The following is a 114,216-nucleotide window of genomic DNA, read 5'->3' as shown; positions in this document are numbered from 1 at the left end:
ATATTGCAATGGTGAGAGGTGCCATGAGGAGGGCTGGGGGGGGGGGGATCCTCACTGGCAGGGACGCTCGCGGCTCCCAATGGGCCACGCAACAGTCCGTGACCTATCCTGTAGGTGAGTAAGGAGTCACGGAAGAGGCGGCCCCACTGGTAGGCCACGGCAGCCTGCCTCCTGGTCCTTTTACCCTCCCCCATGAGGGTCCTCACGGCCCGGAGGATTTGATGGAGAGCGAGCTGCACCTTGTTACGGGAGCCACGGACGTCCTTGAGGAACTCCCGCAGCTCCTCTCACAGCGTATGGGGGGCGGGGTCACTAGCCCCCGGCTTTCCTCCGGAGGGACCACTAATACAGCCCCATGGCCCACCGAGACAGGCAGGCAAGGGGCGGACCCCCAACGTGGCGCCCGATGAACTGGTGCCACGCGGCCCCCTTCAAACTCTGGCTCAACTGGGGGCGGCGGAGGGAAGACAGCAGCTCCTGATGAGTCGGGACAGGGAAATACAGAGGCTGCTCGCTGGGGGCTATCCTCTGGGAGTGAGGAGATGACAGCCCCAGGGGCGGCAACGGTATCACGGGAAGTGGAGGGGATGGGATAGGGTTGGCATCAGGGGCAGGGCAGGGATCTAGAGTTTGAGCAGGGCAGGGATCAGGAGCAGAGTCAGGGAGAGGGGCAAAGGCAGGATCCTGGGCTCCAGTAGCTAGGCCGCTGGGAAATGGCCCCTCTCGGTCAAGCTCAGGAATCTGGGGGGCGGGAAGGGGGCCCTCTGTGATGCTGGAGTCTGGCTCCATGGCTGGCGTAGTAGCCACGGCATTGAAAGGTGGACAGCCTTCAGTGGGGTCCCCGCCTGGGAAGGAGGTCGGTTGCCCCACACCCATGAGGGACATCCCATGGGGCTCAGGTCCCAGCCACATAGCACTGGCCTTCGCCTCAACAGGCTTGGCGGCCGTCAGCAGGGTGCCACCCATGGCCGGGCAGATGGAGGAGCCCAGGGAACCCTCAGAGGCAGGAGTGGAAACAGCGGTTAGAGGGAGGGAGCATGGAGAAGGGGGGGCCAGGGTGAGATCGCTCAGATCGAGGCCCACTGGCTGACGGTCGTCTTCCCCCGGGTGACCGGGGTCAGACCCAGGGCCTCGATCTCCTCGTAGACGGAAGGGAGCTCTCCTTCCATCACCCTGGAGTTCTCCCCGCCAGTGCCCGAAGCGACGCTCGCCTCGGGGCTCACAGGGGCTCCCGATTGTAATGGGGCAAGAGGGGCTCCATCGGGGGCCTTGGAGGGAAGGGACTCCAATGGAGGGGTGGTACTGCCCTCCCGTGCTGCCACATCTTCCCCAGCCGGTACTGGTGGATGAGCACACCCGCAGGCAAGGCAGAAGGCTCGGCATCGGTGCCCCCCTTTCTTGTGTTCCGAGGGGCTTCCCCCGGGGGCCAGGGGAGGGACACCCGCAAAGCTGGTGGAAGGAACAGGGACGCCACGGCCGGTGGCGGGACCACGGCAGTGGGGGCAGCTCCTGCCATGGAGGGCCTGGTCTTTTTAGTGGGGCCCTTTCCCTTCTTCACAGCAGAAGGGCCGGGCGCGCACCTTCTCCAAGTCCCACCACCGCCGCGCCAAGGGAAAGGCACTCCGCTCCCCTCGCCAGGCCAGCCAGAACTCCCGGAAGGACGCCACGAAGCCCACATCCTCCAACAAGATGTTGTTAAAGTGCCAATAGGCCGGCACCGGCCTCTCCGCGCAGAGAGAGACCATCACGGTGTCTAGGTGGTGATCAGAGAATGGGGCCAGCCAAATGCTGGAGGAGTGGGCACGTAAAATGTGGAAACGTGATAAGTAGATGCAGTCCAACCGGGAGTGGCGCGAATGATGGACCTCCACCCGGACAAAGGTGAACGTCGAGACGTCGTTCGGGTGGTGGTCGCGCCAGATGTCCACCAGGGAGTGATGGTCGACTATCCCCCGGAGGACATCCGCGGCGGCCGGGCACTGCTCGGTCCCCAAGCGGTCCCGCTCCTTGACGGTCGTATTAAAGTCCCCGCCCAGGACCAGGCACTCGCGAGGATCCAAGGTGCGTGGACGCCTGCTGAAAGAAACGCAGCCGCTCCAGGCCCGATGTCGGGGTATAGACGTTGACAAGATTAACCACGAGCCCCTGCATATGGACCCGGAGGTGCAGCAGGCGGCCCGGCACAGCCTCAGCGACCCCCAGCACCTCGAGCCGTAGGTTGGGGCAGAACAGGATCGCCACTCCAGCTGTACGAGTTGTGAGATGGCTAAAGTAGACCCTGTCCCCTCCAGTCCAGCTGCCAGCAGGCTTCAGCAGCCGGAACCGTATGGGTCTCCTGCAGGAAAACCACAGGGTACCCCCCTCCCAAAGGAGGGAGGGCACCTGGGACCTGCGGAGACCCATCCTACAGCCACGGGTGTTCAACGTTGCGATGGTAAGAGATGTCATGAGGAAGGCTGGGGGGGGAACCTTGCCGGCAGGGACGCTCGCGGCTCCCGACGGGCCGCGCAACAGTCCATGACCTACCCCGTAGGTGAGTAAGGAGTCATGGAAGATGTGGACCTGCCAGTAGGCCACAACACCCTGCTTCCCAGTCCTTTTGCCCTCCCCCATGAGGGCCCTCACGGCCCGGAGGATAAGATGGAAATCCCTCCATCGCCAGGGATCGAGCTGCACCTTGTTACGGGAGCCATGAACATCCTCGAGGAACTCCCACAGCTCCTCTCACAGTGTATGGGGGGCTGGGGTCACTAGCTCCCGGCTTTGCTCCAGAGGGACCACCGACAGTCCCGTGGCCCACCAAGACGGGCAGGCAAGGGGCAGACCCCCGACATGATGCCCGATGGGCTGGCACCACATGGCCCCCCTCATGTGCGGAGGGAAGATAGCAGCCCCTGGTGAGTCGGGACTTGGAAATACGGACCCGGAATAGAGACCGCTCACTGGGGACTATCCTCTGGGGGCGAGGAGGTGGTGGCCCCAGGGGTGGCAATGATATCACAGAGGGGTGGAGGGGACAGGGACGGGGTCGACAACAAGGGCAGGGCAGGGATCCAGAGGTTGGAAGCAGAGGCAGGGAAAGGGGCAAAGGCAGGATCCTGGGCTCCAGGAGCCACGCAGCTGGAGATTGGCCCTCCTTGGTGGAGCTCAAGGGACTGGGGGTTGGGAAATGGGCCCTCCACGATGCCGGGCTCTGGCACCAAGGCCGGCGGAGAAGCCACAGCATCTCCAGTGGGGTCCCTGCCCGGGAAGGAGATCGGTTGCCCCACGCCCACAAGGGACAGCCTGTGGGGCCCGGGTCCCAGCCGCACGGCACCAGCTGTCACCTCAATGGGCTCGGCGGCCAACAGCAGGGTGCCACCTGCGGCTGGGCAGATGGAGGAGCCCAGGCAACCCTCGGGGGCAGGAGCAGAAGCAGCAGTAAGGGGGAGGGAGCATGGAGAAGGGGGGGCCGGGGTGAGGTCGCTCAGATCGAGGCCCACCAGCAGAGGGTTGTCCTCCCCGTGGGTGACCAGGGTCAGACCCAGGGCCTCGATCTCCTCGTAAATGGAGGGGAGCTCCCCTTCCACCGCCCCGGGAGGTCTCCCCGCCAATGCCCGAAGTGACGCTTGCCTCGGGGCTCACAGGGGCTCTGGAGAGTAACGGGGCAGGAGGGGCGCCATCGGGGGCCTTGAAGGGAAGGGGCTCCAGTGGAGGGATGGTACTGCCCTCCCGTGCTGCCATGCCCTCCCCAGCCAGCACTGGGGGATGGAACGTGCCCGTGGGCAAGGCAGAGGGCTCGGCATCGGTGCCCCCTTTTTTGGTCTTCCAGGGGGCTTCCGCATCGGTGGAAGGGAGTGGAGCTCGAGCCTTCTGCTTGCCCCGCTTCCCATGGACTAGGGCCCAGCCCTCCATGGCATCATCAGGGGGCCGGCTAACAGGGGTCAGGTTGGGAGGCAGGGGCGATGGCTCAGGGACTGTGGGAGGCAGCGGTGGAGCAGCACGAGGTAGGGAAAAATCCCCCTGGGGCGGGCCCTCTCCCACGCTCTGTGGTATCCCTGCCGCACCCTCCTTTAGATGCCCCGCCAAACTGCAGGCAGCAGAGGTGGGGCTCTCCCGCTCATCTGGGTGTGCTGGGGGGAGCGCCCCTTGGGCCCGAGCGGGAGCAGTGGTGGACTGAGTGGGAGGAGGGGTGGCTCCGGGTGCCGGGCAATCAGGGGCGCCGGCAATGATGGGGCCGGCGCCCTGCCGGGGCTCGGGGATCCCGGATGCCCCTTCTTGCTGGGCCGACGGGCAGTCCCTCCGGACGTGCCCCATCGCCCGGCAGAGGTAGCACCAGGCCTCCCCCCTGGAATAGTGCACCCAATAATGGGTCCCCAGGTAGGGAACCAAAAAGGACCCCTCAAGCGCCTCTCCGTCACGTGCCGCCGGCAGCAGTTGAAGTTGCCTTTGCTGGCGGAACGAGAGGACGTGACGGAGGGCGGGGTCCTTGCAGCCCAGTGAGAGAGGGCTCAGAACGGAAAGGGGCTTCCCCAGGGTTGAGAGGGCAGGTAATAGGGCAGCATTGGGAAGGAAGGGAGGGACTGAGGTCAGGATGAGGTGGATGCCCAGCGGCTCCAGGGGGACGAATACGCCCCCCACCGTCAGGTCCTTCTCCACCGCCTCCTGGGCGGCGGCCTCCAATGCTAAAAAGACGATGACCTTTCAGTACATTTTGGAGGCCGCCACAATGGCCGTGGGCCCCACCACTCTCGCCAACGCCCGCACGTGGGGTGAGGCGGGCACCAGGAGGCAACGGACGCCGTGCTTCCTGGTCATGGTGGGAAAGGGGCCCCAGCCGCTATAGATGGTAGCGGAGGCGGTGAGCGGGAGAGATGATGTAGCGGCAGGCGGGGGGGGCTGCCGCCACCTGGGCATACCCCCGGGGGCTGGGGGAGGGACACCCGCAGAGCTGGTGGAAGGAACAGCGGGGAGGGCTGGTGGTGGGGCTGCAGCAGTGGGGGCAGCCCCTGCCATGGAAGGCCTGGTCTTTTTAGCAGGGCCCTTTCCCTTCTTCTTACCCTGGCCTTTCCCGCTGGCTGGGGGGGCTCGGGACGTGGCAGCAGTGGAGGTCACCCCACCATCGTAAGCGGGGGGGGAAAGGGGAGACACCAGAAGAAGGAGGGGAGAGGGGAAGCAGGTCAACCACTCCTCCCCGCTAGGCTGCAGGCAGGGGAGAAGGGCGCCAAAAGGGGTGGGCTGGACGGGGGGGGGCAATCAGGGGTTAGGGGTCAGTCGCCTACACGGGGTGGAATTCTGGTTCCTCTAGCTGCACTGGGGGTGGGTACAGCAGCATTGGCGGTGCAGTGAAGAGGGTTGAAACTAAAATGGGGAGTTGCACAAGCGCATGGGAGGGGGGCACACGGAGCAAGGGGCTAAGCGGGCTGGAGGTAGGGCAAGGAAACCAAGGGGCTATCTTCAGAGGCTGGGGCAGAGGAAACAAAGAGAGGCTGCAGGAGGAAATGGGTGGGGCAGGCAAACAAACTGAAGGTAGTAAGCAGGGGCTGGGACATAAGGAGGGCAAAAGCTGCAAAGGGCAAATGGGGCAGGTTGCAAGGGCAAAGCTGTGAGATAGGCAGTCCGGGGGGAGGGCACGTGCACCAACGTGCAATTGCACAAAGTCAGTTTGGGCTGGTTACTGCTTCTGGGTCAAATGGTGGAATCAGGACATGGCAAGCCAAGCAAGCAGCTGAGTCCAGAGGCAGGAGCTGAGGCAGATGGTATACAGCCAGTGGGGATGGTGGAAGGGGCAGCGGTGGTGGTAGTAGTGGTGGAGAGTTGGGGGATGACACACAGATGGATCGGGGGCAGCTCCACACCACACCCCCTGTGTCCCTGCAAACATGCTCAAGACCCCCACCACAAGAGCACAGTTTGAAAGTTACTCAGTCTTAGGGCCCCCTCCACGGTGGTCTGCAAAGTTTCTAGATACTCCCCCACTGGTAGATGGTCCACTTCTTCTCCTCCTCAGGACTTCAGCAGCTCCAGACAGCAAGCTCCACAGCAGCAGCTCCAGGTGGTGGTCCAGGCAGGCAGAAAGGACCCCTCTCAGGTGGTGGTGGTGTCCACAGCAATGGCTGGGGTCCCTCACTCCCCCTTTCTGGGAAGTGGGCCACCAGCCCCCCCAAGGGGCTGCAGTTGGAGCAGTAGCAGCACGCGAGGGTGGAGGGCCAGCAACCAGGTAGCAGAGAATGGGGGTGGTATCTGGCCCAGCCAGGGGAGCAGCTGGGAGAGCCCAAGGCTTAGTAGCTGCAGCTACCGCTGCAGCAACCTTCTCTCTCCAGGCCAGAGGGATTTAGGAGTGAAATAAAAGGGAGCAATGTTAGTCCCACGTTAAGCGGGTCCTTTTTCCTTGGGTAAGGAAACGGAAGGTTCCAGAACAATCAGGAACCTTCTGGAAACAATTAAGACAGACAGGCTGATTAGAACACCTGCAGCCAATCAAGAAGCTGCGAGACTCAATTAAGGCAGGGTAATCAGGGCACCTGGGTTTAAAAAAGGAGCTCACTTTACTTTGTTGTGTGTGTGTGAGGAGCTGGGAGCAAGAACGCAGACTGTTGGAGGACTGAGCAGTACAAGCATTATCAGACACCAGGAGGAAGGTCCTATGGTGAGGATAAAGAAGGTGTTGGGAGGAAGCCATGGGGAAGTAGCCCAGGGAGTTGTAGCTGTCGCACAGCTGTTCCGGGAGGCCCTCTAGACAGCTGCATTCCACAGGGCCCTGGGCTGGAACCCAGAGTAGAGGGCAGGCCCGGGTTCCCCCCAAACCTCCCAACTCCTGGTCAGACACAGGAGGAGTTGACCTGGACTGTGGGTTCATGAAAATGGCCAAACTGAGGGCTGCTGTGAAGCTCCAAGGTGAGCATATCTGCCAATAAGTGCAAGACCCACCAAGGTAGAGGAGGAACTTTGTCATGGCCAGTTAAGCCTTTCAATGATGGGGACGCCACATTAATATAGCAGCATCTCTGGAAAGTGTTTGGGTTTTTAAAAAAGAAATAGTGAGTGGGCAGATCTTTTTTCAGATGGAGAACGAAGAACAAGTTTTTACTTGCTGGATTCTTTTCTTTATCTCATCTCCACTTCACCCAGTCCCCCCATGAACTTGTGTTTATTAGGTTTGCATATGTTTTCAACAAATATTTAGAAAGCATACAAAAATATTGTGTTTGCAGATCATAAACTTTTACTGTAAAAGAACCTAAAGGCCCATGATAAAGTTATTCAGTTATTTTTGTATTGATAAAATGCCCTGGCAAATTTTGTATTGTGCACTTGGTATCTTATGGAGACAACATAAATATAAAAGATTTTTTGGATATTTTTATACCAGGATCAGATTCTGGTATGACTACTTGTACTCTGATAACTGAGACAAAGTTACTGAGCATTCAGGTCTGTTTTCACGTTTGTTGAGTTCTCCTGTTGGGAAATCTAAAATCATTGTAGCCAATTAGTTCTTTCTATCATCCATTTATCATTCTATTACATGATGTTATGGTCTACTCTTATGCTATTTCATATATAATCACTGTATGCTAAATAGATTTATATTGCAGGATTATAAAAGTATAGGACTCATAAGCATTTAGGAGTGATGAGTGTGCATTAGGTAAAGCATGGCTGAAATGCAAGGCCTAGAGGAGGAGACCTGTTAGATTTTTAGCTTAGCCAAACCAGGCCATAGGCTTAAGAATGGTTGACAGAGTGAGTGACCTAGGAATAACCCATGTGCCCGTAAGGTCACATGTTTATTGCTTAAGATGTGCCGATAGGTGATGTTATGGAAAAATGGATTGAAATAGACTGCAATGTATTGTCCAAAACCACAAGACCTCTGATTGTAACATCTTTAAATGTCTGTCTGACCGCAGGGTACATGTGCATAAATGCTAATAAGAATAAGAGGAACTATGAAAAATGGGGCATCCCCATCGGGTATGGAAGTACAGTTAAGGGAAAGTGGGCTGACACCTTTGTGCATATGCATAAGGTGTTAGGCTTAGTTAGAATTACACTATATAAAGGGTCCGCTAGTTGGGTAAAAGTGGGAATAGCCACAGGAAAACTGCAGCAGGAACTATCCCTCTACTGATGATGATTGGTGAGAGGTCCACTGGACCCTAGCATATCTTTGAGGATGTGAATATGACTACACTGATAATTATTGCATAGGTTTTGTAGGATTTCTACATGGGTAATTGTAACTTCACTTATTGCTTAATAAAATTTGTAGTACAGATAAGGCTTTGTACTGGTGATTGTGTCTGTGGTCATTATCCTTGGACTTTGTGTGTTCATAGAGCTTCCAAATCTGAGAAAAGCACCAGAGGCAATTTCACTCTGTTGAGCTTGAAACTGTAGCAACCAGAGCCAAACCCATGGTGGTGTAATACAACATCTTTAAATTCACTTTAAACAAAATAAAAGGCTACACCATATGCCACAGGGCAGGTATAAGGGATATGGGATATAACCCTTCCCCTCCACATCTTGTTTTCTCACCCAGAAACTCCCCCTTTCTGGCTCAAACCTGTCAAGTTCAAATGAAAAATATAAAATGACCCAGCCATAAAAGCCTTCATTTCTATTGGCACTGATCCCTAGAGCGCCTTCACGAGGCCAGGGTGCAGCAAACAAACCGTCCACTACTATTTTCAACATCTATGACCCTGTCTTTAGGCTCTGGCGCATTTTTACAGTGCGTGGGCAAAAGTTGAGCAGCTAGCCCTAGATCTCAAAAAAATAAAAATCTAACTTCCCTGTTCTTTGCTCTGCAGCCTCTTGGATGCTATCTAATTATTATAATTAATAGAAACTATTACACTTAATACTATTTAGTAACATTAAGGATACATCTGCATGTGGTATTGGGGTCTGATTCCTAACTGACGTGGCTCTACCTACATTAGCACTCTTGCAACTAGTTCACTAAAAATAGCACTGTAACTCTCCCCATATGAACCCTAACCCTAGGTCCAAGTCCCCTACCCTAACCATTGGCTGGGGAGCCCTCCCCATAGACACCTAATGCTAGGGTAGGAAGCCCTAACCATAGGAACCCTATTCCTAGCATGGCATGCACTACCTATATGAATCCTAATCCAAGCTCAAAGTACCTTACCAATAGGAACCCTAACCCAGGAAGGTGAGCCTTACCCACAGGAACCCTAACCAATGACTGGCAAGCCCGATCCATAGCAAACCCATCCCAAGGGGGGCAAGCCCTACTCATATGAACTGTAACCCTAGGGCAGGAAGCCCTACCCATAAGACCCCCTAAGGTGGAGAGCCCTGCTTAGGCATCCTAGCCCTAGTTCCAAGCACTCTAACCACAGAAACCCTAACCCAAGTGCAGGGAACCCAATCCATAGGAACCCTGACCCTGGGGCAGGGAGCCCTACCTATATGAACCCTTACAAAACCTTCAAATACTCTAACCATAGGCATACTAACCCTAGTTCCAACTACCCTAGCCATTGGAACCCTTATCCTATTGAGGGAACCCTACGCATGGAAGCCCTAACACTAGGTGCCTTACCCATAGGGACCCTAACCCTAGGCAAGAATCCAAGTACCTGACCCCCTAGGAATCCTAACCCATGAGCCACTATCCTAACCATAGGTACCCTAATCCTAGTGCGGAGATTCATATCCATAGGAATCCTAAAAGTAGTGCAGGGATGCTTAACCATGGGAACCCTAACTCTAGCTCCAAGTATCATACCCCTAGGATCCCTAACTATAGTGCCAAGTACCCTAACCATTGAACACTAATCTTTGCATGGGGAGCCCTACCCATAGGAAACCTATTCCTAGGGAGGGGTGCACTACCCATATGACCCCCCCAGCGCCAAGCACTTGACCCACAGGAACCCTAATCCTAAGGTGGGGAGCCCTAAATGTAGAACCGCCCCCCCAACCAGAGCTCTAAGTAACCTGCCCATAGGAAGCCTAAGGCAGGGAGCTGTACCAATAGGAACCCTAACTCTAGGATGGGAACCCATACCCATATGAACCCTAACAAAGGCTTCAAATTTCCAAACTATAGGGACCCTAACCCTAACTCCAACTGCAATAGACATAGAAATCCTAACTGTAGGGCAGGGAGCCTTACCCATAGGCACTCTAACTGTAGGGTGGGGCCCCCTATCCGTAGGCAACCTAACCCTAGTTCCAACTACCCTAATCACAGAAAGCCTAACCTTAGGAGAGAGAGCACTACTCATAGGCAACCTATTCGTAGTGCGGGGAGCCTTACCCTTAGCAGTCCTCACCCTAGAGTGGGAGCCATACCCATAGGAACCCTCAGCCTAGCGCCAAGTACCCTAACCATAGAATCCTAACTCTTGGGCAGGGAGCCTCACACATAGGAATCTAACCACTGGGTGGGAAACCATCTCCATAGTAATCCTGACCCTAAGGTAGGAGCCCTAACCCTAACTAAAGCTCCAAATATCCTTATCATAGGAACCTAGCCCCTGCACCAACTACCTTATCCATAGGAACCCTAACCCTAGCGGCTTCTTCTAGTGCTTGCTCATGTCCATTCAGCTTAGGCATGTGTGCTCACCACATGTTTTTTCCCCACAGCAGTAGCTGAAGGGGACTGGCTCCAGAGCCCCCTGGAGTGGCATGCATATGCCGCAGTATATAGGGCACCACCGGCTCCCCTATCCACAGTTCCTTCTTGCTGCTAGTGATGGTGCTGGAACTGTTGCTGCTTCAGCTAACACTGTTGCTTTCTCGTTCATACAAACGTGTTAATTCTTGTATAATAGTGTATATAGTTTTCTCTTAGTATTAGTAAATCCCTTAGCTATAGTTAGAGACTTAGGAGGTCCCAATCAGGACTTTGCTTCGGGACAGGGCATGCCCCGGACCCCAGGCTTTAACCCTTGTGATCGCTGCAAGAGGCCCATGTCCATTAGTGAGCCACACAGCAGCTGTCTGCATTGCTTGCACAAAGGGCACATTAGTGAAAAGTGCAACATTTGCAAGTCCCTCCAGCCAAGGACTAAGAAGGAGTGCGATATTCATTTGAGAGTGCTCCTTATGGAGTCAGCCTGCACCCCGGCACCGAGCACCATGACCTCGGTATGCAGCGCCCCACCAGGCCAATCCACTGGCTGGCACTGGTCCCCATCTGTGGCTCCACCCAAGAAGACAGTGCAAGGTCGGTCTCCAACCTCCTGCAAGGGGAAGGATAAGACTGGGTGCAAGCAAGGTCCCATGACGGAAAACTCTTCACCCCAGTAGGGCTCTCGGGTCCAAGCTGTGGTTGAGTGGGGTAGCCTAACGCGCTCCCTGCCAGCTACCCTGGATAGTGGCAGAGGCCTCCACCAGCTGTGGGTACCATCCATCCCAGAGGCCCTGCAGGCTGCACAGAAGACCATGACCCTCACAGTGCCACCCACACTGGCTCCTGTGGTTCCCCAATCATGTGGTAAACCCATGTTCAGACCGCCATGGTCCCCACCTCAGCGGCACCATTCCCCATCGTGGGGGACATCCCGCCAGCGCTCGCCCTCCCGTAATTGCCAAGCCTCTGACCTTGAAAGGTAGACCCAGTGAAGCCCCATTTGTTCCCCGGACCTTGGGCATGGGCTGAGAGGCTTGAGGTGCAGCTTGCCGGCAACTGGGCACAGACCTCTAGAGACACGCACCCCCTTCCCCCCTGGCAGGAGTACCGGTTCCGGCACTCACTATCTCTGAGACCATGATACCACTCCAGGGATTGACGCTACCATTACTCAGACTGTCACCGATCCCCTAGGAGGGCATCACTGCGTATGGGTGCTTCCTGGCACCAGGTCCGTTCTGACTCCCAGTCCTGCTCCTCATCCTGGTACCGTTTGTCAAGCACGAGACATAGATTGCTGGCTCCAGGGCGTCATGGATCCATCAAGTGCCACCGGTCCCCAAGACCTTGTTCTAGATCAGACTCAGGTGGAGTGATTGGCATTGGTCAGGGCACAGCCACCGTTCCGCTCTGTCCTGGTCGACTGGGAGTGACTGCTCAGGATCCAGCCCTGGTTCGGAGTGAGATTCCCTGACAGTCAGCACCAAAATCAGCCCCGTGGCTGGAGTCATGGTACCCATGGAACCTGTCAGGATTCATCCAGTCCTCCCAGGCCACCGGCTCAATGTCAGGAGCCTCAGAGAGACCAGCTGCCTCTCTCTCCCACCCTCTTCCGGTGCATGAAGCCTCGGGTGAAAGGACCCCGCAAGTCCAAGAGGGAGTAAGGGAGCAAGCCACTGGGCCCCCAATGGTTGTGGAGGACCCTACAACACCAGCATCCACATCATCGCCAAACAAGGCTATAACAGGGCTCCCTCCCCTAGTTCTTCCGGATGACACTAAAGCGCACCAGGAATTACTGAAATGGATCACCACCAACCTGGGTCTTCAGGCGGAGGAATTAGAGGAGCTCTCGGACTCTCTCTTCGATGTTCTCTGCTCCACGGCACTGGCCAGGGTGGCTTTGCCCCTTCATGAAGGGGTGTCAAAGATCATCAATGGCCTATGGCAAACTCCTTCTTCCCTGCATCCCATCTCCAAGAGGGCTGAGCGCAAGTACTTTGTGCCATCCAAAGGCCACAAGTACCTGTATTCCCACCCAACTCCCTAGTGGTAGAGGCAGTTAGCCACAGGGAGCGACAGGGTCAACCCCTAAGAATAAAGACTCCAAGAGACTAGACTTGTTTGGGTGTAAGGTTTATTCATCCTCTAGTCTCCCATAGGAATCCTAAACCTAGTGCAGGGAGGCCTAGCTCCAAGTATATTACCCCTAGGATCCCTAACCAGAGCTCTAAGTACCTTAATTAGAGGAACCCTAACCTTAGGGCAGGGAGCACTACCATATCAACCCTAACTTGAGCTCCAAGTACCCTACCCATAAGAACATTAACCCTAGCTCCAAGTACCCTAACCATAGAAACCTAACCCTGGGCGGAGCAGGAGGGGGTGTGTGCTACCCATAGGACTCCCTAACCTTAGGGCGGGGAGCCCTACCTATATGAACTAAAGCTAACTCCAGTTACCTTAACCAAAGGAACCCTTACCCTATGACAGGAAGCCCAACCCATAGGAACCTTAACATTAGGACAGGAAGTTCCACCCATGGAACCCTAACCTTAGGGCAGGGAGCACTACCCATATCAACCCTAACCTGAGCTCCAAGTACCCTACCCATAGGAACCCTAATCTGTAGGCAGGGATTCCCTCAACCCCAGGTCCAACAGCCCTGCCCATAGGAACCCTAACCCTAGGGCAGAGAGCTATATTAATAGAAACACTAACCCTAGCTCCAAGTCCCCTAACCCCTAAAAATGTTAACCCTAGCTCCAAGTCCTCTAATCCCCGAGAATGCTAACCCTAGCTCCAATACCCTAATTATAGGAGCCCTAACCCTGGTGCAGAGATTTGTATCCATAGGAATCATAATCCTATTGCGGGGAGGCCTACCTATAAGAACCTAAGCCTAGCTCCAAGCATCCTACCCCTACAATCCCTAACTATAGGAACTCTTACCTCAGGGTGGGGAGCCCTATCCATAGGAACCCTAACTCCAAGAACCCTAATCATAGGAACCCTAACCTTAGCACAAGCTCCCTACCCATAGGAAACCTAACCCTTGCTCCAAGTACCCAGAGGACTCCCTAAGCTTAGGATGGGGAGTCCTATGCATATGAACCCTAAAGCTAACTGCACCTACCTTAATCATAGGACCCCTATCCCTAGAACAGGAAGCCCTATCGATAGGAACCCTAACCCTAGCTGCAATACCATAATTATAGGAACCCTAGTCCTAGTGCAGAGATTCATACTCCTAGGAATCCTAAACCTAGTGTGGGGAAGCCTACCCATGAGAACCTAACCCTAGCTCCAAGTACCCTACCCAATAGGAACCCTAACCCTAGGGCGAGGAGCTGTACCCATAGGAACCATAACTCTAGCGTGGGGAGGCCTATCCATAGCAACCCTAATCCTAGGGTGAGGAACGCTACCCATTGGAACCCTTAGCTTAGGACGGTGAGCCCTACTAATAGGAACCCTATCCCTCGCTCCAATTACCCTAACCATTTTGTTAGCATGTGTTGTAGCTTTGGTTAGCCACCCAAGTACATACCGTTGATTACAGGGAGGTACATATTCAGGGCAGCAGCCCAAGCGGCCACTCTTTAGTGAGCTAGCTCGAGCAGATCTAATGCAGATATGTCTCTATGCAAGCTAGGAATCACATGCACAGCTACAGTCCAGACATAGCCTCAGAATAAGCAAGGAACAGTGCATATCAGATGGATGCAACAGGATCCTTCTGAGTTGCAGGCAGTACTCCCACTATTCTTCAGCATATTTATCCAACCTAGTCCTGGAAAGACGATTTGGCCCCAAGTACACAGAAGTCACAGGGAGAGGAAGTATGGTCTAGTGGTTAGAGCACAAGTCTAGGACTTGAGAGGAACCACAGACTTCTTGTATGATTTGGGCACATCACTTAGACTCCAACTCCGTTCCCCATCTGTAAAAAGGGGATAACAGCACTTCCTCACATCACAGGGGTATTGTGAGGATAACTACACTAAAGAAAATACCATCCTGGCCACTATGGATGTAGAAGCCCTCTGCACTAACATTCCACACAAAGATGGACTACAAGTCATCAGGAACAGTATCCCCGATAATGTCACGGCAAACCTGGTGGCTGACCTTTGTGACTTTGTCCTCACCCACAACTATTTCACATTTGGGGACAATATATACCTTCAAGTCAGCAGCACTGCTATGGGTACCCTCATGGCCCACAGTATGCCAACATTTTTATGGCTGACTTAGAAAAACGCTTTCTTAGCACTCATTCCCAACGCCCCTACTCTACTTGCGCTACATTGATGAAATCTTCATCATCTGGACGCATGGAAAAGAAGCCCTTGAGGAATTCCACCATGATTTCAACAATTTCCATCCCACCATCAATCTCAGCCTAGAGCAATCCACACAAGCGGTCCATTTCCTGGACACTACTGTGCTAATAAGCAATGGTCACATAAACACCACCCTATACTGGAAACCTACTGACCGCTGTACTTACCTACATGCCTCCAGCTTCCATCTAGGACACATCACACGATCCATTGTCTACAGCCAAGCTCTAAGATACAACCACATTTGCTCCAATCCCTCAGACAGACACAAACACCTACAAGATCTCTATCAAGTGTTCTTAAAACTACTATACCCACCAGCTGAAGTGAAAAAACAGATTGACAGAGCCAGAAGAGTACCCAGAAGTCACCTACTACAGGACAGGCCCAACAAAGAAAATAACAGAATGCCACTAGCCATCACCTTCAGCCCCCAACTAAAAGCCAAACCAGAAAGTGTCTACGCAAAAGAATAAATGGACACACATCTGACATCAAGAATCATAACATTCAAAAATCGGTAGAAGAACACTTCAGTCTCTCTGGCCACTCAGGAAAAGATTTAAAGGTGGCAGACACCTGGGACTGTGTCACAGCCTGCATTTGGGCCACAGCCCACAGTTTGGGGACCCCTGCTCTAATCATTACCATAATTGAAATACTTAAGAGTATTTGATGCTAGCCATCCTTTCAGTGCTTTATGAAGTATCTAACACTATGTAAAGACTCTTCCTCAGAGTCATCACTCTTTAGTGAAGTGCAGGAGGATCTTGGTGCTGAAACTCCTTTTTCTTAGAGAATATAGAATACGTATCTGTATGTACATGTGTATAATGTATGTATGTGGTGTACCCCATGCAAATAATTACAAATCGATATGTGTATGGGTTCATATAATACCCCACTGAGAATTAAACACACACAGATGTGTCTCAGGCTTAGTGGACTTCACTTATCAGTATGATGCTGTGTTTCAAATTCAGATATCACTGAGGATAGTGAGATAAATGTCATTCCCTCTCCTTCCTTATCATTATTTTCCAGTCTGTATTTGCTCCAGGCCAACTGGGGCTGCAGGAAGGATGGCCAGCATATCCCTTGGCCCACGCTGCTTCCTGCAGCCCCCATTGGCCTGGAGCGGCAAACCGCGGCCAGTGGGAGCCGCAATTGACTGAACCTGCAGACGCGGCAGGTAAACAAACCAGCCCAACCTGCCAGGGGCTTTCCCTGAACAAGTGGCAGCCCTAGTTTGGTCTAAAAGACCAGTGGTCTAAAAGACTCCAGGGTGACCCTTAAATCCCTTGGATTGTACACACTTGCTCCTTCAAGGAAGCAATACAAACCCCAACAGCTGTCTGGTACTCTGCCCTGGCTGCCTGTCAGGATCTGCAGAGAAAGAGAAGCAGGGGTTTTAGCGTAGGCCACCACCCCCTTCTACCTTGATGTCAATGCCTGCCCCACCCAGACATCCAGCGAGTTCTAAGTAGGCGTTTTGATGGGATGCTTGAGGATGCCGGATCAGTTTCCATGATGCCAAACCATGTTTTTCCTTTGTTTGCAAACCGCCTTTCCCACTTCTTTAGTGCACGGTCCAGTATCACCACAGACGGTTGGGTGCTGAGCATGGTAGAAATAGGATATGCCTTTTAGTTTATTTTTACTCCTCCTTCTCACCCTCCCTCCCCGTCCATCTTCAGGAATCTCTTTCACAAAGAACTTCTGGTCTGGGAGGTTCAATCTCTCCTTCTGGTGGGAGCCATAGAAGAGGTTCTGCAGAATTTAAGAGGAAAGGGATTCTCCTTCCATTGTTTCCTAATCCCAAAAGTCAAAGGAGGTCACAGAATGATTTTAGACCTATGTCAGCTCAACAACTATCTCAAGAAAACATCCATTATTCCCTCCTTGGATCCTAGTGATTGGTATGCTGCCCTCGATTTAAGAGATGCCTATTTTCATATATCGATACACAAGGTCACAGAAGGTTCCTTAGATTTGTAATAAACCATCTACACTACCATCTCACGATCCACCCCTTGGTCCTGTCTGCAGCTCCGTGGGTGTTCAGAAAATGTGTGGCAGTAGTTTTCTGAGGAGGTTAGGGGTGCACATCTACCCTTATTTAGATGACTGGCTAGTCAAGGGCCAGTCCAGGGTTTAAGTAGTGTCCAACGTTCGACTCATCCAGTTGAAGTTCAAGGCCCTAGGCCTTCTGATAAATGCAGAAAAGTCTACCATTGCTCCAGTGCAGACAATAGAGTTCACTGGGGCAGTGTTTCACTCAGGCCAGGGCCTACTTCCCAGAGCTACATTTCCAATCAATCAGATCCCTGACAACACACCTCAAAGGTCATCCAATCACAACAGCCCAAAATTGTGAGACTTTTAGGTCACATAACCTCATGCACATATGTGGTACAACACCCAAGGCTGCACCTCAGACCCCTCCAGATGTGGCTGGCCTCAGTGTACACCCCAGTAAGAGAGCCTGTTCCCACCAGGACCTGAACTTGGTCTTATCAAATCTTATGAGACCCCCGTATTAACCTTTGTCAACTTGCTCCTTATTATACGTCGCCTGGAAAGTGGTTTTCTTAGTGGCCATCACTTCAGCCAGATGGGTCTCAGAACTGCATGCCCACACATCAGAGCTGCTGTAGACAGTCTTCTTTAAAGATAAAGTGTATTTATGTCCTCGCCCAAGTTTCCTCCCAAAAGTGGTTTAGCAGTTTCATAACAATCAGACAATCTACCTACCTCTCTTTTACCTGAAGCCGTGTGCAACTAGGAATAAACAATGATTTCACTCACTGGATATTAGACAAGCCCTAGCTTTCTACATAGAAAGAACTAAACCTTTCCAGAGGTCCACCCTACTGTTCGCAGCTGGGACTGACAGGATGAAAGGTCTCCTAATCTCTTCACAGATAGTTTCATCCTGGATCACGTCATGTATTCAGGCTTGTTACAATCAGGCAGGTGTTTTGCTACCAGCTAACCTGACTGCTTATTCCACATAAGCATCCTCAGCAGAATTCTTAGCGCAGATCCCTATTCAGGACATTTGTAAAGCAGTATGCTGATCATATGTTCTTCTCCCAGTACACCATCACTCAGCATTCCAGAGATGATGCCAAATTTGGTCGAGCTGTTCTGCAGTCTGTGTGTCCGTGAACTCTGATCCCTCTACCTTTTCAATTGCTTGGGAGTCACCTAGAGTGGAATGCACATGTGCATTCGCTCCAAGAATAAAAATGGTTACTAACCTTCTGTAACTACTGTTCTTCGAGATGTGTTGCACGTGGTCCATTCCAGGACCCACCCTCCTGCTCCTCTACCTTGGAGTTTTCCAGAAAAAAGGAACTGAGGGGGTGCGGGGTTCGCTGGACGCTTTATACCAGTGCTATTGGCAGGTGTCAGCAAAAGGTGCTTGAGCTGCGGATACTACTGAGGGAAAAATTTCCGGCGACTGCTCGGGGCACGCACGCACGCATGCACTGAGAGTGGAATGGACATGTGCAACACATCTCGAAGAACAACAGTTATGGAAGGCTAATAACCATTTTATGCCTTACACTGTTAATACTATTAGCTGGTGCTAGGCTTTTAACGCATAACAGAGACAAATTTTGAAAATATTACCTTTTTATGTGTGCATGAGCTCTGTGCATTATCATTGGGATACAGAAATGATAGAGTTTTTAAAAGCAGAGCTTGCTTTTACTAATTTTTCACTTGATTTTCATTTCAAAATAGGGATTGCATATATGAATTCTATCACACACAAGAGAGGGGCCGCTCCCATAGAAACCAATGTGAGTTCAATCATTGACTTCAACAGAAGAGGGTCTGGCCTCTTGCATGTCAAAACTGTATGCACAAACTTATGCATGCACTAGTGGCAATTGTGGAAAAGCAGGTTTGAAAACTTGGCCCTTAATGCCTTATCTCTGTGGAAATATACATTAATTGTAGTTAGTAGCATTGTCTTTTATATGTGAACATGCTTTACTTTGACTAATTGGAATTAAGTCACCAAGGATAAGTAATATATATACAGCCATGTAGTTATTTTTCCAAAGGATTTAAAAATCTTCTCATACAGACAATGCTATGGGTAGGCTTATCAACAATCAGCAGAACGTGTCAGTGCTAACCAACAACACAGCAGACATATTCTGTGTCAACAAACAAGGGGGAGCCTAGTCAATACAACTATGCCTAGAGGTTATTCTGCTTTGGGATCTCTGCATCAGCCTGAAAGCTGATTAGCATCCAGGGATTCAGAATGCTCTGGCAGTTCATGTAAGCAGGTCACAAATGGTCTCTATGTCCAGATGTGACTAGGTCCCTTTTCCAGCTGTGGAGAACTCCCAGGTGGACCTATTTTCAACAAAAGCCAACAGAAAATGTCATCAGTTTTTTTTCCTAAATGGGCCACAGCCTGGGATCATTGACAGATGCCTTTCTGCTATCTAGATGCTTTCCCTCCAGTTCTGCTCCTGCCCAAAGTCTTATCCAACATTAAACAAGATCACTGCCTTCACTGTCACTCCTCCATGATCTCCCAGGACCATGGCTGCCTCCTCTACCCCAACCTGTAGGCCCTCAAGGGTACATCCTGGCTGATGCCCTTGAAAGAAGGTTGTTCTAAGGAAGTGCAGAATGTACTTCTGATTAGTAGAAAGCTTTAGTAGAAACTAGATGAACTGTGAGCACATATCTCTCTGCTCATGCTGGGAAACATGCTACCCGCTGCAGTGTAAACATACCAAAGAGTCTGATCAATTAAACTCAGACAAACAACTCTTAGCCCCTTCCCAGACCACTGCAGACTATTCTCCCCTTCCTGGACTCTGGAGGATTGTCCTCTTGCTCTTGTGCAGAGTGATGCCTCATAGGGCTTTCTTCCTGGGGAGGCCTGACTCCAATCCCAATAATTCTTCTCTCGCTTGGTCAGGGTGTTTCTATACCACCTTTTCTGGTAGACCAATAGGGGAACCCAGGCCCTCCCACTCCACCACATTTGAGTCCGGGAGCCCAAGTCCACTCCTGTAGATCCCTTGTTGAGGTCTCCCTGGCCTCCTTCCTACCACAGGCTTTTCTTGAGGCCTTTACCCCAGTCCCTTCCGGGGCTTTGTCCCCAACACGAGTCTTTCTGTTCTCCTCAGTCTTGCCACACTCTATTATCAAGAGAGGGACTGCAAAGTTCTTTTCTCTCTCCCTGCAAGTCTCTTCTTTTTCTTTCTTCTTTTTTTCTTTTCTTTTTTTTTTCTTGTGATGAAGTAGACTTGACTGAATGGCCATCATCAACTGTACTTCCTAAATACTTTGCAGTTTATATTCTCTCACTCTGCCTTGTGTCCTTCAGATAATATAAAAACAGCTTTCTAATACTACCCCATTTCCTTGACATTTTTACTAAAAAACATAATGTCACTTTTGTTACCTTAAGACATTTGAATCCCTCAGAAAGCTTTCCCCTTTCTTTATCAAGGCCCTTATATACTCAAAGATGCTCAATTGTTTCTTCCACCTTACAGAGTGGACATAGTCCACCTTTGTGTCCATTTATTTGAAAAAAAAATTTTGTTCAAGCAACAATGGCCCGTTCGTACTCTAAACAAAATCACTTGCTTTCTTTATAGCAACTACTCAGCTCCTCCCCAGCTGGGTCTCATTTGTTTTTAGGCCTGCCAGGTGTTACCTGGTATCTTAATGAAGCTCTCTAGCCCACATAAACACTTTCCTCACCTACGTGGACCTACATGGGCCTATCAGAGAGCATCAATAGAAATCTGTGCCTAGGAACAGCTACACTACCCAATGCATCTTTTAGAGAGACTAACAGTTGCAAAAACCCCTCAGGTTCACTGCTGTTTGGACCAGCACTAAGTCCGACCAGAGTGTGTGTCCATGGCGGGGGAGCGAATGGCAGCACAGCACTGGAGTTGTCACAATGCCATAGGTGAAAAATGGGCCATGGACTCTTCAAAGAGAGACTCTTTATGTCTAATTGGAGATCCAGGTGGCTGAGGCTAGATTTCAGGCTTTGATTTTGTGGTTTCTGCATATGGCCCTGTTCATGATAGACCCAAGAGTCAATCTTTTGTTAGCATGATAGGAAGGTAGATTACTGGTTTCCTTTACACTCAACCTCTAACCCTGGACCTCTTGATTTTATATCAAAACAACCACATGCTGCCCAATTATCAAAGCCTCTATACTGTTCACAAGGGAGAAATCATATGGTGCCAATAGGAATATAATCTAAATAAATAAATTAAAAGCCTGATTTCCCTCCCCGCCCTTTAAGTAAGAATTTGCAGGCTTCAAAATCATGACTATAGACTAAGGGGCAACTGCACTGGAAATATTCTGACTGCATCTCATCACCTACCTGTGATACTGGGATTGCTTGGCTTTTGAATGACCAGATAACAGGTTATCTCATTAGATGGCATCTTCACTGTGTGTTGGACTTGGTCCACTTGATTGTGGAGACCCAGTAGATGGAGGAGAGCAGCTGGCCAGCTACCAGGAGGAGTGGGCTGAGACACTGAGTATGTATGGTTGGCTGGAACATCAGATCCAGAAGATACAATACATATGCCTCCCTCCCTCCTCTCTAATCACAGCCTAACTTTAGTGGCCATATACCAATGTAAAGAGTCTAGTCCGGAACAACTCAAGTGAGACACTTTGCATCTTAAACAAAGATCTCACAGAAGCCTTTTGGAATCTTCTGTTCCAGGGGAGTTTGCATGACTTCTGAATTGCCTGAATTACAACATTGAGAAAAAGTGAAAGTGACGCTGTCTGCCAGGGATGGCTGGACATAAATGGCTAAATTCCACCAATAATGCCACAGCTGTGAGCTGTGTAGTATGGCTGAAGTACTGCAGGAAGCAGTATCACTTGTTGTCACAGGGATTTCTATGAGGCTGGATTTCACCTAGCAGCCTTAGGATGTAGGCTGCAGTTCATCTAGCTGCTCTCTGCAATTCTTCTTGCAAACTCCAGCTTCTAGAGATCCTGCATGTAGCACATGGGCTACAAGCAATAGAGGGAGAAGCACAGAAGAGGATTTCCAGGCTTCTGTGGAGTTTATTCAGAGTAAAGGGCTCCCTACAGCCACAGTCCCTCCCTGCTGTCTCTGCTCCTGTTTTTCTGTATCCAGCAACAACTGTGAGTTGAGGGTGGAGGTTCTGGGCATGGGGGTGGGAGTTAGAGTTGTGGAGAAAAGGGGATTGTGAGCCCGGTGGTGGCTGTCAGGTTGGAGGGGGAAGGACTATGACCTCTGGGGAAGGTCTCCAAGGGTTTTTTATATTTTTGTGTTTTGACCCAGGCGGTGTTAGTTGGGAGAGGTTTCGGAGCAGAAAGGGGTTGCTGTGAGCTTGGGAGGGTTTGGTAGGAAGAAGAGGTGTTCTCAGTCTGAAAGGGACAGGTGGGTCCAGTGGGTGTTCCTGCGCTGGGGCTGGGTTAGAGGGAGCTGAGCAGATCTCAGGAGTGGGATGGCCTAGGCAGGCAAGGTTGAGTGTAAGGGACAATGGAATCAGTTGAATTGGTGGAGTTGGTGGGCATGATGTAGTGGGAAAGACTAAATTGGAGGTAGAGAGTTTGAAACTAGGAGAGAACCATGAAGGGGTCATAGAGAGAGAAATTCAGTCTTCTTCCATCCTGCTGTTTAGCTGTGAAATGCCCCAGTTTTTATTCTGAAAAGGGGAAGGGGTGGGACAGCAGAGAGGATTGAGCAGCTTTTTTTACTTCTGACATCTCCACCAACCTCCCTTACGTTTACAAACCAGCTCCCTGTGACCTCCCACTTCCCCACCTCAGTGTCCCTTTTGTCAGTTAGAAAATATGATTAACGCACAGGGTGTGGAATGGAGGAGGCTAGGCTAGGCTGTACTCTGCAGCCCCCACTAGTTATCAGCAAGTTGTGTGTCCAGATTTTATAGGAACCGTCCCAATTTTGGGGTCTTTTTCTTATATAGGCATGTATTCCCCACACCCCCATTCTGATTTTTCACTCTTACTATATGGTCACCTATTTATAAAAGCTTTCTCTCACATTTATCTGAAACGTTTACGAATACATGCCCAATTCACAGAAATACCAGGCTGTTTGTTTATAGGCAAGGAGTTACCCCACACTCATGTTTTACTTGTTTGGAATTTAGGTCAACTGCAATTTAGTTACAGTCACTGGCACCAAGTGGTCTGTGGTACGTGCACATACTCCTGGGAATTTAAAAACAACTCCTTTGAAGCACTGGGACATGTATAGTGACAGTACAATTATTTTTTAGTAGGATTGACAATTTTCCCCATGAAGAGGATGCTCTGGGTATTTTTATCAACAATTATCATCAGAAAAGGCCGGTTAAACTTAATGGTAGGAGGTTGAGGGAAGGGAAGAGACATTAATGTAATTTCCACGATAGTGACTGCTGCAGCCTCAGTACCATTCTCATGAACATCCACCATGGCCTTGTGAATAGCCTATAAGGAAATGAAGCAGAGATCACAGTGTGAGCATAAAACAGGGAGCAACAGCTGGAGATGAACTTGCTCCTATTTAAACCACAGCTATTAAGAAAGAAGAACAGAATGAGTACAGGACTGACAACACAAAACATAACCCAACCCTACATTCCCAACCCAGGGAAAACTATTGTTGATTTCAATAGGAGTTTTGCCTATGAATCTTTGGAAGGGTCAGGCACAACAATATGAATAGATTAAATTGCATGTATCAAATCCCTTGTTCGCTCATCCACAAAGAGGGGGACTCCCTTAATTAGCTGTTTAACATTACTGAAGAATTGTCTCATCATCACAAACAAATTCTAGTACCTTTATGCATCAGAGAGTTACTTTGAAGCAGAATATAGAAGACAATTCAAGATGAATGGTGACAAGCAACATAGGAGGGAAAGAAGCTAAGTAGCTGACCTCCCTGGTGTACCTTTGCCTAATACATTTCTCTCTTGGGTACAGTAAATTGGTATTTTACAGTGCAAATGTGAACCTATTTCTTTTACTCTTTGGAGCTACACTAAGCACTAACTCTCACTTTGTTCTCCTTAATGCAACTCAAATTAGTATTTCCTTACATTGTTTGCAGTTTGCATTTGTAGCTGTGTTCCTCCCAAGAAATGAGAGAGACAAAGCAGGTGAGAGGTTTCAGAGTGGTAGCTGTGTTAGTCTGTATCAGCAAAAATAACAAGGAGTCCTTGTGGCACCTTAGAGACTAACAAATGTATTTGGGCATAAGCTTTCATGGGCAAAAACCCACTTCATCAGATGCATGTAGTGAAAAATACAGTAAGCAGTATATATATTACAGCACATGAAAAGATGGGAGTCTTTATGGACAGTCTCTATGCATAAGAACATAAGAATGGCCATACTGGGTCAGACCAAAAGTCCAGGCAGCCCAGTATCCTGTCTGCCGACAGTGTCCAATGCCAGGTGCCCCAGAGGGAGTGAATCGAACAGGTAACGATCAAGTGATCTCTCTCCTGCCATCCATCTGCACCCTCTGACAAACAGAGGCTAGGGGCACCACTAGGGACACTATGCAAAAGAATAAATGGACACAAATCAGACATTGAGAATTGTAACATTCAAAAACCAGTAGGAGAGCACTTCAATCTCCCAGGTCACTCAATAACAGACTTAAAAGTGGCAATTCTTCAGCAAAAAAACTTCAAAACCAGACTTCAATGAGAAACTGCAGATCTGGAATTAATTTGCAAACTGGACACCATCAAATTAGGCCTGAATAAAGACTGGGAGTGGTTGGGTCACTACAAAAAGTAATTATTGGGAATGGGTCACGTCCACCGTGATTGAACTGGCCTCGTTAGCACTGAGCCCCCACTTGGTAAGGCAACTCCCATATTTTCATGCGCTGTAATATATATACTGCTTACTGTATTTTTCACCCCATGCATCTGATGAAGTGGGGTTTAGCCCTGAAAGCTTATGCCCAAATAAATTGGTTAGTCTCTAAGGTGCCACAAGGACTCTGCATTGTTAAGGCAGGTGAGTTAATAGCTTTTATTGGACCAACTTCCGCTGGTAGAAGGGACGAGCTTTTGAACTCCACCGAGCTCTTTGTCAGATCTGGAGAAGGTAACCAGAGTGTCACAGCCAAATACAAGGTGGGAGAGATTGTTAAGCATAAAGGGTTCACACATGCTGTAGCAGACCACTTAAAATGAAGTGGGCAATTAAGGGGAAGCAAGCAGCAGGGTATGTTCAAAGTGTTACATTGATTTTATTGCTCAATTCATATGTAAGTCCATAGTTCTTAGTATCCAGCAAAGTTATGAATTTAGTTTACCAGGCTTGTCTTTTAAAGGTGTTGTTCAGGTTGCCTTTGAGCATGAGGGCTGAGAGATCAGATATGGAGTGATCCCTTTGTGTTTGCCCACAGGTGAAAAGGTGTTTTTTTTTTTTTATAATTTCAAGATCCATGGGTCCTACACATGTCTATCACAATATGCAGTATTCTCTCATTACAACAATTTCTAACACACCCTGCTCCTTGCTAACTCTTAATTACTCACTTCATTTTAAGTGGTCTCCTACAGCATGTGTGTATCCTTATACTTAATTTATCCCACTCTGAATTTGTCCAACCTTGTCTGGACCTTATCCAGACCTGAGGCCGAGCTGCATCAAACATGAAAGCTTTCCTCCTTTACCAGCAGAAGTTGGTTCAATAAAAGATATTACCTCATCAACCTTCTCTCTCTTATTTCCTTCTACTGATTCTACTGATTCATACTTACTCTGTGACACCATAGTTCATGGTCAATCTGCCGACTCATTGTATAAGGCACTACTCAGTAAGTGTAAGAGTATTGGGAAGGATGGTGCCAAAGACCTCCTGTGTGCCCTGGAGCAAGTCACTCAGCCTTCTTGTACTTCATTTCTCATCTCTAAATCCCTACTTCACAGGGGTATTGTGGGGATAAATACATTAAAAATTATGAGACACTTAGCTACTACAGTAATGAGGGGTCATATAAATATCTATCATAGAATAAGACTCTGTATTTGCAAACTCTTGCCCAGACCATTTTACATATTAATTATTTTATGTTAACAATAGTTACAATTGCATTTTCCCTGTCCTTTTGTCCTTTTCCCTCCCTGATGCTACTGACTTCTACTGGACATTCCAGAAGGTCAAGTAAGCTCACAGAGCCTGTGTATTCATTATAGTAAGCAAATTAATGCTTAATTTGAGGAAAGACTAAGTGCTAATCTGTGGGTCTATCCTCCTTATGCTACAGCTCTGTCTCGCCTGTCCTTGCTGGCTGAACATTTTACCAGTGACCTGACTGGAAGCTGGAATGGGTCATTTCAAAAGAAAATAACAGACAATTCCATTTAGCACCATCTATATTTTACAAACTTACTTTTGACACCTTCAGGTTAGAGTGCCCATTGATTCCAGACAGATCAGCTTCGTTAGTGAACACATCAACCACACCCATTTTCTGAAACAGCTCTTTGACATCATAGGTACCAGATACAGAGAAAGCTGGAATGTACAGCTCGATTTTTCTGTTCAAAAAGAAACACACAACTCTGGTGAACTATTGTCAAATGGCTGGATACTTAAATATTTACAGCTGGATAACGTAGAGCACTCAAGGATCTCCGCTACCAATGAATTTGCATCACAATGCCCCAGTCTGGGAAGTAAATATTATTGTCCCATTTTACAGCAACTGGACAGCAAAATTACAATCCCATGAGTTTTATTTTTGTTTAACTACATGTGACTACTGTGCTGGTTTTAGAAAACTATTGTTTGGATTATTTGATCTAATATTGAGACTAATAAAGTGCATTACCTTATATAGGGCTGGATTGTCCCTACCTCTAATACAGCTGCTCAAGTGAATGCAGGAGAAGTAGAGATATCCCCACCTTGTGTGGCATAGCAGGGGTACACCCATAAGAGTTCCCAGGGGATTGCATGGGCTACACTGGAATCTTTCACTGGCTCCCTGAAACAATTGGACTGGGAGAGTATCACATTCCAGGGTGCAATTCAGAGCAGTGAGGGGCTCTGTTACCACCTGCCCTGCAACCTTGGGTGCCTCACAATGCTTTGCTGTTGTAGCTTCCAACCTGGGTCTCTCACAGTCAGTCTGCCAGTATGGAGGTCACACTCTGAGTGTCTGTGTAGAGCCACAGCCCTGGTCCAGCACCTCTAACTCCGGCAGCCTGTCAGCAGCACAGCAGACACACTCTGGCTTCCAGCAGCCTTGCTTATTACCTGCAGAGTGACCCTCACACACTCCTAGTCCTCAATTTTCCACCAAAAATGTGTGTTCTGCACTGCCCACCCTGCTCCTGGACAGTTCAGATATATTAGGTCTGTTGCTGCTGTAAGGAAACAATCTCCAACTGTTTGCTACTCTAAATGGAGTTGCCCAAATAATTCAGTTTGAATGCAACATTGGGTTAGTTTTGATTAAAGAATGAAACCACTTTATTTAACTACAAAGAGAGATTTTAAATGAGTAGAAGAATAAGGCATTAAAGTCAGAAATGGTTACAAGAGAAATAAACAGAAAACACTTTCTAGTAACTAAACTCAACAAACTAGACATGGTTCCAGGTAAAATTCTTGCCACATTTTCCAGCAACATGGCTGAGCAAATACTTAAGTCAAGATCTGCCCCCAAAGTCCAGACAGCTGGTTTCTTTTTTCTTCTTAGGTGAAAGAGTGACAGATGAAAAGGGAGACGGAAAGAATCCCTGGGTTTTGTCCCCCCACTTCTATAGTCCAGTCTCTCTTTGAGGCTTACCCCTCACAGCGACATTTATTTAAACAGTAAAGAAAACCATGGGAGTTTGGGGGTGTGAGTGAAGGTGGCCCCATACTCTTTTTTCTCCCCCATGTATGCTGAAATGCAGGTTTGCCTTGTCTCTCTCTTGCTGCCTCAAGGACCTTATGTACTAGTTATATATAAAATGAGGTAAACCCACATTCCTTTATTTAAGATAGACTTGCTTAACCACTCCTGCCTAATAGGGGTTACGTGGGTTTGAACATGTGAAACCAACATCATTCAGGGGGAATTCATAACTTTACATAGAATCTTGTATCTAGATTTAACAATGATATAACTTACAGAAGGTCGTTTGTTTTCAAATGATACTTCACAAGGCATCTTTGGGTACAAAGATTATTACAATAGCGTGTAAGGTGTGAACACTGGTGCATTCCGTCAGAGAGGGGTGCTGAAAGGGCAGAGGAATGGCTTTGTGCCCCATGTTCCAGACAGCTCTCTAGCCAAAAGAGCTGAAGCAAGAGGGGCATTCTGGGAGGCATTATACTTCAGAGGTGTGTGTCTGAGGCACTAATTCTTCCAGTGCTCTCCCTTAGGGCAGTATGCAATGCATTGCCCAGTCTTAGAGCTGTATCTACAGGCACAGCCTAGCCCTGAATGGAATGTTTTGTCTTCATTTCCAATTCTAGCCTATTTTACAGCAAACATACATAAGCGTAGTAGCAGTTAAATGGTTACCTTTGTTGAAGTGATTTTGTCCATTTAGTCATAGTTTCTTTCAACAGAGCATTCTCCACCTGCTCCATTTTCCCTTCATCAGGCAGAATGAATATTGCAGCAGCATTTCCTTTGTATGGGATTTCAACCACCCAGCAAGACAGCTCCTCATCATGGTGTGTGTTATACCTTTTGTTACTGCTCATCATATTAACTTTGACAGATGTTTTTGCATCCACAAAAAAGTCATCTTCCTTGGTGAACAAACTATTGAAAGGATTTTCCCAATGAGCTGATGACAAAAAGAAAGAATGCCATTGAAAATACTGGGAAAGAGAAATTTCAAACACATATCAGACTAATTTAAATGTAACATGTCTATATTTCAAGTTTAAGTCAACTGCAAGCTCATTTGAAAAATGGGACATTAGCGCTGCGGCCAGCTGGCCGGACAATTTCAATAGCAAGTAGTCCTGATGAAAGCCAAACAAGTGAAATGAACTAATACTGTGGTTTTCTTTAAATCTGTAGCTTTGAGAAAAGAATAGTGACCAAGTATTATAACTTTCTGTGCTGTTAAACTGAGGCCCCTTAATCTGATAGAGCTCCAGATTAATTAATAAATCTAACTTTTTTCATTTTACCTAAATTTCTTCTATTCATGCCTCACATTATAAATCTTGAGACACGAGTCTGTAAGAGGGAGCTGAATTGGAATTTTGTTTATATTTAATTTCCTTCCCTTCTTCTTAGAGGTGGAGCAGGAATAGTTCAGTGGTTTGAATATTGGCCTGCTAAACCCAAGGTTGTGAGTTCAATCCTTGAGGGGGCCATTTAGGGACCTCTGGCAAAAATTGGGAATTCGTCCTGCTTTGAGCAGGGGGTTGGACTAGATGACCTCCTGAGGTCCCTTCCAACCCAGATATTCTATGATTCTCTGTTTCTTGTAAAATGTTAGCACAGGTGATGCAGTTTATTAGCATCAAATGCACAAATGGGAAAGCATGTGCTTTCCAAGCTGCTGAAAAGGACCTGTCTTTATAGAGTTGACTGAAATTAACCAAAGTTTAAAATGTTATGGTAGGGCCTACCCCACAATTCTGCTAGTTCCAGCCTGCTCCTATGCGTTATAAGCCCGATCCTGCACCGCTCTAGTCAGTGGTATGGCACCCATTGACTTCTATGGCACAGGATCAGTGCCTATTGCCTTTCTTATACATTGCCTCACCAGAGTACCACATGACCACTTTCTCCTCAGTTAAATAGCTATCCATTTTGGCAAGAAATTTTCGTGATCTTAAATAAATCCTTTCGTGGCTCCTGGGTACCATTGGTAGAATATATTGCCTTCAGTTATAACACTAAATGAGTATCAGGCAAATAAATGTGCAAAGATCAACCATTGTCCATTCTGGGAACATCCCAGGGACAACAACACATCAATGAAAAAAATAGAATTCTGGATTCTGTCCTTTTTTATCTCTGTATTTAGGAAGTGTGATTAAACTGGCCTGCATTACAGGGGTGAGGAGAACCTATAACTCCCATTCACTTCCAAGCAATAGTTGCTTGGCATGCCTAATGACATAGTTATCTTGTTCAGGTGACTAAATATGGATTTAGGTCATCAGAATTGGGGGGGCAGGGAGCCTGTCCACCCAACTTTTGAAAGTGGGAGAGCCATGCCTCTTACATTTTAACAAGGGCATAGTTTGGGGGGAAGCAGTGCTGGTAGGGGCTGTGTTTGTCAGGGGAGCTGATCAAGATGCTGTAGGTTCCAGGCAGTAGCTGGTGGGAAGGACAGAAGGAGCATGGGCTGTGCGACTGGTCCCGTTGACCTACATGCAGCCACAGGAGGTAGGAGACTGGCAGCACCAAGTGCTAGAGGCCCTGGGGATGCTATGTGAGGAAGGGACTAGGGCCATGAGGGAGTGCAGGATTAGGGGAGAAGGGCCACAGGAATCCATTTTGGACTTTGCTGCCCCCGCTTCTACAAAGATTCCAGTGCCTTTGATTTAGGTGCCTAATTATAAACAAAATTTCCAATTAGGATGACTATAACTTTCCTGGAAATGCTTAAAAACATTGAGAAGGCATGAGTCTCAAGTTGGGTAATCTCATAGACCTAATAAGCAGTTGACAAAAAACCAGTTTATTTGTCTTAGACCACTATCAGAATTCCATAGCTTGTATGTGCAACATGTACCGATCTGTAGAACATCTTACCTTTAAAGAAAATATAGTTGACAAGAACCACTACAGTGAGCGGATCAAGATCCTTGACCAAATTGGCAATTTTACCGTGGGTTTTATTCTCTATGTAATCATTGATCTGTTTCTCAGCCTCGGCAGAATTCTGGAAGTTAGTAGGAAAAGTTTCAGACTCATACAGACTTTTGACATCTTCCAAAAACTTCTCTAGTAGTTTCAGCTGATCATCTATAAAAAGGGCATTTCCCATATTCAGCTGGATCTCACTGTCAGGACGGTTTAACATGTGGATGAGGTGACGAAAACCTTCATGTATCTCCCTCTCCTCAATCTCTGTCAGATTAAAGGAGAGTCCTTGGAGAATTTGACTCAGAGTGGTTGACTTGGCACCTAACGTCAGCATTGCAAAGGCAGTGGAGATGCTCAGAGGAGAGAAGAAAACGTTCTTGTCAGCTGCATCTGATTTAATCTGCTTGTAGAATCTAAATGCAAAGTCAGCATTGCTAGGAGCTACTTGGAGAAAGGTCATCTTTTCAGTTACACCATTGCCTCCAACTGGGCTAAACTGCTGTTGGGGATTATAATCTGTCTGACCATCCTCGTCATTGTGGTGATCAGGGATGTGATTAGGCTGGACAACAGCAGGAAGCCCAGCAAGTAACACAGACAGACAGAGGATGGACTTCATTTTCCTTTGGAACTATTCCTTTAAAAACAAAACAAAAGAATGGAATAGTCATTAGTCATGGAAATGTTCCCCCCTTCCCTGTGCTATTTGTGATCCTTTGGTTATTTTTCTCTCTCCCCTCATGGCAAGTCCTTCTCCCTCCAGCCAATTGGGAGATTATGGGGGGAAAGAGAGTGAGATTGACGGTAGAGTCTCCGGGGCTGGGAGCCCAGGCCAGGTTGGGAATCAGAGAAAGGAAAAAGGGAGGGGTGGTAGGAGGAGACTCTGGGCTGGATTCTTCAGTTAGCATCATCCACTTTGTGCCACTCAGACATCCTAGAGTAGCTGTGTTTTGTAGTGTGAGTGCATATGAAAAGGAGTCAGGTGAGTGTAGGCTGGGGGAGATTTTAGCAGAATGGAGCTCCACTGTGATGATCGTCCACTGCATCCCTAGGATAAATTAGGGACCTTATGCCAGTGGCACAAATTGGAGCTGAACTTTTGCACCTCTACCTTCTGCTAGGGCTTGACAGCATCTCTCAGGGAACTGCAACTGGTTCCTTGATGGTTCACCCTCCCACCCAACACCACCACCACCTAGCACTCACATTTCCCTGTGTGGCAGTATAATCTGGATTCAATTGAGAATCGGGTTAAAGATGAACAAACATTATAGGGAAGGGCCCTGTCTGGAATGTCAAAACTAAGTAACCCATCCCTGACTTTCAGTACTGTAATTTTGATGAACTTTAGCAAAAGGGAATAACAAATGGTGCTGAGCTTTCTGTAGCATCATAACTACAGAAATAAATCAAATAAAAAAATCTCAAGGCTCTTTACATGTCAGTAACTGATAAACTTGCCCTTTTTGTTTTTATGCTTATCTGTCTCTTTCTATCTATTAGGTTACAACTCTACCAGCTTGTATGTACTAAAGAATAACCTGTTTTGTTAAGGCTAGAGTTTTAAAACATGTAAGAATGCGTTTGCTAAAGCTGGAACATTTTTCTGCCACAAACTGCTGATTCAGCAAAATAGAAACATTCCAAAGGATTATGTCAACTCTAATGAAGTTTTATTTAGAAAAAAATCAAGTGATTTTATATTTCTTTTCTCTTATGCTCTTAAAGTTATTTTGTATTTTTATATGTTCATATTTTATAAAATAAAATAAAATAATATAATATAAAATAAAGCAATTCCAAAAAGTCAAAACTGAAACATGATCTTTCAATGTTATCAAAATTAAACATTTCAGTTTACTGCAAAGAATTTTGGGGGGAGAAGGAGAATTTTGTTTCAAAGGAAAATTCAAAAACTTAATTTTTTGTTCTGATTCAGAATGATTTTTTTAAATGTCAGAATATTCCACCGAATGGAAAGTCCCACTTTCAACCAGTTCCAACACTGGCTAACACATTCTAGGAAATCCCACACATTTTTGGTGTAGCCAGGCCATATCTTAAAGCAGTAGATTAATCTAGCCCCTAGGTTTCCCAATAATTTTTTTTAAAATGCCTTCATTCAAAGAACATTTTCACTAGAAGATCAATGTCTGCTGGATCATTGGGGTCTTCAGAAAGGCTCCACAGACAGGATAAATTGTAACAGGTATAGTGAAGAGTCACCCATACTTGAGTGAAATCCCATAAAAGAAATTGCATATCAGATTGCTAATGTGAACTCAAAGCCTCTTTGGATAAAATATGGCCGTACTTACAGTACAATCAGAAGGATCTTGATGGATGCATCTAATCTGCACAGCTCCTTGCCGGTTATTTATATTGAATTAACATTGTTAAGCAGAGTTTCCACTATTAAACATTAAACAGAGCAAATAGAAGTTATTTGAAAGGATGCAGAGCAAACAGTGATGAAACTGCTTTTCTGGCATGGAGGGTCAAATGCCCACTGTCCAGCCACATGATGGAGAAATGAACCAATACATATGGAAGAAGATAGCAGGGGGCCATATGGAGGGTACTGATAGCTGTGCTGTTTGCTCGCCTCCTCCCAACTCCAAACTTATGGAAACCTCTCTATGGAAAGACTTCATGATTAGTGCAGCAATAGAAAAGAGGGGCTTCTGTGCCAAGGGAGAGCTGCTCTACACAATGCTGTAGCATTTTATTATATTTAAAGAGAATTTAGAGATGTTGTATTATCCCACCATGTGTTTGGCTCTGGTTGCTACAGTTTCAAGATCAACAGAGTGAAATTGCCTCTGGCGCTTCTCTCAGATTTGGAAGCTCTAGGAACACACAAAGGCCAAGGATAATGACAATAGACACAATCACAAGTACAAAGTCTTATCTCTACAACAAATTTTGTTAAAGCAATAAGTAAAATTACAATTATCCATTATATAGAAATCCTACAAAACCTATGCAATAATTATAACTGTAGTCAGACTCACATCCTGAAAGATATTCCAGAATCCAATGGACCTCTCACCAAACGATCGTCAGTAGAGGGACAGTTTCTGCTGGGGTTTTCCCAAGGGTATTCCCACTTTTACCCAACCGGGAAACCCTTTATATATTATAATTCTAACTACGTGTAACACATTATGCATATGCATAAAGTCAGCCCACTTTCCCTTATCTGTATTTCTATCCCCATTAATGTTAGGGTGCCCCATTTTTCATTGGTTGGTCATAGTTCCTCTTATTCTTATTAGCATTTATGCACAACATGTACCCTGCGGTCAGAAGAGTTATTTAAAGATGTTACAATAAGGTATCTCGTGGTCTTGGATAATACATTGCAGTCTATTGCAATCACCTATTGGCACATCTTCACAGTAATCTTGTGAGCTTTGGGACAAAGGATTATTCCTAGGTCACCCACTCATGTCAAGCATTTTTGAGCCTATGGCCTAGTCTGGCTATGCTATAGTCTTAGGGGTCTCAGCCTGTAGGCCTTCCATTTCAGCTAGGCTTTACTTATATACACACTCATCACTCCTAAATACTTATCAGTCCTATACATATATAATCCTACAATTTACATCTAATTAGTAAAAAGAACAGGAGTACTTGTGGCACCTTAGAAACTAACAAATTTACTAGAGCATAAGCTTTCGTGGGCTACAGCCCACTTCATCGGATGCATAGAATGGACATATAGTAAGAAGATATATATATACATACAGAGAAGGTGGAAGTTGCCAAATAAACTGTAAGAGGCTAATTAATTAAGATGGTGTGTGGTTGCTGGAAAGTATTTGCTTCAGGCTGGGGGGCTATCCGTAAGTGAGGACTGGTCTGTCACCCGCATTTGCTCCAATCCCTCAGACAGACAAAAACAGCTACAAGATCTCTATCAAGCATTCTTAAAACTACAATACCCACCTGCTGAAGTGAAAAACAGATTGACAGAGCCAGAAGAGTACTCAGAAGTCACCTACTATAGGACAGACCCAACAAAGAAAATAACAGAACGCCACTAGCTGTCACCTTCAGCCCCCAACTAATACCTCTCCAGCACATCATCAAAGATTTACAACCTATCCTGAAAAATGATCTCTCACTCTCACAGATCTTGGGAGACAGACCAGTCCTCGCTTAGAGACAGCACCCCAACCTGAAGCAAATACTCTCCAGCAACCATACACCACACAACAAAAACAGTAATCTAGGAACTTATCCTTGCAACAAAGCCCGATGCCAACTCTATCCATATATTTATTCAAGTGACACCATCATAGGACCTAATCACATTAACCACACCATCAGGGGCTCGTTCACCTGCACATCTACCAATGTGATATATGCTATCATGTGCCAGCAATGCCCCTCTGCCATGTATATTGGACAAACCGGACAGTGTCTATGCAAAAGAACAAATGGACACACATCTGACATCAGGAATCATAACATTCAAAAACCGGTAGAAGAAAACTTCAGTCTCTCTGCCACTCAGTAAAAGATTTAAAGGTGGCAATTTTGCAACAGAAAAGCTTCAAAAACAGACTCCAACGAGAAACTGCTGAGCTTGAATTAATATGCAAACTAGATACCATTAATTTGGGTTTGAATAGAGACTGGGAGTGGCTGGGTCATTACACATATTGAATCTATTTCCCTATGTTAAGTATCCTCACACCTTCTTGTCAACTGTCTAAATGGGCCATCTTGATTATCACTACAAAAGTTTTTTTCTCCTGCTGATAATAGCTCATCTTAATTAATTAGCCTCTTACTCCACTTTTTCATGTTCTCTGTGTGTATATATATATATATACATACACACATATCTTCTTACTATATGTTCCATTCTATACATCCAATGAAATGTACAAAATAGCTTATGTTCAAATAAATTTGTTTGTCTCTAAGGTGCCACAAGTATTCCTGTTCTTTTTGCGGATACAGGCTAACACGGCTGCTACTCTGAAACCTACCCTAAAGATTGTGAGGCACTCAGAACAGAAGAACATAAGAATGGACATACTGGGTCAGATCAGTGGTCCATCTAGCCCAGTAGCCTGCCTCCAACATTAGCCAATGCCAGGAGCCATCTCCTTTCATCCACTCTCAGCTTCTGGCACAAGCGGCTAGGGACATTCAGAGCATGGGGTTGCATCCCTGACCATCCTGGCTAATAGCCATTGATAGACTTAGCCTCCATTAACTTATTGAACCCTGTTATAATTTTGCCCTTCACAACATTCGCAGGCAACTCAACTACTATGTTGATGGGGCCCAACAATTGTGTTAATAAACCTTGGCCAGCTGGTGCCTGAGCAAATGTTCATAACTAATCCCTTCAAATCTAATAATTGCTAAAGTAATTGCAAAGGATGATGAAATCCTTCCTCTTTCTGTGTTTGTTACTTGCTGGGCTTTATGAGGTTGCCCATTGTCATCATTTCAATGGCCATGAAGATCATAAGGCTACAAATCCCAAGGAACGCAGTCCCCATATTGAAAGCAATGGTACAAATGAAAACATGGTCCATCTCAGACAAGCTCCTAGAATTGCTGACTTTGCATTTAGATGCTTGTGATAAATGAAAGGAGTGTGTGTGTGGGGGGGGTAGCTCCCTTTTATGGACACCCAGACAGCCAGTTAGCTATAAATCCCTCTTGGTAGTTGTTCTGTACTTGCTTTACCCGTAAAGGGTTAAAAAGTCTCCCTGCATAGGTAAAAGGAAGGGAGTGGGCGCTAGACCAAAAACGCCAATGGGAGGGCTAGAATTTTTTAAAATTGGGGGAAAAAACACTTCCCCTTTGCCTGTCTATGTTGTTCTCCCGAAGAGCAGAGACAGTGCTGGAACAATGCTGTAAAAAGCTTTGGGCCAGGTATGAAGAATCACCAGATCATACCTAGAAACTACTCATTTGGAACCCCAGATATGTAAGTAGATCAGGAAATGTCTAGGAAGACGCGATTAGGTTTATCTCTTTTGTTTCTTTATGGCTTGTGGACTCCGCTGTGCTAACCCCAGGTGCTTTTGTTTTGCTTGTAACCCTTAAGCTGGACCTCAAGTGAGCTATCTTGATGCATAATTGTTTTTTTAAAATATAGCAAAAAGCCTAAGTTCCAAATGTATTTTCTTTCTTTTTGTTTTTAAAAAAATTTACCTTTTTGAAGAACAGGATTGGGTTTGTGTGTTCTAAGAAGTTTGTGCATATGTTGCTTAATTAGCTGGTGGCAACAGCTGATTTCCTTTGTTTTCTTCTCAGCTCTTCCCCGGGGGTGGGTGGGTGAAAGGGCTTGAGGGTACCCCACAGGAAGGAATTCCCAAGTGCACCTTCCTGGGTTCTCAAAAGGGTTTTTTCACTTGGGTGGTGGCAGCATCTACCCATCCAAGGTCAGAAAAAAGCTGTAACCTTGGGAGTTTAATAAAAACCTTGAGTGGCCAGTGTTAATTTTTAGAATCCTTGTGGGCCCCTACCGTCTACACTCCAAGTGCCAGAGTGGGGAATCAGCCTTGACAATGCTACAAACAGGTTACTTCAGACCCAGGTGCAACTGGCAAGAATATTTTCTTTTCTCCAGTGAGCTCTCCACTGCCTTTGTGATGCTGACACAGGGAGCTAAAGCTGCTACATTGAGTCAGCGTCATGGAGGACTCACTTTTAACCTAACAGCGATTGAGGATAAGGAGATACATGAAGTCTTTCCTCATGTCATCCACAAGCTAAACTGTCCTGACAGCAAGATCCATCAAAGTATGGAAAATGCCTTTTTTGTAAATGAAAACTTGAAATTTCTATAGAAGTTTTTAGAAGACCTCAAAAGCTTGTATGAAGCAATTTTCTCCACTGATTTCAGGAATTCCAGAGAAGCCGAGAAACAGACCAATCATTACATAAAGAAATCTCAGGGGAAAACTTTTAAATTGGTGAAGGATCTTAATCCATTCACTGTAATGGTTCCAGTTAACTATATACACTTTGAAGGTAAGATGTTATAAGATGGATCTTGACTACAATGTAAGGTTTGGTGACTGATATATATATAAAGGAAATGGTAATTTATTTTTAACAGGACACTGTTGAGATTCTTAAACCTATGTCTTCTCATAAATGATACAATAATGTTTCGTTTCACTTTGTTTCTTCATACATCAAGAATCAGGTGAAGAAGCACAGATACAAGTTGCTGGGATTATATGGATGCATGTGTGCTCTGGTGTATATTTGTCCATCTGGTTATTATCTAGGCCAAATCAAACTTGAGGGGAAGTCTTCTGCATTGTCCGAATGGTACTGAGCACTGGCACTTAAGAAGGAAAGAGGAGGTGTGGTGGCTAAAGCATGAGACATTCTCTGGGAAGTTGGGCAGGTCACATAATCCTCTGCACCTCAATTTCCTTATCTGTAAAGAGGCAATTAAAATACTTCCCTATCTCATTAAGGCATTGTGAGAGTTAAAGGTGACCCTAAAAATAAAACGATACTGGACTTCTGCCCGTGTTTGTTTTTTTATAGCTAAAAATGTCCCGAAAGGGTTCCCCAATACAAAATATTCACATCTTGTCTCCCCTGGAAGGCTCTATGAATGATTGGAGAGCTAGTAGGTTTATAATTTCAGAGATACCAAGTTTCAGAGTAGCAGCCGTGTTAGTCTGTATCCGCAAAAAGAAAAGGAGTACTTGTGGCACCTTAGAGACTAACAAATTTATTTTTAAATTCACATCCGATGAAGTGAGCTGTAGCTCATGAAAGCTTATGCTCAAATAAATTTGTTAGTCTCTAAGGTGCCACAAGAACTCATTTTCTTTTTTTAGTGATACCAAGGAAGTTTAACCTTAATAAATGCAGAGGAAAAGTGATACTAGGGCATCCTCCAACAAAAACCAGGGGAGGAAGACTTGACATCTCTGGTATTTCTAAGGTAAAAACTAAGGAGAAAGACAAGAAAAAGTACCTCTCAGGCTTTCTTTATGTAAGCAACGATGGTATCATCCTAGTGTATTTTCTGTCATTTGTAGAGCACTTTTAATTCATTAATGGTGCTAAAGCCTTTTGTTATCCTTGGAGAGAAGAGACTGTAGAAATGCAAAGTATTATTATAATTAATCTATTGAGTTTTTGTGGCGACCTGCTACCTCTAAAATTACATACAAGAAATCACTTAGCCATTAAATTCTAAGCAAATTCCTCTCTCTTTTTCTCATGCAGAATCATAAGTAAATTTATTCAGATTTTAATTAAGCTGGCTATGCATGTAAACCTTATTTGACATACTTTGATTTATAAGATTATTCCAGGTTCTAAGTGCTTTTTAAATTTCCTTAGAAACACAAAAATACCAGGATATTTTTTGAAATGGAAATTTGCTTTGTTTGATCTTATCATCCTTATCAGAGCCATGTGAATAATGGATTTTTTGGTTTGCTGGCAATTCTGAAAAATTGGGGAAAAAATTGGTTTGGATCAAACCAAAAATGAAATTTTTCAAAGTTGTTGGTAAATTGAAAAGTGTGTGTTTATGTGAGTGTGTAATTTTGGGTTCAATAAAATGTTTTATTTCAACAAAATCAAAATGTTTCAATTTTAAAGGAACTTTGAAACAAAATAACATTTTGGACTAAAAAATTGGTACATTTCATTTTGAAAATGACAAAATGTGTAAAAAATCATTTTTAAATTTTTTTTGTTTGTCTTGTTTTGTTAATTGAAACATTTTGGCAAAACTGACATCAATTTGTGAATTGTTTCGATGTTACTAAATCTGCAATTTTTCCTGAAAAAACTTTTGGTTGAAAGATTTGGCTGAAAATCTTTTGCCCAACACTAGAGTTGATATCCCTTTTTAAATTTATAATTTCAGCAATCTCTCTGGAATCACTGGGGAGCCTGAGCTGAACTTTTCAAAGGTGAATGTGTAATTTCTGATTCAAAAAATGGTATAACTATTTCAGCAAAAAATCACACTCTTAACCCAAATACTTATGCCAGAACAAAAGCTGTATGTGTAGACCAGGCCTAAGAGGAGAATCAGGTACACTGTGCTTAACTCTTGCAGCATTTTAACAAATCTTTGACATACCAGTATGTAGAAATGTGTAGAAAGTAAACTGCACACCAGCAAAAGTCAATAAGACTCATGGCTGATCATCAAAACTAAATTTAGCACTACTTAAAAAAAGTTACCGCACATAAGCTTGTATATGGATTTAGTACCTTTTATATCCACTTAAGTAAGGATCTTAAACTCTGCTGTAAACAGAGCAATGCTCATACATACCAATTTTCCCCTCTATACAGGGGAAAAACATATTTATAATCCTTAGGAGACAGGCATTAGAACTGAGAGTAGGGCAACTATCTTCCCTGCGCTGTCAATATTCCTCCAGCTGGAACCCAGGCAGCGTGCAAAAAAGGAGGATGGAGCAGAGGTAGGAGGGTGAAGAAAGGAGTGGGGGAGCCTTTCATGCTTTGTCAAGGTATTGGATAATTATAATTTTGAAGACCTGTTAATTAAAATTACAATGTGCTAGAAAACACAGATAGTTCCCCACACAGAGTTCATTAGATTTTTAGTACCAATCATCTCTTTGTACAATTTTCTAAAATGCATTAAAAACAGAATGTGCACTAACTGGTCGTGTGGACAACAATCTCTCTTTAAGGGATAAAACCAAATGACTTCCCATTAATTTTAGTTCCCATTTCAGCCAGATATCCTCTGTCAGAGAATTCAGTTCTGTTCATCCCCTGATGGCTGCCTCTGTCAGATTTGCTATACAGAATTGATTGTTTTCTATATTTGCTACAAATTCACCCATAAACTAAACTACATATAACATGAATTCAAAATTTCAGGAAAAATTAATACAGTACTTACAGTACTTCCAAATAATCCTGCCATGCCCAGGTGATCTGCACTTCTCTTTGCTGTATTATTTACTACTAAACAGTATTAAGCACAGTAAATACGATTCTTATCAAACAAAAAATATCAGAAAGAATATAGAGTACTGCAATACTCCTGCAGTTGATTATGGAAAAAAAATCCTATACTGGTATAAGCACCTTTTATACAGGTATAACTGTATCCATGCGAGGAGGGGTTAGACTGCTGTATCTATATTGCTGTAGTTAAAGTTTTGTGTGTAGGCAAGGCCTTAGCTACACCATTGGGTCAAACTCCATTCAAGTCAACAATTTTCACCCAACTCTTTATTCTGGCATTTGAGTTAAATAGCTGTTAACAAAAGGAAACAGGTACAAAGGAGTTTTAAACCATCTGAAATCAAATCATTTTACTTCTAAATGAATCAGGTTTTATTTGTATGGCAACTCTGACACAAATTGAGGGTGAGGCTCTTCAGCTCTTCAACTGCTTTTGCGGAAATCCTGGGATTGGTTCTACCTCAGCCTGGATCCCACCATAGATTGTAGTATTCTCAGGGCTGCTCTAAAAACTCTGATGGCTTCAAATGGCCTTGATGGACTGTTCTGGTAACGTGGATGCAGAGATGCCCCAGCCATGCTCTGTACATTGTGCGGCTAACACAGGAGTCAATACAGCAACTCTGTGCCATTCCCTGTACACAAGGAACAGAAATTAGGCCATTGAAGTAATGAGGGGGCATTTCTGCAAAGACAACGAAATCCGTAAAGGAACATCCAGGCATTATGCAAAGACTCATCTCTTCCCAACACATTCAGTCCTCCCCAAACACTATTCACACAAACAAATGTAACACCCCTCAGTTGTTGCAAAAGCACCATCAAATCTCACTAATCATGGAGCAGGTCCTCAAGGAATCAATTCTGAAGCACTTAGAGGAGAGGAAAGTGATCAGGAACAGTCAGTATAGATTCACCAAGGGCAAGTCATGCCTGACTAATCTAATTGCCTTCTATGACGAGATAACTGGCTCTGTGGATGAGGGGAAAGCAGTGGACGTGTTATTCCTTGACTTTAGCAAAGCTTTTGACACGGTCTCCCACAGTATTCTTGCCAGCAAGTTAAAGAAGTATGGGCTGGATGAATGGACTGTAAGGTGGATAGAAAGCTGGCTAGATTGTCAGGCTCAACAGGTAGTGATCAATGGCTCCATGTCTAGCTGGCAGCCGGTATCAAGTGGAGTGCCCCAAGGGTCAGTCCTCGGGCTGGTTTTGTTCAGTATCTTCATTAATGATCTGGAGGATGGTGTGGATTGCACCCTCAGCAAGTTTGCAGATGACACGAAACTGGGAGGAGAGGTAGATACGCTGGAGGGTAGGGATAGGATACAGAGGGCCCTAGACAAATTAGAGGATTGGGCCAAAAAAATCTGATGAAGTTCAACAAGGACAAGTGCAGAGTCCTGCACTTAGGACGGAAGAATCCCATGTACTGCTACAGACTAGGGACCGAATGGCTAGGCAGCAGTTTTGCAGAAGCGGACCTAGGGGTTACAGTGGACGAAAAGCTGGATATGAATCAACAGTGTGCCCTTGTTGCCAAGAAGGCCAATGGCATTTGGGGCTGTTTAAGTAGGGGCATTGCCAGCAGATCGAGGGATGTGATCGTTCGCCTCTATTCAACATTGGTGATGCCTCATCTGGAGTACTGTGTCCAGTTTTGGGCTCCACACTACAAGAAGGATGTGAAAAAATTGGAAAGCCTCCAGCGGAGGGCAATAAAAATGATTAGGGGACTGGAACACATGACTTATGAGGAAAGGCTGAGGGAACTGGTATTGTTTAGTCTGCGGAAGAGAAGAATAAGGGGGGATTTCATAGCTGCTTTCAACTATCTGAAAGGGGGTTCCAAAGAGGATGGATCTAGACTGTTCTCAGCGGTAGCAAATGACAGAACAAGGAGTAATGGTCTCAAGTTGCAGTGGGGGAGGTTTAGGTTGGATATTAGGAAAAACTTTTTGATTAGGAGCATGGTGAAGCACTGGAATGGGTTACCTAGGGAGGTGGTGGAATCTCCTTCCTTTGAGGTTTTTAAGATCAGGCTTGACAAAGCCCTGGCTGGGATGATTTAGTTGGGGATTGGTCCTGCTTTGAGCAGGGGGTTGGACTAGATGACCTCCTGAGGTTTCTTCCAACCTGATATTCTATGATTCTAACTGACACAAGTTCTTCAGTGTTATCTGAATGAGCTGTTTCAACAGCTTTTTTTTTAAACAGAGAAATAATCAGTATGGGACAAAATGTTCTATTTCCGGTACCTATGATAAAAAAGAGATCTGGGGAAATGGGCATGACAGAGGTGTTCACTGACCACACTGGTCTGGATTCACTTGGGAGCCAGAGAGCTGAAGGTTTCAAAAGTAAGTTGGTAATTTCTGTTTGTAAGAAGTGGATTTCTCTGTAGCTATGATTATATTTTCATATTATTAAAGGGTCTGCTCCTACTGCCGTTGCAAATGTTGGAATTGCTCCTTCTGCATTTCAGGGAGCTCCAAGAAACATTGTGCCTCCATACATAGGTACAATGCCTCCTAGCAGGTCTGTTGGAGCTGTACAAATCCACACCATGCCCTACCCAGGACACATTATATTTGTCTGCCATGTTTCTTATACTGTGCTGTTCCCTATAGTATGAGTATAGTATCTTTTTCCTCAGTGCAATTGCAATTGCAAAAGTAACTGACATTGTCTTTTCATGTTGTTGTGCCTGATCCTGCAGTCCTGATGTAGATGAAACTCCTATGAAAGTTCTTGAGAATTTTTCCAGACTAGATCTAGTGAGATCTGTTTTCCACTAATCCTTTTCTTACCCTGCTCTTTCCTTACTAGTTGGCTTTCTGAAGAGCTTTGCTTTACAAAATTAGTTTTTCCCTAGCCATAGTTCACTGATCTCTTCAAGGGTCTATTTGCTTGGGAGATTGTCCACAATGTCCTGCTTAATGTTCTTCAGAGAGGAGCTGAGATGGCTGGAGCCACTATAGTGGATTTTCAGACTGATTCTGTAGTTTAACTTTCTCCTCCTACTATTACATTCAACAGGTTCTTCCTAATGATGATTATTACTCCACATCCTCTTTGGGGATAAATCATGAACCCTTTCTGACAAATAATGGATCAGCTTCTATATGTCAAGTGGTGACATTAACAGCTGGCTGAATTCCCATGAGCAAGTACAGACCCTGATATGCTAATAACTATATCTAAATTTTATCAGATATTCCTGAAAAGTAAAATACTAATGTTCTAACTCCTAGGGTATGTCTTCACTGCACAGTTAATGTGGGCTTTTACCTGGGTTTTAGCCCAAACACCCCAACTTCCACTCAGGAAAAACTCTGACCCAGGCTTGGATGTGCTTTAAGCCCTGGTTAGTTTATGCTGTTGGACAATGGATTAGAACCCAGGCTCTGGTTTAACTCAGCTCACTTTGCAGTGAGGACATAAGCAAAATCATTGGAGTGATAATAATCCTCCAACACCCTTCCCACAATTCCCCTGAAAGATAGACAAGTTCTTCCACAATCGACTGGGAAAAAACCCTGGAGTGCTTCAGCACAAAGAGCCCAGGGATATGCTCCCAGACACACACAGGGGATTGCAGAAATAGTAAGGACACATTTCAGAGTAGCAACCGTGTTAGTCTGTATTCGCAAAAAGAAAAGGAGTACTTGTGGCACCTTAGAGACTAACAAATTTATTAGAGCATAAGCTTTCGTGAGCTACAGCTCACTTCATCGGATGCATTTGGTGGAAAAAACAGAGGGGAGATTGATATACACACACAGAGAACATGAAACAATGGGTTTATCATACACACTGTAAGGAGAGTGATCACTCTCCTTACAGTGTGTATGATAAACCCATTGTTTCATGTTCTCTGTGTGTGTATATCAATCTCCCCTCTGTTTTTTCCACCAAATGCATCCGATGAAGTGAGCTGTAGCTCACGAATCTTATGCTCTAATAAATTTGTTAGTCTCTAAGGTGCCACAAGTACTCCTTTTCTTTTTTAGTAAGGACACAGTAACCAGAAGTAAGGGTTTTCAGTGGGTATGCTCTCACCCAGGCTAGGCTAACCCAGGTGCCCAGATCTGGGTGCCAATCACCTGTGTTAACTGTGCAGTGAAGAAGCTACCTTTACTCTATAAAAAAACTGAGATTTCTTCCTTGACTGAAATCCAAAGCATATATTATAAGAGCCCCAGGTAAATCATCTACACTCGCAAGTTTCTGCACCACAAATGCTGGAATTAAACTGCTATTGCATGTCCACACTGTGCTCCTTGTGACTCTGGAGCACAACCTTTTTAGCAGCCCTTGCAACAGCAAAGACCGGTGCATTGTGGTAGCTATCCCACTGTGCAACTAGCTGCAGGGTGTTTTGGAAAGGGTTTTCAGTGCCTCATGGGGCACAGCAGGTCTCCCAATCCCATTGTTCCATGGGCATTCTACTACATTGCCAGCTGCTTTTCAACTGAAGGCAGGTTGGTGGTGACAGGGAGTGTGTGTGTGTGTGTGTGTGGATGGGGAGATAGAGACAGTGTGTTTTGAGGGACAGAGTGCCTGTCAGCATGCTGTCTTATAAGTTCAGACGGCAGCAGGGAGCAACCAGTCCTGAGGCAAGGGGAGTGGGAAACCCTGACATCAGCCCCTGCCTCCCTCCCTGGGCTCTCTGTACAGCAATTTCTCTCTCTCGCTCTCTCTCTCTCACACACACACACACACACGCCTCTGTGCTCAACAGCACGAGTATTCCACATTAATGGTTTGCTGTGTGTCCCAGAGTAGATCAGCACAGCACCCAAGGGATGTCAGAAATGGTGCTTTGAAAGGGGAGGGGCGCGTCTCCAGGGCAGCCAAGTTCAAAACAATGAGCAGAGCAGGCACTTGAGGCATTATGGGACAGCTCCAGAGGCCAATTACAGCACAGAAAGCAATCCAGTGTCTATACGGGCAATAGATGGAGCCTCTGCACAAATCGCCTTACGACTCTCGTCGCGGTGGGTTTTTTGCAGTGCTGCAACTGAGGAGTTTCTGTGCACAAAATGGCTTGGCAGTGTGTACACGTCTGCAGTTTAAGCACAAGAAGCTGCTTTCCTGAGCAGAAACTTGCCAGTGTAGACGAGCCCTTAATAAAGAGGCCTAATTTCTTCTCAGTTTTGTAATTTGGAGTCAACAAATATGTTACACAAACTTCACTGGAAACTGATTCCTGATAAGGTTTCTGCAGGATTGTGGTTTCAATTGCAAAGTTTCTCAGTTTACTTGTGCTGTCCTCAACTTCTAAAGTTGGGGTTATTTTGTATCTACTTTATCATCCCGTTCACCATATCAGTGACTGTTCCTGGGCAGGTCCTGCCAGTCTGTCTCTTGATATTGCCAAGTACTGTCCACTCCCTGTGCTTCTGGCCCGGCACCTGCTGGTAGTCTCGAGTTGCAGACTGAGCTAAGCTACCAAGCCAGTTCCTTTCAAGTTCTAACTCTCCAGCAGGTTCTTTCATACATTTGCTATCCTTTTCTACTAATAGTTCACTCCCTTTTTCTGCATGCTCCAGCTTTCTACGGGTCCCTCCCATAAAACAAAGGAAGTTCCAGAAAAAAAAGAAAGGAAGTTCCAGAAAAGCTCTCCCCCAGCACAAGTGGACTGGGGGACTGGTAAACAATAACTAAGGTCACAAATTTCTAAAACGTACCAACTGAGGAATTGCCTCATCAGGATGTTAACTATGAGTGACAGCTACTGTTATTGAATAAAGAAACATTGCAACCATTCACCAGCTAATATGGTCTGTTCCCATTTTAAATACATGATGCCAAAGAACATAATTATAGAATAAACATAGCCATAGCTTCAGCAGTCAGAGAATAGCTGAAATCCTGAAAATGTTATCAAAGCTTCGATATATCATAAATGTACTTATCTGTCACCTCAAGCCTGGGCTAAGATAAGAAGGAGAATCAATGACTTTATAAGTCATTGACCTTCTGCTCTGTGCTTTGATCTGGAGTCCACACCACCTCGTCAGTAATCACTGAATTGCCACTGCTTTACACAAGCAGAATCCCCTGGAATTGGGATCACTAGTGAAGGACCTCCTCTCTCTCTCGCTCTCTCTTGTGCGTGCGCGCACGCACACACACACACACAACCTACATTAAAAACCATTATTAAGACTGCAAAGTCAAAGTCAGATGATGCCATAACTAAGGTTGCCCATGTAACCTTAATTCAGCCCCAATGTGAGCACGAATTATGCCACAGTTTTTAATTATGTGATTGCTTACTATTTTTACACTCATTCCTCGTCCTCATTCAGTCTCAGTTACTGTCCCTTCTCTGGCCCCTTGCCCCAGTCTCTTTGTCCAGCCAATCCCAGTTATCCCCTAATCCCAGATCCTTGTCTCCTCTTCCCACTGCCCATTCTCCAGTGGTTCTTAGCCCCAATCTCCCCCTCCCACCAGTTCCTCATCCAATCTCATTGCCCCTCTCCTAGCCAACTGGCTTCCAGTCCCACCATTTTCCTCACAGATTCCTAGTCTTGATTTTGGGCTCCCAGTTCCAGCCTCCTTGGTCCTTCCTATATTTAAGTGATTTTTAATGAGCTAAAACAGTGGTTCTCAAACTTCATTGCACTACAACCCACTTTACTACAAGACCCCTGTAGGGGGGACCGAAGCCTGAGCCTGCCTGAGCCCTGCTTCCTAGGACAGGGTCCAAGGACTTCAGCCCCAGGCAGGGGCCTGTAACCTGAGCTCTACTAGCCAGAGCTGAAGCCCTCGGGCTTTGGCCGCAGGCGCTGAGGCTTGGGCTGAAGCTTTAGCAAGTCTAACGCCAGCCCTGGCACTCCCATTAAAACAGAGTCATGACCCACTTTGGGGGCCCAACCCACAGTTTGCGAACTGCTGAGCTAGACAAAACTTTGTATTCTTTGTCCTCATTTGTCCACACATCTGTGCAGAGTTTCATTCATAGGCATTGGCTGACTCCTTAACTCCTTAATAGAGCAATGGACATTGTCTGCAGTTCTCTGATTGGTATCTCATACTGGCACTCTTTCATTATACATTTAGCCCCACCCTCCAGCCTTCCACCTTTGCTTGCTGTCTTCCACTTCCTCTATATCTTTGTTGCCCCTAGCCTCCATTTGAGGGAGGGAACATTATTGTCCCTCTGCGGCCCTGCAGCAATTTGACTATGTGAGGAGCCACTGAGCACTTCTGAAAATCCCACCCAGGTGAGCAGTTAGGACCTTTCACATGCCTGTCCACGAGCACACAATCCTTTTAGAAAATGAGTCTCCAGAGAGCTATTTTAAAATAAACACGTGGGCAATGCAAACTACCAAACTGGTCATAGAAAACCATTGGAAAATTCTGACACTGGTGTAAAGGACACCAGTAATTCTAGTTCTAATCGCACTAGCCATAGATTTGCTCTCAGGTCTAATGTGCACAAGGTCCCAGGCAGGAAATGCATGAACAGCAAAATCTGTGGAGGGGAGAAAAAAAAATCACTTGTGAAAAGGAGTAAAAAAGACCCAGACTGGGAGTTTGGAACCTAAATATCTTTGAGGATCTGGGCCAAAATGACCCATCTTACATTTATTGTCTCCTCTACTGTATGAGGATGGGGGATATATTAAAAGAGGAGAAGGATGCAGCTTGTGGTGTGACTGGGAAATTTGTCCCCAATCCGTAAGAGGCTTTCCAATCAGACACACAAAGAAAGCTGTCTGCATGGATTCCAGGGTACAATTTCCCCACTCCAGCATGGCTGTCTCCCATGACGTGCTGTCACTGAATTCCTCATCTAGGGCGCACATTCTGATCTCTCTGCTGGGAATTTATGATCATCTGAATCCCAATAACGCGTGCAGGTTTTAGCCCCTGGCCCAGGAAAGCATATTGTGAAGAGTGGCCATTCCTGGGTAAAAACACTTCAGTGCTGGTGGAGCTCCAATCACGTACTCTTTGCATAGGAAGGCTTCTGCAGGCAAGGGGGCCAGCAAGAAACCCTGTTCCTTCTGCGCTCTGCCGTCCCTGGCTGGTAGCTCGAATCTGCACTGCATGGGTGAAAGGTGGGCAAAATGTCCCAGAAAAACAAGCTTCATCATTGTTTGCTCTGCATCCTCTCTCGTAATTTTTATTTGATCTGATTAATGATTAATGGAGAACACTGCTATTCGGCAATAATTAATAGAGCAAGGAGCAGTCCAGATCAGATGGACCAGTAGGATCCTTTGCAATGTACTGTGAGTACTATCTTACTTTTTCCTTGGATCCCTTTGATTTCTGATTATCTGTATTATATGCACTTTAGTTTATGGAATTATTTAGTTTCCATGGGGGTGACTTTGTGACAGGTAAAGAGAACACCCTGTTCTGATTTTAAAAAACCCCAAAATGCACAAAACACTCAAGGAGCCACTATAAATTCCTCAAGGGGTGGAGGAGGGAGCTAGGACAAAGCAACTGCAATTTATATTTTAAATGAGGGAAAACTGTCAACGTTTTGACTAAAATGGCAGAAAAACATACTAGGAAGCCATGTAGATCTTTTACATGTGTCTCTGCAGAGAGATTATTGCCAGAGATCCATTAATGACCCCTCCATTGTATTTGCCTTTTAGGAAACTGTACCAAAAATAGGTTTCAGAGTAGCAGCCATGTTAGTCTGTATTTGCAAAAAGAAAAGGAGTACTAGTGGCACCTTAGAGACTAACAAATTTATTTGAGCATAAGCTTTCCTGAGCTACAGCTCACTTCATCGGATGTCATTGGCAGTAGAAACCCAAAGCATGAATTCTGTAGGGAACACTGCATCTTGTGTTTTATAGCATATTTTTATTGAATTAGCAGTTTATAATGACTTGGTAAACTGTGGAAGGCAAATATAGCAGCAACAGCAATCCTGAAGTGTAGATTATAAAAGTAAATTCTGTTTGTAATCCAATTTTTACTGGGAAAAGATGTTCTGAAAGTTTTCAGTCTTTTGCAAGTTTATATGAACCTTAATATGATCTAAGCTTTCTCATTTGAGAGAGCATGTGATCTCATAATAAATTTATCAGGAGGCATATATTTCTTCTGAGAGTTATTGGCATCTGAAATGTGAAATCTTGAAAGTGAGCCTTTTACATTTTTGAGAAAGGAATTTGTTTCTAGATCCATGCCCTGCTGTTATTAGTTCTGGCTCTTTGTGACAGATTAAAAAGGCCATATGCAAACATTTGTGTCTTGGAAAGGTGAGTTCTATGAACTGGCCTGGAATGTGATATCAGTGGGACAAATTCATCATAGTGTAGCTCCAGTGGATTCCACGACAGGTGTTAATCACTGAATAGTAAGCAACAGATCTCATAGTACACAGGAAAAAAGGAATACTTTTCTTAACTAAGTTCTGTAAATCTAAATATTTTACAGAATAAATCCAAAGGAAAATGAAGCCCACCCTCTCTGTGTGTTTGTTACTGACTGGACTTCAAGCAGTCAGTCATTGTCATCGTCAGCCTGATCACCGCAATGACTGGGATGGTCATAAAGATGCATCCACCAGGGAACACAATTGCCCTGTTGAAGAAGTTTATCCATGCGAAAGCAAGGCCTACTTCAAACTGGCCTCCAGCAATATTGACTTCGCATTTAGATTTTACAAGCAAGTTATATCAGAGGCAGCTGACAAAAATATTTTCTTCTCTCCCATAAGCATCTCTACTGCCTTTGCAATGCTGGCTCTTGGGGCTAAATCAGCTACTCTGAATCAGATTCACAAAGGACTCACCTTTGACCTGAACAAGACTCAGGAAAAGGAGATACATGAAGGCTTTTGCCATCTCATTTGTGCGCTAAACCATCCAGACAGGGAGATCCAGCTGAATATGGGAAATGCCCTTTTCCTAGGAGAGACACTGAAACCACTAAAAAAGTTTTTAGAAGATGTTAAAAACTTTTATAAATCGGAAGTTTTTTCTAGTGACTTTAACAATTCTACCAATGCTATGAAACAGATCAATAATTACATTGAGAAGAAAACCCATGGGAAAATTGTTGATTTAGTCCAGGATCTTGATCCACTCACTGTAATGATTCTTATTAACTACGTTTTCTTTAAAGGTAAGAGTTGTTATAACGTGGGCGTTTATTGCAACCATGAGCTTTGGAAGGTTGACTAAAATCTAGGACAATGAAATTGCAATTTATATTTTAAATGAAGGGACCCTGTCATCATTGCTGGGCCTGTTAGATGCTCTATCTGGGAAATACTCCAATCTGGAAAGTCATTCTATAAGATTGCAAATGTGTTTTTTTCCCCACTTAAGAGTGGAAAAAACTGATTTTGAAGCAAATACCTACAGTTCTATGCAATATATATTAATCTGATGGATATATACAGGCTCAGTTTAGATATGATGTTCATAACTCTATCAGTTAATAGTGGCCTTTAATCATCTAAGAGAATAGCACTAAAGCCAAGCTTCATAAAATCGAGAGGTGTATCAACTTATGAAACAAATTTGCTGTAAATAAAGGTGCAGGATCAGATCCTGTGGGCTTAGTGCACTTGAATTAGTCTGATTCATACTAATATTTCCTTTTTGCAGTATATTCAATTGCATTCTCTTTCTTTTTTGCCATAAGCTGATTGGGAAAAGCCCTTTAATTATTTTTACACAAAAGAAGAGGATTTTTTTGTGGATGGGAAAACCTCTGTTAAAGTTAATATGATGTACCGCAAGGGCAGTTACAAACATCACTATGATAAGGAGCTGTCTTGCTGGCTGGTGCAAATACCTTACAGCGGAAAGGCTGTCGCATTGTTTATTCTGCCTGATGAAGGAAAAATGAAGGAGGTGGAAAAAGCTCTCTTGAATAAAACTTTGTCTAAATGGAAAAAGGCCTTCAAAGAAAGGTAATCTTTTAGCTACAGATACATTAAGAAATGTTTTACTGCAACAAAGGAGGGCAACACAAATTATTAGGGTTGGAGCACATGACTTATGAGGAGAGGCTGAGGGAAATGGGATTATTTAGTCTGCAGAAGAGAAGAATGAGGGGGGATTTGATAGCTACTTTCAACTACCTGAAAGGGGGTTCCAAAGAGGATGGAGCTAGACTGTTCTCAGTGGTACCAGATGATAGAACAAGGACTAATGGTCTCAAGTTGCTGTGGGAGAGGTTTAGGCTGGATATTAGGAAAAAATTTTCACTAGGAGGGTGGTGAAGCACTGGAATATCCTTCCTTAGAGGTTTTTAAGGTCAGGCTTGACAAAGCCCTGGCTGGGATGATTTATTTGGGGATTGGTCCTGCTTTGAGCAGGGGGTTGGACTAGATGACCTCCTGAGGTCCCTTCCAACCCTAATATTCTATGATTCTATGTAATTAGGACAGAATCTCACATGAAAACAAACTATTAAGGGCAGATAGTTCAGCTGAAATCTGCACACAGAGGGCCCCTTAAAGAACAGGCCTCTCTTTCCTTTCATGAAAAGGGGCAGACGGGAAGGATGATTTAATGGATAGAACCTTGAACTATGACTCAGGAGACCTGCATTCAGTTCCTGACTCATCCACAGATTTCCTTGGGCAGGTCACTTTATCTGATGTTACCCCAGGTTCTCCATCTGTAAAATGAAGATAATACTTCCCTACCTCACAGGGGAACAGTGAAAATAACATTTATTCATTAATTGCGAGGCACTCAGTTAGTGTAGTGATGAGGGCCATACACAGTCTTTTGCTTCTGTGGCAGGATCAGGGTCTGCATGGGGACTAGATGAGTCCTCACCAGGTGAGAAGCAGAATACTATGCTCTCCCAATGATCCTGTGATGATTATATAGAAAACATACTAGAGCATGGGGGTTCTGTGATGGGCAGGATATGGAACCCTAGTCCAAACTTACCCTCTAGGGCAGTGGTTCTCAATTGTGGTCCACTGCTTGTTCAGGGAAAGCCCCTGGCGAGCAGGGCCAGTTTGTTTACCTCCACATCCACAGATTCGGCTGATCGCGGCTCCCACTGGCTGCAGTTCGCTGCTCCAGGCCAATGGGACTGCAGGAAGCAGCGCGGGCTGAGGGATGTGCTGGCTGCCCTTCCCACAGCCCCCATTGGCCTGGAGCAGCGAACCGCGGCCAGTGGGAGCCGCAATCGGCCGAACCTGTGGACACGGCAGGTAAACAAACCGGCCTGGCATGCCAGAGGCTTTCCCTGAACAAGCGGTGGACCACAGTTGAGAACCACTGTTCTAGGGGTATGTCTACACTGCAATAAAAACCCATGGCATGGAGTCTCACATCCCATGTCAGTGCTTAGGCTCATGGGACTCAAACAGAGCTGGAGTGTGGACTGTGACTGGACTGTGTGTGGACTGTGGCTGGAGTCCAGACTCTGAGACCCAACACCTTGCGGGGTCTCAGAGCTGACATACCAGCCCGAGGGTCTACATGGGCCAGCTGCAGCCATGCTGTGGATCTTTTATTGCAGGGTAGACATACACTTAGGTTCCTCCCGTGTGTTTTACTTGGGGGGGGAAAGGTGACCCAGGTCTAAGTTACACACACCAAGTTGTCATTCTTTGTACTGCAGAGGCAGTGTGGTCCAGTGGGAAGGCACTGAGCAGGGAGTCAGATGACTGGAGTTCTTTTCTTGGCTTTGCTACTCATCTGCTGTGCGATCATCTCTCTGTGCCCCAAAACAGGTCTACACTTAAAAATTACATCAACATAGCTTTGGTGCTGAGGGCTATGAAAAATCCACAAGGTGCTGTAGCTATGCCAACCTAACTCTCTGTGTAGACACAGCTAGGTCAATGGAAAAATCCTCCATCAACCTAGTTACCATCACTTGGTGCGGTGGAGTTCCTACAGTGATTGACAAAGTCCTTCTGTCTCTGTCGGCTAAGTCTAACTACTGGGTTATAGAGCCTTAGCTACAGTGCCACAGCTAGGCTGCTGTAGCACCCATAGTGTAGACATGGCCTCAGTTTCTCCATTTGTAAAATGGGGCTAATGATACTGATACTGAGAGACTTACCAATGAATTCCCTGATAGTGGGGAGTATCCATCTGGCACTGCCACCTTTGCCTCCACACCTTGCCACAGGTTTCCTTATGTCCCTGGACAGGGGACTTGTTGAGACTTGTATGTGGCATGGCCAGAATAATACTCCACTCTGACAATTGCCAGGTGGCAGATGGCCTATTGGAGCACCTTAACCTGCTGTCCTAATTTAGAATACTACCAAGGTTTCTCTGATCTACACTAGGCCCAGGCCATCATAAAATAGCTCCAGAATGAATGACCTAAAATGGAATCTTGCATAAAGTGGTATAGTTGAGAATATAGGCCTTTGTCAAGGAACTCTCTTCCATAGATACTCAGTCCTTACTCAAACACACTGTTCAAACCTGCTGATCAAATACAGCACGCAGACTCTTTAACAGTTTGAGAAGAAAATACAAGTGTCACCAACTTGACCCTATTCTGTAGTGGTCTCTGAATGAGACGATTTGCCAGAAATTTTCTGTATTTCTTTTTGAACAGAACAATATATCTGCACATTCCAAAATTTTCTATTTCTGGTACCTATGACATAAAAGAGATATTCCAGAAAATGGGTGTGATTGATGTGTTCACTGACCAAGCTGATCTGTCTGGAATCACTGAAAAGTCTGAACTAAAGGTTTCAAAAGTAAGTTTGTAAACGAAGATGGTAACAAATGGATTTGTCTATTCCTACAAATGTTACATTTATATTTTATAACATTGAAGGGTTTGATCCTGCTCTCATTGAACTCATTGGCAAAACTCCCTCTGACACCAGTGGGTACAAAGAAAAGGGGACAAAGAGAGTCTGTCTCTGCTAAAATTGAGAATTAACATGCTTAGAAGGGATTACACATATGTACAGAGGCTGGAGGACATCAGGAAAAGACAAGTACAAAATAAAATAATATTTTGGCCATTATATAGAATTATTAAAAGGTAACAAATTGGACTTGGCAAAATATTCTCTAACTCTCATTAGAGATAGGCTTGGAAGTAGTCCTACTCAGATACAAATTTATATCCACGGATGCAGATATCTGTGGATATAAATCTCTATCCGTGGAACCGCAGAGCTCTCCCAGGAACTGCAGCAATGAAAGGAGCAGAACGTGGGACTGCCGCTCCCAGGAGCCAGTGCCCTGCACTAGCAGCTCCTCCAGCGTGGCTGTACTGCCTGCAGCCTTGCCCCCATCTCTTCCACACAGCTGTCTGCATCTCCTGTCTGGGGGCAGGCATGCTGCTTGAACACAAGAGTGCTACCAGGGACAGCTGCTGGTGAGCCTGGTGCCCACCGCAGTGGGGTAGTACAGCACAAGCCGGCACAAGGCACTAGCTCCTGGGAGCGGCTGCCCCACATTCTGCTCCTTTCGCCGCTGCTGTTCCCGGGAGAGCCCTGCAGTTCTGTGGATACCAATTTATATCCATGCATATCTGCAGCCACAGATATCAATTTGGATCCGCACATGGCTCTACTTGGAAGGACTACATTTTTATCAATAAATGTCGATTTAACCATAGTCACACAAACCAATGAAAAAAATTTCCATCAATGATAATCTAAATTTACGGTAGGCAAAGCAAGAAAAAATGTTCCCTGAGAATGTATTAGAGAATGATTTAAGGATATTTACTTTGTATGTTTGGACATGTGATTTTGACAATTTGTGTTTCAATGGTTATAAAGGGATAACACTTTGAATCTCAACATTTACTGTCACTAAATAATTATTATCGGCCCCTCTCCCATAATTTCTTGCAACTGTGAAAATGTAAATGAATAAAAAGAAAAAAGCGTAGAAACCTGTAATTTTGCACAACTATGAAAACTGAAATAAATAAATATAGAAAAATGCTTAAATAAGCATTGATAATATCATCAAAATTATTTTTAAAAAATCTCGAATTCTGCCAACCATCAACATAGTGCCTCACCAACATCTTTGAATTCTTTGTTGGGGGGCTCAACACACATGTACACAAGGGTGATCCAGTGGGTATAGTGTGCTTTGACTTTCAGAAAGCCTTTAACAAGGCTTTCTGAAACATCACAAAAGGCTCTTTAGCAAAGTAAGCAGTCATGGGATACTGGTTAAAAGGAAAAAAAAAAGAGTAAGAATAAATCGTCAGTTTTCAGAATGGAGGGAGGTCCCAAGACTCTGTACTGGAACCAGTGATATCCAACATATTCATAAATGATCTGGAAAAAGGGGTAAACAGAAGTAGTTTTTCTGCCAGCATACTAACACCGCCTCAATGTTAGCTAAGCCAACAGAAGCACGTTTTTTTTTTTATTATCAGCTTAGCTACCTCTACACTGGCATTGCTATATCTGCTAGGAGGTGTGGGTTTTTCACATGTGCGGCCAACCTAGCTATTCCAGCAACACACTTGGCAGTGTAGACTTGGCCTTACCCTACCTGATTCTTAACAGTTGATTTTCTAAAGAACGGTGTTTTAAAAATAAACAAGTTTATCTCTTGCTATTATTCAGGGCTCAATAGCCAATGTAATGCTTTGCTTCATTTCCTTGCAGGTCATTCACAAGGCTGTATTGAATGTTCATGAGAACGGCACTGAGGCTGCAGGAGTCACTGTCGTGGAAATTTCATGGAGGTCTGGTCAAATTTCTACTCCTCCTCGAATTAAATTCAACAGACCCTTCTTGCTGATGATTTTTGATAGGCATACCCGCAGCATCCTCTTCTTGGGGAAAATCATAAATCCTAGTAGAAAATAAGTGATCAGCTGCTGATCATGTGTGTAGTGCTTCCACGTAGTGCTGGCAAAATTCAGGTGATTCAGCAAAGGACATGCACAGTGCTAGGGACTATATTTAGAGCATTATTAACATACATTCCTAAACCCACAAAACATGAATGTAGCATTTCCTTACCTATACACAGCTGATATTTCTTCCTTGCTGTGAACAATTTACATCATAACAAATCACCAATAATCTAAACAAGTCTGATTTCCTTTCCCCTGTTTTGTAAGTAGTCCTTACTGAAAGGCTCCTGTGCAGTCATAGATTCATAGATAGATTCATAGATACTAAGGTCAGAAGGGACCATTCTGATCATCTAGTCCGACCTCCTGCACAGCACAGGCCACAGAATCTCATTCACCCACTCCTATGAAAAACCTCACCTATGTCTGAGCTATTGAAGTCCTTAAATCATGGTTTAAAGACTTCAAGGAGCAGAGAAGCCTCCCTCAAGTCAACCATGCCCCATGCTACAGAGGAAGGCGAAAACCTCCAGGGCCTCTCCAATCTGCCCTGGAGGAAAATTCCTTCCCGACCCCAAATATGGCAATCAGCTAAACCCTGAGCATATGGGCAAGATTCACCAGCCAGATACTACAGAAAATTCTTTCCTGGGTAACTCAGATCCCATCCATCTAATATCCCATCTCAGGGGATTAGTCCTATTTACCCTGAATATTTAAAGATCAATTACTTACCAAAATTCCATTATCCCATCATACCATCTCCTCCATAAACTTATCAAGTAGAATCTTAAAACCAGATTGATCTTTTGCCCCCACTGCTTCCCTTGGAAGGCTATTCCAAAACTTCACTCCTCTGATGGTTAAAAACCTTCATCTGATTTCAAGTCTAAACTTCCTGGTGGCCAGTTTATACCCATTTGTTCTTGTGTCCACACTGGAGCTGAGCTTAAATAATTCCTCTCCCTCTCCTGTATTTATCCCTCTGATATATTTATAGAGAGCAATCTTTAAGATACAAAGGGTTTGGCTACAAAAACAATTAGCCCACCATGAGCTGGGGTGTGAACCTACCCTACACTAGCCTGCTGTGGACTTACTGTCAGTGTGCACCCTGCTGACATGCGTTAACAGTATGTTAATGTGCTTTGAGCTCGTTCCAAAGGGAGCTAGATCAGAATGCTCTAATGAAGTGTTGACACATGTGAGCAGGGTGTACGTGGACAGTTAGACCACAGCAAGGTAGGGCAGGATAGATTAGCAACCCCAGTTTGCCATAGTCTAATTGTTCGTGTAGACAAGACTAAAGTCTCTCAAATAAGTTGATCTTTCCTGTACTCCTTAATTTTTGGGGAAGGGGTACTAGTCTGTTTTATCAACGTGATTAACTGACTGGTGATGATTGTTCCCAGCATCCTGTTCTTTGATATTGCAAGGAATTCCTGGTCTGGTCTCTTCTACTGTGGGTCCAGGTGCTGGTCTGAAGTTGCAGATTCAGCTACTGGGTTAATTTTCTTTTGGGGTTTGTCTACACAGGGAAAAAGCCCGCAGTAGCTGGCGTATACCAGGTAATGCACACTAGGCACTCTGCACTAATTCCCTGTGTATAGACTCTTACTGTGGACCAAGATCAGGTCTACACTGCAGACCTATGTCATTTGTAACTACATTGCTCAGGGGTGTGAAAAATCCACACCCTTGAGTGACGTAGTTATACTGACCTAACTCCCTAAGTAGATAGCACTATGTTGGTGAAAGAGCTTCTCCTGTTGACATAGCAACCGCCTCTCGAGTAGGTGGATTAGCTACACCAACAGGAGAGCTTTGTCCTGTCAGCGTAGGAGCTTTTTCACTTAATTGCTACAGAAGCACAGCTGCGTTGATGCAGCATTTTAAGTGTAGACCTGCCCTAAACGTTCCTTTGTGGGCATTAGCTTAATGCCCTTTGGAAGTGTTCTAAGCTAAACTGCCTGAGGGCACTCAGTGCACTGGAGGCGTGTCATTCCACAGAGAGTTAGAGAGGAGAAGACCGTGCACTTTAATTCACACCCTAGCTTACTGTGCACTAACTTCCTCATATAGCCAAGCTCCTGGTCTACACAAAAAAGGGTTTATCGGTATAGTAGCTATTACCGGCATTTCCGCATATGCAAACCTCCACCCTCAGTGGAGACAACGTATACAGGAAAAAGAGGTGGGTTTTTTTTGGCCAGAATAACTTATACTACTTCTCCAAATGAAATAAGCTGTAAAAATTGCTGGTATAACTGCGTCCACACAAGGGATTTTTGTTGGTATGTTATTAAATCTTATAAAAATTCACACCCTTAAAGGATATTATTATACCGCCAAAAATTTCCACTATTGACCTGCCTTATTCTCTCCAACAGTTCTTGTTTTGCCTACCAACAGTTCATCTCTATTGTCACATATTCTAGCTATCTTGTTAGTCTTTCCTCTAAAACAGAGGAAGGTGGAGACAAATTATAACTCCACAACACCTGTTCTTGTGCAGCACACTGGGGCCATGGAACTTTCTTAGGGACTTCTAAACTACTTTTAAACTCACAGAATTAACACAGATGCACATACAAAATGCAGATACTGTCTGAGGAACTGCCTTTCCAAATTTTAACTGCATTATTGCTACTGTTACTGACTAAAGAAACATTGGGACCTGAAATTTTGAGTCTGGAACCTGTCTGAGTCTAATTTTTTTGCTTTTGTGGTTGTATTGGTTTTCAGTAACTTTCAATCAATTAATGCCATTTTAAGATATTAGCAACATTAAAATTTTCAGGGTCAAAGCCTCTTTGAAGTTCTCATTATTCTAAAGCAATAAAATACTACTATTATTAATGAACTGTAGAGTCTGCTGATAAGGTGAGTCTAGAAATTTTGTACAGCAAACAAGGATCAAACATCCTCACTGATAATTTTCTTTAAACTTTGAACAGATCAGTATGGACATAGATGAACACAATTTGTTGGGGAAGAGTCAACATGGCTTTTGTAAAGGGAAACCATGCCTCACCAATCTATTAAAATTCTCTGAGGGGGTCAGCAAACGTGGACATGGGTGATCCAGTAGGTATATTGGACATGAACTTTCAGAAAGTCTTTGACAAGGTCCCTCCCCAAAGGCTCTTAAGCAAAGTAAGTGGTCATGGAAGAAGAGGGAAGCCCCTCAGATGGATCAATAACTGGTTAAAAGACAGAAAACAAAGGGTAGGAATAAATGGACAGTTTTCACACTGGAGAAAGGTAAATAGTGGTGCCTCCCAGGCATCTGTTCTGGAACCTGTGCTGTTCAACATATTCATAAATGATCTGGAAAAAGGGGTAAACAGTGAGGTGGCAAAATTTGCAGATGATACAAAATTACTCATGTTAGTTAAGCCCAAAAGCACAACAACTGCTGTGGTGTGGGAGGCTTGTTCTCCAGTCCATCCCCCCACCACCTCTCCTCTGCACTGGGCCAGGATTAGGGTTGCTGCGCTGGGCCAGAGGTTACTGCTATGGGTGGTCAGTGCCCCCTCTGCCATTTAGTATGGTGCACCTATTGGATCAGGAGGCTACATCTACCCCTTCGGCTCAGGGTTGCCATGGTTTAGGGAGGGATTTGGGGAGGGGGTGTCCTCGCCACCTCTCATTGATGCGCCTGGGCAAGTTCATCTTAACCTGCTGCTCCCTGATCTGTCCTCTGACTGTAATAGTTGGCTTACTTCCTTGCAGCCCCTTCACAAGACCCTGCTGAATGCTCATGAGAATCGCACTAAGGCTGCAGCAGCCACTGCTATGGAAATAACATTAGAGCAGAGGTGAAAGTAAGTCGGTACGCCGTGGTTTGGTGTACTGGTCAGATCCAGTGTGCCGTACCAGGACTGGCTTTCCCAGAAGGCAATTTAAAGACTTGGGGTAGTGGTGGCGGAGCTCTGGCAGGGATTTAAAGGGCCCCGGAGCTCCAGCCGCTGCTACTGCCGCGGGGCCCTTTAAATCCCTGCCAGAGCCCTGCTGTCGAAGCCCTGGGGTAGCGGCAGTGGGGCTTCATCAGGCATTTAAAGGGTCGGGGCGGTAGTGGTGGCTGGAGCCCCGGGGCCCTTTAAATCCCCGCCAGAGCCCCGCCACCACTACCCCAGAGCTCGGGCAGCAGGGCTCAGGCGGGGATTTAAAGGGCTCGGGGCTCCAGCAGCTGCTATCATAGCAGAGCCCCAGGCCCTTTAAAGCTCTGCCAGAGCCCAGAGCCTCGGGGTAGCATTGGCAGCCGGGAGCCCCTAGGGCTTCTCAGTGATTTAAAGGGCCCGGGGCTCCGCTGCAGTAGCAGCTGGAGCCCCAGGCCCTTTAAATCGCCCCTGAGCCCCGGGGCTCCCAGCCACCTCTGCAGCTGGTAGCTCGGGGGTGATATAAAAGGCCCCAGGCTCCCAGCTGCCACTACCGCAGCGGAGCCCTGGCCCTTTAACTCAAGATTTAAAGGGCCCGGGGATTTAAGACCCTGCCTCTTCCGGTTGAGGCCACGCCCCCTGCTCAGGACTCCGGCGTACCGGTAAGTCCTCTAACTTACTTTCACCCCTGCATTAGAGGCTCACCTCCTGCCATTAAATTCAACAGACCTGGCCTGATGATTGTTGATCAAACCACCCACAGCCTTCTCCTTATGGGGAAAATCATGAACCCTGCTGAAAAACAATAATGTATCCATTGTTATACATGTTGCAGTGCTTCTACTAAGTGGTGTGTGAATTCCCATGATTCTGTGCATGTTCAGACCACTAGATACTAGTAATTATAACTGAACTGTAATTAACATGTCATCCTGAACAAATACAATATGAGTATGGCAATTTTTACCCCACAAACAGTTTGATATTTCTTCCCCTGTCAAAAAACAAATTAGAACAAGGAATCTGTAATTCCTGCTCCAAAAATCTTTGTTGGCTTAGAAATTAGACTCGTGTCATGAAAAACTCAATTACCCAATCTCTGATAACCAAGGAAAAGGCCTGGTAAGGAAATGGTATTTGACATACGGTGCACATTATCAAAATAACCAGTCCTACTACCAGAGTCCTGGCCTGCACAAGAAAATCCCTTCCACTTTCAATACAGAAATAAACAAAGTGCACCCCATGTCCTATAACTCACTCTCTAATACAGCTTTACCATGTGATTATTAACAATATTGTTTTCCCACAGGGGGTATTTTTATTATCTATGTCAATGAGGAAATGGTGAGGTTAGCAATAAGGAGGTGGGATTATTAGGTTTATGTACTTTTTTGGCAACCATTCAGCAAATAATCTTGTGTAATTCAGTATACAAGGTAGCATCTCACTCATACTCTTATCACACTCAAGGTTAAGAGCTGGTTAAAAATCCATTTCCTTAAAAAGCAAAATGTTTTGCATAAATATATGGAGTTTGGCATTTTCATCAAGATTTCTCAGGTTCAGCATGGAATTTCTAGTCACAGTATGATGAGAGCAGCACATCCCAACCTAGACCAGTGACTAGGGTACTTGCCTGGAATATAGGAGAGCCAAGTTTAAGTTCCTGTTCCAATCCATCTGTGGTAAGTACCCTGAGCTGGTGACTATTCTAGGGTGTTTGCTTTTTGTGAAATTTTTTGAAACGTCTAATTTTTGCTCTGCATGGGAATGAAAACAAATGTAAAAACCTCAACATTTTTTTTTAAACACAGAATTATTGTTTTCTAGCCAGCCCTACTCATGGGGCATTTCCTTATGCATTCCTGTATAGCTAAAACACTCTGGCAAGTTTTGAATTGTCCATAAGGTAACCTGTGAGGATATTTAACTAACATATATGAGAGGCACATGCAAAGAAATCAGCCCAGGGTTGGCGGGTCTATGGTGGCTTCAATTCACCCTTGTACCCTCACAATTCTGGGTTATTCAAGTGGTGGAACTACCTCCAACGTACAGCCCTGGTGGCCTATCTAAGTCACAGCACCCTAACCCCAGGCTGCCTGGAATCTCTACACTGCTGAGGTCTCACCCCAACAGACTCCTCCAAACCTCAGCCCAGGCCTTGGCAATGCCCTCTATATGAGGCTTGAGAGGGAGTTCTTAGAAGGCAACTTTAAGGCTGTTTTCTGGTATGCCTGTACCAGAAGAATTCATCCCCATCCGGAAACAGGAGTTTAGAGCTCTGTTAAGACATTCTGGCCCTTTTACCTAGTTTAAGGGGGTTGGAGCAATGCTGAGGATCTCATCCATTAAATGTTAATCTCACTGATGCCCTGAAGTGGCAGGAATAGAGCTATTTTATCTCTTCCTCTTGCCAGCAGCACTTTGTAATTAGACAGACACATACACATTCCAAAGAGATATGCAGTGTAAATTAGTCAAACTTCCTGTGCTGTCATTCATACAGCAGAGAGTATGGTTTTACCCTTGTGCATTAGTATAAATACAAAATATGTTTGTCAACATTAACACCCATTGGAAGACACCTAATGAAAAGGTACAAAGGAGAGACTAGTAAAGAAACATACCAATATGTCATTGTAGGGAAAGAAAGAAGTGAAACTGTAGAATAGCCAGTAGTCTGGTGGTTAAAGCCTAGGAGGTGAAAGAGTAGGGATCAAATCCCTTCTTCAAACCCAGCAGATCAGGGAGTTGAGTATAGGTTTCCTCTATCCCATGTGGGTGCACTGAGCTACTAGCTTATTGTTGTAAATCTAGTCCTAAGTGACTTACAAGTACAATGCCTAAAAACCCCATCCATAATCTATAACAACCAGAGTCATCATTTGAAACATAGGCCTGATCCTGCAAACTCTTCTCATTAAAGCCAGATAAGAGCTGGCCTAATGTAGTTTTATTGAATTATAGTTGTTATTGTTCCAATGTGTTTGCTCTTGTTAATCATATGGGGGATTTCACTAATGAGTAAGGAGATGGTTGTTTTTCTAAAAATTGAAGAGGTCCAATGTTAGAGAGCTGGTGTAAAGGAAATCAGTAATTCCAGTTCTACTCATATTAATAAAAGATCGATTCTTACAGCTAACATGAGCAAGGATTCATGAAGGACATGCTTGCTGAGGATATTAGAAAACTGACCAATCCACTAGAGTGGAAAAATTTGGCAGAGGAAGAGTCCATGTGAAACCTCAACAGGTTCAGAGGGTGGTGTCTCTTTTCTGCATCCTCCTTTCAGGTGCAGATTCATGTGAGAGAAGTGAAGGATGTGGCATGTGGTCCCAGTGTAAGATTGGGGATTCTCAGGAAAGTCTGTCTTCAGCCATGTAAGTCTCCAATCAGCCATACAGAAAAGTCCCTTGGTCCAGATTCCAGAAAGAGTGGCTGACACCTGTGCTGTCTTTGGCTCCCCCACTACAGCTGTATACTCTGACCCCTGCTGGTTTAAACACAGTAATGAGCTTCATAGCTTTTGTGCTTTGGAAGTGCATCCTGGGATACTCACCTCCAAAGTGTGTTTGCACAGGGAGGCTTACAGGCACATAGAAATATCATAGCCACAACTACCCTCTAGCTGGACTGCACGACCCTTGGCTTTAGTCTGCTCTATGTGCATAGATGGTGGGCCCATGAACCTAGATGTCCATGAAAACTAGCTTCATCAGCATTTGGTCTGACCTCATTGATAATTTTACTTTGACCTATGTAATATTTAATAAGAGGGCAAGGTGCTTAATGCTGTTCAGCAGTATAAATAATGGAGCAAAGAGCAGTGCAGATCAGATAGACACAGCTGGATCCTTCTGAATATACTGCGAGTACTGTGTTAATTTTTCCTTAAAGACACTGTGTTCATGTTATAAGGAGTTTAGTTTATAGGATCATTTAATTCTCCTGTGGGTGATTCTGTAATGGCCAAAGAGAACAATCTGCTTTGTAGCATTGCTTGTCTTATGCAGTCACTCAGGGGAAGAGCAGAAATTGGTACCCTTGTGAGGTTGTGCTTTGACTAAAAGTCAAACACTATTTAATGGCAAACGTTGAAGAATAGTTCAATGCAGTCCCTAAAGTGTGGCTATATTCTGAATAGTGACTGTAAAAAGACATTGTAGGGCCGCATGTTTAGCAGGGCACTGGCTCCAGATCAAATGTGCTCAGTTTACAAGGAATGGTTTTTTTCCTAGTAAACTGCTAGCCCTGTAAAGTCATACAGGCTGGAGAGTCAGGCTGAGCCTGGTCCCTGCTAGGGCTCTCTGTCATGCAAGCCACACCAGATTGGGGAGGAAGGTTTGGGAAGGATCTTGCTGCACAGATAAAGTATGTTCTGAAGCCCAAGGAGGGACACAGCTGTGAGTTACTCTCCTTGTACATCTTGGAGTTCCAGTAGCCACAGGGTCTGATAACTGGTCAGGGTATTGAGGTGGGAAGGGGTAACTGCTTCAACAGGTACTGTAACTGCTGAGCTGTGAGAGTGGCCCTGGAGTTACTCTGCCCCCTGTCCAGGAGGATTCCTTCACCATTCTTTCCACAGAGCTCCCCAGTCCTAGTTACCAGTTTGTGTGCTTCCATGGTAGATATAGCCCTATAGATTAAGGCAGGTGGATAGGCCTTTGCAACTAATGCCTGTGAATTTTAGAACTCAGGCCTTTTTTCACCCTTGAAAGAAACCTAGAAGTTGTGGGCTTGTTTCCAAAAACATTTCAAAGAGTCTGTGTGAGACTGCTGCGTTTGCCCACAGTTACTGTGCTTTGGTTTGCAGAGAAAAACATTGAGAATTCATGTCAGTTTTCCTTTTTTTTTTTCTGACTGAAACAGGGAGGCAAATGAGGAAAAAAAAATTTTGTTTCAATGTTTTCTAAGCAAAACATTTAGATTTTTCAGTTCACAACAGCTTTGTTTCAAAATGTACTTTAATTTTATTATTAAAATATTTAAAATGCTCAAAATCAGACAAGAACATCTTGACCGGGAGCCATTTTTTACAATTTTGACTTGCTGAAAATTTTTAAAAAAAAATTGTTTTTGGTTTGAATTACCAGTGAAGCACACAAAAAAAAAAAAACCCCAAAAAAGCCAAAAACAAAATCTGTTGTTTATGCAGATCCAGTTGCTGGGGTCATGGATCTCCACTATTCCAATGTGACACTTGTATGAGAGAGTAGCAGCTGGGCTACTCTAACCCATATGTGGGCCAAGTTGGTTCTGATTCAGAGAGCTGTAACTAGCTCCCCATGACTGTTTGCTTCATATGTCACAAGTGGGGCTCAGGAGTAGGGGAGAACTGAGCCCAGTATGGCTTTGATTGTTACTGAATCATTAGAAAAGGTTTTGATATAGCTGTGCTATTATAGAATCATTAGAAAAGGTTTTGATATAGCTGTGCTATTATAGAAAGAAAACATCATTTGATATGCACCTTTTTACAAACCTATTAATACTAACAAACATGATGGTTCTTAAAGACAAGGGTGGGTGAACTGTTTCAGAGGAAATAAACTGTTCCAGACAGTCCCTCTCTGTCCACTCTATTCAGATTTAAAAAAGTCATGCCTACCTCACTTGTACCCTTTCTCTGACTTCAAAGATGGACATAGCTGTCTCACATCTGACTGTCTAATAAGGCCAATCCCCTTTCCTTTTCATAAGCCTCCAGTTTCTTGAAGGCTTACTGACTTGAAGGGAGGTGGGGAGAAATATCTGAGAATTGCAAGAAAACCAAGGGGAAGGAGCCTCTCTAAATGCATCAGTAATAGCAGAGTGGGACAACAGGAAAAAGTAATATCTGGAAAATAATCAATAGATCTAATTTTACATGGAAAGAGAAGAACAATTTCATTACACTAGTCCATAGATATAATGACTTTCATTCTTTCTTCATAGAGTTGTTCCAAAGGAAAATGAAGCCAACCCTCTATCTGAGTTTGTTACTTGTTGGACTTCTTGCTGTTGTCCATTGTCATGATGACCCTGACCACCATGATGACACAAAGCCCCAGGAACATCATCCCAGTGTTGAAGGAAACCTTAAAAACAAACCACCGGCTTGTTCCAAAATAGCTCCCAGCAATGCTGACTTTGCATTTAGATTCTACAAGCAGGTTACATCAGATTCAGTTGAGAAGAATATTTTCTTCTCTTTCTTCTCTCCTTTGAGCATCTCCGCTGCTTTAGCCATGGTCGCTCTAGGTGCTAAATCAACCACACTGACTCAGATTCTGGAAGGACTCGCCTTTAACCTGACAGAGATTGAGGAGAAGGAGATACATGAAGGTTTTCATGATCTCGTTCACTTGCTAAACCGTCCTGACAGTGAGGTCCAGCTGAATCTGGGAAATGCCCTTTTTGTTGAAGCTGATACTGCTACAGAAGTTTTTGGATGACATCAAAAGCTTATATGATGTAGAAGCTTTTCCAAGTAATTTCCAGAATTCTCCAGAGGCTGAGAAACAGATCAATGATCATATAGAGAAGAAAACCCATGGGAAAATTGCCAACTTAGTCCAGGGTCTTGATCCACTCATTCTAATGGTTCTTGTCAACTATGTTTACTCTAAAGGCGAGACATGTTATACCAATGACTACTTATTGCCAATATAAACTTTCAGTGTCTGATTTGTAATCTGAAACAAAACACAAAAATCCCCAATCATTTTTAAATGTATTCAACAGATTGTTAGGCCTATGAGATCAACTGCACTGAAAATAATTATGTCTGGAAAGCTTTTCCAGGAGGATTATATGAAAAAATGTCAAAACTTGGTATCTGAAATTAGGTCCCTTAAGTCATAATTAGGCATCTAAATGTAAGTGGTGACATTATTAGAACTACTAGACTTTCTTTGAGGTCAATGGGGACTACAGTGCTCAGGATATCTGAAGACCAGGTCAGTTGTGACTGGCTTTATGTATTCATGTTTGAAAAATTTGTTCTGCCATTTATTTCATGATTCAATATGAAATATGCAGAAAAATTAAGCGGCTAAGTCTCTTCATGAATTGTTGTAATCAGATGCACATTTTCATTCTGGTAGGAGATGGTGGCCTATCAGATTATGGTGACTTCTCGTGCTGTTATATAAAGAGAGAAAACAGCACCTATCCAGTCTTTGCAAAAAGAGTCGTGACATTTTCTTTAAAATCTTGCAGTATCTGGAATCCAAATTGAATGTGTATTTGGTAAACAACTTTACATAGTGATTTGTCAGATATGTTGAGCAAATGTACACAGAACACATGAAAAGGTGATTTTAAGGCCTGGAAATCAACCTGTTGAAATGAAATGATATTCAGCAGAACAGTAACTAGCTCCTAAATCTTATTAAAGTTGTGGGAAAAAAACAACCCTGGTATTTTAGTTAATCCTATCAAGGGTGGGGTGACACTGTTCTCAATATAGCAACGATTGAGTCATGATGATTTAAAAGTAAATTAGAAAACGGCGTAACCATTATCTTCTATGCAAGACCAGACTTGAGTGGGTGTCTCAGGCATTGCCCTAGTAATGTGTAGTGGAGGGAAAGGATGGTGCTAAGGCTAAAACATGAGTTCTGATTCCACCTCTGTCACAGACTCGCTGTGCCACCTTGGGCATGTCACATAAGCTCTCTGTACTTTGGTTTCTCCATCTGTACTGTGAAGATAGTAATACCTCCTTTGCAGGGGTATTCTGAAGCTTAGTTCCTTAATATTTTTATAGCTCTTTCAGAGCCTTTGAGCTATAGAAATACAAATAATTTTGTCTTAAATTTGTGAGATTTAGTCCAAAAATACTTGTTCTAGAAATCACAAGAGAAATCATGTTAACAGCTGCTCTATTTATGGAGACACAAGCCACCAAAGGGAAAATATTCTCCCTTTTTCCTCTTCAAGAACCTAAATAATGATGCATTGCAACACCTAAATTCCCCTTGTGAATCTAGCTCTAAAAGTTTAAAATTCATAGGAAAAACTTAATTCATTAATTACCTGTAAATTGTCAGAAAGCAGCCTCATGTGAAACTACCTCAAAAATACATCTTAAAAGAAAATAACAGGATTACTTAATTTCATTTCATGGTTTTCTTCAGGACTTTTAACAGCCCCCACAAAGTCTCAATACATTAGAGGTGCCCATTATACCATTGAAAGAGTCTTACTAACATGATGGGAAACAAAAATCCCCTTAGGAAAATTGGCTTTGAGAAACCTTGAATCTATAAATATAGATTCATTATACTTGATTTAGTGTGGTTTATAATAATAAATCCTCTTTCACACTTTCAATTGCATTCTTTCACAGCCTACCGGAAAAATCCTTTCAGTGATTCGCTCACCCATAAAGCAGACTTTTTTGTGGATGGGAAAACATCAGTTAAAGTAAATATGATGATCCGACATGGATATAATAACAGTCACTATGATAAGGAGTTGTCTTGTCAGCTGATGGAAATACTTTATAATGGAAATGCTACAACATTATTTATCAGCATGATAAAGAAAAAATGAAGCAAGCAGAGGATGCTCTGTTGAAAGAAACTGTGTTTAAATGCGTAAAATCACTTAAAAAAAAAAAAGGAGTATTTGTGGCACCTTAGAGACTAACAAATTTATTTGAGCATAAGCTTTCATGAGCTACAGCTCACTTTTGCATCCGATAAAGTGAGCTGTAGCTCACGAAATTTGTGAGTCTCTAAGGTGCCACAAGTACTCCTTTTCTTATTTTCTGCTTGGATATTTTACTGTAGATATAGTATAGAATCCAAATTGTAGACAAAATTAAACTGGGTGCCACAGGTCCTTGGGTATCACTATATTGACTCATTGGAGGTTTCAGTGATGCAATGGCCATAAAGAACTAAACAAAAATAAAGCTGTGATGCTTTTTACTTTCAACAAATAGGAGCTGCAGTAGAAATCAGGATGGTCTTGTGGTTAAGGGACAGGACTGAGAGTCAGGAGATCTAGGGGCTATTCCCATTTCTGCCAGAGACTTTCTACTTATTCTTGAGCCCTTATCTTTACACTGCCACAGTTACGCCATCCTTAAAAAGGTGGAGGATGACATTTAGCTGCCATTGTAAGACTTAACTCACTGATATTAACTCACTGATCTCACATCAATTTTACACTGGTGTCACTCCCCTAACTTCAGTGAGTTATTCCTGATTCTCACTGATGTAAGTGAGAGAATCAGGGCCAGGGAATGTTGATATAATGTCTGCCTAGAATTCAGCAGGCTATTCCACACAAAGACTTGATCTGGAAAAATGTACACTAATTCAGCAGGAAAAAATAATCCAAGATACAGGTGTTCAAAGGGAGGGAGGTAGCTGGAAATCAGTATTGCTGAAGACAATGTAGGTGAGAGCAGAAAGAAATGAGAAATAAATTTGCAATGTGAGGTGACAGCAAAAGTAAACCAATGTAATATCATGCTGCATATGCAGAGATTCCAGATACTACAGAGCACTGCTGAGATTGCATGTACAGTGGAACATAATTCAGTGCTGGGCACCTTAATACCAGAAATATGTCAATGAGTCTTGGGAAATCAGAGAAGTCAGAAAAAATAAACAGTGATTGGAGAGAAGACTTTTAAGAGGAAATGCATAAATATGCACAATGCAGGCAAATGACGACTAAGACTGATATATGTATATGACATACGTTCATGGTATATGATAGCATTGTAAATGACAGCATTGTAAATACCCATGGGAATTTATTGGGCCAGATACAAATTCTAATTGTTCACCATTTATCATGAGGCTGGAGTTGACATTTTACTTACACACCCCAAATTTCATTGCTCTGGGCATGCAGAGAAATAGCAAACATCAAGCAGAGACAGGAATTGCTTAGTGACACAGGATCTGGTCCAGCATCATTAAAATCAATGGGATTTCTGCTGTTGATTCAGTGCCTGCAGCAGCAAGTAGTAGGAGTGGTAAGCAAAGGAAAATAATTAGGCATGAAATCAAGCAAAGGAAAATGTAATCCAAATATCATGAAACATTACTTAACAAAGGGGCCCGTGGAAGGGTCTCCCTAAGGCAGTGTTTTCCAAGCTTGGGACACCGCTTGTTCAGGGAAAGCCCGTGGAGGGCCGGGCCGGTTTGTTTACTTGCCACGTCCGCAGGTTCAGCCGATCGCGGCTCCCACTGGCTGCGGTTCGCCGCTGCAGACCAATGGGGACTGCAGGAAGCAGCGCGGGCTGAGGGACATACCGGCCGCCACTTCCCACAGCTGCCATTGGCCTGCAGCGGCGAATCGTGGCCAGTGGGAGCCGCGATTGGCTGAACCTGCAGATGCGGCAGGTAAACAAACTGGCCCAGCTCACTAGCGGCTTTCCCTGAACAAGCGGTGTCCCAAGTTTGGGAAACACTGCCCTAAGGACATGACAGAATTTAAAAAAAGAATTAGAACTGGACAGGATAAAGAACTCAAAATGTATATTGTAAGGCAGAAACCTGCATTGTCAGGAAGCAGGGCAGGGGGAATAGAAAAGATGGCCAAAATGGGTGTTTTCCATCTCCAACTTCTTTGGTTTCTTGCCATGAACAGTAATAGTCTGTTGAATAAAGATATTGATGCAGCCTTATGGAACGGATGTTTTGGAAAGGAAGAAGTTTCTCAAGCGTTCCTCACTGCCCAGAAGAATGAAGAGAGGGATTATAAGAAGCCTCATCTCTTCAATAGATTCACGATCCTCGTGTACTATTCCAAAGAGGGAAAACCAGAGATTAGTATCAGGCTGTGTAACAGGATTAGATGCTGAGCCGATAGGAAGGGGGCAGATGGTTAGAACATCCCCCCTCTGCCCCACTGGGTTGTAGAATAGCTGCAGAGCTGCTCCATAAAAATACCTTTCAGACTCATGCTCAGTAAGCTCTTGGGTGCCCCCCCCCCAAGGGTGAGAAATAGGAGAATCCATGCAGTGGCAAGTCCTTCCATCCCAGATGCTGAACCTCAGGAGGAATCCAATCCTCTGTGTACTGCTGTAAAAGTAATTTGCACTGAGCAGGGTTGCTTAGTATTGCTTAGTATAGAGGTACCGCATCCCGACATGGCCAATTCAGCCTCATGCTTCACAGAAAAATGGTGTCAGTTGTGTTGACAAGGGTTTCTCTACAGCCAGAGTGCTAGGGACTGGATTTGCTCCCAAAAGAATGCAAAATTCCCAGTGGACTTCTTGGGCATTCCCAAGAATTATTTCAGGCATCGCTATCTAGCAGGGCTCCACAGGGTTATCTGAATGCAATATTTTATCATTATCTTATATTGCCTTCAACAGAAGAATAGAACTGTACATTCCAAAATTTTCTATTTTGGGCTCCTATGACATCAAAGAGATATTCAAGAGATTGGGTGTGATTGATGTATTTGAGGACCATGCTGATCTGTCTGGAATCACTGAGAATCCCAAGCTGAAGGTTTCAAAAGTAAGTTTGTAAACAGAGGTGGTGTAAATGGATTTGTCCGCACCTAAATCATCCTCATCCTGGGCAGTGTCTAAGCTATGTTCAGTACAGCTTAGCATATGGTCATCATTACCCTCATGCTATTTTTAAATACTCATAACTATGGAGCTGGTAGATAGGTCATAAATATGGATACAATTTTGTCACAGTAAAATTATGCATCATTCACAGCACAGTCATGGTAAAAAATAGATAATTTTGCACAATGGTCAGAGCAACAGCGTGGACCCTGCTGATGCACAACAACAGTTGTTAATTCAACTTTGAAATGGGATGAGGTCAAAGCAAACTAGCAAACTGTTAACCCAAAGCAGTTGGTCAAAGTGAATTAACCACCTGTTTGTGTGGACCCTGCTGCTGGGCATTGACAGTTGGCTAAATTACTTTTGTCAGCGACTGTAACATTAAGAGTTCATTAGTTCACTTTTATCTATTCCCATTTCAAAGAGGACTAGATCAAACTGAATTAATAAACTGTAATGCTTGGCAGCAGGGTCCATATAAATGTAAAAATTCAAGGGACCACAAAAGGTCATCACTGTCCTGGAAAAGTTGAAATAAAATGGCAAAACTCAGATTCCTTGACAGTGGTGACCAGAATGACATAATCACGTTCTTAGTCATAAAATAGAGCAGCCTGATGGTTGTTCAAACTAAGGCTGTCTATTGAGAGGCCCCCATGGGCCCTTCAAATATCAAGAGCTCACTGGGCATAGAGGAACCTTAGCCATGCCACTTATCCCCCAGACTTGCGCCTTCTGAGACAGGCTGGGAAGACTATCCTGAGATTCCTCTATGCAAGTGGAATCATCCATCAGCTGGTTATGTCATCATCAGTTGCTGATGATTTGGCCCATTGTTTTAAAATGTGTATAACTATAAATGACCTAATCCTGCTCCCGTAGAGGTCACTGGCAAGACTCCCAGTGCCATTCATGTAGGCAGGAGTGGACCTTAGAAAAGCTGTCTTTCCTAGAAAGAAGCAATAACTTGCTCATCACAGATAACGTTTGCTCATTACATCTAACACTGTAAATTTTTAATATTTCCAGACTCTATGAAGACATGAGTGCACACAGAAGAAGAGTTTAACCATTACTGACAACTAAAATATAATATCCCACAATAATTTTCAATTTAAACCAACATTGGCAAAGAATATACTTTAGGTCACATTAGACACAATACAGAGAGTTCCAAATACAGAACTTTTTACAAAGAAATCAATCACTATTTGAACTTAGACATATGAATTGATACCTGGAGCTCAGCTAGCTGGTTTCTTTCCCTCCGAGGTCATCATTCCTCTTGAATTTGATCCAATTTTCTGCTGTAAACTAATTCTTCACTAGACATTTATTTCAGATTCTGAGAGACTATTCTGTGGTTAGGAGTAGTGAATAGGAGAGTCTCTTTGTAGTGATTTGAATCTTCCAGCTGAGTCTTTTAATATTGATGCACCTAACCCTGCAGTACTTACTTACACAGACAAAACTCCTAATGAACTCATTGGGAATGCTGTCTGTATTTCTTCCATTGTGCTCCATCAGTCCTGCTCTTATTGGGCTCATGTCTTTACAGCTGATTTTTCAAAGAGCTCTGGTTTAAAAGTGAGCATGTTCATTTTCAGCCAGTGCCTACTGTTCTGTGCTTAGACTGTAATGTTTGTTTTGTTTCCTTGCAGGCTGTTCACAAGGCCCTTGTCAAGGTTCCTTCCCCACTCTGAACTCTAGGGTACAGATGTGGGGACCTCCATGAAAACCTCCTAAGCTTACTTTTACGAGCTCAGGTTAAAACTTCCCCAAGGTACAAACTATTTTACCTTTTGCCCTCGGACTTTTGCTGCCACCACCAAACGTCTAACCGGGTTTATTATTGGGAAAGAGTCATTTGGAAATGTCTTTCCCCCCAAAATCCTCACTAGAACCTTGCACCCCCCTTCCTGGGGAAGGTTTGATAAAAATCCTCACCAATTTGCATAGACCCAAACCCTTGGATCTTAAGAACAATGAAAAAAACATTCAGTTTCTTACAAAAAGAATTTTAATAGAAGAAAAAGTAAAAAGAATCATCTCTGTAAAATCAGGATGGTGAATACCTTACAGGGTAATTAGATTCAAAACATAGAGAATCCCTCTAAGTTAAGTTACAAAAAGACACAGACAGGAATATCCATTCCATTCAGCACAGCTTATTTTCTCAGCCATTTAAAGAAATCATAATCTAATGCATATCTAGCTAGATTACTTACTAAGTTTTAAGATTCCATTCCTGTTCTGTCCCCAGTAAAAGCATCACACAGACAGACCCAGACCCTTTGTTTCTCCCCCCTCCAGCTTTGAACGTATCTCGTCTCCTCATTGGTCATTTTGGTCAGGTGCCAGCAAGGTTATCCTAGCTTCTTAACCTTTACAGGTGAAAGGGGTTTTCCTCTGGCTAGGAGGGATTTTAAAGGTGTTTACCCTTCCCTTTATATTTATGGCAGCCCTGATGAATGTTCATGAGAACAGCACTGAAGCAGCAGCAGCAGTCACTGTCATAGAAATGGTTCCTTCATCTCTTCCTCCGGTCATTCAATTCATCAGGCCCTTCCTGATGATGATTATTGATCGAAGCACCAATAGCTTGCTCTTCCTGGGGAAAATTGTAAATCCTACTGAAAAATAATCTGTCACTGCTGTACATGTCATACCCCTTGTATTTACTGCTGGTAAATTCTGATGTGCTCATGTACATCAGCTGACACTAGTAACTATATAGAAATGTTGATTAACATATATTTCCAAATAAATAAAGCAGGAATGTGATAACTCCTTACCTACAAACAGCCTCGTATCTCTTCATCCACTAGAAAGTGCTCTGTGCAAAGAGTTACACTGTTACCCACCCCAAAGTCTTTTGTTGGTTTAGGATTAAGTGTTTTTTTTTTAAAGTGCTAAGCCCACCCACATCCTGGAAAAACAAGGTAAATGTCCAGTTGAGGGATCCATATTTTTATACTTTATACAAATTAATTCCATAGACCACCTGTGGTTTGACTCTAAGCAGGAGAGCTAAGAACATAATTCATTCTGACTGTAGCGAAGCAAGACTCACTGGTGTGGTGCCTCCTGCTGGTCATCTCAGGAATTAGCTCTCCAGTGTACAGAGCTTCTCCTACTGGCCAGTGTCTCACCTGCCTCAGGCCCCCATGTCCCTCCCCTTCAGGGTTCTGCCCCCCAGCAGTAACCCACAGTCTGGGTCTCCCCTCCCAGGGGAACCTCCAACCTTCTATCCCCACCTCATGTTAGTGGCTACTGCCAGTCATCATCTAGCCCCTGCTCACTGGGGCAGACTGCAGTCTGTCATGGCCACTCATCATTGGCAAGGAGGTTGGACCAGATGCCTCTGCCCATCTCTGGGCTGCACCTTCCAGCCCCAGTACATGCACAGGTCTGCACAGTACCTCCCCAGCTCCTCTGGCCTTTCCCCAGACCTGCTCCACTCCAGGTACCCTTTTCTCCCTGGCAGCTAGGTCCTTCTCTCTCCACAGCTAGAGAGAGACTAAACCAGTTCTTCCCTGAGCCCTTATAACAGGACCAGGTGTGGCCTGATTGAGGCGTGGCCCCAGCGGTGGCTCCTTTCCAAATCAGCCTATCCTTTTTGTTAGGAGTGGGGTAACTGCCCCACTACACTGACAAGGTGTACTCTGGCTAGCAATGACTCTGAAAAGGACTTTGGGGATCATGGATAACCAAGTGAATATGAGCTCCCATTGTGATGCTGTGACTAAAATGGCTAATGTGATCTTTGGGTGTGTTCGGAGGGAAATTTGAAGCAGGCGCAGGGAGGTGATATTACCTCTGAATATGCCATTGGTGAGACCACTTCTGGAACTGTGACCTGTTTTGGTGTCCACACTTTAGAAAAGATACTGAAAAACTGGAGAGGGCTCAGAAAAGAGCTACAAGAATGATTTGAAATCTGGAAAACATGTTTTACGATAAGAAACTTCTGCCTCCAGTCCATCCAAAATCCCTCCTTATATTTGGAGAGGGCAAAGGGAGGGGAGACTGGGAGCTTGCAGCAGTGGCAGAAGTCCAGCTGCCAACTCAGCTCCTCTGGCAGCTGCCTCATCCTATAAATCTTTTGAGGTCAATGAATCATAGCTTGTTTTTCATACTGGGACTTGCAGGCTGATGGCCAGAAGCTCAGTATATGAGCTGGAGCCAATAGGGTGTTACTAGAAGTTGGAGGTAGTAACAATAATGGGGCCACGAATGTTTGGGACAGAGATAGCCATGGCACCTGCTCCCCACATAGGTGTTCATCCCCCAGATAGCCTCCTCTCTGGCTTTCTTTCTCTCAATGTCTTCTTCCTTCCCTTCTTAGGAGTGCCCCACAGAGGCACTCATACTTAGATCACCACAGCACTACCATCTGCTCTGAGCTGAGGCAGGAGCCCCAAACTGGCTACCCACTATGCCATCCACACACCCACTTCTCTGCTACCCAACTCCATCTCTCTCACTGGTTCCCTACACCTTCTCTGTTGGTCAGTACATCTCCCTGGCTCTGACAACTCTGTGCTGAGATAGTGAAACAGCGTATAGCTCTGGAGGATGGAAGTAGCCTCCAGCAAATTATATTTCCACTGGCTTTCCATTCCAGAAAAATAAATTGTTGTTGGGAGTCAGTTGCACTTAATCATCAGTTACAATATGTCTCTGAAAGTCACAAATGCTTGGCAAAGACACAATTAATCATTATATGAGTTCATATTCAGCTCAACATAGATCTGTGACTATGATATATGATATGATATATAGATCACACAGTCTTAGCATGTCAGAACTCTAGCACCAGACTGAAGACCTTTTCTTGCATTGCTAAAACATGCTGGCAAGATTTCTGTTGTCCACTATGGACTTTATATAAAGTAACATGGATCCAAGTTTAACCATAACTTAAAAAAAAAGCATAAGTACTTTAATGCATGTCCCAGACAGACTCTTGCATATTTTGCATATCTGTTGATAATCTGGCCAAGGATCTGCCACAGCAATAACACTTTCCTCTACTGCAGCTCTAGTGTCACCATGAGGTTTTCTCTTATTCTCACAGCATTCTTTCTCTCCTCCCCACATGCTGACACAGCTTTACTCTGTCTTATTCCCTTACTTTGGAGTCCTTGCAGCTCTGCTCCCCAAATCTCCCCCTGTGAAACTGCCCTTCACAAGGTCCTTCCTTGAGCCTGTACCCCTCCTGGAATGTCTCTCCCCCGGGCCGTTTCTCCCAAAGTTTCCCAGTTCCTCAGTCCCTAACAAGATCCTCCCCACCCAAGACCTCCCTTTGGCTCTGTCTCACCCATATTCCCTCTGACCAATGTCTCCACAAGTCTGGCTCCAACCATCCCCTCCTGAGGCTTCATCCTGCCAGCGCATCTCCCTGAGTTCCTGTGTCTCCTGCTCCCACCATTGTGGAGGAAGGAGAAGGACCTGCTCATGGGAAGGGAGCCATGGCTCAGGCTCTCCTCTGAAGGCACTTCAACGCTCCCTGCTCTGCATTCAAAACCTGGTAGAGGGGGAAATGTAGGAACATAGGAACTGCCAGATTGGATCAGACCTGGGGTTCCTGTAGTCCAGTATCCTGTTTCTGACAGTGGCCAGCACCAAATGCTTCAGAGGAAGGTGTAAGAACACTGCAGTGGGTAGATATGGGGTAATCTGCCCCCAACATTTGGACTCACCCTGATCTTTAGCAACTAGAGATTGACTTAAGCCCTGAAGCATTAGATTTAATATCCCTTCCAAATTTTTGGAAACATTTGCTGTTATAATACTAGCTATTCTTGTTATCTATATAACTGTGCAATGCCATTTTGAATCTTGTTAAGTTCTTGGCCTCAACTACTCCTTGTGGCAGTGAGTTCCACATTCTAATCACACACTGTGTGACAAAAATATTTTCTTTTATTAGTTTTGAATTTCCTATCTTTCAATGTCATTCAATCTCCCCATGTCCTTGGGTTCTGAGACAATGAAAACAAAAGCTCACAATCTACCCTTTCTAGAACATTCATCATTTTCTATGTTTACCAGCTCCTCTCTTATTCGTCTGCTTTCTAAGGTGAACAGTTCCAATCTTTTCATTTTCCATATAAGTGGAATGTACAGCCTCATCTGTGCTCTCTGCATGAAAAAATTGTGTTATTTCAGAGTCTGCATAAACCTAACACTGTAGTAATAATTGTATCATAGTGTATTCTGAGAACAAATATATTATGATCTGTCACAGGGTTCACTCACCACTGGTGGCACCTCCTGCTGGCTATCCTGGGGATTAACTCAGCCAGCTTGTGCTCCCCTTCAGCAGTGTCTTCTCCTGCCTTTTCTTGCTCTGAAGCCCTGCTCTCTCCAGGATCTTCAGTCTCCTCTTCATGGCTTGGCCCTCTGGTCAGGTCACTGAAGTCCTCCCTTTCCAGGGAATTCACAGTCTTTCCAGAGCAGCTGTCTGGCTGACCTCTCCAATGCTCTGTGCCACTCCCCAGGGGCTGGTAGGGTATCCAGGCCTGCCCTTTATACCAAGTTCTAGCCAGGGACCCTGTAATAAGCAGCCACAGTCCTTGTACAGTCCTACATCTCTGCTGCTGTTTCCCTGGGTTTCTTCCTATATATATGGCTTCCCCATCTCTGAATTGCCCTTCAACTCCTTCCACTCAGGGACTGTCTGCAGCCTTTCTCCCTGCAGTTTTTCACAGCAACAGCAACCTCCCGACACTGCAGCCAACTTAAGTTGCCTGAGGAAAATACTGGATTTATTAATTAAGTGTAAATTGTCAAGAAGCAACAATCTGCTCTGCTCTGGAACTTTAACAGATACAGGAGTTTTAATTAAACAGCACAAACAACTGCAAGAACTTGGTTACGTTACTTTCTTTAAAGATAAAGATTTAAAGAAAATCTCAGTATCCATTTATTTATTTGCTGTCAGGGACCAGCCTCATTGTTAGGCAACTAATGAGCCCAGCTGCACTGTCTTAGAATAGATGGAGTAGCCACAGTCCCTGACTGGCTGCTGCTTTAGCAGACTTGTCTATATGCTTGGTCGCAATATGTACCATGCATCTTGCAGTCTTGCTCCAGTTTGCTTCTAGCCCTTGCTCTTGTTCTGTTCTAGCCCCTGTTCCTCTCCAGTTTTAGATACCTAGCTTCAATCCACAGCTTTGCCTCTGGCTCTTGCTCTGGCATTTGGCTTCTGTCACAAGAGACACATTGAAAAGATCAGCTCTTCCTAGGCACACATGCCCCACTTCCTATTGGTGCTCTAATCATGAAGTCTTTCCATACAGAGGTTTCCACAAGTTTGGAGGTCTGAGGCAAGCAAACAGCACAGTCACCAGTACCCTCCATATGGCTCCCTGCTACCTCCTTCCATAAATATTGGCTCTATTTTCTACCATGTGGGTGGACAGTGGGCATTTGACCCTCCATGCCAGAAAAGCAATTTCATCACTGTTTGCTCTGCATCCTTCCTAATAACTTCTATTTGCTCTGTTTAATGTTTAATAGAGGACACTCAGCTTAATAACGTTAAGGCAATATAAATAAAAGGCGAGGAGCAGAGCAGATTAGATGCATCCAGCAGGAGTCTTCTGATTGTACTGTAAGTATGGCCATATTTTTTCAAAAGAGGCTTTGAACTCTTATTAGCTGTGTGAAATGCAGTTGATTTTATGGGATTTCATTCAAGTATGGGTGTATTCACTATACCTGTTACAATTTATCCTGTGAGTAGAGCCTTCCTTAAGACCCCAATGAGCCAACAGAAATTAGTGCGCTAGTGGAAATGGTCTTTGAATGAAGGCATTTTTTAAAAAAAATTATGGGGAAAATCTGGGACGAGATTAATCTAGTGCTTTAAGATAAGGCCTGAGTACACCAAAAATGTGTGGGATTTCCTAGAATGTGTTAGCCAGCATTAGAGCTGTGGAAACTGGGATTTTCCCTTCTGCAGAAAATTCTGACATTGAAAAAAAAATCATTCTGAATCAGAACAAAAAGTCAAAAGTTTGAATTTTCCCATGAAACAAAGTTCCCCTACCCCCCCAAATTTTTTTTTGGTCATCTGAAATGTTTAATTTTGATAAAATTAAAAGTTTTTGTTTCAATTTTGACTTTTTGGTATTAGTTTATTTTATATTGTTTTTATTTTAACTTATATGGTTTTATAAAATAATATGAACATAAAATAAAATACAAAACCATTTTAAAAGCATAAAAAAATGAAAACAATGCAAAGTATAAATATAGAATAGAATAGAATTTTTTAAAACATTTTTTATTTCTTTTCTAAATGAAACTTCTTTAGAGTTGACATAACCCTTTGGAACGCTTCTATTTTGATGAATCAGCATTTTGTAGCGGAAAAACATTCCATTCGAAAATTTCAACCAGCTCTGTCAAACACATTTTAACATGGTTTAAAACTCTAGCATTAACGAAGCAAGTTGGTCTTTAGCACATACTAGCTGCTGAATTGAAGCCTAATGGGAAACCTGTTACCTAGGGATAGATAGAGAGAGAAAAAAAGAAGGGACAGCATAAAGAACAAAAAAGGGCAAATCTATACATTTTTGACATGTGAAGAACCTTTAGAGCTGATGTATTCCTGTTATTATGATGTTACAGAAAGCTCGGGACCATTTGATATCCCCTTTTGGTAAAGCTCACCAAATTACAGTACTTAAAGTCAGGGAAGGGGGACTTAATTTTGATGTTCCAGACAGGGTCCTTCCTTATAAACCTTTTCAAGCTTTAGATAGCGGGCCATATTGTCATTTGGATCCAGATTCTACTGCAACACATTGAAGTGTGTGCATGTGTGGTGGAGTGGGAGGGACTATCAAGGAACTGGTTCCAGTTCCCTGATTGTTGCTGTCAAACCCTAGCAGAAGTTACAGCAAAAGTGCAGCACCAATTTGTGCCACAGGCATAAGGTCCCTAATTCATCTTACAGCAGCAGAGGAACATCATAGTGGATCTCCATTCTGCTAAAATCTCTCACAGCCTCCTCTCATCCCACCCTCTTTCATAACTTCCCCCCTTAACAAAGCACCTCTACTCTAGGGAGGGGTATGTCTGAGTGGCACAAAGAGGATGGTGCTAAGTGAAGAATCCAGCCCAGAGTCTTCTTCTATCACCCCTCCTTTTTCCTTTCTCTGATTCCCAACCTGGCCTGGGCTCCCAATCCCTGTGATTCTCTGGTCAGCCCCACTCCCTTTCCCCTCATAATCTCCCAGTTGACTGGAGGGAGGTGGACTTGCCATGACGGGAGAGAGAAAAATAACCAAAGGATCACAAATAGCACAGGGAAGGGGGGAACATTTCCATGACTAATGACTATTCCATTCTTTTGTTTTGTTTTTAAAGGAATAGTTCCAAAGGAAAATGAAGTCCATTTTCTGTCTGTCTGTGTTACTTGCTGGGCTTCCTGCTGTTGTCCAGCCTAATCATGTCCCTGGCCACCACAATGACGAGGATGGTCAGACAGATTATAATCCCCAACAGCATCTTAGCCCAGTTGGAGGCAATGGTGTAACTGAAAAGATGACCTTTCTCCAAGTAGCTCCTAGCAATGCTGACTTTGCATTTAGATTCTACAAGCAGATTAAATCAGATGCAGCTGACAAGAACGTTTTCTTCTCTCCTCTGAGCATCTCCACTGCCTTTGCAATGCTGACGTTAGGTGCCAAGTCAACCACTCTGAGTCAAATTCTCCAAGGACTCTCCTTTAATCTGACAGAGATTGAGGAGAGGGAGATACATGAAGGTTTTCGTCACCTCATCCACATGTTAAACCGTCCTGACAGTGAGATCCAGCTGAATATGGGAAATGCCCTCTTTATAGATGATCAACTGAAACTACTAGAGAAGTTTTTGGAAGATGTCAAAAGTCTGTATGAGTCTGAAACTTTTCCTACTAACTTCCAGAATTCTGCCGAGGCTGAGAAACAGATCAATGATTACATAGAGAATAAAACCCACGGGAAAATTGCCAATTTGGTCAAGGATCTTGATCCGCTCACTGTAATGGTTCTTGTCAACTATATTTTCTTTAAAGGTAAGATGTTCTACAGATCGGTACATGTTGCACATATAAGCTATGGAATTCTGATAGTGGTCTAAGACAAATAAACTGGTTTTTTGTCAACTGCTTATTAGGTCTATGAGATTACCCAACTTGAGACTCATGCCTTCTCAATGTTTTTAAGCATTTCCAGGAAAGTTATAGTCATCCTAATTGGAAATTTTGTTTATAATTAGGCACCTAAATCAAAGGCACTGGAATCTTTGTAGAAGCGGGGGCAGCAAAGTCCAAAATGGATTCCTGTGGCCCTTCTCCCCTAATCCTGCACTCCCTCATGGCGCTAGTCCCCTCCTCACATAGCACCCCCAGGGCCTCTAGCACTTGGTGCTGCCAGTTTCCTACCTCCTGTGGCTGCATGTAGGTCAACGGGACCAGTCGCACAGCCCATGCTCCTTCTGTCCTTCCCACCAGCTACTGCCTGGAACCTACAGCATCTTGATCAGCTCCCCTGACAAACACAGCCCCTACCAGCACTGCTTCCCCCCAAACTATGCCCATGTTAAAAAGTAAGAGTCATGGCTCTCCCACTTTCAAAAGTTGGGTGGACAGGCTCCCTGCCCCCCCCCCCAATTCTGATGACCTAAATCCATATTTAGTCACCTGAACAAGATTATAACTATGTCATTAGGCATGCCAAGCAACTATTGCTTGGAAGTGAATGGGAGTTATAGGTTCTCCTCACCCCTGTAATGCAGGCCAGTTTAATCACACTTCCTAAATACAGAGATAAAAAAGGAAAGAATCCAGAATTCTATTTTTTTCATTGATGTGTTGTTGTCCCTGGGATGTTCCCAGAATGGACAATGGTTGATCTTTGCACATTTATTTGCCTGATACTCATTTAGTGTTATAACTGAAGGCAATATATTCTACCAATGGTACCCAGGAGCCACGAAAGGATTTATTTAAGATCACGAAAATTTCTTGCCAAAATGGATAGCTATTTAACTGAGGAGAAAGTGGTCATGTGGTACTCTGGTGAGGCAATGTATAAGAAAGGCAATAGGCACTGATCCTGTGCCATAGAAGTCAATGGGTGCCATACCACTGACTAGAGCGGTGCAGGATCGGGCTTATAACGCATAGGAGCAGGCTGGAACTAGCAGAATTGTGGGGTAGGCCCTACCATAACATTTTAAACTTTGGTTAATTTCAGTCAACTCTATAAAGACAGGTCCTTTTCAGCAGCTTGGAAAGCACATGCTTTCCCATTTGTGCATTTGATGCTAATAAACTGCATCACCTGTGCTAACATTTTACAAGAAACAGAGAATCATAGAATATCTGGGTTGGAAGGGACCTCAGGAGGTCATCTAGTCCAACCCCCTGCTCAAAGCAGGACGAATTCCCAATTTTTGCCAGAGGTCCCTAAATGGCCCCCTCAAGGATTGAACTCACAACCTTGGGTTTAGCAGGCCAATATTCAAACCACTGAACTATTCCTGCTCCACCTCTAAGAAGAAGGGAAGGAAATTAAATATAAACAAAATTCCAATTCAGCTCCCTCTTACAGACTCGTGTCTCAAGATTTATAATGTGAGGCATGAATAGAAGAAATTTAGGTAAAATGAAAAAAGTTAGATTTATTAATTAATCTGGAGCTCTATCAGATTAAGGGGCCTCAGTTTAACAGCACAGAAAGTTATAATACTTGGTCACTATTCTTTTCTCAAAGCTACAGATTTAAAGAAAACCACAGTATTAGTTCATTTCACTTGTTTGGCTTTCATCAGGACTACTTGCTATTGAAATTGTCCGGCCAGCTGGCCGCAGCGCTAATGTCCCATTTTTCAAATGAGCTTGCAGTTGACTTAAACTTGAAATATAGACATGTTACATTTAAATTAGTCTGATATGTGTTTGAAATTTCTCTTTCCCAGTATTTTCAATGGCATTCTTTCTTTTTGTCATCAGCTCATTGGGAAAATCCTTTCAATAGTTTGTTCACCAAGGAAGATGACTTTTTTGTGGATGCAAAAACATCTGTCAAAGTTAATATGATGAGCAGTAACAAAAGGTATAACACACACCATGATGAGGAGCTGTCTTGCTGGGTGGTTGAAATCCCATACAAAGGAAATGCTGCTGCAATATTCATTCTGCCCGATGAAGGGAAAATGGAGCAGGTGGAGAATGCTCTGTTGAAAGAAACTATGACTAAATGGACAAAATCACTTCAACAAAGGTAACCATTTAACTGCTACTACGCTTATGTATGTTTGCTGTAAAATAGGCTAGAATTGGAAATGAAGACAAAACATTCCATTCAGGGCTAGGCTGTGCCTGTAGATACAGCTCTAAGACTGGGCAATGCATTGCATACTGCCCTAAGGGAGAGCACTGGAAGAATTAGTGCCTCAGACACACACCTCTGAAGTATAATGCCTCCCAGAATGCCCCTCTTGCTTCAGTTCTTTTGGCTAGAGAGCTGGCTGGAACATGGGGCACAAAGCCATTCCTCTGCCCTTTCAGCACCCCTCTCTGACGGAATGCACCAGTGTTCACACCTTACACGCTATTGTAATAATCTTTGTACCCAAAGATGCCTTGTGAAGTATCATTTGAAAACAAACGACCTTCTGTAAGTTATATCACTGTTAAATCTAGATACAAGATTCTATGTAAAGTTATGAATTCCCCCTGAATGATGTTGGTTTCACATGTTCAAACCCACGTAACCCCTATTAGGCAGGAGTGGTTAAGCAAGTCTATCTTAAATAAAGGAATGTGGGTTTACCTCATTTTATATATAACTAGTACATAAGGTCCTTGAGGCAGCAAGAGAGAGACAAGGCAAACCTGCATTTCAGCATACATGGGGGAGAAAAAAGAGTATGGGGCCACCTTCACTCACACCCCCAAACTCCCATGGTTTTCTTTACTGTTTAAATAAACGTTGCTGTGAGGGGTAAGCCTCAAAGAGAGACTGGACTATAGAAGTGGGGGGACAAAACCCAGGGATTCTTTCTGTCTCCCTTTTCATCTGTCACTCTTTCACCTAAGAAGAAAAAAGAAACCAGCTGTCTGGACTTTGGGGGCAGATCTTGACTTAAGTATTTGCTCAGCCATGTTGCTGGAAAATGTGGCAAGAATTTTACCTGGAACCATGTCTAGTTTGTTGAGTTTAGTTACTAGAAAGCGTTTTCTGTTTATTTCTCTTGTAACCATTTCTGACTTTAATGCCTTATTCTTGTACTCATTTAAAATCTCTCTTTGTAGTTAAATAAAGTGGTTTCATTCTTTAATCAAAACTAACCCAATGTTGCATTCAAACTGAATTATTTGGGCAACTCCATTTAGAGTAGCAAACAGTTGGAGATTGTTTCCTTACAGCAGCAACAGACCTAATATATCTGAACTGTCCAGGAGCAGGGTGGGCAGTGCAGAACACACATTTTTGGTGGAAAATTGAGGACTAGGAGTGTGTGAGGGTCACTCTGCAGGTAATAAGCAAGGCTGCTGGAAGCCAGAGTGTGTCTGCTGTGCTGCTGACAGGCTGCCGGAGTTAGAGGTGCTGGACCAGGGCTGTGGCTCTACACAGACACTCAGAGTGTGACCTCCATACTGGCAGACTGACTGTGAGAGACCCAGGTTGGAAGCTACAACAGCAAAGCATTGTGAGGCACCCAAGGTTGCAGGGCAGGTGGTAACAGAGCCCCTCACTGCTCTGAATTGCACCCTGGAATGTGATACTCTCCCAGTCCAATTGTTTCAGGGAGCCAGTGAAAGATTCCAGTGTAGCCCATGCAATCCCCTGGGAACTCTTATGGGTGTACCCCTGCTATGCCACACAAGGTGGGGATATCTCTACTTCTCCTGCATTCACTTGAGCAGCTGTATTAGAGGTAGGGACAATCCAGCCCTATATAAGGTAATGCACTTTACTAGTCTCAATATTAGATCAAATAATCCAAACAATAGTTTTCTAAAACCAGCACAGTAGTCACATGTAGTTAAACAAAAATAAAACTCATGGGATTGTAATTTTGCTGTCCAGTTGCTGTAAAATGGGACAATAAGAGTGGGGCATTGTGATGCAAATTCATCGGTAGCTGAGATCCTTGAGTGCTCTACATTATCCAGCTGTAAATATTTAAGTATGCAGCCATTTGACAATAGTTCACCAGAGTTGTGTGTTTCTTTTTGAACAGAAAAATCGAGCTGTACATTCCAGCTTTCTCTGTATCTGGTACCTATGATGTCAGAGAGCTGTTTCAGAAAATGGGTGTGGTTGATGTGTTCACTAACGAAGCTGATCTGTCTGGAATCACTGGGCACTCTAACCTGAAGGTGTCAAAAGTAAGTTTGTAAAATCTAGATGATGCTAAATGGAATTGTCTGTTATTTTCTTTTGAAATGACCCATTCCAGCTTCCAGTCAGGTCACTGGTAAAATGCTCTGCCAGCAAGGACAGGAAAGACAGAGCTGTAGCATAAGGAGGATAGACTCACAGATTAGCACTTAGTCTTTCCTCAGATTAAGCATTAATTTGCTTACTATAAATGAATACACAGGCTCTGTGAGCTTACTTGACCTTCTGGAATGTCCTGTAGAAGTCAGTAGCACTAGGGAGGGAAAAGGACAAAAGGACAGGGAAAAATGCAATTGTAACTATTGTTAACATAAAATAATTAATATGTAAAATGGTCTGGCAAGAGTTTGCAAATACGGAGTCTTATTCTATGATAGATATTTATATGACCCCTCATTACTGTAGTAGCTAAGTGTCTCATAATTTTAATGTATTTATCCCCACATTAAAGGATAATATAAAGGTAAGGTAAGGTAAAGATAAGGTAAAGGAGGAAAGCTTTCATGTTTGATGCAGCTCAGACTGAGGTCTGGATAAGGTCCAGACAAGGTTGGACAAATTCAGAGTGGGATAAATTAAGCATAAGGATACACACATGCTGTAGGAGACCACTTAAAATGAAGTGAGTAATTAAGAGTTAGCAAGGAGCAGGGTGTGTTAGAAATTGTTGTAATGAGAGAATACTACATATTGTGATAGACATGTGTAGGACCCATGGATCTTGAAATTATAAAAAAAAACAAAACACCTTTTCACCTGTGGGCAAACACAAAGGGATCACTCCATATCTGATCTCTCAGCCCTCATGCTCAAAGGAAACCTGCACAACACCTTTAAAAGACAAGCCTGGTAAATTAAATTCATAACTTTGCTGGATACTAAGAACTATGGACTTACAGATGAATTGAGCAATAAAATCAATGTAACACTTTGAACATACCCTGCTGCTTGCTTCCCCTTAATTGCCCACTTCATTTTAAGTGGTCTGCTACAGCATGTGTGAACCCTTTATGCTTAACAATCTCTCCCACCTTGTATTTGGCTGTGACACTCTGGTTACCTTCTCCAGATCTGACAAAGAGCTCGGTGGAGTTCAAAAGCTCGTCCCTTCTACCAGCGGAAGTTGGTCCAATAAAAGCTATTACCTCGCCTGCCTTAACAATGCAGAGTCCTTGTGGCACCTTAGAGACTAACCAATTTATTTGGGCATAAGCTTTCGGGGCTAAACCCCACTTCATCAGATGCATGGGGTGAAAAATACAGTAAGCAGTATATATAAATTACAGCACATGAAAATATGGGAGTTGCCTTACCAAGTGGAGGCTCAGTGCTAACGAGGCCAGTTCAATCAAGGTGGAAGTGGCCTATTCTCAACAGTTGACAAGAAGGGGGAAAATTACTTTTTGTAGTGCTAACGAGGCCAATTCAATCACGGTGGACATGACCCATTCCCAACAGTTGACAAGAATATGTGAGTATCAATAGAGGGAAAATTACTTTTTGTAGTGACCCAACCACTCCCAGTCTTTATTCAGGCCTAATTTGATGGTGTCCAGTTTGCAAATTAATTCCAGATCTGCAGTTTCTCATTGAAGTCTGGTTTTGAAGTTTTTTTGTTGAAGAATTGCCACTTTTAAGTCTGTTATTGAGTGACCTGGGAGATTGAAGTGCTCTCCTTCTGGTTTTTGAATGTTACAATTCTCAATGTCTGATTTGTGTCCATTTATTCTTTTGCATAGTGTCCCTAGTGGTGCCCCTAGCCTCTGTTTGTCAGAGGGTGCAGATGGATGGCAGGAGAGAGATCACTTGATCGTTACCTGTTCGATTCACTCCCTCTGGGGCACCTGGCATTGGACACTGTCGGCAGACAGGATACTGGGCTGCCTGGACTTTTGGTCTGACCCAGTATGGCCATTCTTATGTTCTTATGCATAGAGACTGTCCATAAAGACTCCCATCTTTTCATGTGCTGTAATATATATACTGCTTACTGTATTTTTCACTACATGCATCTGATGAAGTGGGGTTTTGCCCATGAAAGCTTATGCCCAAATACATTTGTTAGTCTCTAAGGTGCCACAAGGACTCCTTGTTATTTTTGCTGATACAGACTAACACAGCTACCACTCTGAAACCTCTCACCTGCTTTGTCTCTCTCATTTCTTGGGAGGAACACAGCTACAAATGCAAACTGCAAACAATGTAAGGAAATACTAATTTGAGTTGCATTAAGGAGAACAAAGTGAGAGTTAGTGCTTAGTGTAGCTCCAAAGAGTAAAAGAAATAGGTTCACATTTGCACTGTAAAATATCAATTTACTGTACCCAAGAGAGAAATGTATTAGGCAAAGGTACACCAGGGAGGTCAGCTACTTAGCTTCTTTCCCTCCTATGTTGCTTGTCACCATTCATCTTGAATTGTCTTCTATATTCTGCTTCAAAGTAACTCTCTGATGCATAAAGGTACTAGAATTTGTTTGTGATGATGAGACAATTCTTCAGTAATGTTAAACAGCTAATTAAAGGGAGTCCCCCTCTTTGTGGATGAGCGAACAAGGGATTTGATACATGCAATTTAATCTATTCATATTGTTGTGCCTGACCCTTCCAAAGATTCATAGGCAAAACTCCTATTGAAATCAACAATAGTTTTCCCTGGGTTGGGAATGTAGGGTTGGGTTATGTTTTGTGTTGTCAGTCCTGTACTCATTCTGTTCTTCTTTCTTAATAGCTGTGGTTTAAATAGGAGCAAGTTCATCTCCAGCTGTTGCTCCCTGTTTTATGCTCACACTGTGATCTCTGCTTCATTTCCTTATAGGCTATTCACAAGGCCATGGTGGATGTTCATGAGAATGGTACTGAGGCTGCAGCAGTCACTATCGTGGAAATTGCATTGACGTCTCTTCCCTTCCCTCAAACTCTTACCATTAAGTTTAACCGGCCTTTTCTGATGATAATTGTTGATAAAAATACCCAGAGCATCCTCTTCATGGGGAAAATTGTCAATCCTACTAAAAAATAATTGTACTGTCACTATACATGTCCCAGTGCTTCAAAGGAGTTGTTTTTAAATTCCCAGGAGTATGTGCACGTACCACAGACCACTTGGTGCCAGTGACTAACTAAATTGCAGTTGACCTAAATTCCAAACAAATAAAACATGAGTGTGGGGTAACTCCTTGCCTATAAACAAACAGCCTGGTATTTCTGTGAATCGGGCATGTATTTGTAAACGTCTCAGATAAATGTGAGAGAAAGCCTTTATAACTAGGTGACCATATAGTAAGAGTGAAAAATCAGAATGGGGGTGTGGGGAATACGTGCCTATATAAGAAAAAGACCCCAAAATTGGGACGGTTCCTATAAATCTGGACACACAACTTGCAGATAACTAGTGGGGGCTGCAGAGTACAGCCTAGCCTAGCCTCCTCCATTCCACACCCCTGTGCGTTAATCATATTTTCTAACTGACAAAAGGGACACTGAGGTGGGGAAGTGGGAGGTCACAGGGAGCTGGTTTGTAAGCGTAAGGGAGGTTGGTGGAGATGTCAGAAGTAAAAAAAGCTGCTCAATCCTCTCTGCTGTCCCACTCCTTCCCCTTTTCAGAATAAAAACTGGGGCATTTCACAGCTAAACAGCAGGATGGAAGAAGACTGAATTTCTCTCTCTATGACCCCTTCATGGTTCTCTCCTAGTTCCAAACTCTCTACCTCCAATTTAGTCTTCCCCACTACATCATGCCCACCAACTCCACCAATTCAACTGATTCCATTGTCCCTTACACTCAACCTTGCCTGCCTAGGCCATCCCACTCCTGAGATCTGCTCAGCTCCCTCTAACCCAGCCCCAGCGCAGGAACACCCACTGGACCCACCTGTCCCTTTCAGACTGAGAACACCTCTTCTTCCTACCAAACCCTCCCAAGCTCACAGCAACCCCTTTCTGCTCTGAAACCTCTCCCAACTAACACCGCCTGGGTCAAAACACAAAAATATAAAAAACCCTTGGAGACCTTCCCCAGAGGTCATAGTCCTTCCACCTCCAACCTGACAGCCACCACCAGGCTCACAATCCCTTTTTCTCCACAACTCTAACTCCCACCCCCATGCCCAGAACCTCCACCCTCAACTCACACTTGCTGCTGGATACAGAAAAACAGGACCAGAGACAGCAGGGAGGGACTGTGGCTGTAGGGAGCCCTTTACTCTGAATAAACTCCACAGAAGCCTGGAAATCCTCTTCTGTGCTTCTCCCTCTATTGCTTGTAGCCCATGTGCTACATGCAGGATCTCTAGAAGCTGGAGTTTGCAAGAAGAATTGCAGAGGGCAGCTAGATGAACTGCAGCCTACATCCTAAGGCTGCTAGGTGAAATCCAGCCTCATAGAAATCCCTGTGACAACGAGTGATACTGCTTCCTGCAGTACTTCAGCCATACAACACAGCTCACAGCTGTGGCATTATTGGTGGAGTTTAGCCATTTATGTCCAGCCATCCCTGGCAGACAGAGTCACTTTCACTTTTTCTCAATGTTGTAATTCAGGCAACTCAGAAGTCATGCAAACTCCCCTGGAACAGAAGATTTCAAAAGGCTTCTGTGAGATCTTTGTTTAAGATGCAAAAAGTGTCTCACTTGAGTTGTTCCGGACTAGACTCTTTACATTGGTATATGGCCACTAAAGTTAGGCTGTGATTAGAGGGGAGGGAGGGAGGCATATGTATTGTATCTTCTGGATCTGATGTTCCAGCCAACCATACACACTCACTGTCTCAGCCCACTCCTCCTGGTAGCTGGCCAGCTGCTCTCCTCCATCTACTGGGTCTCCACAATCAAGTGGACCAAGTCCAACACACAGTGAAGATGCCATCTAATGAGATAACCTGTTATCTGATCATTCAAAAGCCAAGCAATCCCCGTATCACAGGTAGGTGATGAGATGCAGTCAGAATATTTCCAGTGCTGTTGCTCCTTAGTCTATAGTCATGATTTTGAAGCCTGCAAATTCTTACTTAAAGGGCGGGGAGGGAAATCAGGCTTTTAATTTATTTATTTAGATTATATTCCTATTGGCACCATATGATTTCTCCCTTGTGAACAGTATAGAGGCTTTGATAATTGGGCAGCATGTGGTTGTTTTGATATAAAATCAAGAGGTCCAGGATTAGAGGTTGAGTGTAAAGGAAACCAGTAATCCACCTTCCAATCATGCTAATGAAAGATTGACTCTTGGGTCTATCATGAACAGGGCCATATGCAGAAACCACAAAATCAAAGCCTAAAATCTAGCCTCAGCCACCTGGATCTCCAATTAGACATAAAGAGTCTCTCTTTGAAGAGTCCATGGCCCATTTTTCACCTATGGCACTGTGGACAACTCCTGTGCTGTGCTGCCATTCGCTCCCCCACCATGGACACACACTCTGGTCGGACTCAGTGCTGGTCCAAACAGCAGTGAACCTGAGGGGTTTTTGCAACTGTTAGTCTCTCTAAAAGATGCATTGGGTAGTGTAGCTGTTCCTAGGCACAGATTTCTATTGATGCTCTCTGATAGGCCCATGTAGGTCCACGTAGGTGAGGAAAGTGTTTATATGGGCTAGAGAGCTTCATTAAGATACCAGGTAACACCTGGCAGGCCTAAAAACAAATGAGACCCAGCTGGGAAGGAGCTGAGTAGTTGCTATAAGGAAAGCAAGTCTAGAGAAGAAGAAAAAGAAAGATGGCAAAAAAAATTGAATCAACAAAAAAAGAGGAAGAATATTTTTTTGAATTGTGCCCTAGAGCTGAGGATAAGGACGTACTTCAGGGGTTGGTACTGGTAGGAAAAATTAAGTGATTTTGTTTAGAGTATGAACTGGCCATTGTGGCTTGAACAAAAAATTTTTTTCGAATAAATGGACACAAAGGTGGACTATGTCCACTCTGTAAGGTGGAAGAAACAATTGAGCATCTTTGATGAGTATGTAAGGGCCTTGATAAAGAAAGGGGAAAGCTTTCTGAGGGATTCAAATGTCTTAAGGTAACAAAAGTTACATTATGTTCTTTAGTAAAAATGTCAAGGAAATGGGGTAGTATTAGAAAGCTGTTTTTATATTATCTGAAGGACACAAGGCAGAGTGAGAGAATATAAACTGCAAAGTATTTAGGAAGTACAGTTGATGATGGCCATTCAGTCATGTCTACTTCATCACAAGAAAAAAAAAAAAGAAAAGAAAAGAAAAAAAAGAAGAGACTTGCAGGGAGAGAGAAAAGAACTTTGCAGTCCCTCTCTTGATAATAGAGTGTGGCAAGACTGAGGAGAACAGAAAGACTTGTGTTGGGGACAAAGCCCTGGAAGGGGCTGGGGGAAAGGCCACAAGAAAAGCCTGTGGTAGGAAGGAGGCCAGGGAGACCTCAACAAGGGATCTAATGGAGTGGACTTGGGCTCTCATCCTAGGGTCCCTGGACGCAAATATGGTGGAGTGGGAGGGCCTGGGTTCCCCTACTGGTCTACCAGAAAAGGTGGTGTAGAAACACCCTGACCAAGCAAGAGAAGAATTATTGGGATTGGAGGCAGGCCTCCCCAGGGAGAAAGCCCTAAGAGTAAGAGGACAATCCTCCAGAGTCCAGGAAGGGGAGAATAGTCTGCAGTGGTCTGGGAAGGGGCTAAGAGTTGTTTGTCTGAGTTTAATTGATCAGACTCTTTGGTATGTTTACACTGCAGCGGGTAGCATGTTTCCCAGCATGAGCAGAGAGATATGTGCTCACAGTTCACCTAGTTTCTACTAAAGCTTTCTACTAATCAGAAGTACATTCTGCACTTCCTTAGAACAACCTTCTTTCAAGGGCATCAGCCAGGATGTACCCTTGAGGGCCTACAGGTTGGGATAGAGGAGACAGCTATGGTCCTGGGAGATCATGGAGGAGTGACAGTGGAGGCCAATGGAGCTAGTAAAGTCGAGAACCAGTGTTGTCAGGGCCACCCTGGGGTTATAAGTATAATGTAAGCCTGATCTTGTTTAACATTGGATAAGACTTTGGGCAGGAGCAGAACTGGAGGGAAAGCATCTAGGTAGCAGAAAGGCATCTGTCAATGATCCCAGGCTGTGGCCCATTTAGGAAAAAAAACTGATGACATTTTCTGTTGGCTTGTGTTGAAAATAAGTCCACCTGGGAGTTCTCCACAGCTGGAAAAGGGACCTAGTCATATCTGGACACAGAGACCATTTGTGATCTGCTTACATGAACTGCCAGAGCATTCTGAACCTCTGGATGCTAATTAGCTTTCAGGCTGATGCAGAGATCCCAAAGCAGAATAACCTCTAGGCATAATTGTATTGACTAGGCTCCCCCTTGTTTGTTCACTCAGAATATGACTGCTGTGTTGTTGGTTAGCACTGACACGTTCTGCTGATTGTTGATAAGCCTACCCATAGCATTGTCTATATGAGAAGATTTTTAAATCCTTTGGAAAAATAACTACATGGCTGTATATATATTACTTATCCTTGGTGACTTAATTCCAATTAGTCAAAGTAAAGCATGTTCACATATAAAAGACAATGCTACTAACTACAATTAATGTATATTTCCACAGAGATAAGGCATTAAGGGCCAAGTTTTCAAACCTGCTTTTCCACAATTGCCACTAGTGCATGCATAAGTTTGTGCATACAGTTTTGACATGCAAGAGGCCAGATCCTCTTCCATTGAAGTCAATGGTTGAACTCACACTGGTTTCTATGGGAGTGGCCCCTCTCGTGTGTGTGATAGAATTCATATATGCAATCCCTATTTTGAAATGAAAATCAAGTGAAAAATTAGTAAAAGCAAGCTCTGCTTTTAAAAACTCTATCATTTCTGTATCCCAATGATAATGCACAGAGCTCATGCACACATAAAAAGGTAATATTTTCAAAATTTGTCTCTGTTATGCGTTAAAAGCCTAGCACCAGCTAATAGTATTAACAGTGCAAGGCATAAAATGGTTACTAGCCTTCCATAACTGTTGTTCTTCGAGATGTGTTGCACATGTCCATTCCACTCTCAGTGCGTGCATGCATGCGTGCCCCGAGCAGTCGCCGGAAATTTTTCCCTCAGTAGTATCCGCAGCTCAAGCACCCTTTGCTGACACCTGCCAATAGCACTGGTATAAAGCGTCCAGCCAACCCCGCACCCCCCCCAGTTCCTTTTTTCTGGAAAACTCCAAGGTAGAGGAGCAGGAGGGTGGGTCCTGGAATGGACCACGTGCAACACATCTCGAAGAACAGTAGTTACAGAAGGTTAGTAACCATTTTTATTCTTGGAGCGAATGCACATGTGCATTCCACTCTAGGTGACTCCCAAGCAATTGAAAAGGTACAGGGATCAGAGTTCACAGACACAAAAACTGCAGAACAGCTCGACCAAATTTGGCATCATCTCTGGAATGCTGAGTGATGGTGTACTGGGAGAAGAACATATGATCAGCTCACTGCTTTACAAATGTCCTGAATAGGGATCTGCGCTAAGAATGCTGCTGAGGATGCTTATGTGGAATAAGCAGTCAGGTTAGCTGGTAGCAAGACACCTGCCTGATTGTAACAAGCCTGAATACATGACGTGATCCAGGATGAAACTATCTGTGAAGAGATTAGGAGACCTTTCATCCTGTCAGTCACAGCTACGAACAGTAGGGTGGACCTCTGGAAAGGTTTAGTTCTTTCTATGTAGAAAGCTAGGGCTTGCCTAACATCCAGTGAGTGAAATCATTGTTCATTCCTAGTTGCACACGGCTTCAGGTAAAAGAGAGGTAGGTAGATTGTCTGATTGTTATGAAATTGCTAAACCACTTTTGGGAGGAAACTTGGGCGAGGACATAAATACACTTTATCTTTAAAGAAGACTATCTACAGCAGCTCTGATGTGCGGGCATGCAGTTCTGAGACCCACCTTGCTGAAGTGATGGCCACTAAGAAAACCACTTTCCAGGCGGCGTATAATAAGGAGCAAGTTGCCAAAGGTTCATACGGGGGTCTCATAAGATTTGATAAGACCAAGTTCAGGTCCTGACGGGAACAGGCTCTCTTACTGGGGCTATCAGAATAATCTGGCCCTGGTCCGGCATGATCTTTAGCAGCACTCTGTGCTCGACTGGGAAGGCGGCAAAGGCATAATCAAAATGTCCCATCCAAGGGAAGTAGAAAAGCATCCATGATAGAGTCCAGACTGTGGCCTCCTAGGGACTAGTGATACTGTCTGTTGTACCTCTTTGCAAGTAGGTCTATCTGGGAAGTTTCCAACTGCTGGAAAACATCTCTCGCCACATCTGGGCAAAGGGACTACTTGTGGTGACTGGTGATGGTCGTTCTGAGGTCACCTGCCAACTCCCGGAAAGTAAGAGACCTTGATGTTGATGGAGTGGGCTATGCAAAACTCCCATAGCTGCATTGCTTCTTGACAAAGGAGGGAAGAGACAGCTCCTCCTTTCCTGTTGATGTAAAACATGGCTGAAGTGTTGTCCATGAGAGCAAACAAATTTCTGTCTGTAATGTGGGGCAGGAAGGCCTGACAGGCTGGGCAAACTGCTCTGAGTTCCCTGATGCTGATGTGGAGTGAAAGTTCTGCCACAGATCAAAGGCCTTGAGTTCTGAGGGGCCTCAGATGAGCTCCCCAGCTTAGCGCTGACACATCTGAGACCAACTGGGACTAACATGAAAGGGAAGGGAGTCCAGGAGAGCTGGCTGTATTTCAAGGAATCCCTGTTGAGGTTACAGGGACAAACCATCCCGATGAGTCGAAAGAATAGTAAATATGGCAGGCGACCAGCTTGGCTTAATGGTGAAATCCTAGCGGATCTTAAACATAAAAAAGAAGCTTACAAGAAGTGGAAGCTTGGACATATGACCAGGGAAGAGTATAAAAATATTGCTCGGGCATGTAGGAAAGATATCAGGAGGGCCAAATCGCACCTGGAGCTGCAGCTAGCAAGAGATGTCAAGAGTAACAAGAAGGGTTTCTTCAGGTATGTTGGCAACAAGAAGAAAGCCAAGGAAAGTGTGGGCCCCTTACTGAATGAGGGAGGCAAGCTAGTGACAGAGGATGTGGAAAAAGCTAATGTACTCAATGCTTTTTTTGCCTCTGTTTTCACTAACAAGGTCAGCTCCCAGACTGCTGTGCTGGGCAACACAAAATGGGGAAGAGATGGCCAGCCCTCTGTAGAGATAGAGGTGGTTAGGGACTATTTAGAAAAGCTGGACGTGCACAAGTCCATGGGGCCGGACGAATTGCATCCGAGAGTGCTGAAGGAATTGGCGGCTGTGATTGCAGAGCCCTTGGCCATTATCTTTGAAAACTCGTGGCGAACGGGGGAAGTCCCGGATGACTGGAAAAAGGCTAATGTAGTGCCCATCTTTAAAAAAGGGAAGAAGGAGGATCCTGGGAACTACAGGCCGGTCAGCCTCACCTCAGTCCCTGGAAAAATCATGGAGCAGGTCCTCAAAGAATCAATCCTGAAGCACTTAGAGGAGAGGAAAGTGATCAGGAACAGTCAGCATGGATTCACCAAGGGAAGGTCATGCCTGACTAATCTAATCGCCTTTTATGATGAGATTACTGGTTCTGTGGATGAAGGGAAAGCAGTGGATGTATTGTTTCTTGACTTTAGCAAAGCTTTTGACACGGTCTCCCACAGCATTCTTGTCAGCAAGTTAAGGAAGTATGGGCTGGATGAATGCACTATAAGGTGGGTAGAAAGCTGGCTAGATTGTCGGGCTCAACGGGTAGTGATCAATGGCTCCATGTCTAGTTGGCAGCCGGTGTCAAGTGGAGTGCCACAGGGGTCGGTCCTGGGGCCCGTTTTGTTCAATATCTTCATAAATGATCTGGAGGATGGTGTGGATTGCACTCTCAGCAAATTTGCGGATGATACTAAACTGGGAGGAGTGGTAGATACGCTGGAGGGGAGGGATAGGATACAGAAGGACCTAGACAAATTGGAGGATTGGGCCAAAAGAAATCTAATGAGGTTCAATAAGGATAAATGCAGGGTCCTGCACTTAGGATGGAAGAATCCAATGCACCGCTACAGACTAGGGACCGAATGGCTCGGCAGCAGTTCTGCGGAAAAGGACCTAGGGGTGACAGTGGACGAGAAGCTGGATATGAGTCAGCAGTGTGCCCTTGTTGCCAAGAAGGCCAATGGCATTTTGGGTTGTATAAGTAGGGGCATAGCGAGCAGATCGAGGGACGTGATCGTTCCCCTCTATTCGACACTGGTGAGGCCTCATCTGGAGTACTGTGTCCAGTTTTGGGCCCCACACTACAGGAAGGATGTGGATAAATTGGAAAGAGTACAACGAAGGGCAACGAAAATGATTAGGGGTCTAGAGCACATGACTTATGAGGAGAGGCTGAGGGAGCTGGGATTGTTTAGTCTGCAGAAGAGAAGAATGAGGGGGGATTTGATAGCTGCTTTCAACTACCTGAAAGGGGGTTTCAAAGAGGATGGCTCTAGACTGTTCTCAATGGTAGCAGATGACAGAACGAGGAGTAATGGTCTCAAGTTGCAATGGGGGAGGTTTAGATTGGATATTAGGAAAAACTTTTTCACTAAGAGGGTGGTGAAACACTGGAATGCGTTACCTAGGGAGGTGGTAGAATCTCCTTCCTTAGAGGTTTTTAAGGTCAGGCTTGACAAAGCCCTAGCTGGGATGATTTAACTGGGACTTGGTCCTGCTTTGAGCAGGGGGTTGGACTAGATGACCTTCTGGGGTCCCTTCCAACCCTGATATTCTATGATTCTATGATTCTATGATTCAGTGTCATACTGTTGAGGGCATATAAAAGGAATGCCCTCACAAACCATAAGCAGATCCAACCACCAATTGAGGGAGACAAGAATCAGTGGAGGTACCCTGAGTGTCTAGATGGTGGTGGTTTGGTGAGTACGCTGAGGCCAGTCACATCTGGAGGGGTCTGAGGTGCAGCCTTGGGTGTTGTACCACATATGTGCATGAGATCATGTGACCTAAAAGTCTCACAATTTGGGGCTGTTGTCAGACTTTGACGTGTGTTGTCAGGGATCTGATTGATTGGAAATGAACCTCTGGGAAGTAGGCCCTGGCGTGAGTCAAACACTGCCCCAATGAACTGCACTGGAGCAATGGTAGACTTTTCTGCATTTATCAGAAGGCCTAGGACCTTGAACTTCAACTGGATGAGTCGAACGTTGGACACTACTTAAACCCTGGACTGGCCCTTGACTAGCCAGTCATCTAAATAAGGGTAGATGTGCACCCCTAACCTCCTCAGAAAAGCTGCCACTACTGCCATACATTTGGTGAACACCCACGGAGCTGCAGACAGGACAAAGGGGTGGATCGTGAGTTGGTAGTGTAGATGGTTTATTACAAATCTGAGGAACCTTCTGTGACCTTGGTATATCGATATATGAAAATAGGCATCTCTTAAATCGAGGGCAGCATACCAATCACTGGGATCCAAGGAGGGAATAATGGATGCAGAACTTTATTTTCTTGAGATAGTTGTTGAGCTGACGTAGGTCTAAAATCAGTCTGTGACCTCCTTTGACTTTTGGGATTAGGAAACAACGGAAAGAGAATCCCTTTCCTCTTAAATTCTGCAGAACCTCTTCCATGGCTCCCACCAGAAGGAGAGATTGAACCTCTCAGACCAGAAGTTCTTTGTGAAAGAGATCCCTGAAGATGGAAGGGGAGGGAGGGTGAGAAGGAGGAGTAAAAATAGACTAAAGGGCATATCCTATTTCTACCATGCTCAGCACCCAACCGTCTGTGGTGATGCTGGACCATGCACTAAAGAAGTGGGAAAGGCGGTTTGCAAACAAAGGAAAAACATGGTCTGGCATATGGAAACTGATACGGCATCCTCAAGCATCCCATCAAAACGCCTACTTAGAACCCGCTGGATGTCTGGGTGGGGCAGGCATTGACATCAAGGTAGAAAGGGGTGGTGGCCTACACTAAAACCCCTGCTTCTCTTTCTCTGCAGATCCTGACAGGCAGCCAGGGCAGAGTACCAGACAGCTGTTGGGGTTTGTATTGCTTCCTTGAAGGAGCAAGTGTGCACAATCCAAGGGACTTAAGGGTCACCCTGGAGTCTTTTAGACCAGTGGTTCTCAAACTAGGGCTGCCACTTGTTCAGGGAAAGCCCCTGGCAGGTTGGGCTGGTTTGTTTACCTTCCGCGTCTGCAGGTTCAGTCAATTGTGGCTTCCACTGGCCGCGGTTCGACGCTCCAGGCCAATGGGGGCTGCAGGAAGCGGCGCGGGCCGAGGGATGTGCTGGCCATCCTTCCTGCAGCCCCAATTGGCCTGGAGCAAATACAGCCTGGAAAATAATGATAAGGAAGGAGAGGGAATGACATTTATCTCACTATCCTCTGATATCTGAATTTGAAACACAGCATCATACTGATAAGTGAAGTCCACTAAGCCTGAGACACATTTGTGTGTTTTTAATTCTCAGTGGGGTATATTATGAACCCATACACATATCGATTTGTTATTATTTGCATGTGGTATAACACATACATACATTATATACATGTACATACAGATACGTAGTCTATATTCTCTAAGAAAAAGGAGTTTCAGCACCAAGATCCTCCTGCACTTCACTAAAGAGTGATGATTCTGAGGAAGAGTCTTTACATAGTGTTAGATATGTTGGGGACACCGGGCATGGCCACTAGGTAACTCAAGGGGTTGGAAGGCCACGAGTGTTGATGAAGCCCCCTTGCTCTAGGCCCAGGTCCCCCCCCCTTCCCTTTGGCCCAGGTGGCCCCCCCTTCCCTTTTCTGCCCGGAGATACTCACAGCAGTCATGCTGAGGAGTTTAAAGCTTCAAATAAACTTTTCTACTTCTCCACCCCATTGTGGTTATTGGGCAACGCACACCGGGCAACGAATCCAGCTGTTGCTTGCCTCGGGCACTCTGTGCCAGCAACAGTTTTTGGCACCCAACATGGGGCTCGAGGCTTCAACACAAGCCTTGCCCAGATCCCTTGCAGGGACCGGCGGGTGAGGACTCCGACTGACGCCCAGTGCACACCGGTGTGATTCCCAGGGGCCTCGGAGGGGCATAGCCCAACCGGCCCCGTAGGGCACAACGGTGCAACGCGCCTGATAAGTGGAGAAACGCCGTAGGTGACGGTGGGGAACCGGTCCTTCGGATAAGGTAGAAACCTTTTGAAATCCGGATTGTCTGCTCTGTTTGAACCTGGGGATGCCCAGAGTTACCCTGTAGGAATGGGACAAGGACAGAGCTCAGGAGGGAGGGCACAGTGTACGCCCTTAGAGTGTATCCTAGCACATTGGAAGGTATTTGGATCGGATCCGATGACCAAGAATAAATTAAAACGATACTGTACAGTTGACTGGCCTCAATATCAACTAGAGGACCAGGAGCGGTGGCCACCAGGAGGGTCAATTAATTACAATACGATCCTCCAGTTACTTTTGTTCTGTCAGTGAACGGGGAAATTGAATGAACATCTGTATGCGCACTTGTTTTTGGCTTTGTATAATCGAACAGATGTCTTACAGCGATGTAATTTGACTCTGACTGGTTCGGTAGTGAATAATGTTAGTCCCCAGACCCCCACCCCAACTGTGATGGCACGTCCGGTGTCCCCTGCGGCCCCCATTCCCCCTCCTGATAGGGCCCCTACAGTGGGCTTATATCCTTTACTTACCGAAACTAAGATCTCCCACACTGGTGCAGAAGGGCATCCGGCCACAACTATGCAAGTCTATACCCATGTGCCCTTTAACCCTGTGGATTTGGCTGCTTTCAAAGTACAGGCAGGGGAGTTTTCCACCAACCTGAGTAGGTTTATTTCAGTTTTTGAGGGCTGTCTTAGTAGCTATAAGCTGGATTGGGACGATTGCAACATCCTCCTGCGCACCTTATTGTCTGAGGTCGAACGACAACCGGTCGTGTCCAAGGCAAGGGAGGAGGCACAGAGACGGTATGACTGGGATCATAATAATGTCCCTGATCCAGATGAGCAGGTCCCCCGAGTAGACCCCAGGTGGAACCCAAATGATCCTGCAGGTATGACCCGGCTTACCACCTATAAGCAGTTGCTTTTGCATGGACTCCATCACTCAGCTGTCTGACATAATAATTGGGCAAAACCGTATGAGGTAATGCAGGATCTAAAGGAAAGCCCAGGGGCCTTCCTACAGCGTATTCGGGACGTGATTCAACAGAACACAAATGCAGACCCCGATGATCAGGAAACTGAGACAATCATTAAGGGAATTTTCACAAGCAGAGTAGCCCCTGATATTAAGAGAAAGTTATAGAAAAAAAGAGGATCTAATGGGCATGACCATGGCACAAATCTTAGAGACCACAAACCGAGCTTATAGTCTAAGGGAGGCAGAAAAGGAGAAAAAGCAAGTTAGAATGATGGTAGCGATGGTACAGGCCGGCACTACGGGAAGTGGCCGGGGAAGAAGGGGCTGGGGACGTCCAGGCCCGCAGGAGAGACGACTGGGTCGCAACCAGTGTGCCTTGTGTAGACAAGAGGGACACTGGAAGAATGAGCGCCCAGAGAGGAATGGAAAGGGAGGTGCCCCTATGATGGCAGTGGAGAAACAGAAATAGGGGTATCAGGGGGTATGGACCGCCCTGCCCCCAGAACCCCGAGTAAAGATGTGGGTGGGAAGTTCGGAAATAGATTTTTTAGTGGACTCTGGAGCGGCACGAACTGCCGTGAATCGACCCCTTCAGTTGCCAGTAGCAGACTCCCTTACCGTGGTGGGTGCCACAGGCAGAGGCACCAAGTGCCCAGTGTATGCCCCAGCAGAATGCGCTTTGGGAAACAGGACTATATCTCACAAGCTGGTCTGTCTCCCCGAGTGCCCAACGCCTCTGCTGGGACGGGATCTGCTTTGTCGCCTAGGCGCCACCTTGCAGTTTACTCAAGACGAAATAACCCTTACCCTACCCCCCAAGAATGCATGGATCATGACCCTTATAGTTGAGCCCTCAGCTATGCAAGCCCCAAAATGGAGCCTGTGGGAAGACCGGATGTACCCTCTAGTGTGGGCAGCGGGGGTCCCAGGAAAAGCTACCTATCAAGCCCCTGTTAAGGTTCAGCTCCTGCCAGAAAAAGGCCCGGTGCAAGTCAAACAGTATCCAATTGTGAGGGAAGCCAGAGAAGGTTTACAGGACACTATAGATTGGTTCCTAACATCTGGAATCCTCCGGGAATGCCAGTCAGCCTGGAACACTCCCATCCTGCCCGTACGAAAACCTGATGGCACGTATCGCTTGGTACAGGATCTGAGGGCAGTTAATGAACGGGTTAAAACTCTGCACCCCGTGGTTCCGGACCTGTATACCTTACTGGCTTCTTTAGGAGGCCAGGATACCCATTTTTCGGTCCTCAATTTGAAAGATGCGTTCTTCGCTATTCCCGTAGATACCTCGTCCCAAGAAATCTTTTCTTTCAAGTGGGAGGACAACAAAAGGGTTAAAAAGCAACTATGCTGGACAGTATTGGCCCAGAGATTTAAAAATTCCCCCACCTTTTTTGGCCAGGCTTTGGCCAGGGATCTGGAAGAGTGGAACAATGAGGAGGGGGCTCTTCTTCTTCAATATGTAGAAATTTTATTGGCCTTCGAGGATATTGGGTATCGAGAAGCAAGGCTCAAATTGCCCTCCCGATGGTACAATTCCTGGGCTTCCACATAAGGCAGGGGGAGCATCAGCTTTCCAGTGAGAGGAAGGTGGCTGTCTGCGAGGTTCCCGTTCCCATTAATCGTAAACGCCTCTGAGCCTTCCTGGGCATGGCAGGGTTCTGTCAGATATGGATCCCAGAATTTGGACTGTGGGCTAGACCCCTGTACGATCGTGAAAAAAGGAGCAGATCATGACCCCTTCTATTGATCATGACTCCAGAGGCTGACAGGGCATTTAAAATCTTGAAAAGGAAGTTGATGGAAGCTCCGGCTCTGGGCCTCCCTGATCTCACTAAGCCGTTTCCTTTGTATGTACATGAACGAAAGGGGGTGGCCCTAGGAATGCTCACACAGTTGTTGGGAGCATGGAAATGTCCTGTGGCCTATTTCTCTAAGCAGCTGGACCAAGTGGCAAAGGGATGGCCAGCGTGCCTCTGGGCAGTTGCAGCCACAGCCCTGACACTGGCTGAAGCTGAGAAACTAACTTTGGGTATATACAGATATATACCCCTCATATGGTCCGAGCCTTACTGCATGCAAAGGGAGGCCTTTGGCTCACCCAGGCTCGAATGGCTAAGTACCAGGCTAAACTTCTAGAGAGCTCTGAAGTCACCTTACAGTCTTGCCCCTCCCTTAACCCCACCACCCTCTTACCGGAGACTGAGGAACAGGAACATGATTGTTTAGAGATCATAGATGCCCAATACTCTAGCCGTCCAGACTTAAAGCATATACCCCTCCTAAACGCAGATCATGAGTGGTACACTGATGGTAGCAGCACTGTGAGAGATGGGCAAAGGAGGGCGGGCTATGCTGTCGTAACCCTCCATGACACTGTGGAAGCCAAGGGTTTGCCTACTGGGACCTCTGCCCAGCTGGCTGAACTAGTTGCCCTGACCCGTGCGCTTGAACTGTCAAAAGGAAAACGGGTCAATGTTTTTACCAATTCAAAATATGCCTTTGGAATGCTACATGCTCATGCTGGCTTATGGAAGCAAAGGGGAATGCTGACAACTCAAGGCTCCCCAGTCAAGTACGGGCCCCAAATCCTCCGGCTCATAGAAACCGTACAACTCCCCTCGGAAGTGGTGGTGGTACACTGTAAAGCCCATCAAAGGGAAGATCAAGATGTGGCCAGGGGTAATGCCCGGGCAGATAGAGAGGCTAAGCATGCTGCCACCCTGATATCCCCTCAGACTGGGAATGCCCATATGTATGCCCTTATCCCATCCGTGGGGGAGCTTCCGACCCCCCAGTACTCTGGAGAGGAGAGACAGCTAACTGACAAACTTGGTCTCCAGGAAAAGGAGGGATGGCTCCATTCCTCGGAAGGGAAGGTCCTTCTACCGAAGGGCCTGATTCGGCCAGTGTTACAGAAATTACATCAAACCACTCACGCTGGCAGGGAAGCACTTATCCAACTGATGGGAAAATACTTCATAACTTCTGGACTCCGACCCCTGGCTACCCAGGTACAGGCAGACTGCTTAGTCTGCCAAAAGAATAACCCCCGATCAGGACTCCAGGGCCACCCGCTGCTCTGGAACCCACTCCGGGCCCCAGACAGATGTGGCATATAGATTTTACTGAGTTTCCCCGGACCCAAGGGTACAAATATCTCCTTGTCTTAGTGGATCGATTCAGCGGATGGCCAGAAGCCTTCCCATGCCACAATTGCGCTGCCAGGACGGTGGCCCTTAAGTTTGTTAAGGAGGTTATTCCTCGCTTTGGACTTCCCCAGTGGATGGAATCTGACAACGGGACACACTTCACATCAAAGATCGTCCAAAGCATCTCGAATGCCTTGCAGATCCCCTGGAAACTCCATACGCCTTGGAGACCGCAAGCCAGTGGCGTAGTAGAGTGTACCAATCAGACCCTTATATGACATCTCTCAAAAGTGTGCCAAGGGGCCTTCCTGCGATGGCCTGATGCCTTACCCCTCGTCCTGCTCCGCATCCGTGCTCTCTCAAAGGGTAGATTAGGGCTTAGTCCCTTTGAAATTATGTTTGGGAGGGTATGGCCTGTGAATGGCACACCGGTTCTGTCAGGGGAGTGGGAGCTAGGTAATGGTTTTTTGTCTCAGTATATGTGTTCCCTATCTGCTCTTCTCTTGTCTCTTCACAGGTATACTAAAGACTCCCAGCCTCTCCCCTTGGACTCTCCCGTCCACTCCTTACAGCCCGGCGACTCTGTGCTTGTTCGCACCTGGAAAGACGAGCCTCTCCAGGAAAAGTGGAAAGGACCCTACATCGTCCTGCTGATCTCCCATAAGGCGGCAAAGGTCGAGGGACCCAAGAACTGGATCCATCACTCGCATCTGAAGGCAGTACCCACCCCTTCATCAGCAGAGCAGTGGACCGTCCACCCTGTTGACTCCTCATCTAGTGATGATCTCGGGCTAAAGTTACTGTTTAAGAGACACAAACAGCGGGCACCTTAGTGCCAAAATGGGCCCACTCAAAAACTGGAAACCCTGGACCGGGAGGATCCCGGTAATAATTAATCATGTAACCCTGTTATTTTCTATGCTGATTCTAAACTGTGCCTATCGGGAACATAATTCCTTTCTTTTACTTGCGCACCATATTGCTACTTTAACAAATCAAATTGATTGCTGGGTGTGTGCTCCGACTCCACTTTCCCCCAAAACAGGAGTGCCCCTTGTCATGCTGCCCTTAACCCTAGCAGAATTAGCCGCCACCAAAGAGCAGGAAAGTAGAAACTGAACGGACTCACGGTTCTGGGATAAGATCTCTTTGCAGCAAGCTACCTACCAGGATCAGGAGTATTCAGTTGCAGTGCTCACTGAGGGAGTGTTTTGTTTTACCCGAAACCAATCTGATCACTATAGGCATCCTGTGGGAAGGAGCTCCTGTGTTATTACACAGTGGGCCGATGGATATTGGATAAAAACCAAGAGGAGAGGGCAGCAGTGTGGATGTAAAGGTTCCTCCCCTTTTGGGGAAACTCTTACGAATGATCTTTCCACAAAAGGAGAGTCAGGAAATATAAATTGCCGTTCAGTTAATATTTCCACTATAGCAGGCCAATGGTGGGTTTGCAGCGGTCCTTATGGTGAGTGCAATTGAACGGCACAATTAGGAATACCCCCCCTTGTACCCACTCAGGAGGATGGGAAGCCCCCCTGGGGGCATATGAATTGTTTGGAAAAGTGGCCTTAAATATCCCAGGAATCCCTCTAAGAAACAGTCCTTACTGAGCCCTATATGATCACTATTTTGTATGCGGCCGAAAGGCTTACAAGGTATTGCCAGCCAATTGGACAGGTAGCTGTTATAGCTCATGGAGTTCCTCATCTTTCAATAACCACCACACTGCCCAAAGGAAAGATTAGGAATGCCCGAGATACCTCTATTGAGTCACGAGAAGAGATCTTGCGGCGACTCAAAGCAGCCTTGGAGGGCAATGCTAAGAATCCCCTCACAACTGAAAAGCTTACTGGGTGCTCCATACTGGGAATTGTGCCACTGATTACCGGGCCAGCCATAGCATGCATAGGCCGCTATATTGTAAGGCTTCAAATGGTGCTTGAAAAAGTCGCCTTAGAATTAGAGGACTCAATTCGTGATCTAGGGTCAGCAGCAGTAACATTAAATAAGGAGGTACAGCAGCTCAGAACATATTCCCTCCGAAATAGGCTGGCCTTGGACTACCTTTTGGCATCCCAAGGGGGTGTTTGTGCCCTTCTCGGGTCCCGATGTTGTGTATGTGTAAATGACAGCAGTTATGAGATTTATGATAAGGTAGGACAAGCTGAGGCCCGTGCCTGAGCCGGAGCACAGGCTGCCTACACTGCCCCCGAGAGTGATTGGCTGCAAAACTTGTTTTCAGGCTGGGGTTTATCATCTTGGCTTGGTGGTTTATTTAGTCTGTTGTTGAAAAGTTTTCTTCCTGTCTTGATCATACTGATGGTGTTATGTTGTGCAATATCATGTGTTAGAGCCCTTTTAAAAAACATGGTAATGCATTCCCTTCAGGGCTACCACAAAGTGCTTATGCAAAGTCCTCTTGTAAAAAGATAGGTTTCAGAGTAGCAGCCATGTTAGTCTGTATTCGCAAAAAGAAAAGGAGTACTTGTGGCACCTTAGAGACTAACAAATTTATTAGAGCATAAGCTTTCGTGAGCTGTTGGAATATGAACAAGAGGCTACTAGGCAGCTCTCCAACACCACTTTCTACAAGCCATTACCCTCTGATCCCACTGAGAGTTACCAAAAGAAACTACAGCATTTGCTCAAGAAACTCCCTGAAAAAGCACAAGAACAAATCCGCACAGACACACCCCTAGAACCCCGACCTGGGGTATTCTATCTGCTACCCAAGATCCATAAACCTGGAAATCCTGGATGCCCTATCATCTCAGGCATTGGCACCCTGACAGCAGGATTGTCTGGCTATGTAGACTCCCTCCTCAGGCCCTTCGTTACCAGCACTCCCAGCTATCTTCGAGACACCACTGACTTCCTGAGGAAACTACAGTCCATTGGTGATCTTCCTAAAAACACCATCCTAGCCACTATGGATGTGGAAGCCCTCTACACCAACATTCCACACAAAGATGGACTACAAGCCATCAGGAACAGTATCCCCAATACTGTCACGGCTAACCTGGTGGCTGAACTTTGTGACTTTGTCCTCACCCATAACTATTTCACATTTGGGGACAATGTATACCTTCAAATCAGCGGCACTGCGATGGGTACCCGCATGGCCCCACAGTATGCCAACATTTTTATGGCTGACTTAGAACAACGCTTCCTCAGCTCTCGTCCCCTAATGCCCCTACTCTACTTGCGCTACATTGATGACATCTTCATCATCTGGACCCATGGAAAAGAAGCCCTTGAGGAATTCCACCATGATTTCAACAATTTCCATCCCACCATCAACCTCAGCCTGGACCAGTCCACACAAGAGATCCACTTCCTGGACACTACGGTGCTAATAAGGGATGGTCACATAAACACCACCCTATATAGGAAACCTACTGACCGCTATTCCTACCTACATGCCTCTAGCTTTCATCCAGATCATACCACTCGATCCATTGTCTACAGCCAAGCGCTACGATATAACCGCATTTGCTCCAACCCCTCAGACAGAGACAAACACCTACAAGATCTCTATCATGCATTCCTACAACTACAATACCCACCTGCTGAAGTGAAGAAACAGATTGACAGAGCCAGAAGAGTACCCAGAAGTCACCTACTACAGGACAGGCCCAACAAAGAAAACAACAGAACGCCACTAGCCATCACCTTCAGCCCCCAACTAAAACCTCTCCAACGCATCATCAAGGATCTACAACCTATCCTGAAGGACGAGCCATCGCTCTCTCAGATCTTGGGAGACAGACCAGTCCTTGCTTACAGACAGCCCCCCAATCTGAAGCAAATACTCACCAGCAACCACACACCACACAACAGAACCACTAACCCAGGAACCTATCCTTGCAACAAAGCCCGTTGCCAACTCTGTCCACATATCTATTCAGGGGATACCATCATAGGGCCTAATCACATCAGCCACACTATCAGAGGCTCGTTCACCTGCGCATCTACCAATGTGATATATGCCATCATGTGCCAGCAATGCCCCTCTGCCATGTACATTGGCCAAACTGGACAGTCTCTACGTAAAAGAATGAATGGACACAAATCAGACGTCAAGAATTATAACATTCAAAAACCAGTTGGAGAACACTTCAATCTCTCTGGTCACTCGATCACAGACCTAAGAGTGGCTATACTTCAACAAAAAAGCTTCAAAAACAGACTCCAACGAGAGACTGCTGAATTGGAATTAATTTGCAAACTGGATACAATTAATTTAGGCTTGAATAGAGACTGGGAATGGATGAGTCATTACACAAAGTAAAACTATTTCCCCATGGTATTTCTCCCTCCCACCCCACCCCCCACTGTTCCTCTGATATTCTTGTTAACTGCTGGAATTAGCCTACCTGCTTGTCACCATGAAAGGTTTTCCTCCTTTCCCCCCCCTGCTGTTGGTGATGGCTTATCTTAAGTGATCACTCTCCTTACAGTGTGTATGATAAACCCATTGTTTCATGTTCTCTGTGTGTGTATATAAATCTCCCCTCTGTTTTTTCCACCAAATGCATCCGATGAAGTGAGCTGTAGCTCACGAAAGCTTATGCTCTAATAAATTTGTTAGTCTCTAAGGTGCCACAAGTACTCCTTTTCTTTTTATTTATTCATACACAGCTTCAACAAGAGAGACTGAGAAAGCTTCATACCACAATACCACATAGCCTAGCAGCTAGGGCATTTACCTAGGAGATAGGAAACCCAAGTTTAAATTCTATAGCCCCATAAGACAGGTGCCTCCCTCCAGTTTGGATTTAGGCTTCTAACTCCCCGGGCGGGGGAGTCTTAGGCTCCACAGATTTCTGACTGGCTTGCTGATTTTTCAAAAAGAAAAGGAGTACTTGTGGCACCTTAGAGACTAAGCTTGAACATAAGCTTTCATGAGCTACAGCTCACTTCATTGGCTTACGAAAGCTTATGCTCAAATAAATGTGTTAGTCTCTAAGGTGCCACAAGTACTCCTTTTCTTATTACTAGATGGAAGGGCACTAGTTCCATTAGTTGTGAATTCCACTAGGTGGAATTGCCGAGCCCCATGGCAGAGGTGAGCTTGCAGGAGGAATTTGAAAGAGGACAATGTTTTATTTGGGAATGGTAAGGGTGTCAGAGTTTGCACTCCCCTTGCATGTCTCTTGTTGATAATACAGCTCCTTTGTTGCGGGAGGGGAAGCAAAGGGGGAACAGAGAAATTTAAAACTCCCAGAACAAGATGGTTTTCCTTCAACCAAACTAGTGAAAGAACCAATGGAGATCAAAATAAAAATATTACCCCAAGAATATGTTTAAAGCCCCTCATCCAAGGCTGAAGGAGCAACAGAATCACTGAACACTCCCTGCCATCTTACAGTTCACAGAAGGCAATAACTGAGACCAATCACACACAGGAATAAATAAGACAACATACACCTTTGTGACACAGGAAGACTTATTAAGCTACCCAGATAACAAAAAAAGGGAAATGTACCAAGTATAAATTAGCATGTATTTTGGGTATTTTCCAAGCCCTCTCTTCTTCTACGCAAAGGAATATTGTCAAGAATCAAAGAGGCTATCTGAATCTGGAGAAGGAGGTGAATTTACCTGCTGCTTCACTCTCTTCCAGTAACAACACAAAGTAATCCTTTGAAGAGCTTTTTGTCCCTAAGCCAGATACAGGGGAGTGAATGAAATCCAACCACAGAGCCACCTGTAATAAGGTCTTCGAAGTGAATCTAAAGAAACATTTTCAGAATTAATTGAACAAAAAATTGAGGCTTTTATCCAACAACTGCTTAGAGATGACAGGTATTTCCATTACTGTTTGTTAAGAGAAGATTCTCTGAATGGGCAAGGTGGAGGGGTTTGGGTTGGGTTGGTTTTGGCATTCAAAAAACACTGGGACAGGTTCTCAGTTGACATAAATCTGTTGTCCCGCTATAGAAGTCAGTTGGGCTGTACTTATTCACGCCAGCTGAAAGTCAGGCCTATTCCAGCTACACCTCCAAGAAAGATTAAATAAGGCTGAGCAGGTGTTGGCTATAAACCCTGAAAGTGCAGCCAGGAGCAAACAAAACAAAAGGCAGAGACAACTTATCCAAAATGACATATCAGAGCTGTTGGGATATGTATGGGTTAAGTAGAGACCTGGGAAGCTGCTAATGTGCTGACATGGTCATTAGCGGACAAAGGCATAAGAAGGCTGTAGTTCTTTATTTAAGAAACAAGTTGCCATATTTTGCCCTTCCCTGTTGCTTGTAAGTATTGATAAGTGTTGCACCTGCGTAAGAAATGTGGGGATCCAAAGGATACCTTTTGGGTAAAGCAGTGTTATCTCCTCCTCCTTTCCTTTCCTAACTACATAAACAAGCCTTGCTTATGGCCCCTTCCTCCCTCCCCTGAGAATTGCTGACCAGGAAGATTTGTGGCAACCAATTGTTGCAAAGAAATATATTTTCAAGGTAAAATGCCTGTGTAATATGTGTAATGCTGTGCACAATAGATAGGGTGGGTTTACTAACAAAATGGGTGTTTTTATCACTTAATAAGGGTTTTTGGGGTGTTGTAATGGATGTAGGCATGTACATACTCACAAACAAAAAGAATGTGCTGTAACTAATTCAGGGCTCACTGGACAATTGGGTACAGGGGAACAAGTATCACAATAAAAAAGCCGGTACTCACATGCACCTCTGGGTCAACCTGCTCCTTTTTTCAATTTTCCTTTTAGTTTCAGTTTTCCTCTGTCTCCTCTAAATTACAGTGCAGCAGGGGCTAAAAAGCACTTGGCCTGGGAGAGGGAAGGCTCAAGCCGTATCACTTGGAGAGGAGGGCCAAATGGTCACAGCAGGAAGTAAGCCACTCATCGCTCTGGTAACAGAGATGCAGCTGTTGAGGGGTTAGCAGACAGAGGCTCATGTTGTACAATCAGGGTTTTGTTGTTGACTCCATGGGGAGCAGAGTTTGGCCCACTCTGATCATTTTGGAAAATCTCAACCCTTTGTCATCACCTTGCACAGCTATTCTCATTAAAGTCACTGGGGCTAGAATAAAGTCCTTTATTTCTCAATTACTTTCTGTCAGTCTGATGCCATTTTAACAAATCAGTGGGAAAGAAAGCTTGAAAGACAGCAGAACTCTCAGCAGCCAGGGAAGAAGATACATTTTCTTCTATTTGTGTCAGTTTTTCACATATTTTAACACAGAAAATAAACTAAAACATTCCATTCACAAATCAACATAGCAGGGGATAGAAATTCAGATGGGGCTAGATCCTATGTCCATTGAGGTCAGTTGCAGAGCTCCCATTACATTTTTCCTCCCATTTGAGCTGAATTAAAAGTTCCATTCCTGTGCCCGGCAAAGCTCCAGGTGCAGTACAATGGGAAAACTTTTGGCAGACTCAACCATAGTTGCAACCTTGCTGACTAAGCAAGAGGCAGCATCAGCCTCACAGCTGTGACTTACCAGGGCAACTATACCTGATGTTAGGGAGAGTGAAGCCCAGAAAAATGTTTGATACTTTAGGTTTGTAGAATAACTGACCGGTTATAATAGAAACTTGATATTGCTATATTGGCTCTAATGATAACTTGCTTCACTGCATAATTTCCAAACCACTTATGCAACCATGAACACATTTCTGCTGGTGACGCAAGGGTAGATAGAGATCTTTGCAGATTAGACAAAGCCCAACATTAGAGAGAACAACAAAGCCCGCCCGAACGCCTGTTTGACATTTCATCTCAGAGATACTGTAGGAGGTACTTCTTGCACTCCACAGGACATTGTCAGAACGATAATGTTCTAGACTATTGTTAAATGGCCTTGGGAGTAATTTAGTTAAATATTGGAAAGGATAATGAAATGTGAAGGGGGGAGAGGAGGGAAGGAAGGCTGTCAGTTTCTCAGTGCTCTCCTAGAGAATCAGGCCTTCAATTTCTCTAATTTAGAATTATCCCTTAATTTTTTTAAATTTTTTTTTATTTATTTTTACCTCCAGCCACACTGTTTTACAGGAAATTCACACACAAATTCATGCGAACCAGCTGAGCAGCGAACAGCAGAGAGGCTAACAGAGGGAGTTTGCCTGGGATCTGCCTGAGAGGAGGTACGCTAAGGACTGCATTAAGGAGGCTGTGTTGGTGAGCATCTGAGTGTCTGTTGTGGGGACAGTTTGACCGTGTGCTTGATTGGTTGTTTGAAAAGTGTGAATTGGGCGTGCTTTGTTCCAGGAGAGCACTGAGTGAGCCTGACTGTTATAAAAAGCCAGTCAGTCACGAACCAGCTGAGCAGCGAACAGCAGAGAGGCTAATAGAGGGAATTCGCCCGGGGAGAGCCCACTGAGGCTTACATCTTGCTGGCTTCTCTGAGTAGTTACTCAACTCCTGAGGAAGCTCATAGAAGGAAGGTAATATGGATGGGGAGTGTTCATCTGTTGTGACCTGCACTGGATGTGCCATGTTTGTCTTTCTTCCACAGGACAGAAGCAACTTTGTCTGTACAAAGTGCAAGCTGGTCTCCATATTGGAAAAGAAGGTTCAAGGTCTGCAGCAACAGGTATCGACCCTGCGTTGCATAAGAGAAACTGAAGATTTCCTGGACAGACGTCAGGATATGCTTCTACAGACGCAACGTTCTGAAGATTCAGAGCAGGCTGCACTGAGGGGACAGGAGGACGGTGAAGAAATTTGGCAGCATGTGACCTTCAGAAGAAAGGGGAGCGTCCATGTACCAGCAATGCAGATACAGGTATGCAACCATTTTCATGTTCTTTCCACAGGTAGTAATTCAGAGAGTGGGCTAGATGACACATCTGAGGGAAGGGAACGAAGGAGCCTCCGCCGATTGGAAGGCATGAGATGCACTGTCCTAGGGTTGGGGGTTCCACGACCACCGCTCCCAAGAGAAGGAGGCGGGTGGTTGTGGTGGTGGTGGTCGGGGACTATCTCCTCAGGGGGACTGAGTCATCTATCTGCTGCCCTGACCAGGAAAACTGAGAAATTTTTTCTGCTTGCCAGGAGCTAGGATTCACGATGTGATGGGGAGACTGCCGAGACTCATCAAGCCCTCGGATCTCTACCCCTTCCTGCTTCTTCACGTGGGCACCAATGATACTGCCAAGAATGACCTTGAGCAGATCACTGCAGACTACGTGGCTCTGGGAAGAAGGATAAAGGAGTTTGAGGCGCAAGTGGTCTTCTTGTCCATCCTCCCCGTGGAAGGAAAAGGCCTGGGTAGAGACCGTCGAATCATGGAAGTCAATGAATGGCTATGCAGGTGGTGTCAGAGAGAAGACTTTGGAGTCTTTGACCATGGGATGGTGCTCCAAGAAGGAGGAGTGCTAAGCAGAGACGGGATCCACCTAAAGAAGAGAGGGAAGAGCATCTTCGCAAGCAGGCTGGCTAACCGAGTGAGGAGGGCTTTAAACTAGGTTCACCGGGGGAAGGAGACCAAAGCCCTGAGGTAAGTGGGGAAGTGGGATACCGGGAGGAAGCACGAGCAGGAGCGCGCAAGAGGGCAGGGCTCCTGCCTCATACTGAGAAAGGGACAATCAGCGAGTTATCTCAAG

General features: G+C 44.9%; 3 protein-coding genes, 1 long non-coding RNA gene and 1 pseudogene across 4 annotated transcripts; 3 read left to right on the top strand and 2 right to left on the bottom strand.

Moving 5' to 3' along the window:
• Nucleotides 1–22,174: 22,174 nt before the first annotated feature.
• LOC119857698 (alpha-1-antitrypsin-like) lies at nucleotides 22,175–31,399 on the bottom strand. Its single transcript, XM_038406970.2, has 4 exons — nucleotides 30,714–31,399; nucleotides 28,509–28,779; nucleotides 26,382–26,529; nucleotides 22,175–23,448 (listed from the first exon to the last, which is right to left on the bottom strand). Exons 1-4 carry the CDS (start codon nucleotides 31,384–31,386, stop codon nucleotides 23,245–23,247), a joined length of 1,296 nt encoding a protein of 431 aa, XP_038262898.1. The 5' UTR covers nucleotides 31,387–31,399; the 3' UTR covers nucleotides 22,175–23,244.
• Nucleotides 31,400–48,782: 17,383 nt separating this feature from the next.
• LOC119857699 (alpha-1-antitrypsin-like) lies at nucleotides 48,783–56,833 on the top strand. The gene is made up of 5 exons (XM_038406971.2): nucleotides 48,783–48,988; nucleotides 50,160–50,849; nucleotides 51,375–51,645; nucleotides 54,279–54,426; nucleotides 56,317–56,833. Exons 2-5 carry the CDS (start codon nucleotides 50,177–50,179, stop codon nucleotides 56,518–56,520), a joined length of 1,296 nt encoding a protein of 431 aa, XP_038262899.1. The 5' UTR covers nucleotides 48,783–48,988; nucleotides 50,160–50,176; the 3' UTR covers nucleotides 56,521–56,833.
• A 9,508-nt stretch (nucleotides 56,834–66,341) lies between these two features.
• On the top strand, nucleotides 66,342–74,577 carry LOC119857700 (annotated as a pseudogene).
• Nucleotides 74,578–75,185: 608 nt separating this feature from the next.
• LOC122460639 lies at nucleotides 75,186–98,567 on the bottom strand. Its single transcript, XR_006282080.1, has 4 exons — nucleotides 98,557–98,567; nucleotides 98,476–98,479; nucleotides 79,289–79,295; nucleotides 75,186–75,318 (listed from the first exon to the last, which is right to left on the bottom strand). It is a non-coding gene; the product is annotated as an uncharacterized LOC122460639 (long non-coding RNA).
• Nucleotides 79,387–89,723, top strand: LOC119857249 (alpha-1-antitrypsin-like). Its single transcript, XM_038405912.2, has 5 exons — nucleotides 79,387–79,554; nucleotides 81,321–82,011; nucleotides 83,953–84,223; nucleotides 86,190–86,337; nucleotides 89,168–89,723. The coding sequence occupies exons 2-5, from the start codon at nucleotides 81,339–81,341 to the stop codon at nucleotides 89,369–89,371; spliced, it is 1,296 nt and encodes a 431-aa protein (XP_038261840.1). The 5' UTR covers nucleotides 79,387–79,554; nucleotides 81,321–81,338; the 3' UTR covers nucleotides 89,372–89,723.
• Nucleotides 98,568–114,216: the final 15,649 nt, after the last annotated feature.

This window comes from Dermochelys coriacea, chromosome 6, assembly GCF_009764565.3.
Source record: "Dermochelys coriacea isolate rDerCor1 chromosome 6, rDerCor1.pri.v4, whole genome shotgun sequence".
In the NCBI taxonomy this organism is placed as follows: domain Eukaryota; kingdom Metazoa; phylum Chordata; order Testudines; family Dermochelyidae; genus Dermochelys; species Dermochelys coriacea.
This window is presented reverse-complemented; position numbering and strand designations above follow the sequence as displayed.

What these genes read in the sequence shown, in the direction of transcription:
- LOC119857698 (XM_038406970.2), bottom strand. Translation starts at nt 31,386, where the DNA reads ATGAAGTCCATCCTCTGTCTGTCTGTGTTACTTGCTGGGCTTCCTGCT. An exon ending in ACAAAATCACTTCAACAAAG is followed by an intron (nt 26,530 to 28,508) that starts GTAACCATTTAA and finishes CTTTTTGAACAG; the next exon opens with AAAAATCGAGCTGTACATTC. An exon ending in CTAACCTGAAGGTGTCAAAA is followed by an intron (nt 23,449 to 26,381) that starts GTAAGTTTGTAA and finishes ATTTCCTTATAG; the next exon opens with GCTATTCACAAGGCCATGGT.
- LOC119857699 (XM_038406971.2), top strand. Translation starts at nt 50,177, where the DNA reads ATGAAGCCCACCCTCTCTGTGTGTTTGTTACTGACTGGACTTCAAGCA. An exon ending in TAACTACGTTTTCTTTAAAG is followed by an intron (nt 50,850 to 51,374) that starts GTAAGAGTTGTT and finishes TTTTGCCATAAG; the next exon opens with CTGATTGGGAAAAGCCCTTT. An exon ending in CTGAACTAAAGGTTTCAAAA is followed by an intron (nt 54,427 to 56,316) that starts GTAAGTTTGTAA and finishes ATTTCCTTGCAG; the next exon opens with GTCATTCACAAGGCTGTATT.
- LOC119857249 (XM_038405912.2), top strand. Translation starts at nt 81,339, where the DNA reads ATGAAGTCCATTTTCTGTCTGTCTGTGTTACTTGCTGGGCTTCCTGCT. An exon ending in CAACTATATTTTCTTTAAAG is followed by an intron (nt 82,012 to 83,952) that starts GTAAGATGTTCT and finishes TTTTGTCATCAG; the next exon opens with CTCATTGGGAAAATCCTTTC. An exon ending in ACAAAATCACTTCAACAAAG is followed by an intron (nt 84,224 to 86,189) that starts GTAACCATTTAA and finishes CTTTTTGAACAG; the next exon opens with AAAAATCGAGCTGTACATTC.